Source organism: Ostrinia nubilalis, chromosome 11 (assembly GCF_963855985.1).
Source record: "Ostrinia nubilalis chromosome 11, ilOstNubi1.1, whole genome shotgun sequence".
NCBI lineage: Eukaryota > Metazoa > Arthropoda > Insecta > Lepidoptera > Crambidae > Ostrinia > Ostrinia nubilalis.
The window spans coordinates 16,311,963-16,448,461 of record NC_087098.1 but is presented as its reverse complement, the minus strand read 5'-3'; the positions used below and the strand labels follow the sequence as shown (position 1 = coordinate 16,448,461).

General features: G+C 39.0%; 6 protein-coding genes and 2 long non-coding RNA genes across 8 annotated transcripts; 2 read left to right on the top strand and 6 right to left on the bottom strand.

Moving 5' to 3' along the window:
* The first annotated feature begins 3,122 nt into the window (after positions 1-3,122).
* Positions 3,123-4,910, top strand: LOC135075927 (uncharacterized). The gene is made up of 3 exons (XR_010258160.1): positions 3,123-3,367; positions 3,450-3,629; positions 3,713-4,910. It is a non-coding gene; the product is annotated as an uncharacterized LOC135075927 (long non-coding RNA).
* Positions 4,911-20,215: 15,305 nt separating this feature from the next.
* Positions 20,216-25,394, bottom strand: LOC135076384 (organic cation transporter protein-like). Its single transcript, XM_063970877.1, has 7 exons — positions 25,111-25,394; positions 24,644-24,860; positions 24,274-24,529; positions 23,860-24,191; positions 23,466-23,757; positions 22,411-22,592; positions 20,216-21,140 (listed from the first exon to the last, which is right to left on the bottom strand). The coding sequence occupies exons 1-7, from the start codon at positions 25,332-25,334 to the stop codon at positions 20,979-20,981; spliced, it is 1,665 nt and encodes a 554-aa protein (XP_063826947.1). The 5' UTR covers positions 25,335-25,394; the 3' UTR covers positions 20,216-20,978.
* Positions 25,395-28,116: 2,722 nt separating this feature from the next.
* LOC135076377 (organic cation transporter protein-like) lies at positions 28,117-32,544 on the bottom strand. Its single transcript, XM_063970868.1, has 7 exons — positions 32,259-32,544; positions 31,792-32,008; positions 31,422-31,677; positions 31,009-31,340; positions 30,615-30,906; positions 29,646-29,827; positions 28,117-28,872 (listed from the first exon to the last, which is right to left on the bottom strand). Exons 1-7 carry the CDS (start codon positions 32,480-32,482, stop codon positions 28,711-28,713), a joined length of 1,665 nt encoding a protein of 554 aa, XP_063826938.1. The 5' UTR covers positions 32,483-32,544; the 3' UTR covers positions 28,117-28,710.
* A 1,998-nt stretch (positions 32,545-34,542) lies between these two features.
* LOC135076375 (organic cation transporter protein-like) lies at positions 34,543-47,947 on the bottom strand. Its single transcript, XM_063970867.1, has 7 exons — positions 47,624-47,947; positions 47,104-47,320; positions 46,734-46,989; positions 46,324-46,655; positions 45,883-46,174; positions 35,612-35,793; positions 34,543-35,318 (listed from the first exon to the last, which is right to left on the bottom strand). Exons 1-7 carry the CDS (start codon positions 47,845-47,847, stop codon positions 35,157-35,159), a joined length of 1,665 nt encoding a protein of 554 aa, XP_063826937.1. The 5' UTR covers positions 47,848-47,947; the 3' UTR covers positions 34,543-35,156.
* On the top strand, positions 36,170-37,464 carry LOC135076376 (uncharacterized). Its single transcript, XR_010258252.1, has 2 exons — positions 36,170-36,783; positions 37,302-37,464. It is a non-coding gene; the product is annotated as an uncharacterized LOC135076376 (long non-coding RNA).
* A 6,117-nt stretch (positions 47,948-54,064) lies between the features above and the next one.
* LOC135076374 (organic cation transporter protein-like) lies at positions 54,065-72,898 on the bottom strand. The gene is made up of 7 exons (XM_063970866.1): positions 72,679-72,898; positions 64,962-65,163; positions 60,534-60,634; positions 59,955-60,109; positions 59,181-59,834; positions 58,672-58,853; positions 54,065-56,675 (listed from the first exon to the last, which is right to left on the bottom strand). Exons 1-7 carry the CDS (start codon positions 72,840-72,842, stop codon positions 56,496-56,498), a joined length of 1,638 nt encoding a protein of 545 aa, XP_063826936.1. The 5' UTR covers positions 72,843-72,898; the 3' UTR covers positions 54,065-56,495.
* Positions 72,899-87,085: 14,187 nt separating this feature from the next.
* On the bottom strand, positions 87,086-116,681 carry LOC135076005 (tetratricopeptide repeat protein 7B-like; the record flags this gene model as incomplete). Its single annotated transcript, XM_063970451.1, has 10 exons — positions 87,086-87,300; positions 88,773-88,878; positions 89,987-90,068; positions 104,043-104,181; positions 105,110-105,257; positions 109,081-109,284; positions 109,951-110,100; positions 111,176-111,292; positions 114,208-114,329; positions 116,612-116,681. Coding segments are annotated over 10 exons (1,353 nt in total), but the record flags the coding sequence as incomplete, so codon positions are not given.
* Positions 116,682-120,309: 3,628 nt separating this feature from the next.
* On the bottom strand, positions 120,310-134,838 carry LOC135076004 (tetratricopeptide repeat protein 7B-like). Its single transcript, XM_063970450.1, has 9 exons — positions 134,546-134,838; positions 131,774-132,053; positions 129,734-129,848; positions 129,058-129,212; positions 128,304-128,387; positions 125,441-125,546; positions 124,083-124,202; positions 120,359-121,103; positions 120,310-120,317 (listed from the first exon to the last, which is right to left on the bottom strand). The coding sequence occupies exons 1-9, from the start codon at positions 134,670-134,672 to the stop codon at positions 120,310-120,312; spliced, it is 1,740 nt and encodes a 579-aa protein (XP_063826520.1). The 5' UTR covers positions 134,673-134,838.
* Positions 134,839-136,499: the final 1,661 nt, after the last annotated feature.

The following is a 136,499-nucleotide window of genomic DNA, read 5'->3' as shown; positions in this document are numbered from 1 at the left end:
TGCAGAAACCAACGTTTGGTTGATGGAATCACGACCCTGTCCGTAGCAGCTGTTGCTTCTGGAACCTCAGACGACATCGCTTCTGTCAAAGCCGTCACTGGTGAGACCGAGTTTCACGCACTTCTGCGCGAGTTTCCAGAAATTACCAGACCAGCAGGCGTTCGTTCTCCACCCAAGCACAGCACACTGCACCACATTAGAGTCAGCCCTGGTCCGCCGGTATCTTGCAAGCCTCGACGTCTTGATCCAGTTCGCTTCCAAGCAGCGAAGAAGGAGTTTGAGGACATGCTTGCTTGTGGTACGGCTCGACGTTCAGAGAGTCCATGGTCTTCTGCTCTACACATGGTGAGGAAGAAGGACGATGGATGGAGACCATGCGGCGACTACCGTGCGCTTAATGCCAGGACTATCCCAGATCGGTATCCCATCCGTCACATACATGACTTCTCCTACCAGCTCTCAGGATGTACCATCTTCTCCACAATCGACCTGGTGAAGGCATACAACCAGATTCCGGTAAATCCAGCTGATATCCCCAAGACTGCCATCACCACGCCGTTTGGTCTGTATGAATTCCCATACATGACGTTTGGGTTAAGGAACGCTGCGCAGACCTTTCAGCGGTTCGTCGATGAAGTTCTTCTGGGCCTTGACTTCTGTTTCGGGTATCTCGATGATATCCTGGTGTTTTCCAGCAGCCCAAAAGTCCACCTGGATCACCTGCGTCAGCTGTTTGAACGTCTGAAAGAGTACGGGTTACTAGTTAACACTTCGAAGTGCAATCTTGGCCAGTCGGAGATTACGTTCCTCGGCTATCAAGTCTCTGCAGTTGGAACTAAGCCTCTGGGGACTAAAGTAGAAGCCATACAGAACTTTACGCCGCCGAAGACCGTCAAGGAGCTTCAGCGTTTCCTCGGTATGCTCAACTTCTACCGACGCTTCATACCGAATGCCGCTAAGATCCAAGCACCGCTCACCAGTATTCTTGCTGGCCCTCGGATCAAAGGTTCGCAGCCTATTACCTTGACGCCGGAAATGCTGAAGTCGTTTGAAGACTGCAAGACTTCTCTATCGCAAGCCACTCAACTCATTCATCCAGACCCTTCTGCTGAACGTGCCATAGTCACGGACGCTTCTGATGTAGCTATAGGAGCCGTGCTACAGCAACTCAAAGATCAAGTCTGGCAAACCTTGGCTTTCTTCTCTCACAAACTGAGCGCCTCTCAGAAGAAGTACAGCCCGTACGATCGAGAGTTACTCGCAATATACGAAGCCATCAAGTACTTCAGACATATGGTTGAAGCCAGAACCTTCACTGTGTTTACGGATCACAAGCCACTCACATTCGCATTCTCGCTTAACAGAGACAAGTGTTCGCCTAGACAATTCAGATACCTTGACTTCATCTCACAGTTTACCACCGACATAAGGTTCATTCCTGGGCGCGACAACGTCGTCGCCGACGCCTTATCACGGATCGAAGAAGTAGCTTGCGCCGTGGACTACGAGTCTCTTGCACGTTCTCAGGAGAGTGATCCGGAGCTGCAAGAGCTTCTCAAGCATGGAACAGCCTTGAGACTGCAAAGAGTTGCCACTGAGGCGAGCAACACGCCTATTTACTGCGACACGTCTCTGCCATCTCTTCGTCCGTACATTACGCCCGAGTTCCGCAAGCAAGTCTTTGATGTGTTACACGACTTACACCACCCAGGAAGATCAGCTACTGTGCGACTGGTGACACAAAGATTTGTTTGGCCAGGGATTCGCAGGGACTGTAGAGAGTGGTCTAGGCAATGCCTAAAATGCCAGAAAAGCAAAGTTTCCCGACACACTAACTCTCCTCTATCCTCTTTTCTTCCACCTTCCTCGAGGTTCTCTCATATACACCTCGACATCGTAGGGCCATTACCTTTGTCATGTGATTACAGGTACCTCCTCACTGTTATAGACAGGTTTACTCGGTGGCCTGAAGCGTATCCGCTGAAGGACATCACCGCGGAGACCTGTGCTGCTGCCCTCGTGTCTGGCTGGATTGCCAGATTCGGTTGTCCTGAGCGGGTAACCACAGACCGTGGTCGCCAGTTTGAGAGCCACCTGTTCCAGGCCCTCACTTCTTTGGTTGGTGCGCGCCATCTCCGCACCACAGCCTACCACCCAGCGGCCAACGGTATCGTTGAGCGACTCCACCGCCAGCTCAAGGCAGCGATCATGTGCCACGCTCCAGCTTCACAGTGGACTGAAGCACTGCCACTAGTTCTTCTAGGCATGCGTAGTGCCTGGAAAGAAGACCTCCAGTCTTCCCCTGCCGAACTGGTGTACGGCGAAGCACTTAGAATAAGAATAAGAATAAGAATAAGAAAAACTTTATTTGACACAAAAAAGGAAAAAAAATAAAAACAGAACAAAGGGACTTAAAACTATACACGCATATTTTTGTGCCAAAAAGGCGCCCGCTCAGCATTAATCGAGCCACGCGTGCATGCACGCGTGCCCCGACGCTGGTTTTCAGCGGGAGCCTCTCCAACCAACATTATAAATAAAAGTAAAAAAATAACATTAAACAAAACAAAACAAAAACAGAACATTGACAAAGACAAAACATTGACAAAGAGGGCGCCACTAGTACTATTTAGCACAATGGAATGACGATCATTACTTTGATAAAAGCACAATAAATATATTATTTGCAAATCAATAAGAAAAACAATAATACAGAATGACGTTTACCGCTACAAAATTATATCGATCCACATTCCGACTGGCTATAAATTTATCAAAATATCAGTTTTATCGGAATTAATTAATTATCGAATCGAGTCACACGACATCTCTCGATTACTTTGCGATTGCAGTACGATGATACGATTATTTTTACGTTGCGGCAATCACTAAAATTCGCTAAAATGACACTAATGACGTTTAAAAGTGGCACGCTCGTCTTCATACAAATCACATGCTGCATCTATCAATATCTGTGACAATAAGCTATTCTTAAAAGTAAAACAAAAAAATAAAATAAAAAAAGAACAAAAGGAAAATGGTTGATGATTGACATCACAATTGACATTGAATGAAGGAATGAGGTTTCCGACTAATTAATATAGTTATCTGTGGATGACGACCACATGCATTGAAGACCGCGTGCTGCCACGCAATAAAAACGTGATTTCATCTTTGGAGTTGGATTTCACCATTTTGATTCCTGATTTTGATTGAAGAAAGTGATTTATAGCCACACACCACAAAGGTCAAGCCAGAGAACAATAAAGTAAAGTAAAGCAGGCCCAAGACGACGCTAAACGGAGTGCTTGGCGTTTTGATTCCCATCCATTGCCTTGGTTTTTCGGCATGAAGTGCAAGTAACTTGGTGAGAAAGTTATCCATTTACTGTTTAGTTCGATACATTATTCAGTTTAATAAAGATAAATACTACTTTACTTTCCCTATAGGATGCACTCATGCGCAGGGAGGGCCCCGAGAATGAAAATGGGGAATTGGAATGGGAATGGTGGCAACTTTGTATGAACCCAGCGCTTCATGATCATGGCCTCCGTCCATCATTTCACTGCGGCATACCGGTGCCAGGACGCCCCGATAGGTCTCCTACGCTTGCCGCGCATGACCCGCTGGTAAGTAACCCATCATTGTCAGTCTTTTGCAATTCTATTAAATATTTTCTTAGGTGATGTTTAAAAGTAAATTTTGTTTTCAGGGCGCGCAGAGGAGGAGGCAGGTCGTTCCAGCACCGGGACGCCGCAAATCTGAATGACCCGCGAAAAGCTGCTGTGCGATGTTTGGGTGTGGCAAATATGTGAGTGCATAGCCTCTTTGGATATCTACTCTGAGCTTGGGCCCATTCCAGTTTGCTGAACAGATACTTAGGCCTCGCACTATCCAGTATGCCAAACAACATGGTGGCCAGGTGCAATCTTCGCCGAGCAGCCATCTTTAACATGTTTGATGAGTTCAGGAATGGCGTGATGTGTGATCTCGGAGGCACAGTGAAACAAAAACGGGCGCATGCGTTTTGTACCCTTTGAATGAGACGTGACGATTTACCCAGCAAGCACGGGCCATACACTGTATCACAGTAGTTAAGTTTGCTTAATACAAGTGATTCACATAAAGATATTCTAAGGCTTTCGCTTAAATAGGGCCTCAAGTTGTATAGAATCTTTAAGCGGTAAAAGCAGTTCTTAGTGCACTCGAGTATATGGCTTTCGAACTTGAGGTTTCCATCAATGACCATTCCCAGGTTTCTCGCCTCAGCCACTCTTTCTAAAGGTTCTCCATTTATTTCAACGTTGAGTTGTATGCTTTTAAGAGTTTCCAAGCCTTTACGTGTTCCAGTTAGCATGAACTTTGATTTTCTTGGGTTGAGAACAAGGCAATTGGCAGTACACCAGTCAAAAATTCTGCCTAGTTGGTTGTTGATCTTCATTATTGCATTTTCATGATCAGATGGAGGGAATGATGTATATAATTGTAGATCATCGGCATATAGGTGGTATTGACAGTCCTTGATACAGTTGATTATGTCAGCACTGTACAAAATGTACAGTATTGGACCCAATATGGATCCCTGAGGAACTCCGCGAGTTACTGGTTTTTGTTCTGACAATAATGCCGACCCATCCACCCCTTTCAGCTCCACGTACTGCTGTCTCAGAGAGAGATAGCTATGAAACCATCGTATGGAGGAATCATCAAGACCATAATAACGCAACTTGGAGAGAAGCAGAGGAATATTAATGGAGTCGAAGGCGCGCGAGAAGTCCAGCAGCACCAGCGTCGAAACCAACCCCCCATCCTGAGCAGCCAGAAGGTCATCAATCACATCCGAAAGAGCAGTAGCCGTCCCAAAACCCTTGCGGAATCCCGATTGACGGCGCGGGAGCAGCTCCTGCTCCTCAAGGTATTTAGTTAATTGATCACAAACTATACGCTCGAGGATTTTGGACAAACATGGTAGGATGCTGATAGGCCTCAAGTCCTGAACTGAAGCAGGATGACCAATTTTTGGTAGTGGCCTTACGACTGCCACCTTCCAACAGTCTGGAAAGATCCCTTGCAGTATAGAACCGTTCACTATGTCGGTGAGTGCTTTGAGTGAGTAAGGCAATGTGAGCATCAGCATATCCAGTGTGATGCCGTCACTTCCCTGAGCATTCGATTTGAGCGCTGTGATGGTTCTTAAGACAACGTCTGAGCTAACAGTATGGAGTGAGAATGATATAAGGTTCCTATGTCTGTGATATTCGTAATAGGTTAATTGAGAGATCGTCACATTGTTTCCCCCAGGCACGTTGAGAAAATGATGAATAATTGAATTAGGGTTGTTAAACATTGGAGGAAGCTCACAAGCGCCTTTCTTCGCCTACCCGGTCAGTTCCTGTGCCCCAAGGACGACTACCTCACAGCTGACGTCACTCAGTACGCGACTCGTCTTCGCGCGTGCATGGCGAAGCTTGCTCCTCGTCCTACCACCTGGCACTCCACTTCGGCCTTCTACGTTCCACGCGATCTCCACACCTCTTCCCACGTCTTCGTTCGCCAAGATCGCGTGAGAGGCGCCCTGGAGCCGCCATACGCTGGACCCTACAAGGTTGTCAGCCGACAACCTAAGTACTTCACCTTGGACGTCAACGCCAAGAATGTCAATGTCTCCATTGACCGGCTCAAGGCAGCGTATGAGTCCAAAGTAGTTCAGAGGACGGCTCAACCAGCCGAAGAAGACGTCATGCGGACTTCCAGTGGTCGAAGAGTCCGGCTGCCCGATTTTTATCGACCGTAGTCACGGTCTGCGGAGGGGAGTACTGTGGCGGCCATCCGCCACATTCCTAACTTGGACCACCGCCTTAGATTTCGGAGCGATCCGCTTCCGCCTATGAGATTGGGCCAACCCCGACTTGACGGAACGTGAACGAATCGTTGGCGCATGCGTGCTGCGGCCGTCACAATACACCTGCGTCACTCGCACACCCGTGAAGACGTATGCTGCCGTCTCGCTTCAACGCCGGTCACCGTTCTCCGATCACTCATCGCCTTTGAAGAGATTTGAAATATGTCGTCGTGACACTTCTTCCGCGATCGCTTTGCTCTCAACGTTTAAATAATTTTATTGCTATTGTATCCTAATCAATCCTTTGCTTTTCCTGTTGTTAAATATAATTTCCAATCGGCTAATAATATTCTTCCTTCTACCGTGTTCTTCCTACCTTTATTTCCTGACTCGAACTGCCTAACAATAATCTTAACGATGTCTTAACGATTAAGAATCGGAATAGGATTCCGAGTAAAATATATGGTGGGTTGTTGGCAAATAGCCCCCATAGCTTCATTAGTATGGCTCCAAAAATTTACAATAACACACAGACACTAAAAGACACAAATATTCAAGTATTTCACAAGCAGATGCTATCCTTATTAATAAGCAAAGCCTATTCTAACTGACAAATTGTAAGATTCTTCACTTTTTTATGTTTATGTAATATGAAGTGGTTACTGATTGGACATTACTAACTTACTTTTTATTTTATTCAGTTTCTACTAACCTAATACGACTCAATGATGTTATGTTGTGCCGACCTTGGGCCAGACATAGTGATACCGACTACTTAATATTTAACACCTGTAATATGTCATTTACATAGGTTCCAAGAATAAACGAATTTTGATTTTGTTTTTTTTTTTATTTTGGTAAAAATACTTCAGTAGAATGTTGAATTGATTAATTGGATAATAGGCTTGTTTATAATTGCATTAACGTGTGATAATATTATAAGTACACAAAGATACTATCTAAAATCTTAAACCACCTGTTGGGAAAACCCGAAGTTTTATAAAATAACCGCTACCACAACCGCTACGGTGCTTGAGAATGAACAGAGAAACTTCATCTTGAAAGTGCCTCACAAAACAAAGGGCGTGCCTTTGTTTTGTTCGCGATGTATAAAATAATAAAATTTAGCCTAAATTATCTCTATTATTAAACTTTCCGATATAGTTTAACCTAATACGTTATACCTACTTTAGTTCTCGGCTTGCCAGTTATTGTTTTCGGTTAAAATATGGTGATGCAACTCAGCCTTAGTGTCAATTTTAGCAAAATGTAAAACATCTGCCATGATATTAAAACGTACGCCAACCTACGAGTAAGTATGTACGAAATACAAAGCATTGATACAATACTATTATATTACATTACTAGCTTTCTGCCAGCGGCTTCGCCCGCGTGGAATTTTGTCTGTCACAGAAAAACTTTATCGCGGCGTCCCTATTTCAAAAACCGGGATTAAAACTATCCTATGTCCTTTCCCGGGACTCAAACTACATATATCTATGCTAAATTTCATCAAAATCGGTTCAGTGGTTTAGGCGCGGTGAAAGCGAGACAGACAGATAGACAGACAGAGTTACTTTTGCATTTATAATATTAGTATAGATAGTATAGGTTTTCCTCTACTCCAATGTCGGTCTTGAAAAAACTTGGGCACGGTAAAAGATCCATTTGCTTATCTGATCTAAATAATAGAAGTTTCAGTTTTTCAGCAACAAAAGAAGTTACTTCAAATTAGGTCTTTCCAATAGCAAATCTTTTCAAAATAATGCTACTAAACATAATAAGCCTTCAAGTTTTGAGGTTTCAAGAAGTAGGTGGCGCTGCCATCACGTAAAGACCGGCTCGCGTATAAAAATGGTTTAAAAATACTAAAAGTTAGTTTAACTGACAACTTAAGTTGAAATTACGTAAAGTATACTACAAACAACGTGTGGAAGTGTTATCTCCATAAATTATACGATGTGTGTGAAACAATTAACAAACTAACAGTGTGAATGCAGGGCTATTGAAAACTAACTCAAAGCTATCTAAAACTTAGTGGAACTTTTATAAAACAACAAAAACTAATTGTGCCCAATGTAAAACAAGTGAAACAAACTATTCAAAGTGCCTATTGTTATGAAAATAGTAATTAGTGAAGAAGACGGTTTATTTTATTTAAATGTGTTCAGTGTTTACAGCATTACCATACTTATTACGTGCTGTTATAGACTATTGTCCGATACACCAAAAATAACGCCATCTATCGTATTTTTTCAAACTTACGTACTACTTGAAACGTCCATCCAAGCACCCTTGCCGCAACTAAACACAGGACTCTGCCAGTTCAAATTTTAAAATAAAGAGGGCGCTACGGGTCTTATAAATACAATGGAGTCAAAAACATACGGCACTTGTGCTGCTTGCCTGCAGAATATCGAATCACGCCGATTCCTAGCATGCTGCTTATGCTCCAAAAAATACCACATTATATGCATAAATGTAAGTGAGAAGTTATTCTACAACGTCATGACCGCAGAGCGCAAAAATAATTGGGACTGTCAAGAATGCAAGAATAAAATACCAAAAACAAATAATTCAAATACACCAGTTAGACCACATTCGTCCTGCTACAAAAACGACGAATGCGAACTAAACATTACACACAGACGCAAACCTGAGCAAAAAAATGTTTCACTAGAACAAAGTTACATAGAACAGGATATAGATGATATAACAGGGAATACTCAAACCAACAACACCTTGAATGAGAATATAAGTATTTCACACGAGAGTCATTCTGAAAATGTGATAACATTTGACAAATTCAGCCAACTTTTAGATGAAAAATTAGAAAAAATAAAAAAGTCTATCTTAGAGGAAGTTAAAGAAACTATACAAACAGAAATTAACTCTGCCATACTGAAAATCCAGAACGAATCTAAAGAAACCACACAAAAATTGACCAAAGACCAAAAACTCATGAAAGAACAAGTAAAAACAATCGACAAGAAAATCGAAAATATAGAAAGCCAACTTAAAAACCTAGACGTCTCAAAGAAAAAGATAGTACTATATGGATTGACTGAACCAACAAATGAGAACAATTACAATCTATATGACCGAGTGAACAAAGTATTTGCAGACATTCTAGATATAAATACGAATCCCTATATAGAGAAGATAAAGCGGCTAGGAAGACAAGGAAACCGCAGACCAATTGAAATTGAATTTTTAAGCAAAAGATTTACACAATACATACTAGAAAACTCCAACTCCTTTAAGAACACTGGATTGGCAGTCACTACATTCATGGATAAGGAAAAATTACAAGGAAGGAATATGCTTCGCCAAAAATTGCAAGAAGCCCGACAGAAAGGACAGCATGCAATAATAAAACATAATAAACTGATTATAAACGGAAAACCTTACGAAGATCTCCCAGTAGAAAAGGAAAACTGCAACAAAGCTGGCCACAACAACACTAAGGACATTCAGCAACAAACACCTGTGGAAGAAGACAAAACAACAACGTCTACCAACTGTACATTTCGCAAATAACTGTACAATCGCATTCCAGAATATTCAAAGCATAGGGAATAAGTTACCTCTAATTGAACAGCTATTGGTAGACTCAAATCTAGATGTAATATCATTGTCAGAAGTAGGTAAAAACAGAGATTTTTGTGAAACAATAAAAATACCCGGATACAAAATAGCCTCACTGTTTTGTAGGAAAAAACATAGATTAGGTGGAGTCTGTATAGCAATTAAGGATACATTAGAAAATGTGATTAGAGAGGATATTGTTAAGTTTTCTAAAGAATTTATTATAGAATTTAGCGCAATAGAATTTCCACAAATTAATACTATCATTGTAGGTGTATATAGGCCGGATCGCAATATAAATATATTCTATGAGCAAATGACAAAATTACTCAATAAACTAAACCACCAAGATAGGAACAAACATATAATAATTGGCGGTGATTTTAATATTGACGTATTATGCACCAAAAACAAAAGAAAACAAGAATTTCTCGATTTCATGCTATCATACAATCTGAAACAACTTATTAAAGAACCCACTCGTGTAACTGAAAAAACGCAAACCTCTATTGATTTAATATTTACCAACTATAAACCATTTGTAAACAAAACATATGTGAAAGACTATGGTCTGTCTGACCATAAATCAGTTATAATAGAATTACGCCTAGAAAATTTGCTCCATAACAACAGTAAACCCTGGCTAGTAAAAAAGCGAGTATTTACAAAGCAAAAAATATTAAATTTTAAAAATGCATTACAGGAAATTGATTGGAGTAATATCACAAATAATGGTAAAGACATTCAAGCAAACTATACAACCTTCCATTTAATGATACAAAACCTTTTAAATAAATATATACCTTTAGAGTCCATTAAAATAAAAAACAACCAAAATAAAAGCTGGCTTACGAAATGTCTAAAAAAATCTTGTAAACACAAAAGACTCCTAAGAACACTAGTTAATGAATCAAATTCTACAGTTATAAGAAAATATTATAATCAATATAGTAAAATATTAAAAAGATGTATTAAAATGTCTAAAAAACTTGAATACTCTAAACAGATAAAACAATCTGACAATAAATACAAAACAATGTGGAAAATTATAAATACAAAAACAGGAAAAGCTAATTTCAAAATTTATAAAAATATTAAATTAAGATTTGAAGATAAACTTACCGATTGTCCAAAAACTGTGTGTGAAATATTTAATAAAACTTTCTCTGAAATAAGTAAAAAAAATACAAAATTAAAATCCAATGTCTGCCAAGTCATAAACTCACCAGCATGTTCCATGTATCTGCAACCCGTAGATCAAAAAGAAATTAAAAAAATCATAGCGTCTCTAAAAAATAAACAAAGTAGTGGTATAGATGAGGTCCCACCAACATTAATAAAACAATGTAGCGAGGAGCTGTCTGAGCCTTTAACACACCTCATAAATCAAAGTTTCCAAGAAGGCATCTTCCCAGATTTATTAAAGATTTCATTAATTAAACCGATACATAAAAAAGACGATACTACCATAGCCAACAACTATAGACCTATAGCTCTCCTACCAAGTTTTTCCAAAATATTCGAAAAAGCTATGTGTAACCGATTGTATACGTTTTTAGAAAAAATGAATATATTAGACGAAAACCAAAACGGATTCAGAAAAACCAAATCGACAACATTAGCTGTATATAAATATATCCAAACAGCCCTCGAACATATAAACGATAAACAATACGGACTAGGACTATTACTGGACATGACAAAAGCATACGAAACTGTCGATTATAATATATTGTTAGAAAAACTCTATGGATCTGGAGTACGGGGACCAAGTCATCAATGGTTTAAATCTTACCTTCAAAACAGACAACAAATAGTACAAATAGATAGTTATGACAATAAACAACATAAAATAATAACCACTAAGTCCAGTAAAAAACATATGACCTGTTCCATACCCCAAGGCAGTGTCCTAGGATGTGTACTTTTCCTAGTTTACATCAACGACCTTCCGAAAATTATAAAAAACGACGTTATCTTACCGGTCCTTTTCGCTGACGACATATCAATTTTAATAAAGTGTAATAACATCGAAACTGCAAATACTTTACTGAAAGAAAGCTTACAAAAAATAACAAACTGGCTCCAAGACCATAATCTCCAAATAAACTTCCCAAAAACGAAAATCATACAGTTTAGATCATATAAAAAAAATCCATTAACTATCAATAATACCTTCATAAACAATGAAATAGAATTAGTAGATACATTCAAACTTCTTGGCATTGTAATAGACACACACCTTAGCTGGAAAAAACACATAGAACATATTAAATCAAAACTATCCAAATTTACTTACGCTCTTTATTATGAAATAACTCACAGTACACACACAGAAGCAGCATTAGCAGCCTACTACGCCTACGCCTATTCTCAATTAAAGTATGGAATTATACTCTGGGGAAACAGTACAGATTTCATTGACCTCTTTATCATGCAAAAAAAATGCATCAGAATAATAGCTCAAATAGACAATACGCAATCATGTAAACCCTACTTCATTAAATACAACCTACTTACCTTACCATCGATATATATTTATGATACATGTATATTTACTTATAAGAATATTAATAATTTTACAAAAATCAAGGACACGCATAATAGAAATACCAGACATAAGGATAAACTTTACTTACCTCAATCAAGAATAAAAATGTTAAATACCAGCCCCTACTACATGTCAGTGAAACTATACAACAAACTTCCTGAACACATAAAAACCGAACCTAACATTAAACGCTTCTCTAAAGCTCTGAGACAATATTTAATACCTAAATGTTTCTACTCAATTAACGAATATCTAACAACTGACCACCGAAAATGTCTCTAGATACTTTAATTTGTAATCTGCTTTATTTGTTATTTTTTAGCATCGAAGTATGCAATTATGTTACTTCTCATATTATGTATAATGAATGTATATAGCCACCTACTCTGTTGCAATACCTCCTAGGTCACTAAGTCTTAAGCCCATGTGTATGTAATTTCCACCATTACAAAAATTGTCACTTAGTACGCAATAAAGATTTGAATTTGAATTTGAATTTGACTGTTAACGCCATCTATTGACAGCGGCATGTTATTTGAAAATATACTATAGCTCATTATATTATTATATTATACTGTGACTATGGTCTATGATGGATGCAGGTAGACAGTTAAATGATATTTCATGGCCCATTGGGGTTGTAGATATTAAATGCAACGATGTCAAATGCCGTCTTTTATAGTGAGTGGTGCAACTTTTATTTTTTGTGTTTAATTAAGCTTTCATAAGTAGGTGAATAATAAACAGTCAGTCTTGCTACGAAACTTTGTGGGCAGCGCAGGTATAGCCTTAAAGTTATATATTATAACCTATTATTTATTTTTACATGTAAATGATTTTTTTTTATATTCCCTCTTAAGTAGCAGATAAGGCCAGGAATAAGTAGGCTTTACACAACGGATTACTTTAATCTCAAATATCTAATCGAAAATGAAAACCTTCGTAAACAGATTAAGTTGTTGCCAAGTTAGATCCATAAGTTACACATTTAGTACAGGTTTTTTGCTTGTTATGTTGTTTTCAGCATTAAAAATAGATGTTACATCCCATTGTGGAAAAACTGATAAACCTCATCATAGTTATGAAACTTAGGTTCAACATTGCTATGAAATCTACGATGGCGTTAAATATATTATTTACGATACGACACAGGTACGATAAATGTTATTTTTTTTATTTCAAAGTTAGGTAAATAATTGTACCTACCATGCCGGGCCGGGCGGCTCGGCCGGCGACCAACCCGGCGGCCAGGACGGCACACTGGCAAGGCATTTTGAAAGCCGATGATTGTGTGGACACACGCCACTAAAGATACAATTAATGGTCATTATTTCACAGAACATAGCATGTGAACAGGTCTGTACTAGGTAGCTACAATAAAACCGTGGACTGTATGTACTATATCATTCTATTTCGCTTTCAAACTAGTTCTACTACATTGTTCTACTTTGATAGACCTAGACAGACACATAATTTTGGGCTCCTCTTGACCCAAGGAAATGGAAAAAATCAAATTGAACCGCGTGTTAATCTACCCTCAGTGCCATCTAGTATCACTTTGTAACAACTAAAACCCAACATAAACAACAGTACTATCTTTTGATACTAGATGTCACTTTATACACATATGTGACTTCAACATGCCGCCCACCAAGGACAGAATGTCCTTAACTATGACCCATACATGTCTAGTATAAAACCTCTCGTATAAAAACCCTCACCTCGCGTATAAAAACCCATGTTTAAGAACCCCTCGTATAATAAACCCTTTACATATTAAAACCACTCGTTTAACTAAACCTTAAAACTAGTAAATCAAATAATATAACATTCCTTAACAGTTAATTACTTATTAACCAGTGAAAACCAATTTTAAAACTACACATTTACATTTACAAAATACAAGTCATCCCATCAGTTCAGGGATTGTCCTAGAAAATCTTGCCAAACAACCACGTACTTGGAGACAAGTTATCATCCTACAACAAAATTGTATCCCCGACTGCTGACTCAGAACTTTTATGAGCCTGTTAATAAACCTTGTATGAAAATTGTAAAATGTCTATAAAATATCAATTGAACTTATTACCTACCTAAAAATCACGAACTGAACTAGAGAGTGAAGAACTGTTTTCTCACATAGATTTGTCTACCGTACCTGTATGAACGTAAAACCCTTTTTCTTTTCGTGTTTAGTGTATGATAGTTTGCTCTCTTAAAAACCCTTGAAAAACTTTCATACACACTACTAACAACTTAGTCATCCAAACAGCTCCACAAACTTAAACTGCGATATACCTACTCATTTGTCACGGAAGTAACGGAGTTTTGACACTAGCAAACTAGCCCAACGGGAATTTCCTTGATGCAGTGATTACGCGTAAAAAAACCCTAGCAGCGTAAGCAACGTTGAAGGCATCTGAGAATCCCTGCAGCTCTGCAAGCATCGTCTGATCAAGTGCATACCACCGTGGATACTTTAGCTAAGTGGTAACTCGTTGAAAGGTAAGTATTCCAATCTTCTATTATATCCCTAGTAAGTTCTTCCTCTCACCCTATTCCAGCTATCCACACTGCTTGATAACTTCTTCGCTTATGCAGTTGCTATTCATACTAATAGATTGAATAAACGCGATACAACCGATATAATTTTTCTTTTTCTTACAGGTGCAGACAGCGGCGGCAATTCACCGAGTACTGATATTCATCATTGTTCCAGTTTCAGGTAAGTTTCTTCCCCCTTTTTGTTCTTTTTGTTCTAATAACCTTAGTAACACTTCTGTTACATAACCATTTGTCCTATAAATCTCTAAACTGTACTATACTCCCAAACTTGTACTATAAATCCAAATCTTGTACTATAAATCCCTAATTTGTTGCATAAATCCCTTTTTGTACTTTAAATCCCTAATTTGTTCTATAATTCCTAATTTGTTCTAAAATCCTAATTTGCTCTATTCTTTCTTTCCCAGTTGGACTCCATTTGCGGATGCTCCAAACACCACTTTCGCAGTTGATCTATCTCCCTTAATAACAGCATGTGGTAAGTATACTGCTTGTTCTTCATTGTACTTAGTTTTCTGTGTTAACTTCATGTGTTCCAGTTGTGAATTATCCTCTGTATATCTTGTGTTCTTTAGCTTGTTGTATCCGTAATAAATCTTTGTTCTAAATGTTTTGAATGTTCTGACTGATGTTTCTTCTTGGTTACAGGAAGGCACTTCTTCTCGGAACGGTAACTTCACTCCACATCTTCCATCTGCACACTGACGAGTGGTCGCAGTAAAGATTTCTTCGCATCGCTGTTCTTTTGATGTTAACTTTTTTGAAGTAAATAAAGTTCTCGATTCCAAATCCCTATAGCGTTTTGAACTAAATCCCTTTACACGCGCATGCAACACTGTAACACGATTTTCATCAGCAGCCGTATTTATCGGTCCAGATATTATCCACCCAAGCGTGGTGCACTGTGCCACAGGTGAACCTATAGGTCCCCGTAACAAACCATCCCTTAATATCTGACTACATAAGTCTGCTCCCAGAAGAATATCAATTTTGTTCGGTACGTTAAATTGCGGATCAGCTAAATAAACATGTGATAATTCAACCCAATTGTCTAATGAAACTCTCTGTCCTGGTAAATAAGAAGTAATGTCGCTAAGAACATACGCCTCCACCTCGATCTCAAAACTCGGATCTAGTTTAGATTTGAGTGTAAGTGAAACCATGGACCTGGATAACACCGAAGGTTTTTCATCACCGAAACCTGATATGACATTAGTCACATTCACTTTCTTTAGTCCTAAACCTTGGACCGTAGCTTCTGTCACAAACGAAGCTTGAGAGCCTTGATCAACTAAAGCCCTACACACATGATATTGGCCTGTCCTAGACTTAACGTCAACCAATGCTGTCGCCAATAACACCTGGCTGCTCTTACTCTTCGCGCAACATGCCATGTGATTTGCAGTCTTGATTGGCTGTGTATCTTGTTCTAATCCATTTAGGTTGTTGTCCTTCCCCGCGCCTTCTTCTACTGCTTGACCTAAAAACCCTGAACCAGCAGTCGAAGTGGGGGCTTGCCCTGAATGAAGCAAAGAATGATGTCGTTTTTTACAAACTCTACAATTGGTGGGTGATCGGCAAAACTTTACACCATGGTTGCTTCCTAGACAGTTATAACACATTTTGTTTTTGATAACAAAGTCACGTTTGTTCTCATATCCTAAGCTTGAAAACCCTTTACAAAAACATAACTTGTGTTCCTCACCACAAAACTCGCAAGATAATTTTTGAACATTAGTCGCATGTAAAACCCTAGTATGACTAACATTCTGCCCGGTATGCACATTGGAGGCTGACTGTTTACTGAAATATTTAGGTTCGATACATTCCAAAGCCCGAAACCTATCATACAGGAAATCCCTCATTTGATCGTAGGTTGGTAAACAATCAGACGCTACAGTTTTCGCAATGTGCAGTTCCCATTCCTTGCGTGTCTCGGGATCTAGTTTTGAACTCAACAAATGTATGATCATTATGTCCCACGTAGAGACATCTATCCCTAAATTAATCAAAGCGTTTAAACAATCCGATGTTGTGTCAATAAAACCCTTTAAAATACCTGCAGATACAGTACTAGCATTACGTTGACTTAAAAACCGATTCAAAATATTGTGTGCTAAATACTTTTTATTACTGTATCTTTGCTCTAGAAGTATCCAACATTGATCGTAATTAACCTCAGATACAGGTATGTACCGAATAAGTTGTTCGGCCTCTCCCGTCAAATACCCCTTTAGATACTGTAGACGTTGAACGTTGTCGAGAGATTGGTTCTTGTGTATCATTGAAACAAATAAATCCCTAAAAGTTATCCATTCTGAGTAGTTACCTCCAAACTTTGGAATATGAATCTCAGGTAACTTTACTCGAGATTGGGATGGATAGTTTGGCTTACTATTGTCTACTGACTCTGCGGGTGTTGACATAGCAGATAGACATTGTTTCAATGCACCCTTGTAATTCAAAACCACTTGTTCTGTTTGATCGTAAACATCATTAACCATGTAATCTGTCTTTTTTAACAATTTTGGATCTGAAGTCTGTAATAACCCCTTATGCCCTTGTCTAAATTCAGCCCACATCTCTATCAATGCCTGCAATCTGTTGTCTATGTAATCTCTAGTCAAGCGTTCCTTGGGTGACTTTTTATAATTAACTTCAGCTTTGAAAATCCTGGATGATAAATCATCCTGATAGTTAATTAGAGATTCCATAGTAGCCATTGTTAAATAAATGATTACAAAGCAAAAATAAAGTAAAAAATTAAAACCGAAAAAAAATAACTTGGAAGTTTTTTTTAAGTTCACTTCATGAAAATTTTACAAGTGTTTGAACTTTGAACAATCCTATGGAAAATCGGGCATAGAGTCCCCGTACCTTCGTTTTTTCCACTTAAATTCTAAGTCCTAACTACTTCTAAAATTATTCTAAGTTCTAAAAATCATATGAAAATAAACTAAAGTTCCAAACAATTTTAAAGTTATAAACTTCCTTGAAATAAGGTTGAAATTTTCCTGCTTAGTAAACGTCAAAGTACTCACGGTTCGCACTTCACTCACACATACACTCGCGAGCAAAAGTATGGAATCACTTACATGAAGTTGTTTCCACGCGATCTTGTGCACTAACGAATTTGTTAGTAACAAAAAAAGTAGCACCATTTTAAAGATTAAACTTTTAACTTTAAATTGATACCAAATTCATTTAAATCACACCAGTATTTAAAAAGATATCCCGGCTGATGTGAAGAAGTAAGAAAAAATACATGTACCAACACTACCAACTGTTTGATACGTCGCGAGTTGCGGCCTATTTACCCCCTATAAAAGCACGTGTTTTCGGATTTTTGCGTTCACACGTTGATCCATACACATCTCAGCTTCTTTTGACACTTTACCTAGGATTCTACACCTACAGAAGCAGCACAAATCGTTGCACTGTTGCAAGAAGGGCTCAGCCAGCGGGCTGTCGCACGTCAGCTCCACATAAGCCAGTCCTGGGTTTCGAAAGTTTTAAGACGCTTTTGGGAGACTGGTGGCTTTATCCCGAGACCAAGTTCTGAACAGCGCCGGTGCACATCGCAGAGGGATGACCGTTTTTTCATGTCAACCTCTCTATGAAATCGTCATTTGACTGGCATCGACGTCCAGCAAGAGCTCAGAAATGTTCGTAGGATAGCTGTTAGCGAGTGGACAGTTCGTCTAAGATATGAGCAATAAAATTTGACTCCAAAAAGGCCTGCCACATGCTGGAAACTGACGGCAGGTCACCGACAAGCACGTTTTCAATTAGGTCGCACCCGGAAGGCGAGTAATGGAGGCGAGTTTTGTTATCCGATGAATGCAGACTGTTTTTGCAGTGCAGTAGTCGAAGAGGTCGGGTCTATAGACGGCCTGGGGAGCGATTTGTGCAGTGCTGGTTCACTAAAACATTGGCTTATGGGGGTGGCTTGATCGACTTCCCATCGAGATGTGTACGAGCAAATTGAAAGCGTGCTTATCGGTGACCTGCCGTCAGTTTCAAGCCTGTGGCAGGCCTTTTTGGAGTCAAATTCTATTGTTTATATCTTAGACGAACTGTCCACTTGCTAACAGCTATCCTACGAACATTTCTGAGCTCTTGCTGGACGTCGATACCAGTCAAATGACGATTTCGTAAAGAAGTTGACATGAAAAAACGGTTTTCCCTCTGCGATGTGCACCGGCAATGTTCAGAACTTGGTCTCGGGATAAAGCCACCAGTCTCCCGAAAGCGTCTTGAAACTTTCGAAACCCAGGACTGGCTTATGTGGAGCTGACGTGCGACAGCCCGCTGGCTGAGCCCTTCTTGCAATAGTGCAGCGATTTGTGCTGCTTCTGAAGGTGTAGAATCCCAGGTAAAGTGTCAAAAGAAGCGGAGATGTGTATGGATCAACGTGTGAAAGCAAAAATCCGAAAACACTTGCTTTTATGGGGGGTAAATAGGCCGCAACTCGCGACGTATCAAGCAGTTGATACATGTCTTTTTCCTTACTTCTCCACATCAGCCGGGATATCTTTTTAAATACTGGTGTGATTTAAATGAATTTGGTATCAATTTAAAGTTAAAAGTTTAATCTTTAAAATGGTGCTACTTTTTTGTTACTAACAAATTGGTTAGTACACAAGATCGCGTGGAAACAACTTCATGTAAGTGATTCCATACTTTTGCTCGCAAGTGTAGATTGCACTAAAAAAACCTTCTTTGTCGATGTGTAGTGAAGTCCGTAGATCCCGTTGTCCTCAGTCGCTGATCCAGCTGAGCCTGCAGCCTGAGGCCACAACCAGGAACTCCTTGCTTGCCTTAGCTCGATTCAGCTCCTCCAACCAGCTCTTCATCTAAGAGCTGTTCTGCACTCCATGAACCAGCTCGTAATCCAAGAACTGTTCTGCTCTCCAAGAACCAGCTCATCATCCAAGAGCTGTTCTGTACTCCAAGAACCAGCTCATCATCCAGGAGCTGTTCTGTACTCCTCCTACCTACCACGTACTCGGTTTGTTGCAGCGATCCACTGCGAGTACGGGTTACAGCGGTTTTCACCACTGTGCACTCAAAAATAGCCTTTATATTCCGGCTCGTCAAGGACCATGAACAGGTCTGTACTAGGTAGCTACAATAAAACCGTGGACTGTATGTACTATATCATTCTATTTCGCTTTCAAACTAGTTCTATCTCTGTTCTACTACATTGTCCTACCGTTTGACAGACCTAGAAAGACACATAATTTTGGGCTCCTCTTGACCCAAGGAAATGGAAAAAATCAAATTGAACCGCGTGTTAATCTACCCTCAGTGCCATCTAGTATCACTTTGTAACAACTAAAACCCAACATAAACAACAGTACTATCTTTTGATACTAGATGTCACTTTATACACATATGTGACTTCAACAGCATGTGTAAAAAAGAAACATTTTTTGTACAAAAAATATAATTTATTTTACTTCTCGTTTCAGCCAAATGACGTCCACTGCTGGACAAAGGCCTCCCCCAAGGTTTTCCACAATGAACGGTCCTGCGCTGCCCGCATCCAGGCTCTTCCCGCGACCTTTACCAGATCGTCGGTCCACCTATTATTTTACTTACAAATATATTATTGTAAAAAGTTTATTCGTAGAGATATGAGTAAATACAATGAAAACGAAGTAGTATACATGAAAAAGATAAATAATTTATAATTTGTACACTGTGACATACAAAAGTATAAACTGTACATACAGTTAATATCATAATAACATCAGTTTTAGGCTGCAAAAGCTACTGTCTCTCATAGAATGCTGCAGTTCCAAAGTAATGCCTTAATTAATAGGTCCTTGCTATGAAATTAGCGTTTTGTATGGAGAATTTCACGAATTCAATGAAATCAGAACAGCTCTAATCTCGTCCCTAAACAAAACGTTTCTTCTCAGCACTTGCCATATTATGTTTGTCTCGAAGCGCTGGTAGGGCCCAAAAGATAAGGAGACATGTAAAGTGCCCCATAAGGGCTACCTTTTCTTTTTTTATTATTTTCTATTGACGTTCATAAGTGCCACTTGTGGTCTAAACTGAATAAATATTTTTGATTTGATTTGATTTGATTTGATTTGAAAAACAAACACTTTACGATTATCTAAGTACACCCCATTATTGTTAAAGGTGACCGAGTTTCTCCCGCCACTTCTGTCAGCACCAGCCGATATGTTGTCCTGAAGTGGTGGCGATATGTTGTCCCTTAGTAAGGGCCTCATCATCATCATCATCATCATTTCAGCCATAGGACGTCCACTGCAGAACATAGGCCTCCCCCAATTCCTTCCATGCTGCCCGGTTGGTAGCGGCCTGCGTCCAGCACCTTCCTGCTACCTTTATGATGTCTGAGACAGAATGAGAAGGACCTATATGCTAGTAAATTAATAATGAATTTGTCTCAGATCAGTTGGGCCCGGCGCGCGGGCGCCTGCCCAGCGCCTCGGCCTCGGCGAGCGTGTCGGGCATCTTGGTGCCGAGCGTCTCGGGCTGCGTCAGCACCAGCACGCCCGACAGCAGCCCCATGGAGCCGAACAGGATCGACGGCAACCCTTGCCAGTACTCCGTCTGCGAACAGGGAGAATGAAGGTGTTATTAAACACTTCGTTCGTTCAGTGTTTACGAGTAAAATCTTGACTTGACGTGGTCTCTCCTATCACGTTCATTTTAATATAATTCTAATCAACATCATGATTTTAACTAATTAAATTCCAACTTTCTTCCTTTATAATAGTGTTATTATTTAACCAACTAATTTGATCGGCCACCAACTTAATTTGTTTGTAAAATCAGTTATGTATCAGTCATACTTCTTTCTTATAATACTCACAGCGACATCTAGTAATCTATATATATAAAAGAAAGTCGTGTTAGTTACTCCACTTATAACTCAAGAACGGCTGAACCGATTTAGCTGAAAATTGTCAGGGAGGTAGTTTAGAGCCAGGAGAAGGACATAGGATACTTTTTATCCCGTTCGAAATAAAAAAAAAGTCTGCTTATTTATTGCCATTAAGGCGGAACAAAGTTCGCCGGGTCAGCTAGTATACTATGAAACTAAGTCATGAAAATTATTTATTAAATAATAATTATCACAATATCTAAATACATAATACTCGTACGAGTAGGTAGATGGCGCTTTTCAGTTTTAATCACTTTACGGTTGAGATAGTCAATAATCTTTTTTTTCGGTCATCTTTTGAATGTTTTTGCAAAAATTCTGGTATAGGATAGGTCCACAAAAATACAAAATGTTTTCAGTGTTTAGCTTGATGTGCTGTCTTTTGTAGGTCCTGGTTACCTTATTCTGAATTCTCTAAAGTCAAAAGTCAAAGTCAAAGTTTCTTTATTTGTATAGACTAATAAAATATAGTTCTTACAAATCGTCAAATATTTTGCTATTAAGGAGCCTTTAAATGTCTCATAATCTTTTTACCCTACCAGGGCTTCGAGACCAACATTTGGCAAGTGCTGAGAAGAAGCGCCGCAACAAACAAACTCAGTCACCACTGTCTGCCGGTTAATATAAATAAACTCTAACTACTTTAGTGAAGCAACTCTTAAAACTTAACATGAATGTTAAGGTCTCTCACTAAGCCGTTTACAAAAACACAAACTAGTGCTGCGCACAAAAGCCTGTTGGTCAAAGGCTCAAGGATTTTCATAGCGACTATCCTTACGCTGCTCGCATCTAGGTAATTCCCGCGACTTTCACCAGACCGTTCCACCTAATGTTGGGTCCATCAAGGAGTAGTAGTATAGAATATCAAACAAAATACTGGAATATGCTACGTTTACTTAAGTGCATCGTCATACTCCATGCAAGTCTGATACTCACCAGCACGGGAGTGAGAGGGGCGGTGATGGAGCCGATCCTGCCGATCATGGAGGAGAAGGCGAGCAGGCTGTGGCGGTACTGCGTGGGGTACAGCTCCGACGTAAACAGGTACAGAGACGTGAACACCACCGAGATACCGAACTTGCCCAGCAAGAATATAATCAGCCGAAGCACGGTCAGGTCTGGAATCCAAAACAAATACATGTAATGTACATGGTAAAAATTTCAGAGAATGCCCGTTAACGGCATTAAAGCTTAATTAAATTAAAATTTTTACTGAAAGCTTAATTTTGATGGTTGACTAGTCAATTTAAACTGGGCTATTAGGACCAAAATTACTTGTTGTACGCGTGAAAAATGATGATTAAGAGACCACACAGTGAACCATATTCTAATGTTTAATCTGAGCTAAGATAATTTATGCTTGCTTATTAAAAACAAATTCAAAACAATACTTCGTCAATCGAGCATATCGAAGGCTCGATTAACATCTAATCTGGTGAATAGTTACTCATAATCTAATCGTATGGTTATTAGTATGAATAGATAATACTTTTATTATTCTATTGTGCTTTAAGGTTTTGTATAGTCGAATTGCTGTGAGAACTTTATGGGCCTCTAGATAGTATCCGTCGATATAACTTTTTTGTTGCAAAATTGCCTCTAATCTACCTATTCATAATCTTTTAGTATTAGTAGATAACACTTTTATTATTTATCTGCTATTGCGAATTACTGTGCGGTCTTAATGAAACATGAAGAACCTAATTTACATCGCTTTTGTCGATAGCAATTTTTTGTTGCAAAAAGCACCGAAGTGTGACCACTGCTATGATGCCAGCCAGAGTGATGCTTTTGTTGGTGTTACTCTTAATATGGAATTGTGCATTGTGGAAAACCTTGGAGGAGGCCTTTGTCCAGCAGTGGACGTCATTTGGCTGAAACGAACGAACGAACGAACTCTTAATATCCTTTCACTTTCATCAACCTTTTATGATATATCTAAAAATATAGAGATACGGACAGAGCAGAGCCACAAAAATGATATAGCTTACCAGAGGGAATAAATGCGAAAGCTAAGTTGCAAGCTGCGCTCAAGAGATATCCCCCAGAGAGAGTAGTCTTCCTTCCAATCCAGTTCAAGAGGAAAACAGCAAGAAAGTACCCAGGGATCTCAATGGCACAAGTGAGGATGTAGTTCAGGTACATGGTGTCAGACAGGCTGGTGGAGTTGATGGACAGGCCGTAGTAGACGAAGGTGGTGGTGATCCACCAAATGGGAGTCGTGAGCACTCGTCGCAAAAGAACTGGAGATTTGACAATTGTAGCGATCATGCTTGGCTCATCCTTTAAAGGCAAAAAAATACTTAAGAATCATCTATTTTAGGTTGTATTGAATACGAGTATATTAATTTGTTGTTTATTAGTGCCAATGAATTAACAACATACCTTTTTCTCAACAACGACTGGAGGTTGCGGAGGGTTTAACAGCGCGTGCAATGATTTTTCACTAATTTGAGTCCCATTGACTCGAGCCACCTTTTCCAAAACAACTTTAGCTTCATTAAACTTCTGTTTAGACAACAGCCACCTTACGCTCTCAGATAGTATCCAGTAGTAGGAAACGATCAGGAAGCAAGGGATGTGGAGTGCCATGATCATGTATCTCCAGGGCTGGATCACCCAAGCCACACTCCCAAGGATCATTTGGCCCACGGCGAACATAGAAGAGCAAGAGGCACTCGTGACGACACGGAACTTAGGACCAACAAACTCCGTAGCTAAAATTAAAAAAAATATTGTAAATGATTAGATATCTGTAACAATTAATTCTTATAACAGCTTTATGTTGGGCATCCTTACCAAAGATATACGCAGAACTGAAGGTGCCAGCTCCAAGAGTGGTTTGGAGGATTTGCAAGGCCAGGTACATGGGGTAGTTGACGGAGAAGGCGCGGATGAGGCCGATGAGCCCGAGGTTGAAGACGCTGATGACGAGCGCCACGCGGCGGCCGAAGCGGTCGGACACGTAGCCCGTGATGGGCAGCACCAGCAGCGTTCCCACGCTGTTCAGCGTGCCTGCTAGCGCGCGCATCCACTCCTGGCACCCGAGGTCGAACTGGAAAAACATCCACCTAGTATTCACAATGTTCTTTGATGGAGATGACATTTTCACATCTAAATATTTTCATCAAATTCCTATTATGATTTTCGCAACGGTATTAGAACTCACATCGTAGACGACGGAATTGTCCCTCCCGTAGACGAAGCCGTCGCACGGGATCTGCTGGTCCTGGTAGAAGAGCGCGGCGGGGCAGGAGGCCAGCGAGCCGTTGGGGCCGCGCGGGGCGAAGCGCTCGCAGCTGGAGCCCGCCGGGATGGCCTCGCCCGTCCACGCGGGGTTGAAGTAGTGGTCTTTATGAGACTCCCCACATTCTGGGATCTGACACCTGGAATAATTTATGTAACTCACTTTCTTAAGGTGGCTATCAGAACAATAAATAAAGAACTGTTGTTTATATTAATTTAATTATAGTATATATTATAAAATAAAAATTGGTCAACAAAAATGGTTCATTTATAGTAAATCTAGAATTTAGGATAATGTGTTACGTAATTACCTATTATAATTTCACATAAGTTCACAGAAGCATCAATGTAGCTAGTGTTGTCTTTAAAAATTGCAATATTTGAAATTACCTGTGTGGAATAGCTGCAGCCGAGAAAATATATTCACTCATGAACGCAGACATAATCATGGGGATGGACACGAGCAGGAGGTTGAACAGCTGGAACTTCCCGAACTGGCCCAGCTCGTTCACGAGCACGTCGTCCAGCTCGATCGCCTTCTCCTGCAGCCCACTGTTGGGCGCCTTGCTGGGCCTCTGGGGCCCAGCCACACTCCCTTTGCGACTATCCGACATCTTCAGATCACTTCAAATGTTTACCTCTTCAAAATTTCGGAAACACGCAGCCGTAAGCGTGAGTCCGTATTGAGTACATTGATTTGATTTTTCACTATAAATCCTAACGATCCATTATCTACAGACATTGATAAAGATAACAAAATGCATAATGATAAGTTATAATTTAATTTTATCTAGGTACATACTATTTTTTTTTTATAAAAAAAGGCATTTGTATTATAGACTAAGAGCTAGTGAACGCCAGACCTACGTCTTTTTATAGAAGCTGAAAGTTTGTCAGCGTGGCTTTTTCAGCTGCCTTAATTATAAATACGAGTATGCCTGTCTGGCAATGAGTTGGAACTGTCAAAACTGTCTGACTAATGAGGAAACTTCTTCTGATGATTGCTCAAATATTATGTATAAAAATCAGCTTTTATAGTATAACGTAAGTCTAACTTTTCTGTATAGACTGTAATCCTACTCACGTCCATGTATAATATTTGGGCAATGATTAGAAGTTGTTTCCACATCAGCCAGATAGTTTTGACAGTTCCATCTCCTTGCCAGACAATTTTTTTAGGGTAGCCAAAGCCACGATGACCCAAATTTCATGATTCACCAACATTCTAACCTAGTTATCTTGGGAGCACGCTGACAAACTTTCAGCTTTTATAAATAACGTAGGTTTGGCGTTCACTAGCTCTTAGTCTATTAATGTTTGTGTCTTGCGTTGATTGTGGCTTTTTATTGTCTCTTGTGACAATTACAATTTTATTATTATTTTCCAATCTTATTGATTGTTGACGTTCAATATGGTTCTAATTAATTTTTAAACTTTAGATTTGCTAACTGATTAATTTTAACAGGTTTTAGGCGGTTAGGTTTAGGTATTAATGAATTATTACCTGTTAAAATTCATCACAATAATTATGGTTCTGTCGCAACCATCTGGGTTAATGAGCCAACTAATGAAGATATAATTAATAACGGTGCCGCGGTGGCATCCAATTGAGTGCCTACGAACTTTGGTCGAATGTTAATTGAACTAGATAATTTAAAGTTTATTAACTTGGCGTATTGAAGGTCAGCGCTTTGAAGTTGACTGACTAAGACTCAGCCAAGTGATTGAAATTTAGTTGCCATTTAGATTATGGAACAATGAACATAGGACGGTAAGCGCTGTACAACATGTAAAGTACCAACGCACGTAAAAATAAAAATGATTTGATTTGATTAAAGTACTAGATGGCCACTTACAGTGAACACTCCTATTAGACTTCAGGTGGAGGGGAACTGTGGGTATAATTGAACTTACAACAATCAGCGTTTACAAGGTAAGTATTGTTGTTGTGTGCCATTCTCCCCAATCTAGTACATAAATCAATTCTTTCATCGAATATCACTGCTAAACCAATTCTATCAATTGTTTTTTTTAAGTTATAACAATTAATAAATTAACAAATTGAGTTATTGTAGGTTTTCAAATAATACTTAGATCGTATCTTACTCCAATCACCCACATTGGAATAAGTAACTCGTTGATAATGAAATTGATTAATTGTACCGAAAAACTAATATCTTGGTATTTAACCTACCTACCAATGATGGAGTTAAGTGATACCATTTTATCTACTAACATACAAGTAGTGGCATATTATGATGTTAAGATTAATCATATTTTCATTAGCAGAAAAAAAATGATAGATAATTTAAACGACCAATTCTTCTACTACAACTAGGTAGGTACTTCAATTTTGCTTAGAGACGTTTGGCTGGAGCCAGAAAAATAATAGGTACCTACTCAAATGGTACCTACCGATTAAAAATTTCTAGGGACTATTCGACTTAATATGTTTTTATTATCTTTAAAAATATATTTTATGTAATAAATGTGGTAACACGTGAAATTTGATTAGATATCGCGTTGGTCTTTATTATCAAAAATAATTGCGTTGTAAGAATTTCCCAATGATAAGATGTTGCTCAAAGTGCCGACCTTGATATGTATTCTGGTCACTTTCAGGATGTCAGATCGCGAGCAATTTAGGTTAATTCTAAAGGTAGTAATGGATGGTAGTAGTAAATAGATGGTACTTTCCCTTCAGGTGGCAATACAAAATTCCACCCTATTATTTTCTAGTTCGATGTCGTCGGTCCACCTTGTAGGTGGACGTCCCACGCTGCGTTTTCCGGTACGCGGCCTCCATTCCAGAACCTTTCTGCCCCATCGGCCGTCAGTTCTGCGTACTATGTGCCCTGCCCATTGCCACTTCAGCTTGCTAATACGTCGGGCTAGGTAGCAGGGAAGCGCTGGACGCAGGCCGCTACCAATCGATCAACATGGAAAGCATTGGGGGAGGCCTATGTTCAGCAGTGGACGTCCTGTGGCTGAAATGATGATGATGATGATGATTTTCTAGTTCTCCCATAATTTTGAGTTTATGTCATGGACAAATTCATATTCATTTATTCAATTTTACAGGAGTTCCAACAATAAAGTGTAGTAGGTACAAGATGTTCAAGTCTTTGTCTTCGTCTTTGTATTTACCACACAATAAAATAATGTTTTAAACTTTCACATTAGTTGTCAATACATATTAGTAGGATAAGATGTACCTACCTTACTTTCCCTTTTACCTAACCTTACTTTTTACCCTTCTACTCCCACTCCCTCTAATATATTAGTATAATTTTGATGTTTGCTCCCCATATTTGGAGGAGGCCTATGTACACATAAACTGTTAGGAAAATAGGTAGGTATAAAAAAACTTTGTTTTGTACAAAAAATATAATTTATTAAATCTAGTTACATTTTACTATGCTTACAAATAGTATAATATGTAAACACTTTATTATAAAAGAGAGCGATGCGTAAATACAATGAAAAATGATGTGTAGGTTGGAGTCACATTTACATGAAAAGCATAAATATTCTATCATTTGGAACGCAGGTGGCACCTATTTGATAAAAACGTTTTTATTTACCTGCTTTGGTAGCCTGCTGCTGTAGCTTAAATTTACTTACATACAGTCAATTAATAATATCTGATCAGGTTGCAAAATCTATCATAAAACTAGCTTTTGTTGTCCGCGTAGCGGGTGGCCAAAGCTCTCATAAAATTAGTGTCAGTGCTGCAGTAAGTAAGGCCTTCAATTTATTTCGTGAAATGATCTGAAATCAGAACAGCTCTAATCTCAGCCCTAAACAAACTAAAACTGTAGGATCGTCTACACTCGCTTATTGTTAAAGGTGACCGAGTTTCTCCCGCCACTTCACTCGACACCAGCCGATATGTTGTCCCGAAGTAGTGGCAGGGCAAGCTACGAGTATATTGGGACGCGTATGCCCTGAGAAGGGACTATATGCTAATGAATAATGAATGTTCTCAGATCAGTTGGGCCCGTCGCGCGGGCGCCTGCCCAGCGCCTCGGCCTCGGCGAGCGTGTCGGGCATCTTGGTGCCGAGCGTCTCGGGCTGCGTCAGCACCAGCACGCCCGACAGCAGCCCCATGGAGCCGAACAGGATCGACGGCAGCCCTTGCCAGTACTCCGTCTGCAAACAGGGAGAATGAAGGTATTAATAAACACTTCGTTCGTTCAGTGTTTACGAGTAAAATCTTGACTTGACTTGGTCTCTCCCATTACAGTAGTACCTACATTTTGATTGACATCATCATTTTAGCAAATTATATTTCAACTTTACCTTTTAAATAGTATTATTAATTAACCAACTAATTTGATCGGCCACCAACTTGTTTGTAAAATCAGTCAGACTTCTTTCTTATAATACTCAGAGCGACATCTAGTAATATACTATGAAACTAAATCATGCTAATTATTTATTAAATCTATAATAATTATCACAATATATAAATACGAGTAGGTAGATGGCGCTTTTCAGTTTTAATTATTTTAATGGTGATTATAGATAATTTTATTATTAATTTTACGGTTAAGTCAATAATCTTTGTTTTTTCGGGCATTTTTTGTATGTTTTTGCAAAATTGCTGGTATAGCTCAACAAAGAATAACATGTTTTCAGTGTTTAGCTTAATATACCGTCGTTTGTAGGTCCTGGTTGCCTTATTCTGAATTTTCTAGTGCTGCGCACAAAAGCCTGTTGAACAAAGGCTCAAGGATTTTCATAACGACCATCCTTACGCTGCTCGCATCTTGGTAATTCCCGCGACTTTCACCAGACCGTTAGTCCAACTAATGTGGGGTCCACCAAGGAGTAGTAGTGTAGAACATCAAACAAAATATGTGCTGGAATATGCTACGTTTACTTAAAAGCATCGTCATACTCCATGCAAGTCTGATACTCACCAGCACGGGAGTGAGAGGGGCGGTGATGGAGCCGACCCTCCCGATCATGGAGGAGAAGGCGAGCAGGCTGTGGCGGTACTGCGTGGGGTACAGCTCCGACGTGAACAGGTACAGAGACGTGAACACCACCGAGATTCCGAACTTGCCCAGCAAGAATATAATCAGCCGAAGCACGGTCAGGTCTGGAAGCCAAAACAAATACATGTACATGGTAAAAAATTCAGAGAATGCCCGTTAACGGCATTAAAGCTTAATTAAATAAAATTTACTGAAAGCATAAATTTTGATGGTTGACTAGGTAGTCGATTCAAACTGGGCTATTTAGGGCCAAAATTACTTATTGTACGGGTGAAAATGATGATTAAGAGACCACACAGTGAACCATATTCTAATTTTTAATCTGAGCTAAGATAATGATTGTATGCTTGCTTATTAAAAACAAATTCAAAACAATACTTCGTCAATCGAGCATATCGAAGGCTCGATTAACATCTAATCTGGTGAGTAGATACTCATAATCTAATCGTATGGTTATTAGTATGAATAGATAATACTTTTATTATTCTATTGTGCTTTAAGGTTTTGTATAGTCGAATTGCTGTGAGAACTGCTGTCTTTATGGGCCTCTAGATAGTATCCGTCGATATCACTTTTTTGTTGCAAAATTGCCTCTAATCTACCTATTCATAATCTTTTAGTATTAGTAGATAACACTTTTATTATTTATCTGCTATTGCGAATTACTGTGCGGTCTAAATAAAACATGAAGAACCTAATTTACATCGCATTTGTCGATAGCAAATTTTTGTTGCAAAAAGCACCGAAGTGTGACCACTGCTATGATGCCAGCCAGAGTGATGCTTTTGTTGGTGTTACTCTTAATATCCTTTCACTTTCATCAACCTTTTATAATATATCTAAAAATATGACAGAGATACGGACAGAGCCACAAAAAATGATATAGCTTACCAGAGGGAATAAATGCGAAAGCTAAGTTGCAAGCTGCGCTCAAGAGATATCCCCCAGAGAGAGTAGTCTTCCTTCCAATCCAGTTCAAGAGGAAAACAGCAAGAAAGTACCCAGGGATCTCAATGGCACAAGTGAGGATATAGTTCAGGTACATGGTGTCAGACAGGCTGGTGGAGTTGATGGACAGGCCGTAGTAGACGAAGGTGGTGGTGATCCACCAAATGGGAGTCGTGAGCACTCGTCGCAAAAGAACTGGAGATTTGACAATTGTAGCGATCATGCTTGGCTCATCCTTTAAAGGCAAAAAAATACTTAAGAATCATCTATTTTAGGTTGTATTGAATACGAGTATATTAATTTGTTGTTTATTAGTGCCAATGAATTAACAACATACCTTTTTCTCAACAACGACTGGAGGTTGCGGAGGGTTTAACAGCGCGTGCAATGATTTTTCACTAATTTGAGTCCCATTGACTCGAGCCACCTTTTCCAAAACAACTTTAGCTTCATTAAACTTCTGTTTAGACAACAGCCACCTTACGCTCTCAGATAGTATCCAGTAGTAGGAAACGATCAGGAAACAAGGGATGTGGAGTGCCATGATCATGTATCTCCAGGGCTGGATCACCCAAGCCACACTCCCAAGGATCATTTGGCCCACGGCGAACATAGAAGAGCAAGAGGCACTCGTGACGACACGGAACTTAGGACCAACAAACTCCGTAGCTAAAATTAAAAAAATATTGTAAATGATTAGATATCTGTAACAGTTAATTCTTATAACAGCTTTATGTTGAGCATCCTTACCAAAGATATACGCAGAACTGAAGGTGCCAGCTCCAAGAGTGGTTTGGAGGATTTGCAAGGCCAGGTACATGGGGTAGTTGACGGAGAAGGCGCGGATGAGGCCGATGAGCCCGAGGTTGAAGACGCTGATGACGAGCGCCACGCGGCGGCCGAAGCGGTCGGACACGTAGCCCGTGATGGGCAGCACCAGCAGCGTTCCCACGCTGTTCAGCGTGCCTGCTAGCGCGCGCATCCACTCCTGGCACCCGAGGTCGAACTGGAAAAACATCCACCTAGTATTCACAATGTTCTTTGATGGAGATCACATTTTCACATCTAAATATTTTCATCAAAGTCCTATTATGATTTTCGCAACGGTATTAGAACTCACATCGTAGACGACGGAATTGTCCCTCCCGTAGACGAAGCCGTCGCACGGGATCTGCTGGTCCTGGTAGAAGAGCGCGGCGGGGCAGGAGGCCAGCGAGCCGTTGGGGCCGCGCGGGGCGAAGCGCTCGCAGCTGGAGCCCGCCGGGATGGCCTCGCCCGTCCACGCGGGGTTGAAGTAGTGGTCTTTATGAGACTCCCCACATTCTGGGATCTGACACCTGGAATTTAAATTATATGTAACTTTCTTAAGGTGGCTATCAGAACAATAAATAAAGAACTGTTGTTTAAATTAATTAAATTATAGTTTATATTATAAAATAAAAATTGGTCAACAAAAATGGTTCATTTATAGTAAATCTAGAATTCAGGATAATGTGTTACGTAATTACCTATTATAATTTCACATAAGTTCACAGAAGCATCAATGTAGCTAGTGTTGTCTTTAAAAATTGCAATATTTGAAATTACCTGTGTGGAATAGCTGCAGCCGAGAAAATATATTCACTCATGAACGCAGACATAATCATGGGGATGGACACGAGCAGGAGGTTGAACAGCTGGAACTTCCCGAACTGGCCCAGCTCGTTCACGAGCACGTCGTCCAGCTCGATCGCCTTCTCCTGCAGCCCACTGTTGGGCGCCTTGCTGGGCCTCTCGGGCCCAGCCACACTCCCTTTGCGACTATCCGACATCTTCAGATCACTTTAAATGTTTACCTCTTCAAAATTTTGGAAACACGCAGCCGTAAGCGTGAGTCCGTATTGAGTACATTGATTTGATTTTTCACTATAAATCCTAACGATCCATTATCTACAGACATTGATAAAGATAACAAAATGCATAATGATAAGTTATAATTTAATTTTATCTAGGTACATACTATTTTTTTTATAAAAAAAGGCATTTGTATTATTGACTAAGAGCTAGTGAACGCCAACCCTACGTCTTTTTATAAAAGCTGAAAGTTTGTCAGCGTGACTTTTTCAGCTGCCTTAATTATAAATACGAGTATGCCTGTCTGGAAATGAGTTGGAACTGTCAAAACTGTCTGACTAATGAGGAAACTACTTCTGATGATTGCTCAAATATTATGTATAAAAATCAGCTTTTATAGTATAACGTAAGTCTAACTTTTCTGTATAGACTGTAATTCTACTCACGTCTATGTATTATATTTGGGCAATGATTAGATTAGAGAGAGATTAGAAGTTGTTTCCACATCAGCCAGATAGTTTTGACAGTTCCATCTCCTTGCCAGACAATTTTTTTAGGGTAGCCAAAGCCACGATGACCCAAATTTCATGATTAAAAATCCAGTCCTGTTGTCTTCCCTACCCAGGGGGGACAACAGGACTGCACCCGAATTACACAAAATAACGCATATTAATAAAAACACCACTAAATAAAACTTTTAAGTTAAGAAAAATAAACAACATTCTTGTTCAAATATGGCCTAAGAGTTTTATTTAAAATTAATTAAACTATGTTGCACCTTAGCTAGATAGACAGAACTTTGGGATTACGTAGGTTGAAAGTTGGCACTCATTTGAAAAAAAAAAACTGTGATTGTACTACCAAAGGAAATCATTATACAGGATGTTACATTATATAGTTGCCATTTAGATTAAAGAACAATGAACATAGGACGCTAAGAGCTGAACAACATGTAAAGTACCAACGCACGTAAAAATAAAAATGATTTGATTAAAGTACTTAGATGTCCACTTACAGTGAACACTCCCAATCTAGTACATAAATAGTTATTACATCGAATATCACTGCTAAACCAATTCTATCAATTGTTTTTTAAAGTTATAACAATTAATAAATTAAAAAATTGAGTTATTGTAGGTTTTCAAATAATACTTAGATCGTATCTTACTCCAATCACCCACATTGGAATAAGTAACTCGTTGATAATGAAATTGATTAATTTGTACCGAAAAACTAATATCTTGGTATTTAACCTACCTACTACTGATAAAGTTAAGTAATACCATTTTATCTACTAACATACAAGTAGTGGCATATTATGATGTTTAGATTAATCATTTCATTAGCAGAAAAAAATTGATAGATAATTTAAACGACCAATTCTTCTACTACAACTAGGTACTTCGATTTTGCTTGGAGACGTTTGGCTGGAGCCAGATAAACAATAGGTACTCAAATGATAATGGATTAAAGATTTCTAGGTACTATTCGACATTATAATGTTTTTATTATCTTTAAAATTATATTTTATGTAATAAATGTGGTAACACGTGAAATTTGATTAGATATCGCGTTGATCTTTATTATCAAAAATAATTGCGTTGTAAGAATTTCCCAATGATAAGATGTTGCTCAAAGTGCCGACCTTGATATGTATTGGTCACTTTCAGTTCAGCAATTTGTTCCTAAAGGTAGTAACAGATGGAATTAGTAAATAGATAGTACTTTCCTTTCAGGTGGCATTACAAAATTCCACCATAAATACTTAGTTCCCCCATAATTTTGAGTTTATGTCATGGACGAATTCTTCGTGTTTACCACACGATCACATTTGTTACTAATACAATATTAGTAGGATAGGATGTGCCTACTTTACCTCACCCTTCAACTCCCACTCCCTATTATATGTTTTAATATAATTTTGATGTTTTCTTAAGAAAATAAGATTGTTTCCCCCTGTTTGGAGGAGGCCTATGTCACGCCTATGTACACATAAACTGTTAGGAAAATAGGTAGGTATAAAAAAACTTTGTTTTGTACAAAAAATATAATTTATTAAATCTAGTTACATTTTACTATGCTTACAAATAGTATAATATGTAAAAACTTTATTATAAAAGAGAGCGATGCGTAAATACAATGAAAAATGATGTGTAGGTTGGAGTCACATTTACATGAAAAGCATAAATATTCTATCATTTGGAACGCAGGTGGCACCTATTTGATAAAAACGTTTTTTATTATTTGCTTTGGTAGCCTGCTGCTGTAGCTTAAGTGTTACTTACATACAGTCAATATCTTAATATCTGTTTAGGTTGCAAAATGTCTCATAAAACTAGCTTTTGTAGCCCGCGTAGCGGGCGACCAAAGCTCTCATAAAATTAGTGTCAGTGCTGTAGTAAGTAAGGCCTTCAATTTATTTCGTGAAATGATCTGAAATCAGAACAGCTCTAATCTCAGCCCTAAACAAACTAAAACTGTAGGATCGTCTACACTCGCTTATTGTTAAAGGTGACCGAGTTTCTCCCGCCACTTCTCTCGACACCAGCCGATATGTTGTCCCGAAGTAGTGGCAGGGCAAGCTACGAGTATATTGGGACGCGTATGCCCTGAGAAGGGCCTATATGCTAATGAATAATGAATGTTCTCAGATCAGTTGGGCCCGTCGCGCGGGCGCCTGCCCAGCGCCTCGGCCTCGGCGAGCGTGTCGGGCATCTTGGTGCCGAGCGTCTCGGGCTGCGTCAGCACCAGCACGCCCGACAGCAGCCCCATGGAGCCGAACAGGATCGACGGCAGCCCTTGCCAGTACTCCGTCTGCAAACAGGGAGATTATACGTGATAATCACTTCCAGACTTAGAGGTCTTCTTCTGAATGAAACCTCAAAATGTGAATTAGTCCATTACAGTAGGGCATTTTTGTCTAGAGCATTTTAAGTTAAATTACTTGAATTAAACTACAGAAGATACATAACAAGGTCAGAAGAACAGCAAGTACTCTTTCGATTCGAGAAGAGAATTCGTTGGTTAGTAGAATAGATCCAAAGAGAATTACTGGAAGATGCTAAGAATATGGTTACTTCTGGAATTTTAAAAAGTATGACACTCACAAGCACGGGAGTGAGCGGGGCGGTGATGGAGCCGATCCTCCCGATCATGGAGGAGAAGGCGAGCAGGCTGTGGCGGTACTGCGTGGGGTACAGCTCCGACGTGAACAGGTAAAGAGACGTGAACACCAGCGAGATGCCGAACTTGCCCAGCAGGAAGACAATCAGCCGAAGTACGGTCAGATCTGGAATTCAAAACAAATGTTCTGGACTCTGGGAACATCTCTGAATCAGAACTTTTCTCCAGACCAACAACATGTAATCTGGCCCTTTAAATATTATATTATACATTGAATTATCACGCACATTTCCCGATATATCCACCTAGAAATTAGGTACCTTTGAAGAAGCAATGTCAATTTTACTCTTCATTTCAGAAATATGGTGTTTGTGTTTGGTTGTTGTTATCTCCAGATACAGTATCAATAAAGTACCTACTCAAAGATACAATTATCTTCTAAGCAATGACCCATTAATTTGTTATTAATCCATGTTTGATATCGTTTAGTTTAGATGATATCGTTTGACCCATTAATTTGTTATTAATCCATGTTTGAGGAAAATAATTTAAGATATAAATTGAATTTGACATTGAATACACTGACATATAATCAATGCAAATTCCATGTAATTGACATTAACAATTATTTAAAAAATAACTGTTTATTGACAATAGATAAATATAATTATCTAAATAAATATTGTAAAAGACGAATAGCGAATTCGCTATCATATTTTATTAAATATTTAGCCATTAATTTGGCTAGCCAAACTGCTTTTATTGAGCAGAACATGGATGTTCGACCCTTGGAATCTGTTCCAAATCATAATTTAAATTACATCGTAAGACAATAGAGGATAACTCTGGCATACAAAATTCGGGTACAAAGAAATTTAACGGTTTTAATTTAGTGCATCAAAATGTACAAGGCTTCTCCGGCCTCAGAATACGGAACAAACCAGAAACCGTCAACGGGCGTAAATGTGTATTCATATAAAGTACTCCAAATCGCACTACTTTGACTTTAAAGCAATCAGTCAATGGCCGGCGCGCGCATTGTTTACATATCCGTCAGATTGACACTTTATAATTAAATTATGCCGTCTTGTGCCGTTCCAACATGTAAGAATGCTACTGGAATTACGAAGAAAGTGCATGGGATCATGTTTTATCCGTAAGTAGCACATTTCCAATTCATTTTAATTAAATAATAATTTTCAAAAAAAATCACGGTTGTATTTTGTAAGTGTTGCCACAGGTCAACGGAATATTTTACCCTACTTTTTTATATTGAATTACATTTGTCTACTTATAAAAAATTCACGCGTTAATTTTGTTAGCGTTACCACAGAATAATGGAATATTTTCCCCATCCTTTTTGTTTTAATTAGTTTTTAGTGTAATTTCATCCATGACATGACAACCTGATTAATTAAATTATAAGTGCCACTTGTGGTCTAAACTGAATAAATATTTTTGATTTTGATTTGATTTCAATATATTGAATTAATTTATAATATTACTCCCTAATAATGAGGAGATAATAAATTACTATCGTGAATTTCATACTTTCCCATTTATTCAAAAGTAAGGCATTGGTATCAACAGATCAGCAGCAGCAATATTTGTATATTTAATAATAATTTTAAGTAATTAATTATTGCTTACATACTTACTCTGATTTTTTTTCAGGATACACAGCCAGAGTTGCCTCGCAATCAAATTTAAGTATTGGTGATGTTTTTGATTTGGATTCTGTTTTTCACTCCAAGAAAAGTTAAACTAAAAGCACTACTGCGCCGTAAACAAATGTTTTGTTGTCGATATGTTTACATAATAAAGAACCTTAAGTTTCTTTTTTGTTTTACTTGGCATTCTAAAATTTATATTCGACTTTTGTAATTGACTTTTAAATAACATATTATACCTACATAAAATATAGTACATATATTACACTATTTAATAGAAATAAATAATCATCTTACACTTAGTTACTTCGGAGTAAAAATTAAATTCATAGGTAGGTAGGTACTATCTATGCCTATGGCCAGTCATGTCGTCTCGTTCTATCGCAAAGAATCACCATTTGATAAGAGCGAGAGCAAAAACGGAAATGGATAGTTAACACTGGCCGTGTGTACTTATTTCACTTACTTATTTTTTACTTGTTTAACATCTCTTTAAAAAATTACATAATTTTACCCCAAAAATGGGGGTGTCACACGGCGCTAGTAACACTAAAGGGGGTAGAGGGGCGCGGGAGGGGAAGTATTTTGGACACAAGTTGCCGCGTAGAAATGTTAGCGAACACTCCTTCTGGTTTGTTCTGTATTCTGAGTCTCCGGCAAAGACTTGGAAATTGAGTTATTTATCCAAGAATTGAATATTCATGTCTTATGTTTAACGGAACATTGGCTCAGGCAATATGAACTAATGCTGAGCATTAATAATTATAAGCTTATTAGTTCATTCACTAGAGAGTTAGCTATTCGTGGAGGGTCACTAATATTAATCAATGATAAATTAAAATGTAAAGAGCGTAAAGATATTGTATCAGATTCTCTCTCTGTCGAGCGAACTATTGAGCTGTCATGTGCAGAACTGGACGACTATGTTATTGTATGTGTATATAGACCCCCATCTAGAGAAATCAATAATAAATTTTGTTAATTCTGATCATTGCGGTCAAATAGTGTCATTTCAACACCATTTTGTGCCATCGAGCAAGGAAATAGAATATAGACCAGTCACTGCATCCCAGAAAGACAAATTTAAATCTCAAATATCTAATAAGGTCCCACTTTTGCATTATTTTAACTGTAGTATAAATATTTTATATGAGCAATTATTTGAATTAATTAAAAATGAGTTCAATAAAACTTTTCCTAAGAAAACAATTATTATTAAAAACAATAAAACTAAATTCAGTGACTGGGCTACAGTAGGTATTTATATTAGTAGGAAAAAAATGTTTGAATTATATGGTAGAAAAGCCTATAGTAGCGACCCGGACTTTATAGAATATGTAAAAAAATACTCAAAAGTTTTTAAACAAGTTTGTACCATGGCAAAATCTATTTACATACGTGACAAAATTAAAAACTCTGGCAACAAAATTAAAGCTACTTGGAATTGTATTAATAAAGAAACTAGTAGAATTATATCTCGGGATGACACATTCGCATTAAAAATTGATAATAAGTATATTAAATGCAATGATAAGGTAGCAAACGCATTCGAAGGTTACTTCTCAAATGTACCAATCATAACAACAAGCAATCTTAATTCATGTTCATATCAGGCAATGTCTCTTCTCGAGGGTTGTGTTGATGTTTGCAATAGCCCATTAAAATTTAGACAAATAGACCCCATAGTTATTATAAAAACTTTCAAAGAACTAAATATAAAAAAGACAGAGGATATATGGGGCATATCAACAGACATAATAAAACCCATCATTCCTCTTATAGCTCCCCATTTAGCTCATATCTTTAATGAATGTATTAACAAAGGTCAGTTCCCTACCCTGATGAAACATAGTAAAATCATACCATTATTTAAAACAGGAGACAAAAGTGACCCATCCAACTTTAGACCTATATCGATACTACCTGCGCTCAGTAAAATATTTGAAAAAAATATTTTCAATCAACTACTGTCTCATTTTAACTTAAATAAACTGTTTCATGAAAAACAATATGGGTTCACAAAAGGGAAAAGTACGACCGATGCAGGGGTTGCTCTTATCAAACACATTTTCGATGCTTGGCAGGAGAAAAAGGATGCTATTGGTGTATTTTGTGACTTATCGAAGGCGTTTGACTGTGTTGATCATCAAACTCTGTTATTTAAGCTAGAACATTATGGCGTATCAGGCAAGGCCTTAAGCCTATTACACTCTTACCTCTCAGACAGATTACAAAAAGTAAATATTCACGGAACTAACTCTTCGGGCGCCCCCCTAAAAATGGGAGTGCCCCAAGGCTCAATACTGGGACCATTGCTCTTTCTGATTTATATAAATGATCTACCTTTTTATTCAAAGGACCTTTGTGAGATAGTATTATTTGCTGATGACACTTCTTTAATTTTTAAAACTGACAGGCGTCAGGAAATATTTGACGACGTGAATAATGCTCTTTCCAAAGTATTAGACTGGTTTACAACTAATAATTTGCTATTAAACGCAAAAAAAACTAAATGTTTAAAATTCACTATGGGGCCGTCCATATATTACGTCATTCAAAATTAGGGGGGGGGGGGTTGGTCTGTGGATGACGGTAAATGACAGATAGGGGGGGGGGGGGGTGTTTCGAAATTGACGTCATTCTTATTTATGTATAATATGTATGTATTTAAAAACAAAAGTATATAAGTAGTATATCCGTTAAGCTAGCACCCATAACTTGTTCTACGACAAATATTGACGAAGTTATGGCCAAATTACTAAAAAAGTTCACTGACCGCCCGGCGCGGGGACGATGACGTCACTATATCCGATCCGAACGCTGCCGGCGTACTGCGTGGATAGAAAATATTTTTTTCTAGCCAAACTATCATTTTTAGGAAAAACTTGTAATGACATTTATTCGTCAGAATAAAGTAAGCTATCGATAGGTAATTTTTAAAAATAGAAATTGTGAAAAATAACGGAAAAAATCCATACGCTCATACTATTAAATGGAACGCAGAGACGCGATTGGGGTCTCCGCGGTGGTATATTTGGCGATTTATTCAAATAAAGTGTTCATAAGTGTTGTTAGAGTCATATCATCTTCCAAGTAAAATAAAAAAATGTATAAGTATTAATTTATTTACTTCTAACAATAAGGTATAGCTAAGGCAGATACACTCTGCCTAGGCTACAAGACATTGCTATGAAGATAATTTCGATGTACACGCAATACCTACCTGTTATTTAGTTTTTCTGAGTTAAACCTACGTACCTACCTATCTATTCGCCGTTCCCATGGGCGGGCCAGCTGCTGCAGGAAAGAACAGCTGCTCCCTCTTGGAAATCTATTTAATCTTGGCCTAGAAGCTGGGTATGACTCCCCCGCCCCCATCCTCTCTCCAGGTCATAAGCTGGGCATGACTTCCCCCTCGGCCAGAAGTTGGGTATGATTTACCCCCCCCCCCCCCCCAGGCCCGAAACTGGGTATGACTTGCCCCTCCCCCTCCCCCAAGGCCAGAAGCTGGGTAAGGCTTGCCCCTCCCCCAGGCCATAAGCATAAGCTGGATATAACTCCCCTTCTCCAGAAGCTGGATATGACACCCCCCCCATGCGAGAAATGCCAGAAACTGGGTATGACTTGACCCACCTCCCCTCCCCCCCCCCCCAGGCCAGAAGCTGGGTAAGGCTAGCCCCTCCCCCCAGCCCATAGAAACTAGTTATGACTTGACCCCCCCCCCCCTCCCCCAGGCCAGAAGCTGGGTAAGGCTAGCCCCTTCCCCCAGTCCATAAGCATAAGCTGGGTATGACTTATGACTTATGACTATGACCTATATTTTCCATCCCAATAGTACGCCGGCTGCGCTCGATTCGGATATAGTGACGTCACGCGGCCCTGCGTACGTTGACTTTTAGCGGCAAAAACGGCCTATGTTTATTACTTAATTTTATCTTCGTAAGTAATGGTCCGATTTGGATAATTCAAAAAGATATAGCTTTCTTATGTCTTAAAGATTAACGTAGTTTTATTGAATTTTCTACAACAGTACTGATCCTCATTGTCCAAAGATTTATTTTTATATTTTTTTTATTATTTATTTATAGTTTATTGTTCACGTACAAAAAGATTTTTTTTAAATTTATTTCTAAAAAGAAATTTCTTCCAGCACACCTAGTAAGTGAGACTCCAAATGTGAGAGGCGGCTAAGGCGCGTATAATACTAAAATAACTCATAATAAACATACAAAAAAAATAATAAAAAGTGATTCTATAACCAAGTGTTTTAATCATATTTTATAATACCCTATTTTTCTCAAATCTGCAATGTTTTAATTTTGTCAAACTGGTAATGACGTCAATTTTGGGAGAGGGGGGGGGGGGTCATCAAGAAATGACGATAGGATGATTGTAGGGGGGGGGGGGTCTAAAATCTAAAAAAATCGATGACGTAATTTATGGACGGCCCCTATGCCTAATGTCAAACAAGTTAATACTAATATTACAGTAAATAATGAACGCATTGAACTGATAAACTCTACTGTCTTTCTAGGTATTACCCTAGACTGTAAATTACAATGGGGCCCCCATATTGCTGCCTTGGCGGGAAGACTTAGTTCAGCTGCCTTTGCGGTGAGAAAGATCAGAAACTTGACTGATGTTGAAACAGCAAGGCTTGTATATTTTAGTTATTTTCATAGTATTATGTCTTATGGTCTTTTACTGTGGGGCTCAGCAGCAGACATAGAATCAATTTTCATTTTACAGAAAAGAGCTGTTCGGGCAATATACGGTCTTAAACCACGTGACTCGCTTAGAGAAGTTTTTAAAGAAATCAATATATTGACTGTGGCTTCGCAATACATATTTGATAACATTATGTCCGTACCGCGCGGGAATAACTTGACATGTCATTTTTGCGTACTTTTCAGGGGAGCGATTTTAAAGTTTAGAGTTCTCTGGTAAATCGGAATTAATGATAATTGATATTTTTATGATTGAAATAAGCTAATTTGATGCGTATCTTTCGATTGGCGTAAGAATTTGATTAAATTATCTTCATAATCTATTAAAAAAAAGACTTGTCAAGTTGTGTACCGACGACTTGTCAAGTTATTCACCAAAGAAAAACAAACATTTAAGGTGTAAAAATTGGATTTAAGTTAATTATTTTGAATGAAGTTTAAGTAAAAAAACAAAACATAAAAATAGAACATATTTTTATCACTTTTGCAATGAAATAGTAACAAATTTATTAGAAAAATCAAATATAATCGCAGATTATGATTGCTTTTGATCAGATAATTGTACGTTTACTTAAAATTAAAAAAAAAGACAAATAAAAGAACAAAAGCCATGCTTCATAACAAGCACAATTAATTTTAATTATTTTAGGCTTACCATTAGGCTTAAAATAATTAAAATTAACTGGATATATTTTTGCGTAAGGTCGACACGCCCTTTCGCGTCCACCGTCCAATTCACGTCCAAATAATGGATCACTCTAGAACGTAAGCTATTGCTATGATTCCCTGAATGTATGACAGGTAAACCCACATTAAAAAATCTTATAGCATGCTACCGTTTTTTGCCAAAAATAAATCCCACGTGAGCAGGTGCGCGTTTCAAGGTAAGTTTTTAATATATTTAGGTCTAGTTTGGGATTTACCGCAGTCTCTAAGCCTTAACCATGAACCATACAATACGGATAATGATATCGGTGATTGTACTTTATTAAATGACACTTAAAATAAGGTGGATGCGAATTTACTACAATGAAATTTCCACTTTGCGTCAGAAGTGATCGCGGTCTGGTCTAACTGGGTCTAAGATATTAAAATATACAAAACAATGCATGTTGTATATTATTTAAAACGTTATTTACATGACTTATCGAACACAAAGATTTTTTTCAGTACTTAGGCCTTTTCCTGGACGCTAATACACACTCCAAATGTAGCTTACCCTTTGTGATAGCCAATTTGCGTCCACATTATCACGACATTTTTTGAAATACAGACGTTGTAAATAATATTAAAAAGCAAACTGTGCCTAGAGAGGAGACCATAATTATTGCAAATTGAGCCATACTATTGAAATTTAAAAAAATGAAATAAACTAAAATATAAATGTATGTTTATAATTATTAAGTGTGATACCTAAATATTTTGAATACCAATTAGTAAGATTTTATCTATATATTTTTATTTCCATGCTGTTATTAATTATTAGTGATTTTGAATGCATTTTTTCTATATTATATTAATATTACAAAGATATTAAAACTTCTAATGGTTTAGAGCAAGTTTAATACTATACTTATAAAGACTAAAGGGAGCATAATGATAACAATTTTTCGTTCAAAATGATTACGAAAAATTGTATAATATTATTTTTATTCCTCAAATCTACCAACTCACTAAATGGACGAGATCTGGCATATCGACCCTACTTACCTCATCATTATTCCTAATTAATGTCATTGATGTCAATAGACTATAAAAAATATCCGGAACTTAAAGTTGACCTAAAAGTTTATTATTAGATTTTTTACTTATATTCGGTTGTCAAACGAAATCTTAGTCTGTTATGAAAAAAACATTAGTAGATAGTACCTACCTATTGACTAAACTTATCCTTCTACTTTCAACTTGCTATTTAAAGGTTAATTTAGTTTTAAACTATTGAAAATAGTAATAAAAGTAATAATTAACGCTTAAATATATTAAAAATATATTTTCAGGGGTTGCTAAGTAAAAAATATTTAAAGACACTCGAAATCCTGACAATGTTATATTTTAAAAACTGCTAATGACACATATAAAAATATGATTATACGAATGTAATAGCTGGATAACTCCAAATATCCAAACTCTTGACAGTGTGCATAACTAGACAACTCCACATATCATGGATATGTTTAGTACTCAGAGGGGATCATAACTTGATAACTGTTTTTGTCAAATTAAAAACGAAAATCCATAAATGTATAAGTCGAGATATTAACAAATACATGTTCTGACATACATTGATAAATCGAAATATAAATGTTTGTACGAATAATATTAATTGGATATATCGTTATGTCAAATATTTATTGCCTAAATTAGAGATATTTACTTATGAACAAGAGCTGTATTTCAAGTATTTTTGGGTATTTCGAGTTGAGTTTTTTATACCAGAAGGGTATAAGGTAGAGGAAACGTTTAAGCTAATAAAAAAAAAAAAGTGCAGGTCGAGATGTCAAGTTATTCCCGCGCGGTACGGATGTATGTCCGTAAACATATACATTTATTTACTAAGAAAAGTGACGTCCACTCATTTAACACGAGACATAAGAATAAACTTGCTGTTCCATCATTTAGGTTGCATAAGATAGGTAATTCATTCTTGGGGAAATGTATTACCATATTTAACAAAATACCACACAACCTTGTCGAATTGCCAATAAACAAATTTAAGATACATATAAAAAATACCCTTATGTCCAAAGGGTACTACAAGGTTCGAGACTATATTGATGACAAGGATGCGTGGTCAGTTCAGTCTGCACATATTTGATGTACTTAAATTTGACTATTCTTACCGTTAGATAATTCCTGGCAATAAGTGGTGACTGAGTTTGTTCCGGCGTTTCTTCTCAGCACTTGCCATATGTTTGTCTCGAAGCGCTGGTAGGGCCCAAAAGATAAGGAGACATGTAAAGTGCCCCATAAGGGCTACCTTTTCTTTTTTTTATTATTTTCTATTGACGTTCATAAGTGCCACTTGTGGTCTAAACTGAATAAATATTTTTTTGATTTTTGATTTTGATTTTTTGATTTTTAGAGATTTCACATGCATTGTTGTGTCGTAATTTTTTTTTTAATAAAAACTTCGTCAGGTTAGCCCATTATTAGTTATTTCATGCTGTGTTTTTATTTAAAGTAGAAGGCATAGGTACTAAACTTTTTAAAATAAATTTCCCGCTTTATCATTAATACAATTCCTAATCAGAATTATTAAGATTCCTATCAAAAACTAATTCAAGACAATACTTTAACCGATAGGCTCGATTGACGTATAATCTAGAAGGTAGGTACTGTTAATCTAATCATCTAGTTATTAGTGCCATAAAGGTAAGTCAATGTTTTTTATTAGTAGAATTGTTAGCCACTGTCGATAGTATTTTCTGTCGTGAAATTGTATCTATGTAGATTGTAGGTACTATGTATTATATCCTTTTATAACCAGAGCGATGCTTTTGATTTGCTTTTTTAAGCATATTTTTATGTTATTTATTTATGTTCAAATTTTATTATCCTAATCACTTCTAGCTTTCACTTTTATCATCACCTGAAGCAGTAGTAGGGTTAATACTGGATCGTGTAAAAGTGCTTTTTAAAAGCCTACTTGCATAAATAAATGAGTTTTATGAGTTTTTAGTTTTCATCCTTTTATATCTTGTTGCTACAATAAACACAAACCAATCATTAATTTTATCAAGCTAGGGGTGATATTTTTTATAAATAGCTTTTAATATTTTGAAATGCTATTTAATATTATACTTGTGTTAAAAACCAACAATTAATATGGCAGATCCACAAGAAAATGGAAAAACTTACCAGTGGGAATGAACGCGAAAGCGATGTTGCAAGCAGCACTCAGGAGATATCCCCCGGACAGAGTGGTCTTCCTTCCAATCCAGTTCAAGAGGAGAACAGCAGAGAAGAAGCCAGGGATCTCGATGGCGCAAGTGAGAATGTAGTTCAGGTACATGGTATCGGACAAGCTGGTGGAGTTGATGGACAGGCCGTAGTAGACGAAGGTGGTGGTGATCCACCAAATAGGAGTCGTGAGCACTCGTCGCAAAAGAACTGGAGATTTGACGATTGTAGCGATCATGCCCGGCTCATCCTGTAAAACCAAGAAAATACGAATAGAAATGTCTATTATCCAATAAAATTCTGATGCAAATCAATCTGACATTCATGAAAAAAATGCTTGCAATCGTCATTAAATTTCTTAAGTCATCGCTATTTTATATTTATATTAATATTGATTACCTTATTCTCAACAACGACTGGAGGTGGCGGAGGGTTCATTAGCGCATGCAAGGACTTCTCGCTGATATGAGTCCCGTTGACTCGAGCCACCTTCTCCAGGACATTCTTAGCTTCGTTATATTTCTCTTTTGACAACAGCCACCTCACGCTCTCAGATAGTATCCAGTAGTAAGAAATGATCAGGAAGCAAGGGATGTGGAGTGCCATGATCATGTATCTCCAGGGCTGGATCACCCAAGCAACACTCCCAAGGATCACTTGACCCACGGCAAACATAGATGAACAAGTCGCACTGGTGACGACACGGAATTTAGGACCAACTAACTCCGTAGCTGAAATTAAAAAAATATTGAAAATAACATATCTGTAACCGTTAATTAATATAACAGCTTTATGTTGGGCATCCTTACCAAAGATATACGCAGAACTGAAGGTGCCAGCTCCAAGAGTGGTTTGGAGGATTTGCAAGGCCAAGTACATGGGGTAGTTGACGGAGAAGGCGCGGATGAGGCCGATGAGCCCGAGGTTGAAGACGCTGATGACGAGCGCCACGCGGCGGCCGAAGCGGTCGGACACGTAGCCCGTGATGGGCAGCACCAGCAGCGTTCCCACGCTGTTCAGCGTGCCTGCTAGCGCGCGCATCCACTCCTGGCACCCGAGGTCGAACTGGAAAAACATCCACCTAGTATTCACAATGTTCTTTGATGGAGATCACATTTTCACATCTAAATATTTTCATCAAATGCCTATTATGATTTTTGCAACGGTATTAGAACTCACATCGTAGACGACGGAATTGTCCCTCCCGTAGACGAAGCCGTCGCACGGGATCTGCTGGTCCTGGTAGAAGAGCGCGGCGGGGCAGGAGGCCAGCGAGCCGTTGGGGCCGCGCGGGGCGAAGCGCTCGCAGCTGGAGCCCGCCGGGATGGCCTCGCCCGTCCACGCGGGGTTGAAGTAGTGGTCTTTATGAGACTCCCCACATTCTGGGATCTGACACCTAAAAATAATAATTATACTGACACTTCCCTAGATGTTTCAGAGTAGGTAATTATAAATAGTAGCTTTTTGCTGCGGCTTCGCTCGCGTTAATTTCTGTCTGTCACAGAATGTTTTTATCTATCCATATTCTATAGCCTATATTCAGAGATATTGTTGAATAGTAAAGATGAAAGAATTTTTCAAATCGGTTTAGTAGTTGCAGAATCTATTCAATACAACAAACTAATCTTTTCTATAGGAAAGTTGTTTGAACTGGGTGATTAATTCGTAGGTTGAAAGAACTTAGAACATTTGAAATTACCTGTGTGGAACGGCTGCAGCCGAGAAAATATATTCGCTCATGAACGCAGACATTATGATGGGGATGGACACGAGCAGGATGTTGAACAGCTGGAACTTGCCGAACTGGCCCAGCTCATTCACGAGCACGTCGTCCAGCTCGATCGCCTTCTCCTGCAGCCCACTGTTGGGCGCCTTGCTGGGCCTCTGGGACCCAGCCACACTCCCTTTACGACTATCCGACATCTTCAGATCACTTCAAATGTTTACCTCTCCAGAATTTTGGAAACACGCAGCTGTAAGCGTGAGTCCGTATTGAGTGCCATTATTTTGAGATTCAGTATAAATCCTTTACGATCCCTTATCTGCAGATAGGATCAAACATTGATAAAGTTAACAATGTGGATTATGATAGTTATAATTTAATTTATAATAAATACTGAGAAGATTATTTGTAAGTATTTTGATTTATAAAAAAGCGTTTGTGATTATGTTTGTTCCTTGCATTAATGGTGGTCGATAATATCTTTTAATAATGGAAAGCAGTAAAATTATTTGAATTTACATGTTAACGCTTTGTTACTCACAAAGCAATTCCTAAGTAAAAAACTAAAAATAAAAACATTAATGAACTGCAATCACAAAAAAATGCAATAATGACAAATTAATTTGGCAATCATTCATGACCAATCAACAGTCCCGAGAACCTTCTATTCCACGCCAATCCAATTAATTGAGTGCATAATTCGAATCTTAATTTTACCAACGTTTAATGAAAGGAGCTGGCCAATTAACCAAACAGACAGCTACACTTTTAAAAGTCAGGCGCACAAACAGTAAACGATCCGCAATACTCGTAGGTAGCAGAATAATAAACAATGGACATAGTCAGGCCGCTAAGCTCTGTGCTTCTATTCTTACAACTCGCAGCACGTGCGGGGCTAATAATAAATACTTCACGTCACAGAAGTAGGAGCGGTAGTGCAATAAATGTCGCAAATTTATTTTATTACATACTCGTACCTAATTAGGTTAGCAGAACGTCTTCAAGCTGTTGAAGTCTGCATTTTAACTACAATAATTTCACCAGTTACGGATATTTATATTGTTAATTGTAATTGATTAGGTACTGAGATCTCTATTAAGGATATTGTTAATAATTTATTTATTAACCTACGGGGAAAAATATATAAAGCAAACCAACAAAAAGTATTGACTGTCAGATTTTCAATAATTCTATTCTAATTCACTAGTCTAGTGTTAAAAATCGACAAATGGCGATAACTACGCAAATAATACTCTCCAAAGAAAAGCAGAAAAAAAAATTCATAAAATAAACCGACAGCAGCCACTTACTTTGCCATGTAGATATATAAATAACAAAACTTTGTTACAAATTTAAAACATCTCACAATTACTAAGTTCAACACTGTTGCACATGACTACCTAAGTACGAGTACAATTATTTAAATGTTAACCTACAAAACCCTACTTCTTTAAACTCAATGCAAGACCAGTAGACGCGTCAGTCAAGTGCCGTAATAATAGTTTTGAGTTAATACTCGTAGATAAGAAAAAAATCTTAGGATTTACTTTAGAACGTAGACAAACATTGCAATCAGAAGGTACATATTGAAAATACCTACCTACCGTGTACCGGAATAAAATAAATTCGTTTACCCACTAAAATGGTTAATTAAGTAAGTACCTATGTATGAAGATTCAATCGAAGCATTGAAATTAGTATGTATAATAATGAACTTGGACGAATTAACCCAAGATAATGAAGTATTAAAGCTTGTATCACTTGTATCGTAAACGATACGAGCTCGATAGATCGAGCATATTTTTTAAATCTTGTAAATTTTTATTTAAAAAAAAAAACAAACAAAACTCTGTAATAAGAAATTAAGGTCGCTGAAATACTTGGCTCTGGAAATTCATTTAGGTTAAGATAACATAAGTTAATTTTCTTCCATTTATTATCCTAAATATTTGTCTGCGACAAAAGGATTAAGTATTCGTACTTTTATGAATACATTATTATAAAAACAATAAGTTTGTGTAAAAAATATTTATGCGTTTAATCTATAGCAATAAATAATGAATTGAGCCGGTAAATCCTTGTGATAAGAACCGATACCATATCACCTAAGCGGTATAATGAGCAAAATAAAAAAAAAATGTTTAAGGTCGTCTGTAAGACTCCCATATTAGTTAGGGAGGCGAATAGGGGAATTTTCGGCAATACTCGAGCGTGGCAGTTTAAGATATGAGAGATACCTTAGACCTAATAGAACAACTTTGTAAAGTATTTAGCTCTATAGGTATCTAGTGACGAGCGCCTAGGATAGACGATCAGATTAGTAAAAAAAATGGATAGTCTGAAATACTCGAGCGCGTCAGATTAAGATATTGGGGGTTGATTTTAGTGTTTAAAGACTAAATTTAACTAATCTGACGATAAGTCCTTGACGCCGCCGAGTTATAGGGTCGCGAACTTGTAAAAAAAAACGTTAAACCGGCATTCTCGAGCGCGATTTTTTATTTTTTATTTTGAAGAAGAATACTTACTAAAAATACAAAATCTGCCGGTTTTCGCATGACCGGAAGTGTGAAGAAGCCATTTCGTCTTCCTAAGAACGCGTTACGGCATATAAGTCGCGAACGATACATTTTACAAAAAAAAAGTTTAAATCTACATTTACGTTGGTTGTATCTATCGCTTTATTGACATTCTTAAATTCCCCATTTTATCAAGGAGAAAGAAAGGAAAAAAAAGAAACCAAAAAACCTTTTTCGGTCAGATTAAGAGAACCCACTAACATTTTTGTCAGATTAAAAAATATGCTTTCAGGATACCGAGATAAACCTCCCCTTTGAAAATCTGACGCGCTCGAGTATTTCAAAAAAACTTTTTTTTTGCATTTTCAAAAATTCATCGTAACTTATCGTCACGCCGAAATCGTCAGTTTTTTTAAAGGGAGCTTCCTTGGGGCCTACTTAACACCCCTTCCGAAAATCTGACGCGCTCGAGTAATTTTTTTTTTTTCATTTTTGACTTTTTTATATGCCTCCACCACTCATACCGGCAGATTAGTATACCGTTGTTATCAGAGGCACTCGGCGCATACGTAGTATGAATATCTGACGCGCTCGAGAATGCCCAAGTAACTGTTTTTTGTAACATTTTTGAAAAACCGTACACGCCAAACCCACCGCTAAAATGGTTTTTGCCATACGAGCTTTTCTTTTCCAAATTATTTTATCTTTCGATTTTGATAGGTCTCGACGGCGCCGTTGAATTACGCCATTTAGCTACCTCGCCTCTATGAGGTCTTTTCGTATTGGCACCAAAGTAATAGAAACCAACTGATTAACCAGGGGCTCGGAAGTCCCGCAAGCCCCTTGCTTAATACCCATTAAATACATTGAAGGGGTTCACCTTGTGACCGTGTCTACTACGAGTTGACGCTGCAGATTACAAATAACTAGTACAGTACCACGGTAATACTATCTATACAGTATTCCAACTCGACCATATTTTTGAAATAAATGTCAACAGCCGCGCGGTACGTCGCAGTATGACAACATGCGATAGGGCTGCCCACCTGCAGACCCTTTTTCATTACATCAGCCTACTTAGAATTTCTTTTAAGTTTTTTTGTTTGTTAGTTTTGTGAATGTAGGTATTTTGTGATTGTATTTTTTTTTATTTTGACAAACAAAATACTTCTTGAATGAAATAGGATAAAAATGCATGCTGTTTTTTGTGATTAGTAGATTTAATTAAAAAAATATATTTTTGTTAAGATTTAGTAGGTAACAAATCTTATCTTCTATACTTATAATAAATTTGTAGAGACGTCAATACTGTACATGAAATATATTTTCAAAATAACTATCAGGGGGTGATTAGTGATCGATACTGATGCCAAAAATGCAATCAGTATAATTTTTGTCTGTCTGTCTGTATGTTCTTTATAGACACAAAAACTACTCGACGGATTTTAACGAAACTTGGTACAATTATTCTTCATACTCCTGGGCAGGTTATAGTATACTTAGAAATTCCCACGGGAACAGGAATTAGCGGGAAAATCCTTTTGTATGAAAAATCTAAACCGCTTAAGTAAAACGCTTGAAATTTAGCATGTAGGTACCTTAGTAAAATTAAAGCTTATTTACAACAAGGAATTCCCGAAATTCTTACGGGAACGGGAATTAGCGGGATAATCCTTTTGTATGAAAAATCTAAATCGCTTAAGTTAGACGCTTGATATTTGGCATGCAGATACCTTAGTAAACTTAAAGCTTAGTTACAACACGATATTGCAAAATTCCCACGGGAACGGGAGTTAGCGGGAAAAAACATTTGTATGAAAAAATCTAAACCGCGCCGCGTAAGATAGATGAAGGGTAAAACGGGATCCACGCGTACGAAGTCGCGGGCGGCCGCTAGTCTAATCTTAAATTTGCGACCGTAAAATGTATGCGCCTCGATTGAGGCGTACAAAATGCTTGTTTATTATACAGGGTGTTAGGTAAATCGGTTTTTTTTATAAGCCGACACTAGCCCATGTTAACATGTGCATATAAATGGTATGGTGAAGTCAGAACAGAAAATTGATAATTATCATCATTTTAATAATTTTAATATAAACGACTTATAAACCCATTTACCTAACACTCTGTATAAACATGTACTTGTAATTATTTTTATAAAAAAAAGAGCGCTTACTGTTTAAAAAACAACACGTTCGTTCGTTCGTTCGTTCGTTTCAGCCGAAAGACGTCCACTGCTGGACAAAGGCCTCCCCCAAGGATTTCCACAAAGACCGGTCCTGCGCCGCTTGCATCCAGGTACTTCCCGCGTAAAAAACAACACATCGTCCGTTTATTACTGTGGCACATTCGCGACACCCCCGACTTTTGCATGTCGAGCGCATACCGAGATTTAATTTCGAAGGAAAGCTTGCGTTTCGTCCGTTTATATGAAGATACAATACTGTATGATAGTATTACCGTGACAGTACCGTAAAGATGACCCACGCTGAACTGTCCCTCCAAACTCAATGACAGGGGGGCGCTACCATCGTTCAACTTTATGGTTTCCAACATGGCAAAAACAGAACCAGCGATCCGGTGTTGACGGTGGCGCCCCGCTGTCAATGTCATGGATTGGACAGTTCAGTATTTTGGAAGTATAGTACACACGACCACACTGTTAAATATCCATTTCCGATTTTGCTCTCGCTCTCATCAAATGGTGATTCTTTGCGATAGAACGAGACGACATGACTGGCAATGGATAGTTAACACTGTTGCCGATGGTACATTATTATTATTCTGTGATAGTACACTGCCCTTTAGATAATGGTACTCTTACATAGCAAACACTGCCATTAGACTTATGAAGGTAAACATCGAAGACGTCTTTGAGTGGACAACCTATAGCGCAAGTGTAGTGCAAACCCTGATTGTTGTATGGGCCATGTTTGCCATATTAGACCGTGTTCGGAAATGGAAGAAAAACAATAATTCTATTATCTACGAGTACTATCCTACCTCAAAATCTTGGAATATGATGCTATTGTCCAGTTATTGACATAGTTTGAGTTCTTAAATTTTCAAATACACTCCAATTAACTAATACCTAAGATCATAATTATTATTATCTTGCCTACTCCAATCACAATTGATTAATTATACCGAAAAACTAATATCTATTTAATAAGTAGCTATCTATGATTTAAGTATTAGATACTGGTTTATCTAATAAAATTTTACGCAAGTAAACTTAAAGTGGCATAATAATGATGTTTAGATTAATAAATCAACACAAAAAATATTACTACGACAAGTACGTTTTCGCTCGAGAAACCGGCCAGAAGAAAAAGACAATAATTTCTCAAATGGTAAAAATTCGACGGAAAATGGAGGTACCTATTTTAAATACTTAAAGGTTTCTAGGGATGGTTCGACGTTCTGATGGTAGTAAAATTTGATAAAACTTGAAATCTAATTTTGATAAGATATCCCACGCGTTGATGTCTTTATTATCAAAAATAATTAATAATAATAAATAATAAATATTCTTGGACATTTTTTTTTACACTGCGCTTCTAGTCCCAAACTAAGCAAAGCTTGTACTATGGGTACTAGACAACGGATATAAACATACTTAAATACTTTTCTTTTTTTTTTGTAAATACATACATAAAAAACACCCAGTCAAATACAAACAAATATGTTCATGCACACAAATATTTGTACTGTGCGGGAATCGAACCCGCTACCTCCGGAATAGTAGTCCGTTTCGAACCACTACACCAAACGTGATAAGAATTCCTAATGTTTTGTTATTTTATTCAAACTACGTACCTACCTAGGTACCTGTTGGTTGATTGCAGTTGATTAGTACAAAGTAGGTATGTTGAAAAATAAAATAAAACACTGAGAATAAAGAAATAAGATTCTTATATTTTGCATTATTATAAAATTATTACATTATAAATATCTAACATTTTAATTATTATAAACTCATTCTGCGTTCAGTCTTTGGCATACGTATCCGTATCATGCATATTTTTCCGTTCACTCATAAATAAAAAGGATTTTCAAACTTCCTAGAGATAATTAAAATATGGAAATAGTATTTTAAGCAAAAAAATGGAGCTGTCTAATTAGGTTCAGATAGTCATCTGACATCGCTTATAGCGTATTTTGAAGCACTTGACCTCAATTATATAGGTATGATATGTACGATTTTATAGCGCAATTGGAAATTATGTGCCTCAAATTACGGCTAAATACACAAGTAATACATTCTTAGTATCAGTAACACAAAATGTGTGTTATGTTTTAATTTAAAACCCTATTATTTCAATTGTACTGATCCATTCAAGCTATTTTGTTAAGAAACGAAATCAATATAGTTACAAGATGTGGTAAAAATATAAAAATACATAGATGATTGCCGTGTGGTGACGGCAGAGTAGAATACATTTGTCACCAACCCATACTCTTCCCGCGGGTGTCGTAAGAGGCGACTTAGGGACTACACATCAAACAGAGAACGGGCAGCAGCGCTCTCTGAAAAACATCAATCTTTTAAACTGCGATCTCCAACCCGCCTGCCAAGCGTGGAGGTTATGGCAAATCCCTCCACTTTAGTGGAGGAGGCTCATAGTCCAGCAGTGGACTGTAAAGCGGGCTGTTGATGATGATGATGATGACATAGATGATATTTATAAACTAATTATATCACATAAATTATATCTTAAATACCTTTGGTTAAAAATTATTAATATAATAAAAGAAAAGTCTAAGATAACTCGGTTTAAATATTTCTTAAAAGGACATCACAATGCACATTGCACATACCTAATTATAATTATTTGTAACATACATTAAATTATGTAATCCTTTGAAGTGTCGATCAATAATAATAAGATGTACTTAAAATTCCACAGAAATAATTAAACAGCAGGTACCGGGCATCAAAAAATTCATGAGTGAATAAAAATCATGGGACTATAATTTTATCAAGAGAGTACATAACTACTCATAACCCTGTATACTTAAATTATTTTATTTTTACATAGTTGCATTATTTACTCAGTACACAATTCGCATATTATTATCTATAACAATGATTATAAATAATCCATACGCTATTAAAATAATGGTACATAAATTCACTAACTCTACTGCAAAGCTAAGTTAACTTTTATTGTTTCTATAAGTAAAAGTAATACTCGGTTACGTATGTGTTTAAATACTAGACAAATTTTCCAGCAGCATTCGTACGTAGGTCATTAAAAAGCTCATTATAATTTACAAAGCCTATACCTATAATAAATTAAAAGTTATAGTTATTTTTATTTATAATCAAAAATAAACTTTGTTGCTTACTCTATCCTCTATAAAGAGTATGTTTCCATTAACGCGAACTTATTTGAATTATGTAGAACATTCATTTCATAATGAAACGACACTAAAAATTAAATTTATAACCAGGGTAGAATATAGGAAATGTTAATTATTCCATCATTGATTCAGGAGTGTAAATGATCGAGATTATAATAGATCTCTCAATCAATCTTGAATCTAATCTTAAGTGTCGTTTCATAATACAGAACTCCAGCATTGACAGCTGAACTTCAATGTAAAAATGCAATTCACTGGGTTTTTTAGACACGAAACGCATGAAACTGGAATTCATTGGCAATGGACAGGGATCATTAACATAGTTTGATACTGAGTGGAATGGATGTAGAAAGCAGCTCAGTCAACCATGACACTGTTTAGTTCTGAAACTGGCAGACATGAACACTTGGATATCTCAGTCGACTGCAGCACTGTTTAGGTCTGAAACCGGCAGACATGGACACTTGGTCTGGTATATCTCAGTCGACTGCTGCACTGTTTAGTTCTGAGCCCGGCAAACAAGGACTGGTATAGCTCAGTTCTGAGACCGGCAGACATAGGCAGGTATAGCTCAGTCTACCGCGACACTGTTTAGTTCTGAGACTAGCAGACGTGGACAGGTATAACTCAGTCGACCGCGACACTGTTTAGTTCTGAGCTCGGCAAACAAGGACAGGTATAACTCAGTCGACCGCGACACTGTTTAGTTCTGAGACTAGCAGACGTGGACAGGTATAGCTCAGTCCACCGCGACACTGTTTAGTTCTAAGCCCTGCAAACATGGACAGGTATAGCTCAGTCGACCGCGACACTATTTTGTTCTGAGACCACTGACGTGGACAGGTATAACTCAGTCAACCGCGACACTGTTTAGTTCTGAGCCCGGCAGTCATTAACAGGTATAGCTCAGTTGACCGCGATACTGTTTAGTTCTGAGCCCGGCAGACATGGGGCGGTGTAGCTCAGTCTACGATGACGTCAGTCGGGCGCTTGGTGCGCGGCGCGGCGGCGATGTCCTCGGCCTGGCGCACGGTGTCGGGCAGGCGCATGCGCAGCGTCTCCGGCGTGAACAGCATCAGCACGCCCGACGTGCCCGCCATGATGCCGAAGATCAGGTACGGCAGGGATTCCATGTAGGTCATCTGGAAGAAATAAAAGGTTTTAAGCACCTGGTTACATGAAGAGATGACTTTATGAACCGCCATGAAATGGCGTAAATGGAACAAGTTGTCAAAAAAATTATTTTTAAATCAAATTGTTTGCTGGTAATCGTTTAGGAGAACTACGACCGTTTCGTGATACATTTGTGAAATATAAAATAAATAAAGAGATTTTATTTTTATAATAAGTACTTAACTACTTACCCGCAAAACTACCTTTAGACTAGAAAACTACATCATTGTTTTCAAACTAAAATAACAAAAATAAAAGAAACCATAATAACAATTACCATTCGTTGACGTCTGCATAAGAAGCACGCAAAACTAAAACATTATTATCTAGCAAGAACAGCGTAGGAGGGTACTCCTACGCCATTGGTGGTAACCAATACCATCACAGTTTCTGCCGACTCTAAAGACCAATTTCTACTCTACAAGAGCACTATTCTGGCTACACGAACTAACCGACCAACCAACATGGGCGTAAGCGGCGCCAGCGCGTTGCCGATGCGGCCGAACATCGAGCACAGCCCCATGAGCGAGTGGCGGCCGCGCGTGGGCACCAGCTCGATGGTGTAGATGTACACCGAGCAGAACACCATGCTGATCGTGGCCTTGCCCAGCAGCGGCAGCGCCAGCGTGAACCAGCCTGCAACGATGAGGCTGTAAGCCTTTCAATACTGAGTTTCTTCTTCTCAACACCAGCCGACATGTGTGACATGGTTCAGAAGCGGTGATAGGGATATAATGGGACGTGTATAAGTGTCCTGAAAAGAGCGTATGCCCGTTATCATGTGGATCGAAATAATTTTGTAGCGGTAAACGTCATTCTATATTATTGATTTTCTTATTAATTTGCAAATAATATTTGTATTGTGCTTTTATCAAAGTAATGATCGTCATTCCATTGTGCTAAATAGTACTAGTGGCGCCCTCTTTGTCAATGTTTTGTCTTTGTCAATGTTCTGTTTTTGTTTTGTTTTGTTTAATGTTATTTTTTTATTTTTATTTATAATGTTGGTTGGAGAGGCTTCCGCTGAAAACCAGCGTCGGGGCACGCGTGCATGCACGCGTGGCTCGATTAATGCTGAGCGGGCGCCTTTTTGGCACAAAAATATGCGTGTATAGTTTTAAGTCCCTTTGTTCTGTTTTTTCCTTTTTTGTGTCAAATAAAGTTTTTCTTATTCTTATTCTTATCACCATCAATCCCTAATTTTTATGTGATCCATAACAGGAATTTTGTTTTTCATATTAGAGATTGATGGTGACAACGGGCATTAACTATTGATTTTTTAGTATATAATTTGAATTTGAATACTACGCGACTCCTGGTAATACATTTTTTTAGAAAGGTCGTCAACATGAATGTTTAAAATTTTCTAGAATGATTATGTTCTATCTTCACGCAAGTCTTCTCCTATTTATAATCGACTTTCAATATTTTAGATGTCTGTCAGCAGAACATCGCTTAGAAATTGGATGGACTTTAGAATCTACCCTCAATTGTAGACAGTTACTTACCTATCTATATGTATTACGTTACCATCTAGTAAGGCAACAGTTGAGACTTACGAATCCAATTTTTTTCCAAACCTGTTCCTCTTGTCGCTTCTGCAGCACCTAAGAGCTTTCGTAAAAGGAGGTCCAATGAATATACTGGGTGAGTTTTCCAAATATTGTACTGACCAGCAGTGGCGTTTGCGGCGCAACGATCGAGCCCACCCTGCCGATTCCAAACCTGTTCTTTTTTCAGCTTCTGCAGCACCTAAGAGCCTTTGTAAAAGGAGGTCCAATGACGGTATATTGCGTGAGTTTTCCAAATATTGTACTGACCAGCAGTGGCGTTTGCGGCGCAACGATCGAGCCCACCCTGCCGATTCCAAACCTGTTCTTTTTTCAGCTTCTGCAGTACCTAAGCGCTTTTGTAAAAGGAGGTCCAATGAATACATTGGGTGAGTTTTCCAAATATTGTACTGACCAGCAGTGGCGTTTGCGGCGCAACGATCGAGCCCACCCTGCCGACCATGGAGCACAGCCCCAGCAGGCGGTGGCGCGCGGCCGTGGGGAACAGCTCCGACGTGTAGATGTAGATGCTGCTGAAGGCCATGCTGATGCACAGCTTGCCCAGCATGTTCAGCGACGTCAGCAGCCAGGCTAGACCTGGAATGCAACGCTACGTCTACATGGAGCTAAGGCTAGTGATTTTTTTTATCAGACAACTACTTATGAACTTTGATATGTGCTACATATTTTCTACAGGTATACATGTAATTTCTTTTTATCCACTACGAGGAAGCTCTTGGCCCGTATCTCACCTGATGGTAAGTGACAATCAGGCCGAAGGTGGAAGCGAGCTTCACCCGAAATCCTCAACCACGGAGGAATTGGCTATCTTACTTTACTTGTGTGTTAACTTTAGTGTGTCTACTAATGGTAATTATGTAATAAAGGCAAAATCTAAATACAAAGTAATAACTATACGCTTACCGGCTGGCACAAACGGCAGTGAGACGAGTGAAATCCCGCAAATGAAGAACGCTGTCATGATGGAGCCCTTCCGACCGAAGCGGTCCAGCGTGATGACGCTGATGCAGTAGCCCGGGATCTCCACCAGGCACGTGAGGATGTAGTTCACGTACATGTTGCCGGCCAGCGACACCGAGTTGATGGACAGCCCGTAGTAGATGAACGTCACGGTGATCCACCAGAACGAGCAAATGAATATCCGAGACAACATGATTCTAGATCTCAACACTTGCATCGTTAGAGACCTTTCTTTCTTCTCGGGTGCGATTGGGTGTATTTCTGTGTGAGTCGGCTTAGAATCCTCCTGCTGAGGCTCTTCCGTTAACTGTTTTATAGATTCAGGTGATAACTTTTTATTATTAATTTTGGCTGCTTTGAAAATTATTCGGGCAGCTTCTTTCTTATTACCTTTGCTGAGTAGCCATCTTACACTCTCCTCGATGACGAAGAAGTAGAATATAAAGAGTAGAGAAGGTGCATAAAGAACCCTTGTGAGGGTCCGCCAGTAGGGGATGCCCCAAGCGACCAGCGCTAGGGATACTTGACCGAGAGCGAAGGAACATGAGATGATGTTTCCTCCGAGAACTCGCCTGTTGAGACCAACCATTTCAAGAGCTAGAAATAAAAAGAGAAAAATTTATGATTTCTCTAAATAAAAAATATAATCAATATGTAGTGACAGACAATGAAAATACAGACAAAGCTAAGGACTTCGTGGACAGCTTGTGAACATACCAAGAATAAAGCCACTGCTGTAGACCCCAGACCCCAGCATAGGGTCGAGGAACTCGAAGACCAGGTACGTGATGTAGTTGGTCGAGAACGAACGGATCAGCCCCATCACGCCCGCCGACACTGCGGTGAGCACGAACGCTGTGCGACGACCCCAGCTGAAAATTTCATTATGATTTTATGAAAATTACCAAGAGAGCCACTTGTTACAATAACATTAGGCGATTATCACACTGCACCGCGCTCCGCCGCGGTACGCGGGACGACAGATTTGATCAGTGTATGCAAGTACCTCAGTATGTATAGAAAACACGCGCGGCACAACACAGTGACAATGCTTTTGCGAGCGGGATTCGTTATACATATGTCGCCACGCGGACCGCGGCGGAGCGCGGTGCAGTGTGATAATCGCCTTACTGTTGAGGCTCACTGCTAGGCGCCACCCCTAATTATAAAAACACATCAAATTCCTATCAAGATTCTATGTCTGCTTGTTCTAGCTTGCATATGAATTATATCCAAATAGTCAATGAATCGGGTCGTCATATGATGTGAATCATACTTTAATATGAATCAACTTACGTGTCAGAAACGTAGGCTGTGAGGGGCAGAGCGGCGAAGAGGCCTACGCTGTGGATCGTGCCTACCAAGGTCCGCCGCCATTCTTGGCACGCCATATCAAACTGAAACATATCACCAGTAAAAACTGATTAAAAATGTTTTTTTTTTTCTGGAATCGTACTAAGGGATCCCTAAGATTTCTGACTCTTGCGCTGTTTGTAAATAATGTGAGAGGACTTTTGCTCGAATAAAATTGGTGAGCCATCGCTGCATCGGCGGATTTCTGAAGGTGACTCCCTAAGCTGGTGGGTTACCTGCATAGTTTTTGTTAAACATACATAACAAGTTCTAGCAAAGCTCTATAAAATAAAATCTACTTGAGATTACATATAATCATCCCAAGACTATCCAGTAGAATTTAATATACTATTATACATATATTATAACAACGCCTAATCCCTGACTCTTTTATTAATCATTCTGTCATCAAAGCATCATTATTTTGTTCTATCGGTTTAGGGCTTTATACGAAGTGCCTTCATTAACCCTTATCTTCGTATATTTGGTAGTGCTGCTAATCCCTCTTCGATGAGTTATTGCAACGTATATTATAGTGCAGTCGGTTTAATAAAATCACTAAAAACATACTCTTATTGTTTTATTATCTATGAAAAATCAAGCAATACTCGAAGACGATGAAGAATAATTACTTTCATGTGCGGCGCACTGCGCAGCTAAATAGCAGAATTCCGAGCAAGCGTCTATTTTCATAGAGGCTCATGGGCTTCAACTAACGAGTAAATTATGAGTTTAGGCATCTTTTGAAAGGCCTGTTTAGAGCTCTTACAAATTCACACAGGAAAAAGCATACCTACTGATAAGGCAGGCAATAATATTTATGGTTTTACTCGTAAATATCATTTAAGCAAGTTGGTATAAGTATTTTAAAAACTGAAAGGTGATCAATCAGTTAAAACTTGAAAATATAATCTCTGTCTATAATCTACCTTTCTTCGATAAAACTAATCTTGAAACACAGAGAATATAATTTATCAAAATTACTCATGTGGTGGTTGTAATCAATAATCCAATTGAAACGCAATATACAACAGCTTAGTTAACAGTAAGTGGTACTTTAAGGCCGGGTAGCAGAGAAAATGGCGAAAATGAGGTTTTCATTTTTCATTTTTGAGGCACTAAACAGTAAAATTAAAGGCTAAGATTTTTATTGGGCATAGTTGAGGATATTTTCTAGGGCTATTAACGGATGGAAACACGATTTGATGAAGTTGACTCGATAGAATATATTCCCAAAGTTACCTCTATTCGTTTTCTATTTATGGTTTTATTTTTAAAATAAGCGATTTGAGATTCTAAATCTTTTACTAAACTAAAGTTCAGAAATAACTTGAGGGCTTTTAACGGATGAAATTTTTATATTGCGTCTTATTTAGTTACTATGTTAAAAAATGTGGAAAAAATCGTCCATGACGGCTTGGACAATCTCAATCAGTCGCGCGGTGGCGCTTACGGAGGACGGACGCGTGTCAGTTTTATGGCCGTGACAGTTCGCGATTTGTCAATATTTTTGACAATGATGACTTTGATGAGTCACAGTATAATAATATCAGTGTTACTGGAGAAAGCTTAAATTTTTGATAATTAAGAATTATAAATTTTGTCTACCTATTGAAATTTAAATCGTTCGCATCCTTTTAAACGAAGACTCTACTCATGATACATAGTACATTCCTCAAATATGAGACAAAACCAATGAGTTAAAATTACATTTTAATAGTACCTACATACAATCGTCTTACACCCTTTAGAAGAGCACACTGACACAAATAAATAATAAAAAATGCTGTCTAAGGTCTGTAGCTAAAGGTCTAAGCTGTAAGATAGAAGAATCTTCTAGCCAAAAAGATGGCAGATGCAGCAGATGTTAACGGATTTAAAACTGGAGTTCATATGACTCCTTGTAGACTTGAGTGTCTAGAGCGTCCCTTCCTCCTCCATGCGTAAGAATTTTCAAAAAAATACTGTCTAAGGTCTGTAGCTAAAGGTCTACGCTGCAAGATGGAAGAATCTTCTACCCAAAAAGATGGCAGATGCAGCAGATGTCAACGGATTTAAAACTGGAGTTGATGTGACTCCTTGTAGACTTGAGTGTCTACAGCGTCCCTTCCTCCACCATGAGTAAGAATTTTCACAAAAATACTGTCTAAGGTCTGTAGCTAAAGGTCTACGCTGCAAGATGGAAGAATCTTCTACCCAAAAAGATGGCAGATGCAGCAGATGTCAACGGATTTAAAACTGGAGTTGATGTGACTCCTTGTAGACTTGAGTGTCTAGAGCGTCCCTTCCTCCACCATGCGTAAGAATTTTCAAAAAAATACAGTCTAAGGTCTGTAGCTAAAGGTCTACGCTGCAAGATGGAAGAATCTTCTATCCAAAAAGATGGCAGATGCAGCAGATGTCAACGGATTTAAAACTGGAGTTGATGTGACTCCTTGTAGACTTGAGTGTCTAGAGCGTCCCTTCCTCCACCATGCGTAAGAATTTTCACAAGTACAAGTACAGTCTAAGGTCTGTAGCTAAAGGTCTACGCTGCAAGATGGAAGAATCTTCTATCCAAAAAGATGGCAGATGCAGCAGATGTCAACGGATTTAAAACTGGAGTTGATGTGACTCCTTGTAGACTTGAGTGTCTAGAGCGTCCCTTCCTCCACCATGCGTAAGAATTTTCACAAAAATACTGTCTAAGGTCTGTAGCTAAAGGTCTAAGCCGTAAGATAGAAGAATCTTATAGCCAAAAACATGGCAGATGCAGCAGATATCAACGGATTTAAAACTGGAGTTCATGTGTATCCTTGTAGTTTTGAGTCTCTAGAGCAGTGGTTCTTAACCTTTAAGTCATGAGGGACCATTTTACCAAATTTCTGTCTTGTCAGGGACCACCTCATAATCGGTCAAAACCAGTTTGACTGCAAAATTCAGTTAAAAGTGGTTTTGACCAAGGTGTGCAAGTGCACATCGTGGACCACTTGGAATGCCTCCAGGAACCACCAGTGGTCCGCGGACCACCGGTTAAGAACCACTGCTCTAGAGCGTCCCTTCCTCCACCATGCGTAAGAATGTTTCAAAAATACTGTCTAACGTCTGTAGCTAAAGGTCTAAGCTGCAAGATAAAAAAATCTTCTAGCCAATAACTTTAAAACTATAATTTGAACGAATTTTGCTATTAGTGGACAAATTTCTGCTCACGATGGACTAATTATCTGCTATACTCTCGACTCTCTAAAGCACAACATTATAAACATTATAAAAATTTTGCTGCGGTAATGCACTCCAGGTAACAGTGTGTGATGTTCATTGCTCATAGTGATTTTCGATACAGAGCCCCGTACATACGTTATACATAAATTATGGAAAGAAAACACCCAGACCAATACAAACAAATATGACTGTATGCAATTTTAGTATGATATTTTTATTTATTAATAAACAAAAAGACTGAACAAAATTGATGCGTGTACTGATTAATGTAATTAACCACATGCAAAGCTTTGTGAATTGCAACAACTATAATTTATTATCCAAGCTCTAAATAATCGCTACTACGAGTAACTGATCATAAAATGTTTTTCCAATCGCTCAAGCTCCCGAGGATCTCCCGATAGGTCGGGTGACGTAATCTTGAAATTCTTTTAGCCGGCGCGGAACTTCCGGAAGGTCGGGTGACGCCACGCCTCTTTGAACCGTGTTTACTTTGGCAGTTATATTCTATATTTATTCGATTCTAAAATATATTCCCAAAACTTTTGAAAGTTGTTTTAATTTGTATCACTTGGATATGATTTGTATTAGAAAGTGCTGTGAGTGTGACGCTTGAACGGAAGGAAGTCAACCTAACCTAACCAACTGCGTATTTCTATACTGTGTAGCCGCGAGAGCTCTTTGGCGCGCTGTCTTCGGCGAAGTATTGCGCGCGCAGATTTTGACAGCGCGAAATACCTACTTTAGCAGAAATACCAAGCCTTAAAGTAATTAAATATGCAATTACTAAACGCTATGTGTTCTTTCAAGGACTCGACCTGCGATCACATTCGATGAAAGTAGTAATTAAAGAGAAAGAACTCTCTTTTATTTCTTGCACATTGCACATTATGACACATTTGATTCTATCAATACTTAAATCGAGACGAGATAAGTATTTGAAGATAGACGGATACAAATCGGGAGCATTCACGTAATGGTGCGTCCAGACTGGGCGAACGGGCTCGAGCGGCAAACTCCACATTCTGCTCACTCAAGAGCAGGGTGAGCAGGATGACCAGCGTGCCGCGCGAGCCCGTTCGCCCAATGTGGACGCACCATAAGACGTAAGGCTCAAGCAACCCATAATGTGTATGAATGTTCTTCACCTCTTCATGTTTCTACACTCACCTCGCCAACGATGGTATTCGTGCTCTCGTACACCCAGGCGTTGCAGGCGACGGTCTGGTTGACGTGGAAGGAGTCGGGGCTGCAGGATTCCCCGAGGGGCTTGAGTCGCTCGCAGCGGCCGCCGCCCTCGGGCAGCGCCCACACGCCCCAGCCGTTGGTAGACAGCTGGGGCGGGAACGCCTCGCACTCGGGCACCTTACATCTGGAAACATGTGCACCAGTTTTACTGTAGCTACTTCATTTTGCGTACCTGAACTCTCAAATTAATATGTAGGTAATTCTGATTATGTGCGGTACATTGTGTACTGTTGTTATTTTATTTGTGGGTAAAGGGTGTGATTAACAACACATAATATGTATTAGTCTGATGTAGTACATACTATTATTTTTGCGTATCCAATTTGGCAGTTAGTTAATTGATTTATTTATAGTTGGTTAATAATAAATAAACAAAGTAAGTAATACCTCTAGTTTTACAAGTAGTCTAATAGGGGAAAGTAGTACGAGTTGATCCCCTGGGGTAAGATGATCCTTTGCGATTGTGCTGAAACCACTAACGTCATTTAGTTTCTTTCACTGGTAAAACATAGCTCTGGACACCTCCCCGCCTCAGTCAAATCGTAATGGTAGCGTGAGCGATACATCGAATTTGACGACAAAAAAGAAAAATTGTGTACCTCTGATCTAAAATAGGCATGACTTTGAGCTTATGTTACTTTTCAACCGACTTCAAAAAAAAGGAGGAGGTTCTCAATTCGACCCGTATGTTTTTTTTTTTTTTTTTTTTATTCAAACAATGTTAAATGTAATTACTGTTGTCGTTAGGCTTTCTATTATGTTTAATTTTAATATTTTGGCCATAAAAACGTAGCCGCGTACTTGTAGATTATTTTAGCAAATATTTAACAAAAAGTGGGACTTGGGTCAAGATGATCCCTTCCTATATGTACGAGATGATCCCTGGGAATTAAAACAAAAAAGTCAATAGAATAGGTAAAGGGAAGTGAAATAAAAGTAAAAGAACTTCATATAACTCACCTGAGTCTGAAGAAGATGATACTGAGTGGCTGTACTGAACAGAAAAGTTTTCAAGCGATACCAAGGCAAGGGTGAAGGATGGATAAAATGTTATGCATGTGGAAAATGGGGCCATAAAGCATGTGCTGGGGTAGAGGGTGATGAAGCAGGTGAATTTATTTGTGATATATTAAACACAGCTCTAGCCAAAAAGCGTTTAAATTATTTAAACGCTTTTTAGCAGGTACTAAGAAAGAATAAGTTATTTTCGTTATTTAATTCGTAAATGTTTTTCTTTTCTAACTTTTTAACGATTTGTTCGCATAATTAGGGACTCCAAAAGGAATACAACCAGAAAAGAAAAGATCATAGAATAGAATCATAGGGATCATCTTACCCCTACCTGGGGGATCATCTTACCCACAGGGGTGTACAAGATGATCACTTTGTAAGGTTTTGCAAAAAATGAAATATTTTAATGAAACCACAATTAATTTCTGGTTCTGAGTATAAGGAAAGTTGGCTAGATAAATATACTAGTAGTAATCGTCTTTATTTTTGGTTTACCTTGAAAAATATGTATTTTACAGCGATTCCCGCTTAAGGGGATCATCTCGTACTACTTTCCCCTAACTTTGTCAAGACAGGTAAATAACAATTTAAACTAGTGTTTTTTTGCAACAATTTAAGACTGAGCAAGATTTTAATATTCAAAACATAACAAAATGTTGTTTTTATCATGGCACCATTGCCATTTTTATGGTAACGAGTCACCTTCTTAGAGAGGAAAATTACTTTAAAAATTCAACGCAAGTAGTCTTTTAAAAACACTGTAATTTAAATTAAACCTTCTGTTTAAATAACAATTCTGAAAACATTTCAAAAGAAAGCACCACAGCAAGAACAACATTTATTACGTTCTATGTATAAATTACATTTTATTTTATTATTTACGATCTACGAGTATATTCATAGTTTACGCAAAATTCGTTAATAAAAAATACTTCGTTTGATAGGCTTGCCAAATTATTTAAGTGGTTAAATCCATAAACTATTGTGGTGAGTCCACTTTAAGTTACAACTTTGAAGTGCTAACAGGGGTACCTATGTATAAAATAGTAGGTAATGAACCTACTTATTTACAACGTAAGGCCCCAAAAGAGCGACATAGGCACTCGTATATTCCAGACCGTCTCGCAATCAGGGACAACAACAGGAACCGCTGGTTTCGTAATTCCTTGGTTTGCCACATTAGAGCAGGATGCGGGTCGTTAGTGACAGCAATCTTGGAACTGATGCCGTGCGACTTGCCGACATTAAAATCGCGGATATTCAATTGGTAAACTGTGTAATAAAACTTGCAATTACAACAAGTAACTAATTGAAGTATAAGATTGAATTGCTAGGTCCAAGCATGCGGGCTATTGGAACCACGTTGCTAGGACCTGAACGAGATTGTTAAATGTAAGAATTAGGTACAGGAGGTAAAAATAATTTACAATGCTGCCTATGTAAAAAATATTTTAAAAAACATATTGTATTCCAATCTGATATTGAGCTGTGTACTATACCTAAATAAAATAAAATAAATCAGCTCTGATAGATAAGTACTAACTAGATTTTGCTAAACAAAAAAAACTTGGCACTGGCACGGGGCGTGCGATACACATAATCAGGCAGAGCTTATTTTTATATACGGAATATTTTACATGAAAATCTTGACTGAAAAAAGCAAACTGTTCCATTCATTTGCACTGAGCATGACCCGCCGACGCAATGGCCCCACTGCATCGATGCCAACGAGATCTTAGTCTAGTTTTAACACTAATAAGGCGGCAAGGTCAGCGCCAACCGTCGACGAACCTCGCGAGGAAGGAAGCGGCTGCGGTGCGTCTGCCGCAACTTTAATGAAACAGGAAAAAACTAGACAAGAAGAACCTTTTAACTATCACCCGTAGTTTTCCTAGACGTTTCGTGTTAAATTTTTCCTCCATTACCCATAAAAAATCATATTCAAAATCTACCAAGTAAGTAGGTGTCTACCTAGTTTATGTAATTATTATTTTAAAATGTGTCAAGGTAGGTAATTTTATTTACTTAGGTATATTATACTTATCGTTGAAATAAAATTACACAGCAATAAGAATAATAACGATTATTGCAAACAAAAAACCATTACTTACTTGCCAAGTAGAATAAAAATAAAATTGTAACAGATTATCTAAGGTAATTGCTCCTGAAGTAGCCACGCGTAACGAGCCGATAAAAAGTTTCAAGTTTTTCAATTAATCGTTTTAACACTTAAAAAAGTATAGGTAATTTTAACAAAGCACTTCTTTCGAGTCATCATTCAGGAGGCTTTCAATTCAGCAGAGTCAACATTTTTTATGGCTCAAAAATGTTAATTAAATCGAATTGAGCTAATACATAAGGCAAGCAGCGGAAAATTTTTAAGCAAAACCATGAGTTCTTAGGATGGATACCGAAGTAGGTTGTTCATTAACTAAAGCCTGTGTTTGATCTGAGGATCTAGGCATTTTATTTAGAGCTCTACATAGCATCAGTCCTGTCTGCTGAAACCTGTAGCGCGACATTTTCAGCTACCCCACTAATATTTATCGTTTGAGAATCTAACTGAAAGATGCTGCTGAACTCATTCCCATCCAAGGCCTCTGTCACTCTTAGGATCTTAATAATAAAGGTAGCCGTTGAAAAACAATTTGAATGTAAACGTCATTGATAAAATTAACTCTAACAAGACCAATGAACGGATCTCATAATCCTATTTTAATCGATATGGATTGACCTTATCAGCTCGTTGATTAAGTTAATCGGATAGTCTTGTGTGTAATCGTGAATTTGCACGAAAACTTCATTGAAGAATTGATAACATTATTGACCGAGGATGGAAGATACTAGTTTGTCCATGCTGTTACAAAAGTAAGAGTAGGCGCACACCGTTGATTTTTCGTCGGCCGATAGTTTAGTCGGGCAGTTGATCAGTATGGGCATGTATGGAAGTGCGCACACTACGCCGAGTCGATTTGGCCGATTCTTCATACAATTTAAAATCGGGCACAAGTGCACAACTATCGACCAACTAAAAATCAACGGTGTGCGCCTACTCTAAAGGTATATTCAGATGACGGTAGGTACATTTTATGACCAACCTTGATACTGGCATGCTATTTTACTTGGAACATCTATTTTTTCATGGCCTGGAGACTGTAACTACAATGACTTTGCCGTGCGAAAAAGTTTGTAACATGAATTTTCCACATTATATTCTACCCTACTAAAATGTAATTTATTTTTTAATACAACATAAATTATCCTGGAAAATTACATACAGACATACAGAGTATAACGTCAATGAGGTTGTTTTAAGCAATTTATGGTTTTATTTGATTAAATATTGTTATAAAATATGAGAAACTATGATTTACAAGTAAACAATAGAGTAAATCAGTAAAGTAACAATGTAGGGGAGATGGGCCCAAAGCGGGTAACTTAAGGTTTGTGTCAATAAAAAAGACGTTACTGCAGTTGCAAAGTTATATATTTTTAATAATTCGTACAAGTATGTATTAAACTTTGTAATGCAAACTAAAAATAACTTCTCTTGTAACAAATCACTTCAAAAATTTAAGAACTAATCAGTCGGTCATTTTACCCGGTTTGCCCGAAGGGGGTGCCCAAAGCGGGTATGGCCTCTGGGGCAAAACGGGTCGACTGGGCAAGGCGAGTTACTGACGTTGGCTTTGGCTTTCTTAATGTTAGTTGGGGATATCTCTTTTCAAAGGCTTTACACCAATCTTCTCCAGCAGTTTGATTTTTGAAAGGGTGCGGAATTCTATTGCTCTCTGCATATTGATATACGTGAGATAAAAATCGGATTTTGTCAGACCAAAAAAAAGATTATCCATGTGAAACAAGACTTCTATCAATTCAGATTCTTGTTCAGCCAAAACAACAAAAATTACCTATGAAACTAACATTTTTGTATCCATATATAATTAGAATAAGAATAAGAAGCGGTTACCCGTTTTACCCATACCCGCTTTGCCCAAAAGATACTTTTTCACGTTTTGTAAAATAATCTCAAAATCTTTACCAGAAATGTTGCTCAAACAATAAGAATTCTACGCTGATTTAATGCAAAATAATACACAAGTAACAGATTCAACACAACTTTAAACAGAATGAAGTAATTCATATTCACATATCTTGATATTTTTTTGTGAAACAGGCAAATAAAAACATTCGCGTCTCGGAGCTCCGCCACGCGTCGCCGATGTTTCGGCCAAACTGATTCGTGTCGAAACGAGTTCGGGCATTGCCACGAAACGCACACATGTGCACAATCGGCTTGTATACGTGAATAACGAAGGCTACCCGCTTTGGGCGGTATACCCGCTTTGGGCTCACCTCCCCTACAAATTCATAATAATTTTCCATTAAAGCCAATTAAAGTTCAGTCGGGAAATGAGAAAACGTGTTTAATTAATTGCTTTATCAATGTCAATAAATCAGCGATGATAATAATAATACCTTTTGCGACAGGCAGTTTCCTAACATAGTGCCTAAGCACAGTGTTTTATTTTGGCTTAGAAGCGGACATCCCTGTTTTATTAATTAAATCGTTAGATATTACTATTATGTATACAATTGATGAAGGAACTAGTAGTTGTATTTGTTTAGTTTCAAAGAAATATTCGATTTTGTGATTTTATAAAAAAAACAGTTTTAGAAGCATATTTTCTAAAAAAATTACATTAAGTCAGAATTTTGTAAATAAATTTACCTATCACTATAACGTCTACCTTTATGCAAAAATAAATGGTTATTGCTGCAGTAATTTACGAATTATTTAATAATTTATGATTTTCAGAAAACATTTTTTTCTCCGTTGTCCTAGAAAATTGGCAGCTATATTTACTTTATATTGATGCATGATATAATTATCTATAATACCTGAAAATATTACTTGCCTATCCCGTGGAAGTTCGAAGATATTTTAATTTCTATGAGTTTAGAAGATTTATATGTAAATAGGGTTGTCATCTAAATATTTTTTAGTTTTTTAAATGCCGTCCGTAACAATACGGTTTTAATGCCTTTGTTAGATAACTATTGAAATTCATTGCTTTTACCATTATTAATTTGTCTGGTCGAGTTTGATAATTATAGAGTTGGACCTGTGGCGGCTTATTGGAAATCCTATCGTTTTCGAAACATCGATATATATGTTGCAGTCAAAACTCATAATCGATCAAAACCACTTTTGACTGCAAATTTCAGTTAATACATAGTACTTAAGTACATAATAGTTATTTATTATAGGTGCGAATTCGTTATTTACATGTTACCCGTGGTTATACCCCGTGTCTCCTTCGGGAATTGAAATATGAATAAATATTCGTAACTTTACAAATTATTGTATCACATTTCCTACATTATTATCCCAGTCATCGTAATTCTTTGCAAGAAAAATAATGAGTAAGTAAGGCCCAGAACAGACGGTGAAACGCAACTGCAACGAAACTGCAACTGCTAGTTACTTTTGAGTTGCATCTAAGTTTCTGCCATAGCGTCCGTTGAGAGACCATGACACATGACGCAACCAGTTTGAAACTTTCAGTTTCAGTTTCATTCATCAGAATCATCACAAAGTTGCAGTTTCGTTGCAGTTGCGTTTACCGTCTGTTCTGGGCCTAAGTTAGTAGGTAATTAGATACCCATCAGATTCACCTCATAATAATTTGTATTGGTAGTCAAACAACAAACCTTGCTATGGAATACCATACAGTAACAGTACTGTCTCCTTTTAGTGAGCCTCATTGATGTGGATTGTCGCGCTCGTGACCAGATAGTCAATACTTCTAGGAATGTTCAGCCACAAACATAGTAGGTACGAATGCAGAGAAACGAACAATATTGCCCGCGCGAGTCTAGCCAAGAAGTTGATAATCTTGTAAAGAAGGCTGACAAAACTAAAAATTACACCTAAGTACCTATATGGGTTTATCGGCTTTCTGAACGGAAATCAGGAGTAGGTATTGAAACGGTTTAGTCCCTCCGTGATAGTTTATAATACCTTTTTTAGTACATTTACTTGATTTAAATTTGTCTATCAGTTCAAACTATACCTACCTCTTTACAACACTAGTATATTTTTAGAAGTAGATAGACAACTTACTTCTCACAATATTCGTTCTTAGTTCCGGGATTTGGATGATCGATGACATAAATATTAATGTACCTATTGAGTGTTGTCAGCAATAATTAAGTCCGCCACTTTCAGATTACGAAAGCTATCTCGGTTATCACCAGTTGCACTAATCGTACTGAATACATTATTCAATACTAATCCTTACAAGAATTTAGACGATTTTATCAATCAATAAGTAATAATATATTAATTCAATTTAGTTTTTTACTTTAATTACCACAACATACCCAGTCGAATCGTGTTTTAAATAAGTATGTATCTAAGAAATATGTTATTGTACCAACAGATTTCATGTTTTGGAATAGATTAATGTACCTAAGTTACGTAAAAAGGTTCATGCAATTGTTAGGTATTTATTTCTGTTTCTAACGAACATCTGTGGCTTTAATTTGCATCCCTAAACGCCTGAATAGCTCATCTAATCCGAGTCAAAAAACACTTTCGAACCAAAACAATCAAAAACGGTACCTGTAATCCATGTTGGCGGCCGCAAAGATGTACTGTCCATTGTACACAGCACTGAACATGATCGGAAGCAGGATGAAGCAGTAGTTCTGGATCTGGTAGCGTCCGAACTGGCCCAGCTCGGCCAGGATGGAGTCCAGGTCCACGGAGTCCTTAGTTTTGGTCATGGCGACTGCGCGGCGGCGCGGTGTCAGCGGTAGTGGCTGCTCCGACGGCCAGTATCAGCCGTTTGCCTCCAAGATTACGATTTCAATATCAGCTTTATTCGCGAGTACCGTCCGCAGCGTTGACATTTTCACAGAAAATAAATCGCGCTCCGACTTTTTCTTTTTGCTATCAGTCTTTGAAGGTTGATTTGAAAAAGTTCGTTCGGTTGTGAGAGCTACCCGTAAAATTAAATTAGCACAGTCATAATTAATGATTTTTTATATTAATTTACCTATTATAAGCATTTTTAAACAAACCAATACGTATATTAAAGTTTTTCTAGGCTTTTACGGAAAATCGAAAAAATAAAATGTTTTATTGTAAAATAACATGAAACAGTTATTGTGACTACAGGAATCGAAGCCAGGACCTCTGATAAGAGATGTCCTCTGCCATACCTCAGACAGTTAAAGGGCATCTTAACCTAATAACGCAATGAGCAGTGTGCCAATATTTCAAGTGGCAATGGCCTTTTAGATAGCTACGTCTGGCTTACACCTCAAGTGGATCACTCAACGATCAAGATACGCACTTCACGCATTGCGCTACTACAGCACAATCATTGAAAAGGTTAGAAGAAAATTGTAAAGGGCTACGAAATTTGTTGCATTAAGTAAGAAGTTATAGATTAATTTGTGTAAAAATAACCAAGTCAGTACTACCCGTTCGCGCTAAGTTTGCCGGACTGTGGAATACGCGTCCCCTCCCCCAACCGAGATTAAATTAGTGATTAAACGCCATTAAGTGTCTTATTTTACGCAAATACAAAATTGTTATCAATATTAATAAATAAAAAATATTTTTAAAACAGTTTGCTATAGTTATAGACGCTTTCCTTCGAGTGACGTCATATCGCCAGCGGCAAACTTATCGCGAACGGATAGTAATCATAATTATTCAATTAACCTTTCAAAATAGCGTAGAATTCATGTTAAATATACCTAATATTCATTTTGTCACAGAGCTTGAAGGGCCTAAAGTTATCAAGTCATCTTAAGAGAAGACTGCTATAGGTAGGTATCATCATCATCATCATCATTTCAGCCATAGGACGTCCACTGCTGAACATAGGCCTCCCCCAATGACTTCCACGTCGCACGGTTGGTAGCGGCCTGCATCCAGCGCCTTCCTGCTACCTCTATCAGGTCGTCGGTCCACCTTGGTATGCACCTTGGTATAGGTAGGTATGCAGTGTAATAGGTAAATATAAGTCTGCAAAAATTTGTCGTACAGGAGGCACACAAGCAGTTATCCTAGCCTGCCATATTTAAATGCCACTAAATTAGCACTTACGATCCTTAAAGATGATTGCCTTCGTGCGAGAAACGGATTCTTGTTCGTCTTGAACTAAAGCGGGAAGCAGGAAATAGCAGTTAGTAATATGTAATGTATTCAATTCAATATTTAGTATTCATCATCATCATCATCATTTCAGCCATAGGACGTCCACTGCTGAACATAGGCCTCCCCTAATGCTTTCCACGTTGATCGATTGGTAGCAGCCTGCATCCAGCGCTTCCCTGCTACCTTTAAGATGTCGTCAGTCCACCTTGTAGGTGGACGTCCCACGCTGCGTTTTCCGGGACGCGGCCTCCATTCCAGAACCTTGCTGCCCCATCGGCCGTCAGTTCTGCGTACTATATGCCCTGCCCATATTTAGTATTGAGACTGCAAAACTGATAGCTCGATAGGTAATCATACTTTACTTGTTTAGAATGGCTACGTATCTTACTTTCTAACGTTAGGTGCTCAGATCATAGAAGGGAAGTTATGTGGTACACGATGATGCGTGAGATTATTTTAAAATGCAAATTCTTAAACTAGTATCCAAAGTATGTAGGTACCTACATTATTTCTAAAAACTTTATCCTTGAAACATCTTTGATTAGTATTAGCCCATCAATAAGGTACCCCAAAAATACGATGGATTAACCATCTAATATTGCAATATACTGGTAATTCTGAAATAGAACATTTGTTTATAGGTACAGTAAAATAAATGTATTTCTTTCAATGGACACTCGATTTCAGATGATAACGACACTGACACCATTAGGCGATTGTAGACATCGATAAATATATACTTGAGTGCTGTCAAGGACTGGCAGTAACTTAGTAGCTAGAGTACTTAGTAATTTGACGATTGGGATTATCTATTAAACAAACAATGTAAACGCCTGGTCGTTTGAACTAGACGTCTTAGGATTATATTCCTGGAGGAGAATAGTCCCGTATTCCTAGATCAGGACATTTTTTTATGCATAACAAGGCAGGTATTTACATAAATCCTACAAGGCAATGGACCTTATTGTTGAACCGCTGATTGACCAGGATAAAACTCTACAATCTTATGAAAATAAGCACAAAGAATATTTACATTTTTTTGTTTAATTACATTTTTAACTGTCACTTACTTTCTATGAAATGTTTATTAGTCAAAAATAGCTTAACACCTTTCCTCTTTGCCCTACTCTCCCCAAGCATTCTATTAGGTGACAGATATGGGATAACATCACAGATATCGACTAAAGTCCTTTAATCGATATCTTCCAATAAACATAAAGGCAGACTTTATCTGCGTTTATGTTTATTGCCAAATAGTATATCATGGCTTAGTGCATAATACGCATTAAAATGTTCTGTTGTATACAGCCGATATAGGTTCAATGTTCAAAAAGCTATGCTAAAAAATAAAATACGTCAAGTATGTAACATAATAATTTATTTTATATACTTTTTATATCCTTAAACGTTTTATGTACATCAACATCAAATGCCAAGAACAACATCTACTCGTATTAAAGATACACAAGAGCACAACAGTTCAGTAACGGATTTATACATATAATATACTTTATAAGGTGATACACAGTACATAGTAATATCTTTGCAAGTCTACGCCTGCGCGCAGGCTGAACCAACGAACGATTACATAGAAAATTCGATATAATTTATAATATTTATGAAGTACATATTGACCGTCGATAAAATTACATTGGTCATGATTTAGTGAGTTTACGTTACAGTTACAGTTATTAGGAATATTAACAATTGAATGCGTGGGCGAAGTTTAATGGAGTAGACAATGATACATTTTAGATAATTAAGCTTTTGCTTTCATTTATTTATATATTTATATTATTTTCCCTATAGAAACTGAAAATAACATTTCGATACCTCTGGGCTCAAAGGTCGTAAAGGACAAAGTATGACTTTTCAGGAGAAGCAAAAAACGATTTTTTATTTTTTTATTCGACAGTAACTTTTTTGTTTTTCGAGCTATTAAAATATGACCTAAGAGTAAAGTGCTTAGAATTCACAGCATTTTCCGAAGAGGTATTGAAAAATTGGACTAGAGCTTTATTTACTGAGATAGATTTCCTTTACGCCCTCAAAATTACATTAAAAAGACCTTTACGCCCCTCAAATATTAGTCCTAGGCAAGTTGCTCAGGACGTAAGTCTATTTTTATTTTACAAAACTACAAAACCAAGGTAATAAATGACAATTTACATAGTTTTATAGGTTTTCATAGGTCGTAAACGGAACATCCAGGTAAGGTATTATGCAAGGAAAAATTTATAATTTAGCTTAAATATTTAATGTTTTATGGTATTTGATATGTAATATACCATTTCTTCACATATTTAAATGAATTATGTTTGTTTTTAATGAAATAAAATGATTTTTCGTAGCTTCATAATTTAATGCACACAATTTTAGAAACTATTTGAGCAGAAGTTTTGATATCTTCGAACTAGAAGATACCATTTCCGATATAAGAGCGAATTTAGAAAATAAATATTATGACGCTTTTAAATAAAACTTCTTAAATGTCTACTTTTTACGAAAAGCCGAAACCAATTTGATTTTATTTATTTATTTCATCATTATTAATTTTTCGAAAAACTACAAATGGCGGACTTAATTCCATAGGGCAGTCTATCAACCAGTTGACCTTATGATAATGCAGATAAGATAGAATTATTAAGGACAAAGGAAAACCAAACTAGTTATTCTAAATTCTAAATAGATTAAACATTATTATTCATAGTAGCTAGAAATTATGTTATTGTACTTGGTACAAAAGTAGAAAGGTTAGGTAAGTAATATTACAAGTAGGAAGTTTTTCATTCCAGTAAAGTACATCCACTTACTTTACTCCTACATATCTAATACCGTTTTTAAAAGCCAATTATTTTGTAGTATAAAAATATAACTTCGAAAAAAGTGCATTCACGCTTTTTAGTAGATTGAAGTCTCAACTGACACTATATTATCCCATGTTGTGTAAATATTTTTCCTGCTAGTTATATTTTATTAGCTGATCCAAATAACTTTAGAAACTATACCTACTTATTTATTATAATTATTACAGTCAAAACTCAAAAGTGGTTTTGACCGAGGGCGTTAGTCAAAATTACTAGGAAATCATTAAAAACAATTGTAAAATGTAGCATGTTTGTGATTTGTGCATACAAAATAATGACACCTTACGGCCGGTTCACACATGTCTCCGTTTTACTGTTCCGTTTTATGTTATTGTACTTGACGAAAAAAAAACGTACACGATAAAACGAAACAGTAAAACGGAGACATGCGTGAACCGGCCGTTGAGGTACTACAGTAAGGTGACTTTTTTTTCATAATATTCTTAACAAATGTAACTTTTTCATTTTTTCAATTTTTATGATGACTATCCTACCTTAATTAGGTAATACGTTATTTTATAGCATGTTTTCATTTTCTTAAATCATCTTTTAAAATTATCTTTTTCCCTGACAAATACCTAGTCTCTAGTAATATGAGAAATAATAAAAAGTAACATTACTTTACCCGATGTGGGTAGATTTCATCATTTTATATGTACAAATCACATAAATGTTACACTCTAAAATAGTTTTATTACATATTTTTTATGATTTTTTATTTCTTTCGTTTGTTCCAAACGCACATACTTAAATACAATAAGAAACATCTAATAAATTTACCTTTTCAGTTATTTTAATATCCTCTCTTTGTAGATTTTTAAAATATTTGTTTAGATTATCTAAGGGCGTAAAGGACAAATTATTTAGACTTTGGTATGAAAATGTTAGGTTATACGCCCAAAAATGTGTGTTTACTTGTTCTTTACTACCATAGTAACTGTACTAAAAAATCAAATGTTATTTACATCCCAATTTTCACGATGAATTCTGTTTAGCTTATCAAAAATGATGGGTCGTAAAGGCACTTTTTTTGGGATTTTCGACAAACTAAATATACAGATCGATAGAGAATGAAATTCTGAGTAAAACTGTATAAATAACTCATTTTCGGTATTTTGTCCTTTACGACCTTTGAGCCCAGAGGTATCGATTTGGTCTACCATTATATTCGCCGCAAGTAATATTAATTTAGTGTAAGGTTTTATAGAAAATCTCTGCAAGCAGACTATTAGCCATATCAATGTTATAGGCTAAATAGTCTCAAGATAGTCGTAGTGCAAAAAAAGTTTTGGGAATATTATGCTTTATCACGTCTAAGGAATTAATTAACTGCCTTACAGTAATCCACTTCTTATTACTTTAATAGCGCGATAATATTTATGTTTCGTAATATTTCATCACCTATTTACCTCACCTTACGTTTTAGGGAAAGTCGTGTCGGTATTTTTTGTTAAAAAGGGCTTAATGTGGCCGCAATATTAGACAGGACAATTTGGCTCAGTATTATCTGGTAATGAGAACTGGCGAGCGCGGCCGAGTCCGATGGACATCGCGCACGTGAACACCTGCCTTTTATCACGCATGTCACATCTGACGCTCAAGGGCGAGTACTCACAATCGGAAAAACGACAATAAAGCGGTCCTTATCATTGGACGTTTTGTCTCATAGGTGCACGGCATACTTTTATTTTTAAGGACAGCAAATTAAGGTATATCTTTTTGTTGATAAATTTTAAAAGCGAATTGATATAGGTATGTGGTTTTAAATATTAACTGATTTCCGTAGTTTCGCTCGCTCGCTCGTTTCAGCCGAAAGACGTCCACTGCTGGACAAAGGCCTCCCCCAAGGATTTCCACAAAGTCCGGTCCTGCGCCGCTCGCATCCAGGCACCTCCCGCGACCTTCACCAGATCGTCGGTCCACCTAGTGGGAGGCCTGCCCACGCTACGTCTTCCGGCTCGTGGTCGCCACTCAAGAACTTTTCTGCCCCAGCGGCCATCAGGCCGTAGTTTAGTTATGGAAATTTAAAACTACTTCAATATCTTCATTGTCACGTAAATAAAGACAAAGAAGACAACAGAAAATTAATTATCTTAGCAAAATCGTTAAAATTATTTATGATATTAATAAATTGTGAAACTAATTACACTACCTACTTAGCATTTATTGCTGGAACTGTCACGAACAGATAACACAGAATTTTATATCTTCAGATCGATATCGATACCTCGATACGATCGATAAAACAAAGTGACTCGCGTGTTTTAAAAAGCAATTTTCATTCAAAATGTCACTTTGAACAAGAGTTTAAAATAAAAATAAAAGTGATAAAAACATAATATTATCGTCTGTTGTTACTAAGAATATTACTCAAAACAACTTCGCCCAGCACAGAAGGACCACTACCCATCTCTTTCACAACTACAAATTAGTGAACACTAGAAAGGGACACGAGACCACACTATACAATAGAATAATACATATAGAACATTTTTAAGAGAATTTGAAGTGTTTTCTCGATGTTCTTTCGATTTGAAGGCTTTTTGTACCTTTTAAATGCCAATCTATATTATTGATACTGAAATCTCGACGCATATAGCAGTTAACTAGTTTGTTAGGTAGAATTCTTAATTAGTATTGCCATCTTTATTATGATACACAAGTGTAAAGGAGCAAGCAACATAATTGTTATTCCGAAATAGTGACTGAGAAATACATAGTTACTGTTTGCAGACACATATCGATAATATAGATCGCAATAAAATCGTTTAGTGACAACTTTCACAATGATATCTCCACATCCTCATTACGACTTATAGGTACATGAGTTTAAGACCCGATAATAATAAATTATTGCCAAGATTCAAATCACATTTACATAAAATGATATCGTTCTCAGTACGTCTGCTTCAAAGACAAAGCATTTGGATTACATATTCACAATACAAAACAATCGCACAACTAATATATTACGCCGCCGAACTAAATCTAAAAACCGTATCACCAAGAGGCGGGGAACTAACATAGTGTTGCTAGGTACTATCGGGGACTCTTCCGCCTGACCACTTTGTAGAAATTTTAGCGTAAGCGCATCGCTCCGGTCACGTGCTCACCCCGTCTCTAATTGGTTACGCATTTTACTATATTTTTACTACGACCAATAAGAGACAATCAGGGCTTAGGTTGCAATACGAAATACCATTGTGCACTTTATTGTCATACGGTTAAGGTTTAAAACGAAATGTTTCTTTTTCTTCAATCTTTCTTAGTTTTAGGCTGAGTTGCACCACCTAACTTTGACCGTAGCTATAACGGTAACCGGAGCTTTTTGTATGGAGTTTAACAGATTTTTGACGTTTGTCAAAGTTAAAGTAAGATGGTGCAACTCAGCTTTGGAATTTTAATAATAGAATTTGGTTACAAACAAATAGATAATATGTATTTTTTTTATATTGTATTTTTATACGAGGTCTGTCTGCTTTTTGCTTTGGCGAACTGTCGACATATTCTCTCCTTTGTTTTTTGTGAAGTTTTGTGATCCCTAACCGATTGATTTTGTTTTGTGTTGACCCGTGCTAGTAATTGGACTGTTTGATTGCCTTTTTATTGACCTCCGCGCGATTACTGAATCATGGCCTCTCAAAATAATTCTTAATTCTTATATTTAATTACAAACTTATCTATCTATACATTGTTAACTGTTTAAGTATTATTTAGTTTGAAGTTTAATTTTTATTGATTTAAAACCTTGTGTAAAGACACTTAATGTGCAATAAAAAAATTAATTTGAAATAAAACTAACTTAATATTATAATATTTATAATAACCAATTACCTGGATCATTGCTACCTAGTTACAATATTTGTATTAAATTGTAATAACGTAGATAAGTGTTTCTTTTAAACGGAAAACAAAAGTTGCTAATGTATTAAAAATAAATAGAAACCTATTATAGGTTTTTATTTACATTCAAGGATTTAAGAAAGTTATTATGTAGCCAATAATTGTTTTTAAGCCACAAATATTCCTTAACTATTTCCTAATTAATTCAATAACATATAGTTTATAAATTATAAGTTCCGAATAAATTAAATACCTATTAAACAAGTAAAATTCGAAAGTGACTGTATGATTTTGCATTTCTCGCCTTAACTAGCTAAACTAATATCATGAGATTTACAATCTTAATATCAACAATAATTATAGAAAGGGCTACTTTTTTCTCAGGAAATTGCACAGTTACCTCGGAATGTGCGATAGCAATTTTGTGACCCGAGCGGGCAATCGCTAGTAATTTTTACACGAAGCCCCATATAATATTTTGTAGCGATTCTTTATTGGGTTTCAAATTTACTAAAATGCGATGTTGCCAAACGAGCGCTACGGATGCGGGTAAGCTAAGCAATACTCAATCCTAAACGCTTTACATAGAGCTTGGTTTGCTAGGGCAAACATCTACAGTGGTGCGCCGACGCTGCTTAGACCCGAAACATGAATGAATGGGGGCGTAGCTTAATCGAGCGTGTGTGTGCAAACAATTTAGGCCCTTAAGGTGTCAAGGCGTCCGAGTCCCCGATAGTACCTATTTATTTTCGACGATAATAGTTGAAATAAAAATATATTTTCTACTAAATATTTCACTTCCTATTCGGAATAAAACTTTTATTTGCACAATGGCCTACTGTGTGCCTGTTACTTAATCGTAATAATTAAAGACTTAGTTTTCTGTCATGACTATTGGCATGGCATTGAGAACAGTTGAAATGATACTGCTTGAACAGTGGAAATATTATAGATGTATCATCGATGTTTTAGATATCTCCTTATCGCGGGATACTTAGCAACACTACTTCAGACGCCATAGAACTTTCACCGACAACCACCGAAAAACGATAATTTAAAGCAGCCACCGGTTATTCGTACAATACTTAGAAATAGCTTAACCTATATTAAAATTCTCAAGTCTAATATGCACACAATATTTTACTATTTTTAGGTAATGTTAGGCGCTGTGGGACTCATCTGAAAAATGTGTATGAAATATACGAGGACCAATAAGACTTGAGAATGCTAAAATTGTATACCAAGAATCTATATTCGAGTGTAACTCGGCCTTATTACACAAGAAATAATTATTAATAACATATTAATGACGTTATAAAAATATAATTATATGGAAAAATATTCATTACACTGCACAAAACATAATAAGAATAGTCAACAATCCATAATGATGAATTCGATAGTTACCTATTTAGGTAGCTATCAAATACATTTTACAGGTTAATTTATTGCCATTTCTAATGAAATAAATACAGAAAGCATAGTTATTCTTAGTCGGTAACTTTTTTATAGCTACGTGGCTAAATTATATTTATTCGGTGACCACAGTGTGTGACAAAGACTAGCTATGTTACTAGACTAAGGTCTGGCGTTTGCCAATCAATTCATCACCGGATCGGCATCGCATCGCATCGCCTGGCATAGTTACAGATAGAACATATTTCAATCAGTACAAGCAATTACTTGCTGTATGATATGTGTAAATCTTTGGTAGAAATGTATTTTTTTAAGTTAAGGTGACTGCTACTGCGGCATGTGATATTCATTTTAAACTCGGGCCGATATGTTCCCGGATTGAGGTCCTGTGACATTTTTGAATGAGTATGAGATCACGGCTCTATACGTTTCATCATGTATGTTTATCGTATGTGTTCACGTTGCTCACAAGGCGATACGATGCGGTTTCGATTCCAGGGTTGCTGTGTGTATCAATCATAATACATCACGTACGGCAAGTCAGATATGAAATTGCCAAAAATAATAAAATAATAATAAGTTACCCTATACCTAAGCCTGAAACAAACTGGGGACCGTCGCACCGTATGAAAACCTCAAACAGCGCGCTAATAAAACGACAGCTCCTAGCACTTACTAAATAACATGCACGCACGAGCATTACAAAGCACTAATAAAACAGACGCAAAATATTTTACACCTTTAAATCCATATAATAAGGTTCATTTTTACAAAGCCAATAAATTTTAATGACAAAAGTATAGCTTATATGAGGAAGTTGGTAAGGGACACTTAAATTAATGTGAGATATGACAAGTCATTATGAAATTATACATAATTGTACAATCGAAACAAGGTACAATTTATACAATTCTACAATCAGTTTCAATTTGCTATACGTTATGTTTTTGTAAATAAATATTTTAGAACTCTTTGAATATTTAGGAATAATTTTCTGATATTTAATTTCTATAAGTAATAAATATTTATTTTCATAAATAATTAGTTTCAAAGCGTTTTATTTCATAATATGGCGTAGCATTTCAACTATAATAATTACCTTATATTCTCGTAAGCCGCAGCTTCTTTATTATGCCTATTACGTCTTTTATACTCCATTCCAATTACAGCTACATTGATTATACTTGGATTTTAATCGTCAATTGGGAGATTTTGTCTTAAGGTTTTTTCTTATGAGCATAGAATTATAGTGTGTAATAAGTTTTTGAAATTACTTGTATTGAATACGTTACATGTCTCATATCAGCAATCATCAATATTGATGCGATAATGTATGGAAATAGCACTGCACGTATCAGCTTGAATCTATTCTTTGATGGCGTAACCTCATATTATGCAACACCCTTGCAACTAAATCTATTAATCGTCTACATAAATATTAAACCACTGGACGGGAATCAAGAAACATAAAATATCGATACTATCCAATTTAAAAATATGCTTTAATCCTAACCAACTTACTGAGCAAGTAACCGGCCAAATATAAAGGGATCTGATGCGATCGTCGCGCGTAAAATATCATATCAGCTATGTGATTGACGACAGGTAGTTTGAAATTAGTGGTTTAGTGGTGGTAGCTTAATATCAATAAAAAAACAAAGTAGGCATAAAAAGAAAATCAATTTCATAAAGCACCAATTTTACTGAAACGCTATTTTGCTTTTATTTATCTCAGCAAAATCTAAATTCGACAATAAGAGTATTAGCCATTAAAAAGGGTTTTTAGGTGTCATTAATTAGTTTGTTTTTAAACAAAGATTTTTAGTTACATAATACATAACAGTAGTAAGGATACTGACTCGAGTATATTTTGACTAAGCTAGCGAGAACCTATTACATTTTTCTTATACGGAATATGCCACTAAAATGATTAACATTTATTTTTACAAATCATACAGGTGACTTTTATTACATTTTCACGTTTACCATAGTTTTATAACTTTCACGAACACTCACATAACGTACATTAGGTAACCAGTTACCACGTGAACTAAAATATGCTACGACCAATAACATCTATCTTTAGCCTCTAATTTTATTGCAGACATTTATATGTTTCTCACTCAATACACATTTAGATATCCAAGTATTAAATTATAACTATTGTCTTGTGTAGATTAAAATACTTTAATTATATTAACAGGTGTTTCTACTTGTGTGTCTAAATAACAGTGTGATGTGGCAGCAATGAGGACTACCGCGTTTGTGATCACCAGTTGGCGCTACTATAGCGTGACAGAATTTTATTCGCTAGTGGCGCCAGCTGGTGAGCAAAAATGCGATGGACCTAATGAGGGTTTTCGCGAATGAAAAATCCGCCAGATGGCAATACGTAGACGCGAGGTCCAAATGCTGCATGATTGGTTATTTTTGACATGACATTGACAGATATGTCAAAATCCACCACCAAACCCCACATCTACGTCCCGCCATCTAGCGGATCTTTCATTCGCGAAAACCCTCATTGAACTAAACCGCATTATACTAACAAATGACGATCGCTCGCACACAACTAATATCAAAGGGAAGGTGAATTGAGGAATTTTCTACTACGATGTTATTTGATAACATACCCTGATTTTTACGTGCGAATTATCAACTTGAATTGACAGTGTTGTATAAAAAAATTAGAATCAAAGTCGTTGGTCAGATGAATCTTGTCAATTTCTAGATAGTATTGTAATCGTAAGTATATTTCATCTACTTTGTGGTTTAGGCACAGTGCTATTAATAATTTAACGCTACGTTTTTCTGTAATATTTACCACGCGATATTCATACAGGTTCATTCATTAAATCGATAAATAACAAACAAATACGGCTACATCAATTCCAAGGCGAGAATCTAGAATAGTATTCAGTCGGCGGCCGATCTACATTAAAAATAATCTTAGTGTATCTAAGTCGACGACAGTATGATGATTGAATGATCGTGACAGTACGCTCAATCCTCAATGGATTTTGAATCTTAACACTGCGACATAAATTCCATCGGAGTTATTCGTAGGGTTAAGCTTTGAAATTTTACAGACGACGGCAAATCAAACTAAACACTGTGATATCATCATCATCATCATTAGCCATAGGACGTCCACTGTCCACAATGGCCGGTTGGTGGCGGCCTGCATCCGGCGCCTTCCTGCTACCTTTATGAGGTCGTCAGTCCACCTTGTGGTTGCTGTGATATTTTATGCAGTTGTAATAGGTGCTATTGCAAAAAATGTTTAGTCTGATGTGCTTGACGACTGGTATGTCTTTTCTAAAACACTTTTTGAAAAGCCTTCACCGAGATTTTGAGGCCAATAATAAATCTGGAGTTTCCAAAAAAACACTGACCTCAATATATCGCTCAGCATTGCGCACTACTTTCACTTATTAGAACATTATTTTTTATTACGTAGATAAGGTTACGTTGACAACCATGTTTATCAGTTACAATTATTATTTAAATTAAATGTAATGCAAATAAATGATTTGATTTGAAATAATAATGTTTCAATGTCCTCCCAATGAGAACTATAACATCAGATACATATTTTGAAAAGGTGCTAAATTATGGTACTGTATTTTTTATTCGGTATTTTTGTCATTTCGTTTGGTGATAATTGTTTTTAAGTGCATATTCTTTTAGGATATTTATTTTTACTAAAAGTAACGTATTGTACCTACAATTTGTAACTCAGGCACAACCTCGACAGTATATTTTTATGGAAATTAGATTGACGTGGATTTTTTTTATTACTGCAATTTTGAAGTGTTGGCGCGTAACGTAAACTTCAACAAATAGTTTTGAGAATTATTTTTTTACACTTTTCTTGCATTTTTTGAGAAATGATATTTTTATGTTTTCAAGAAAAGATTTTTTAACAAATTGTTTCAAGTACTTGATAAGTCATCTAAACGTTTCGTATACATAAACCTCGGAGGGTTTTATCAAGACATTAGATAATTTAAAATTTTTGTGACGTTAAAAATTAAATAAGTATTTAATTTTATCAGAATTACGAATGGAAATTTACAGCAAAAATTGAGGGTTATTATTATTCGATATTATAAAAGTTTTATTTACATAGATATTAATCGTTAATAACGTTTGAGATAACATTCAGTTTTGTGAGATTTGGCAGTGTTACATTAAATATATTTAGAAATAAAATAACAATATTTATTTATAAACTTTGTATAGACGAAACTTGATTATTGACGATCGTTTTGAAAGAAGTGATTTAAGACGGAGGCGCCGCTTTTATTTTTTTTTTATAAATTTTGAGATGACTAGTATTTTTCATGGTATACAACGCCAGTTAGCATATTGTGATTATTTTACGGATGGCAAGAACATATTTTTGTTTTTGATAAAATTATTTACGGGTTTCACACTATCAATATGAGGTTCACATCACGATTGTCTATATTCTATATCAATACGGCCGGGTCCACACGTCGTCGGCGGTGTCGTCTCCTACGATCCGGCATCGGCGATCTCCACCGGTCGACGCGTCACGATCGCATCGGACGGCCGGAGAATACGGCGGCGTCACAAAACAAAACACGGCGACATACAAACGTTTACACGTACCGGCACACACTGCACCAGGAGCACGAGCAGCCGGCGCGGGCGCGTCACGAGCCGCGCGAGCGTTGGCCGAGCGCGTTAAAGATATTCAGCTCGCATCACAGGGGCAGGTGCGTGTGTGGCACGGCGGGCGCGTGTGGATGCAGCTGGAGCGCGGCGGCGGCGGCGTCGGCGGCCGCGCCCGCCTCGCCCAGCGCCGCCAGCACCAGCGCCAGCCGCCTCCATGTGTCGGCACGTCCGGGCTCTAGTGCCGCCGCTTCGCGTAACGATTTCTCTGCTAGTCGCAGCCAGCCCAGGTTGTAGTATGCCGCACCTGACGACGTATATTAAAGCATATGTATGAGCATATTTTATTCCCGTCACGACTTCTGTGTGACGAGGAATGACGGCTCGACGACAACAAAATCAGTAAAGATAAAAAGTCCAATGACCGTCCGCAAAGAAATTAATCAGAAGAAAAATAGGAAGAGTTCGAACTTAAGGCTGGTTTTAGAGTCACGCTGACGCACGCTGACCGTCAGCGCTGACAGCCGAAATGTTCTGTCAGCGCCGACGATCAGCGAGCGGTCAGTGCGATTCTAAAACCCGCCTAAGAATCGACTCGCTTTCTGTACCGAATGGATGACACAGAGCAGATAACATACTACAATAGGTTTTGGGAAAAGATATTCACTGCGGACAGTAACCTTTTACAATGAAAACTGAATCAATTAATACAGGCCGTATTAGGAAAAAAAAATTGGCACTACAAAATACACATGTTGACTTCTTGGCGGGAATCTGCATACTACAATAGGTTTTGGGAAAAGATATTCACTGCGGACAGTAACCTTTTACAATGAAAACTGAATCAATTAATACAGGCCGTATTAGGAAAAAAAAATTGGCACTACAAAATACACATGTTGACTTCTTGGCGGGAATCTGAAGCGTCATGTTAGCGGTTTTGTTTTATTTCCTCAAATTCGTGTTTGGGCGACTATTAATGTGTAATAATGGTGGATTATTAACCATTAAGTGTTCGTGAACGTGCATGAGTGTGGGCAAGTGAAGCAGGACAGTGCATCGTGATTCTTCTGGTTCTCTCAAGTTGTCCATAGGAGGTCTCAGTAAAGCACCACAACTTTACTGAGACTCAAAGGGTGGGAAGGGGTTTCATCTATCATCCTTCATTATATCATTACTTGATCTCATTTTGTAACTCGTATCACCAGGCCTGTTCATCTCCGCGAGTTTACATCGAAAACAAAACACGCACGATGGCCCACCTACAGGATACTATTCGACAAGGCCTCACATACGAGCGAACATTGACTTACGCACGCGTATTCTTGTGTATAGTGGAAGAAAATGGTGTACTAAATACTGTGCAGTATTTAACTGCTTAAAAAATTATAAAAACACAGAATGTACTTTTTTAAGTTGCCTCAAGACACTGAGAGGTAAATAAGTAGTTAATATTATACGCAGTTTGGCACCTCACGTCACATCATTTTACCGAAGTCAGCCCTATAGCTTCGGCGCAGTGCCGATCACTGACGTTTGTCAACAAATTGGTGCTTGACTCTTGAGACAAGCTAAATTACACCATATTGTTAATGACATTGAGCATACATTTTTTTAAATACCTTCGCGAAGTAAAACTTCTGTACGTAGTACTTATTATTATTCTGTGGTATCACCTATAAATTTGAAAATTGCACAAACCAAGTCGACTTCGACGTGTATTGCCATCATCAAAAAAGAAGAAGAATACACATGTCATGTCAGAGTGGGGTGACTGACCTAGCTCGACGATGCTGTCGAGGTGCGTGGGGTGTATGGCGAGCGCGTTCTGGAAGCACTGCCGCGCCTCCTGCCACTCGCCGCTCGCCGCGTGCACTCGCCCGCGCTGCACGTAAAACATAGTAGAATAATAATATAATATGGAACTTACAAAAAGCCTACATTGTACCCCTGGTTCTCTCTAGTACGGGTGTTATACCCAAACACTTACACCATAGCCTCAAATATATTGATCTTCCGGAAAATAGTTTTGTCACAATGCAAAAAGCAGCTATACTAAACACCTGCAGAATAGTACGGCGTTTTCTTCAAGATGAGCCTGCTGCCTCAGTGGGCCCATCGTAATACAAATATTTTAAAATCATCTAGGGATTAGTTACTTGGCCATGCCCGTAGCTGATCTTATATTACCAGCCCTTAAAGCTGAGATAAAAAAACACAAACATATAAATAATAATAATAATAAATGATTCTTTATTCAAGTTACTAGGACTCAGTTTATTAATAACAATTGCACTTAAAAACTATGTTAGTTGAGTTGAAACAGATGTAAAATTGAATTCAGATTAAGATTTAGAATTGAAATAAGTATTATAATAAATTATACTCATTTCAATTCCAAACCCACAAGTGTGAGGTTATGCATTACATGAGTCATCCCCGCTTCACTCCATAGGCTGTGTCACAGCAATGCCTCACGTACACACAATCCAACCTGCTCGCAATCATGGTCAGGATGCTGTCATAATCATAAAGGTGAATGCGAAAGAGATATAAAATCTATACTTAAAATAAATCTGTAGAGAGGTCAATTCTGTACATGAAATATATTTTCAAAATAACTATCAGGGGGTGATTAGTGATCGATACTGATGCCAAAATGCAATCAGTAAAATTTTTGTCTGTCTGTGTCCGTCTGTATGTTCCTTATAGAAACAAAAACTACTTGACGGATTTTAACGAAACTTGGTACAATTATTCTTCATACTCCTGGGCAGGTTATTTATTTATTTATTTATTTATTCATTTGCAATAACTACTATATAGTTATAGTATACTTAGGAATTCCCACGGGAACAGGAATTAGCGGGAAAATCCTTTTGTATGAAAAATCTAAACCGCTCAAGACAGATAAAGGGGGTATAACGGGATCCACGCGTACGAAGTCGCGGGCGGCCGCTAGTACAGAATAAAACATAAGTAAGGGTACTCACGGTGTATAAAACTAAATGACTAAAGGGTGTGAGCGCCGCCGCTTCGCTGACGCAGCCCGCCGCCGCGCTCACTCGACCTAACCTGAAATGTAATAATAATGTTTACTTTTTTCAATGACCCGTAGCGTAGCACGTATTTTAAAGGTTCAACGTCAGACAAAGAGCTTGTGGCGTGCTATGCTCAGAGTTTCCCTATATGATCGAATCAGAAATGAGGAGATTGATAGGAAACCCAAAGTAACCGATATTTCCCACAGAATTGGCAAACTTAAGTGGCAGGGGCGGGGCACATAGCTCGTAGAGTCGGCCACTGAGGCCGAAAAGTTTTCGAGTGGCGACCACGGGCTGAAGACGTAGTGTAAGGATGGGAGCTCGGGAGAATCATAAAAAAGAAAAAAAGAAAATAAAGAATAAAGAAAAAAAATCTTAAAGGGCGAAGGGACGGGAGGCGACAGGATCGCCTTAAGTTTTGCGCCAAAATCTCGTTACGGATCCAGCCGTGGTGGCACCTCTTGTATATCAAGTACAGTCCAAATAGTGCAGCAATCGCCAGCATGGTGCATATCAGCGTCAGCACGATACTGTAATGTGGGGACCGGGAGTTGACAATGAAAGAGTCTATACTGTGCGATGCTAGTATATTTGAGTGGGGCAGTTTACGCAGCAACGTCAAATATACAGGGTGTCCCAAAAACAATGGATAACCCTGTAACCATCGATAGGCCTCGCCATGATCTCCCTAACGTCCATTTTTGACCCCAGTAAAAATATCACCGTTTTCAAGATTTTTAAGTTTATGTGCATTTTTAGAAAATTGCCACCTGCGATTACTTTTTTTCATGCCATTTCTACAAATGAGGATACTTTTCAATCTAGTTTTTTTCCTTATCACAAGGGATAGTTGGGCTATCAAAAGAAAAGATCAAAGTTCAACAAACTAGTTTGAAAATATGAAAATTTTAAGAAATTGCAGAAGAGAAGGAAAAATTAATTCATTGTCTTGCACTTTTGATCAGCCATCGTGTAAAAAAAATGTAGGAAGACCATCGTGCCCATTACCTTAAAAACTTCCTTAGTTAATTGAGATTCTAAAAAGGTATCACAAGCCTATGTATCCTGTATTATTTTTATCTTATGGCTACTTGAATAGCAACTAGTATGAAAACTGCAAAAATGAGTTTTTCTCGTAATAGTTAAACTAGGACTGCATAGTGGCATTAAATACAAATGGATAATTTTTAGCGTAGGAATTTAAATAAAGCAACATTTTATCATCATCATCATCATCATTTTAGCCGTAGGACGTCCACTGCTGAACATAGGCCTGTACCCTAATGATTTTCATAATGACCGCTTGGTAGCGGCCTGCATACAGCACCTTCCTGCTTATCTCTATGAGGTCGTCGGTCCACTTTGTAGGTGGACGTCCTACGATGCGCTCTCCGGTACGTAGCCTCCACTTGAACCCTGCTGCCTCAGTTCTGCGAACTACTGTGCCTTGCCCTTTGCCACTTCAGCTTGCTGATCCGTCGGGCTATGTCAGCGACTTTAGTTCGTTTACAGGTCTCCTAATTTCTGATACGGTTTCGTAAAGAAACCCGAGCATAGCCCCTTCCATAGCACGCTGTGCAAAAAAAAAATCCACGTTTCCGAGCCGTGTATCATCACGCCCAAGTAACATTTTACTCCATTTAAGAGTTCACATTTAGTTCCAATGTGTACTTAAAGCATTAGTACAGTTCACTCGTGATGTATAAGCTGTATTATTGCAATTAATTACACCTATACCTGTCTAAGGGACTTATAGGAGTGTAGACTAGTGTAGAGTTATACTTTTATACGATTGTTGGTGTTATAATACTCTAACAACTATCCTTTAGTCAGCCGTCTGACTAAGAGCATTATAGGAGGGTAAAGATACGGCAACCGCTGTTTAACGGCCTACTTGTACGATGTTATAGAGCTAGCATTTTAAGAGAACACACGTGGTCATTTATAAAGCCAAAGGCTGTTATGTTTACTTGTTTTAGACTGTTATACAGCTAGTAGCTGTAGTAGGACTTGTTTGTGTTAATAAAATAACCTTTTTTTACTATCTGTACAAAAGTGTTTCAATGGTTTGCATGTGCACTGTAGGCTGTTAAAAGGACTATATGTGTTGTCCATTAACATCAATAGCAGTTTATTTGTCCACAAGTACTACTCTTATTTGCTTTAAGCTGAAAATGAATGTGAATGTGATATTCTATTACACTTTTCCCCAAGCCTGTTTTTAGTTGTATTTATGGTGGTTCTGTACATGATGCAGAGGAAAATATTATGCCTGAACCTGAAAGTTCCCTTCAAAATATACAGATATCAGAGTGTGATGATTGCAGTTCTAGTGATAGTGAATACAATTTTGATTTAGACAATTATTTAACCTTTAGCAAAAAAATAAGAACATGGGCTATTGAAAATCGTATTCCTCATTCCGCTTTGAATAAATTGTCAGGCATAATAAACGAATTTAAACCGGGAACACTACCGTCTGATACTTTAGGTATTCATACTTGACTATTAGTACCTGGGCTAGGCGATTTAACGGACATTAATAATTTTTATTGCGGATCTCTAAAATTTCAGTATTTGAAAGAATTAAAGATACACAATTGACCTGAACTAGGTACATCTTAAAGCTGTACATAAGTTCACATTAGAATAAATTTATAGACATTAGCGCTGTAGTGGTACAAATGTGGAACTTAATATAGATAACAGCATTCTAACAGAACACATGTGAACCTAATAACGCTCACCGCATTAAATTGGAGTTATAACAGTTCACATAGCCGTATTTCATTTCCACCATTTTGTTCTACATAACCTAAAATATTTACCAAATAAATCTCCAAAATTAATGCAGATTTATCACAAAATTCGCAGATAGAGCGATTGAGTTTTGGTTTCATGTTATAATTAATTACCGTAGTATAATTATAATGCCAATACAATATCAAAAACTGAAAATTGTAGATTTCCTCTCAGCCAGTTTTAAATATTTTAAAATGAATATCGCGTTTTTACAGAGGCGCGTAAATATTTTAGCTGTAAATATGTATACATTTCACGATAAAGTTGCATTCCCAATGGCATTAACATTATTCAGTATCTAAAACCCGTGTTATTATTTGCATAAATGATTATATTATCCGCCCGAGTTGTTTCCTCTTGGCACTCACGTACAAATACCAAACTAATATTAAAATGTGGAAATAATTTAGGACACACGTGAACTTTATGTAGCATTGGAGTACTTTTGTCGGACTTTATAACTTTGAAAGCTGTGCATTTAGCCACTTGTTACTCTTTATTGTCCTCACGTACGTTGTATGGTTCACACTGCGTCCCATATAGTGCCGTAAGTCAGCCTTAAGTACGATGTTACTACTTAAACTGCTATTATAATGCTATTATACTGCTAATGTACAGCCATAGTGAACTTAAAGCTGTCTAATTTGTGCCCAAACTGGTTCTATAAAAGCATTATAGCAAGCTATACAGCTCGTATACAGCTGACATACACAGCTTGTGGAGTACATGTGAACGACTATTGAACTCTTAAATGGAGTAAAATGTTACTTGGGCGGGCATCTGTCTATAGGCACATTTATAAGGTGTAAAACAAAAATTAAGTAATCACAAAAACGCAGAACGGACGGCCAATGGGGCAACAGGGTTCAAGTGGAGGCTACGTACCGGAAAGCGCATCGTAGGACGTCCACCTACAAAGTGAACCGACGACCTCATAATGGTAAGCAGGAAGGTGCTGGATGCAGGCCGCTACCAAGCGGTCATTATGAAAATCATTGGGGTACAGGCCTATGTTCAGCAGTGGACGTCCTATGACTGAAATGATGATGATGATGATGATAAAATGTTGCTTTATTAAAATTCCTACGCTAAAAGTTATCCATTTGTATTTAATGCCACTATGCAGTCTTAGTTTAACTATTACGAGAAAAACTCATTTTTGCAGTTTTCATACTAGTTGCTATTCAAGTAGCCATAAGATAAAAATGATACAGAATACATAAGCTTGTGATACCTTTTCAGAATCTCAATTAACCAATGAAGTTTTTAAGGTAATGGGCACGATGGTCTTCCTACATTTTTTTTACACGATGGCTGATCAAAAGTGCAAGACAATGAATTAATTTTTCCTTCTTCTCTGCAATTTCTTAAAATTTTCGTACTTTTAAACTAGTTTGTTGAATTTTAATCTTTTATTTTGATAGCCCAACTATCCCTTGTGATAAGGAAAAAAACTAGATTGAAAAGTATCCTCATTTGTAGAAATGGCATGAGAAAAAGTAATCGCAGGTGGCAATTTTCTAAAAATGCACAAAAACTTAAAAATCTTGAAAACGGTGATATTTTTACTGGGGTCAAAATTGGACGTTAGGGAGACCATGGCGAGGCCTATCGATGGTTACAGGGTTATCCATTGTTTTTGGGACACCCTGTATAGGTTTGGCGCGTACACATACTACACCTCCCCCCTTTTTAAAAGAAAAAAAATTGGTTTACAATATTTTTTCAAATATTAAATTTAGTTACAACAGTTCAAAACAAAACATCAAAATACATTAAAATCCGAGAAAAACTCTATTTCAAATGATCATAATTTTCATTACAAATCATAATTGTAAAAAGTAATTGAACATAAAAAAAACCAAAAGTTTACAGACCACAAAATATTTTTTATTTTTTTTTATTTTTAACATTCATATTTTTAGAGAAAAGGAAATACATTAATGAGTTAACTAATTATAGCCTGACCAGGAACATAAAAACCCTGGCATAGAGGCGCATCAATTGCATTTGATAGTGCAACACTGAGTACAGTCGTACCTGTGTTAAATTAATAGGCTAACTTTATGTATCAGGATTCAGGATTACGGGCTAATTTAATATTTTCATAAATTAACGAAAACATATTATTATAGGTAATCTGGTTTAAATAAATTAAATGAAGCCATCAATCGAGATAGTAGGATTTATTTTATTATTCATCAATAATCAAATTCAGAACTTGAATATTCAACTGCAATGTCTGCTCATGAAGGCTTCAAACTCGGTACTTCTTTCCCAATTCCATAAAATTCAACACTTAGAAAGTGACAAAAAACTTTAAAATAGGTAGTTGAAACAAACCACAGCTAATTTTCATAGTGGACTGTACTATACGATAAACATGTCAGTCAATTTGACAACCTTTGTTGGAAACATTATTCAATGAAAATATTGTCCGAACCCTTGGTATTTCTCTTCGACAAATACTTTTACACATTGTGAACCACTTTTCTTTCACGACTATAAAAAGATTTTAGCAATTTCATTCACAAAATCAATTGCGCACATTTAAAATAAAGTTTGTTTACACTTTGACAGCAATAGACTGACATGCAAGGTGACATGTCAATGAAGTTTTTAGTTATTGTTGCCATTAAAAGAAATTAGTACCATTAGATTTCCGCAACATGGCGAGGGTTTTTATGTTCCTGGTCAGGCTATAAGAAAATTCCACATAAACTGATATTTGAATAGGATGATTTTTAGACTATCAAACATAAACAGAAAAACAGATTTTGAATGATGTTACAGTATTAATTAAATATTTAGATGTTGTAAAAGATTTCATTACTTCCAAATTAACAAAACACTCAATATTTAAATTTAAAGTAAATGTTAGAAATACACAAAGTATTTGAAAATAATTTACATCACTTTTTAAATTCTCATTCAAATTTTACTTTACATAGTTTTACAGTTTACAGTTTTCTACAAAATTTTCTTTAAAAATAATTGTTTCAAAGGTTCAAATATCAACACAAAAATTACACATCGCAAAGTTTTCTTACTTACGATCTACAGAATATAAAATATTATTACTGAAAGTATTACATATTATAGTAGTTGGGTCAAATTAATTATAATGTTAATAATTGATACTAAAATTATTTACTGTTTAATTTATAAAACACACATACTACAAAATATGTCATTTCAGTTTTGTAAAATTTTCAATAACCTTGTTTATCATGATAAAATGATGATAGATTCTACAGATTAGACACAATTTGATGCATTTCATATTTAATTTCTGACACATTTACCATTTTATTTATTTTAACTATCGTAAACATGATATCAAGTATTTGTAATGTTCATAGTATTATTTTAAACAAATAAAATTGTGTAGTGGGATCCTAATATTGGTAACTTAATATAACATTACTCTTAAACTATCCCAAAATATTATTCTCAAATTATCAATTCTACAAATGTTAAAATTATTATTACATCAGTTCTATGACTTCAAAATTGTATCGAAACAATTAAAACTGAAATATTCATAACTTTGCCATTTACTTTCCATATTTAACAATGATAAATACAGGGTGTCCCAAAAACAATGGATAACCCTGTAACCATCGATAGGCCTCGCCATGATCTCCCTAACGTCCATTTTTGACCCCAGTAAAAATATCACCGTTTTCAAGATTTTTAAGTTTTTGTGCATTTTTAGAAAATTGCCACCTGCGATTACTTTTTCTCATGCCATTTCTACAAATGAGGATACTTTTCAATCTAGTTTTTTTTCTTATCACAAGGGATAGTTGGGCTATCAAAAGAAAAGATTAAAGTTCAACAGACTAGTTTGAAAGTATGAAAATTTTAGGAAATTGCAGAAGAGAAGGAAAAATTAATTCATTGTCTTGCACTTTTGATCAGCCATCGTGTAAAAAAAATGTAGGGAGACCATCGTGCCCATTATCTTAAAAACTTCCTTGGTTAATTGAGATTCTAAAAAGGTATCACAGGCCTATGTATTCTGTATTATTTTTATCTTATGGCTACTTGAATAGCAACTAGTATGAAAACTGCAAAAATGAGTTTTTCTCGTAATAGTTAAACTAGGACTGCATAGTGGCATTAAATACAAATGGATAATTTTTAGCGTAGGAATTTAAATAAAGAAACATTTTACCGTCATCATCATCATCATTTCAGCCATAGGACGTCCACTGCTGAACATAGGCCTGTACCCTAATGATTTTCATAATGACCGCTTGGTAGCGGCCTGCATACAGCACCTTCCTGCTTATCTTTATGAGGTCGTCGGTCCACTTTGTAGGTGGACGTCCTACGATGCGCTCTCCGGTACGTAGCCTCCACTTGAACGCTGCCTCAGTTCTGCGAACTACTGTGCCTTGCCCTTTGCCACTTCAGCTTGCTGATCCGTCGGGCTATGTCAGCGACTTTAGTTCGTTTACAGGTCTCCTAATTTCTGATACGGTTTCGTAAAGAAACCCGAGCATAGCCCCTTCCATAGCACGCTGTGCAAAAAATCCACGTTTCCGAGCCGTGTGCCATCACGGGTATCTGTCTATAGGGACATTTATAAGGTGTAAAACAAAAATTAAGTAATCACAAAAACGCAGAACGGACGGCCAATGGGGCAACAGGGTTCAAGTGGAGGCTACGTACCGGAAAGCGCATCGTAGGACGTCCACCTACAAAGTGGACCGACGACCTCATAAAGGTAAGCAGGAAGGTGCTGGATGCAGGCCGCTACCAAGCGGTCATTATGAAAATCATTGGGATACAGGCCTATGTTCAGCAGTGGACGTCCTATGGCTGAAATGATGATGATGATGACGATAAAATGTTGCTTTATTTAAATTCCTACGCTAAAAATTATCCATTTGTATTTAATGCCACTATGCAGTCCTAGTTTAACTATTACGAGAAAAACTCATTTTTGCAGTTTTCATACTAGTTGCTATTCAAGTAGCCATAAGATAAAAATAATACAGAATACATAGGCTTGTGATACCTTTTTAGAATCTCAATTAACCAAGGAAGTTTTTAAGATAATGGGCACGATGGTCTCCCTACATTTTTTTTACACGATGGCTGATCAAAAGTGCTAGACAATGAATTAATTTTTCCTTCTTCTCTGCAATTTGTTAAAATTTTCATACTTTTAAACTAGTTTGTTGAACTTTAATCTTTTTTTTTGATAGCCCAACTATCCCTTGTGATAAGGAAAAAAACTAGATTGAAAAGTATCCTCATTTGTAGAAATGGCATGAGAAAAAGTAATCGCAGGTGGCAATTTTCTAAAAATGCACAAAAACTTAAAAATCTTGAAAACGGTGATATTTTTACTGGGGTCAAAATTGGACGTTAGGGAGACCATGGAGAGGCCTATCGATGGTTACAGGGTTATCCATTGTTTTTGGGACACCCTGTATTTCTCAATCATATAACATTGCCTGTAAGGTTTTGCACACACAAAACACAATCTTAACTTTTTTTTTTTTTCTAAACACATCTCAATAAACATAATCTTTCTTACATTCTCCTATATTTATTACCTCTTGGGCATAATCATATCTCTCTTACTTGGCATATTCACTTATTTAGGTAGGTACTACTTTTATTTATTTATTAATATACCTCTTATTGGGTATATGGGCACACATTATTTTATTAAGGCCGGCCGGCTCTATTTTTTTTTCATAACACTTTTTTATTTATTTTATTTTAGGTACAGTCTGTTTATTTTATAGTCGACTTTTTATAAGACATTTTAGTCTTTGTTGCTATGCATAGACTTATTAAGGGTCATGTTTTAAGATCACTCGATCTCCAACTATTTTCACAGAGAGAAACTCGTCTACACCATGATCAAATGAAGGATCTGATACCCTTGACTGTACCTTGTGCCCTTATTTTTTATAAACGAGTCCTCTTTTAAGGTATTTTTGACCTCCAACAGCTTACACAGAGAAATCTCGTTTGCACCATGATCAAACTGAAGGATTCGACGTCGTTTTGTACCTCCTTTTTTTGCCATAATTACCTTTACAACATATTTAATTCTCTTTCATAAACATTCAATTCCAAACAATAAAATCAAACATTTGAATTATTTAGCATAAATGATTTTGTTTACTTGTGGTTGTACGGTCCACTGGTGTTACAAAATATCTCTACTAAAGTATTCCCTATTTCTAAAATAATACTTTCCATTCTACAATCAAAACAATCTATCAATCACATACTTAACATAATCCTTAACATCCATTTATTTCACATTCCTTTTCCACATCGTTCATTCGAATGTAACTAATGCACTCTATTGTTACAAAAGCTTTTTAATACATTCGTACTTTCAATCTACCAAAACTATTCAAAATCTGATTTCTAATTTCTCTCTCGTAATACAAAAATAAATCCATCTATCTCATCAAAAGTTTTCAAAATGTAAATCTTTCTGTAGTATTAGGAACCCACTATAAAACAAAACTTGATAACTATCAAACAAAATCATTCTACATTATTTAACTTGTTCCAAATATGTTAACGTTTAAGATTTCATTAAACAACTAATTCTAAAGAACTGATAAAATGATGTCAGGCAAACAAGTTATTATGTTACAATATCTGTTGTTCATTGCTTTCCCACTAAGGTATAGCTTCATATTACTTTCTGATGAACGTCGCTAACCAAAAATGCTGATGCGGTTACACGTGCAGTCTTGTAAGTAGGTAATGCAATTATTGCGCAATACGACTATCTAAAGTTGTGAACTATGTGAATAGACAAATAATTACAAAAATCGAAAATCCTCTAAAACATACATTGCAATTTACTAGGTACTTAAAATGCGTTGCAAGATAAGTCTCAAAAAATATTTTATGCGAAATATTAATACTGTCAATCAATTTAATAAGAAAGTTACTATTAAAGTTTCTGAATATAAGTCAAAATAAGTATTCAAGTTATGGAATACTTTTTATTATTATAAATAAGTTTTCTTTAATAAAAGTTTAGGTTTTATTCGAAATATACTGTTGTTTTTTTTTAATACTTTAACAATAATACAGGCTCGTAATCATAAATGATGTTAATAATTTAAATGTCGTATTATGTATTTAAAAGAAAGTGATACAGTAAATGAAAACTATGTAATATACTGTAGCTACTACTACTACTATCTAATCCTGATGATAATTATGTATGAAACAAAATCAAATAATATGTGCTAGGTATCTCGAAAAATTTGAAATTAACAAATAAAAATATAAAGTGTTAAAGAATTTACAGGCATTGGTCTAGCTTTAATTGATTGATCATGATTTAAGTAGGTACTCTTTATTTATCAGTAAAACAAAATACTGTCAAATAATAGCTAAAGCGAAAAAAAAAATCGGATTGAGTTTAAATGTTGAACAATGATAATCATAATAATTATTTACATTGATTTTTAGATAAATCATGATAAACTGAACAAAGTTAATAAACGCTGTATTTAGAGTAACTTACATTATTTTTTTTTTTTTTAAATAGTCATTAGTTAAAATGTCAAGTAGTTTAGCTATATCAAATCGATACAATTTATTAAATTAAAAAAATAGGATAAAAATGTAAATTTCATTCAAATAGAATATTTAAAGTTGTGAAATGAAAAGTTGACTGGTAGAAATTGCTCAATATAGTGCAGTGAGCTTAAAAAGATTCTTGTAAATTACAACTAAATCTCTGCTATCGTAAATAAGTCATAGAGTTATTTGAATTAACTAAAAAAAAAGTACGTTTTTGCACATTTATTACAAAGATAAGAAATAAAATTGAAGAATTAAAACTGTTTGAAATTTCAATTGAAAATATGATGTTTAACTTGAAATTTATCGTCTTGAAAAATATAAATAATGCTATGCACATAATAATATTTTTATCAGTTATTTGGCACAGAAATAATGAAATTTAAAACCAACTAACGAAACAGTACAATGACTACGAAGGAATTCGCTGACGAATGTGAACCGCAAATAGCTCGACACTTACTTAGGTACTTTGATAAAATTAATTTCCAATAGTTGAAATTACGATTTGAAAAATGCTTAACCTTGATTAATGTATAAAATTATTTGCCATTAATAAATCAAAACAGAGAATTATGTAATAAAACATTCACAAGACAGCACATTTTAAAATTTAAAACTTAATTGATTCTACATAAATATTTATTGTTACCACTGAAAATTCTAATGACAACCAATATTTTAAAAAAAATATGTGAAATGAACAATTTCAAATACCAATTCTAGTGATATTAAATCTGCAATTAAAACTCTTTTAATTAAGCAAACAAAATTAATTACAATGAACAATTTATAGATAAAGTCTTTAACCAATTTCTTCTAAAAGTATTGAAATTTATAATGAAGTAAACTGCAAATTAATATAAAATATTTAAAAATGTGTTAATAATGTTATAATTTAGGACATTATTCAGACTTCAAAATTACTTAATTTGACCCTTCTACGTTCAATTCTTATTTTCTAAAAAAATACACAAATTACACAGTGGCCACATGTGAATTACAAAATTAGTTATTTAAGTATTTAAAATGTAAATATTTTTTTTTTCATATTCAAAAATAATGTAAAAGTTTAAGAAATACGTAATTTAGTAGGTACTTGCTAATTCTTTAATCTCCTTAACGCGAGCTTCATCATCCGACGGCATCCGGAACCTTGACACGAACTCTCCCAGCAGCCAGCAATTAACCAACATCTGACTCGAACTCTCCCAGCAGCCCAGCACATCACCAAACCTCCATCTGGCACCATCTACGCCCGGCAGCCAGCATTTCCATTTTTCTTAGTTTTAAATCTTCTTAAAATTCTCCGACATTCCATTTATTTCACTTGTTCTTCCAATTCACTGATTTTAATTGATTTCATTTTTCCATTTTAGTCCATTTATTTATACACCAATTTATTTTATTATGTTATTGCACAGCACTGCCCTAAGGCAGCACTGGCAGGGTCGCCATGTAATGTGGGGACCGGGAGTTGACAATGAAAGAGTCTATACTGTGCGATGCTAGTATATTTGAGTGGGGCAGTTTACGCAGCAACGTCAAATATATAGGTTTGGCGCGTACACATACTACAATACTTATATTGGAAATGTGATATTCTGTAGCATTTGACCCTGAGGAATTTTGGGTCAAAAACACCTCGTCTTTTTCTATATTAGACCGGTACATTTTCACTGAATTTACTTGATTTACTTCACTTTTTACTAATAATAATCGTTCTTTATGTTTCGCCCGACCGAACTCCGGCAGACCTCCAAAAATGGCCGGGTCGCCATGTAAGGATGGGAGCTCGGGAGCATAAAGTAAACAATTTCTTCTTAGCTATCTCAGTTTATTAATGAATGATTAAATAGGGATAATCGATATTTATACATACTAATACTGTTACATACTACACACACACTACAGTAGGGTGGCAAGCCCCCCACTAGGCGGATCGACGAAAGGTGGTCTGGTGAAGGTCACGAAAAGTACCTGGATATAGTACAGTATCGGTCGTCGTGGATTTTTTTTTGGATGGCTTTCGTCCAGCAGTGGACGTCATTTGACTGAAACGAACAATTAATGTTGGCTCTACACTCTCGTCAGTCTCGTCCGAGAGCTTTCGCCTAGTCTCGCCCGAATGTCTTGTGAGACAGCCCCATGTGGTGACACAGGAGTGAAAGCAAGCGAGCGACAGCAAGATACCCCAAGAGCGAGAGTTCCCCAGCACTGTATTTCGGCCTGGCCTCTCGACGAGTATGCCGTATACTTAGTCATGGTCATAGTGCGTCGGGTGTGACCTGAGGCAGAGGTCGGCGAGCAGCAGCCAGGCGGCACACTCGCTGTACCTGAGGCAGAGGTCGGCGAGCAGCAGCCAGGCGGCACACTCGCTGTACCTGAGGCAGAGGTCGGCGAGCAGCAGCCAGGCGGCACACTCGCTGTACCTGAGGCAGAGGTCGGCGAGCAGCAGCCAGGCGGCACACTCGCTGTACCTGAGGCAGAGGTCGGCGAGCAGCAGCCAGGCGGCACACTCGCTGTACCTGAGGCAGAGGTCGGCGAGCAGCAGCCAGGCGGCACACTCGCTGTACCTGAGGCAGAGGTCGGCGAGCAGCAGCCAGGCGGCACACTCGCTGTACCTGAGGCAGAGGTCGGCGAGCAGCAGCCAGGCGGCACACTCGCTGTACCTGAGGCAGAGGTCGGCGAGCAGCAGCCAGGCGGCACACTCGCTGTACCTGAGGCAGAGGTCGGCGAGCAGCAGCCACACTCGCTGTACCTGAGGCAGAGGTCGGCGAGCAGCAGCCACACTCGCTGTACCTGAGGCAGAGGTCGGCGAGCAGCAGCCAGGCGGCACACTCGCGGTACCTGAGGCAGAGGTCGGCGAGCAGCAGCCAGGCGGCACACTCGCTGTACCTGAGGCAGAGGTCGGCGAGCAGCAGCCAGGCGGCACACTCGCTGTACCTGAGGCAGAGGTCGGCGAGCAGCAGCCAGGCGGCACACTCGCTGTACCTGAGGCAGAGGTCGGCGAGCAGCAGCCAGGCGGCACACTCGCTGTACCTGAGGCAGAGGTCGGCGAGCAGCAGCCAGGCGGCACACTCGCTGTACCTGAGGCAGAGGTCGGCGAGCAGCAGCCAGGCGGCACACTCGCTGTACCTGAGGCAGAGGTCGGCGAGCAGCAGCCAGGCGGCACACTCGCTGTACCTGAGGCAGAGGTTTTCACCGTGGGAGAGCCACGCTTCGGCATGAATGGGCCGGCTCGACCGGAGTGATACCACGGCCTCACAAAAAACCGGCGTGAAGCAGCGCTTGCGCTGTGTTTCGCCGAGTGAGTGAGGATACCGGAGGCCCAATTGGGGGGGAATGGGATTTAAAAGGTTGGCAGCGCACTTGTGACTTCACTGATGTTGCGGGTGTACATGGGCGACGGCAATTGCTTACCATCAGGTGATCCGTCTGCTCGTTTGCCTCCTATCACATAAAAAAAAAAGCAGCCAGGCGGCACACTCGCGGTACCAGACAGCGGTAAAAGATTATGAGACATGTAGAGGCTCCTTAAGAGCATATGACGATTTGTAAGAACTATTTATTAGTCTAAACAAATAAAGAAATTTTGACTTTGACTTTGACTTACCTGAGGCAGAGGTCGGCGAGCAGCAGCCAGGCCCGGGCGCGCGGCGCGTGGTGCGCACGAGGCCGCTGCGCCGACGACGCCGCGTCCGACAGCGCGCGCTCCACGCGGTACACGCCCGCGCTCTCCGCGCGAATGCTCGCTGCGAACAAAACACGATCTAATAAGGTACTTGACACCATTAAGCCTGATGACACAGTGAAATCGAAAGTTGTTGGGCAACTCTCGCATATTTGGATCAAACCTTAACGGCACGGTTACCATCTGAATACCTTGCTATGAGAACCACCCACAAACTGCGCGGTTATCGCGTGTCTAAACTAGGCCTTAGTGCTTGTTCACGTAGGTACGCGCGGGCGCGGGGGCGGGTGCGGGCGCGGGAAACGTTGCGAGCTCGTGTTCACAACAACCACCAGGCGTTCGCGCGAGTGTGACGTACTATCGTTTCTAGCGACAAGTTCAAACTGGTTGAACTTACCTCACGTCGCGAGTGAAACGCGCGCGCCGCCGCTAGTTTGACATGAACACACACAAACATCTTCACGCGTTGAAATTACCGCGAGCGCTCCGCGCGCGCCAGTCGCTAGCTTGCCCGCTAGTTAGACCGCACGTGCGTTTCGTACGTGAACACTTGGAATCACTACATATTATGTTTGATATTTCGTCACCGCGCCCGCGAGTCAACGTGAACAAGCACTTAAAGTGTGTATCGACGTTGCGCGGTTGCTTCGCGATGCGAGTTTACTCGTTTGAGTGGTAATTCGGCGGCAAGGTAAACGCGTATACACACCGCGAAACCTCGCAATGTCGACAACGCCTTTAAGAAATAATTTCAAGGCACAACTTTTTTTAAAAATACTTCAAATCTAAATCTAAAATAAAATTTAAATCTTCAAATCTACTCATTTATGTTAGCAAAAATGCAACGCCATTATTTCCGCGAATTATTTGCAAATATGTAGTAAAAATTTTCAAATAAAACTTTTGCAAACAAGTGTACACATATTGACACACATCTATGACCGGTCATTGACCTCTCTCGAGTCTCTGAAATGACGTCAATTATTCACCTGCGTCCCTATTGCTATGTGTATCCGCGTGTTGCGAATCCGACAGTGCATCCAGTTCCGTGTAGCCGTTGTGGTCGGCGTCGAGCTCGGCCTCGGCCTCGGCGCTGTTCAGCAGCGACAGAAGCTCCTTTCCCGTTGCCAGCGCCGCCTGCCGACACGGCGGAAAGATTAACTAACGAGAACCTAAGTCGGTGTATGGTCTATTGCTAGCTATACACCTTTCTTGATTATGTTGATTATGAAGAGAATGATTCAAACTCTTTGTTGAATGTAGATATTTATTACTTGATTACGTATAAAGGTACAATAATTGATTAACGAGAGTCGCGGCCACTTGTTAGGCTGCTAAATCGAACACTAAACTTAAAATAATGTAAAACATAAAATATACAGTCGTGGTCAACTAATTAGGGACGTTATTTGACTTAAACACAAGACCGTCTCTCCAGTCCGAAAAAAAAATCTTCACGAGGCTTTGTAGCTTGTGCCTATTAATAACAAGTAATTTGGCTAGTATTCTAAATATTTAAAGGCCAGAAAAGAAACTAGCTAGTTGCGATCAATATTTTTAAAATAAATAAATCATTGCCACCTACACATTTATTGACCTAGGGATGGACAACTAATTAGGGACACGTAACACTTTCACTATAAATGTAAATAAATTGGAAATTATTAAAGTGTTTATTAAATTAGGGACACGTAACACTTTCACTATAAATGTAAATAAAATTAGGGACACGTAACACTTTCACTATAAATGTAAATAAATTGGAAATTATTAAAGTGTTTATTACATAAAAAGTTTTCATTAATAAATATAGAATACAAAACAAAATCATCAAACGTATTTTTATAACCAATATGGTTGGTTTTGTTGGTTATAACCATTTGACATCGGCGCGGCATGGATGCAATCAAATCATTACAGGTTTCTAAAGAAATATTATTCCAAACACCATTAAATGCCACGAAAAGCTGATTTTTAGTGCCAGTACGTTGAGCTGCAACTTTTTCCTTCGTTTCATACCATAAGCTCTATAGGGCTTAAGTCTGAGTTGTTTTCGGGCCAAATGCCAATCTAGTACCGTCACTGACTGTTGCGCTAGGAACGATAAAACAGAGTACGCGGTATGTTTTGGGTCGTTATCGTGTTGAAATGTTCATGAGACTGGTAAGACTTCTTCAGCATACGATAGCATCGTTTTCTCCAATATTTATTTGTAGTGGAATTGCTCAAGTTTAACTTCAGTTCTTTTTATACGTTACACTCTATGTCCAGAAAAACAGCCCCAGATTTTTATATTGCCGCCTGTATGTTTCACCTGCTTCTTTGTTTACTTTGGTATCATTTCGGACTTTACAGGTCGTCGCACGTATTGTCTGTCATCGGATGAAATAAGATTTATCTTGATCTCATCAGAAAACAGCACATTTATCCATTGAGCAAAAGCCTAATGTCCATACTTTCTTGCAAACGCCAATCTTGCTTCTTTGTGTTCCATCTTCAGTAGTGGAACTTTTCGAGGAACTCTTCCTACAAGCTTTGCCTCCACCAGTCGCCTTCTGACGGTCCACGCAGATACTCCAGCAGTCGGTTCTGGTCCAAAAATCTCGCTCTTGATCAGAACGAAACCCTTAAAGGGGTCTCTCTTTGCGAGAGTGACCATTCTGCGATCATCTTGTGGGGTTGTTTTTATTGGCCTCTTCCTTCTAGGCATACTTTCTGTGGTTTCATGATTTTGAAATAAGCCACTGCATCGTAGATTCAAGTTTTTGGAACATTTCAGATGATCTGCAATTTACCGGTATGGCCAACCACACTGAAAAAGATTTATTATAACTTAGCGCATTGTTGCTTTTCTTTCAGCCCATTACCTTTAATAATTTGATGAGTTTTTAACTCGCAAGATAAGAATATCGCTTTTCAAATTGACGCCGAAATTACAAATGAACAGAATAAAAGTTATTACTTTTTATTTTTTTTAATTTAGAAGGAAAAACGTAAGCGTCCCTAATTAGGTGGCCAGACCGTCCGTACCATAATTACCGATTCATGTGATTTGATTAAGATTTTTTATTAAGTTAGTAAGTTTTTTTGTTGTTATTGTATTCTGTTAAATAGAGTACTTGATAGTCAATATGTTTACAAAGTAACAGCCAGTAATATTGAATGAAGCTCACAATAATAGGATATGAACACTTAGTATTGCTTAGTATTCTATCTGTCCCTAATTAGTTGACCACGACTGTATATAAAATTGGGTCAGCCGCGCATAGCAATATATTGCTGATGTTTGCAATTGTACGGTGACGCACCGTACAGTCGGTGAAGTCGACAAACTTAAGGCGATTATCACACTGCACCGCGCTCCGCGGTACGCGGGACGACAGATTTAATCATTTTATGCAAGTACATCAGTTTGTACAGAAAACACGCGCGGCACAACACACTGATAACGCGTCTGCACGCGGGATTCGTTATATGTCGCCACGCGGACCGCAGCGGAGCGCGGTGCAGTGTGATAATGTTGTATTTGTTATGTTGTGTATGTTGTGTCAGCCTATAATTGTTGTTGCATTGTAACTTTGTTCATAATTGTTATTTTTAAGTGTACATGTTGTTATGTAACAATGTTGGTAGACCTAATAAATAAATAATCGCCTAAGTGACAGTGGGTGGGGCTAACTCATAGAACTAATGGCTATTGGGGTAGTATGAGTAAAGTTCTCGAGTGACGCCGCAACGACCGACGAAACGTAGTGTTGTTTAGCCGAGTAGACCGACGATCTGTTGAAGGTCGAAAGCACCTGGGTGCGTGCAGCGCAAGACCGGCCGTTGTGGAAAGCCTTTGCTTAGCAGAAGACATTTTAAGTTGAAATGAAAGATTTGACGCAGGCAAACAACCACAGGAACACTCGTGACGTCACTCGCGGGTAGTGGCGGGTCGCGCGGGTCCCTCGTGACGTCACACTCACCTCGCCACTCTCCCACGTGAGCTGCAGCGCCGCCAGCGCCCACAGCGGCCAGTCGGCGGCGGGGTAGTGGTGGCGCGCGAGGCGGGCGGCGGGTCGCGCGGGACCCTCGTGACGTCACACTCACCTCGCCACTCTCCCACGTGAGCTGCAGCGCCGCCAGCGCCCACAGCGGCCAGTCGGCGGCGGGGTAGTGGTGGCGCGCGAGGCGGGCGGCGGGTCGCGCGGGACCCTCGTGACGTCACACTCACCTCGCCACTCTCCCACGTGAGCTGCAGCGCCGCCAGCGCCCACAGCGGCCAGTCGGCGGCGGGGTAGTGGTGGCGCGCGAGGCGGGCGGCGGCGAGCGCGGGACCCTCGTGACGTCACACTCACCTCGCCACTCTCCCACGTGAGCTGCAGCGCCGCCAGCGCCCACAGCGGCCAGTCGGCGGCGGGGTAGTGGTGGCGCGCGAGGCGGGCGGCGGGTCGCGCGGGACCCTCGTGACGTCACACTCACCTCGCCACTCTCCCACGTGAGCTGCAGCGCCGCCAGCGCCCACAGCGGCCAGTCGGCGGCGGGGTAGTGGTGGCGCGCGAGGCGGGCGGCGGGTCGCGCGGGACCCTCGTGACGTCACACTCACCTCGCCACTCTCCCACGTGAGCTGCAGCGCCGCCAGCGCCCACAGCGGCCAGTCGGCGGCGGGGTAGTGGTGGCGCGCGAGGCGGGCGGCGGGTCGCGCGGGACCCTCGTGACGTCACACTCACCTCGCCACTCTCCCACGTGAGCTGCAGCGCCGCCAGCGCCCACAGCGGCCAGTCGGCGGCGGGGTAGTGGTGGCGCGCGAGGCGGGCGGCGGCGAGCGCGGGACCCTCGTGACGTCACACTCACCTCGCCACTCTCCCACGTGAGCTGCAGCGCCGCCAGCGCCCACAGCGGCCAGTCGGCGGCGGGGTAGTGGTGGCGCGCGAGGCGGGCGGCGGGTCGCGCGGGACCCTCGTGACGTCACACTCACCTCGCCACTCTCCCACGTGAGCTGCAGCGCCGCCAGCGCCCACAGCGGCCAGTCGGCGGCGGGGTAGTGGTGGCGCGCGAGGCGGGCGGCGGCGAGCGCGCGGGGGGCGCGGGGACCGGCGCAGGCGCACGACCACAGCGCTGTGGCGAGGCGCAGGCCGCCACCGCACTCGGCTCGCGCCGCTAGACACGAACGCGTCGCGTCCTGCCACAATCAAAAAAATTTTGGTCCTTCGAGCCGGATACGAATAAAGGAACTTTTTTTTTATACACAACGAGAAAGCTCTTGGCCTATATCTCACCTGATGGTAAATGATGATGCAGGCTGAAGGTGGAAGCGAGCTTCACTCGGAATCCTCAACCACGGAGGAACTGGCTATCTTACCTCTAACTGCCGGATCACAACAATGCTATTAACATTGTTAGCGTTTTGTGACAGACTTAGGTAAGATGGTGGTAGCTAGCCAGGCGGACTTAGAAAAAGCCCTATTACCAACAAAACCGAACAGGAAAATCTGCCCCCACTGGGAATCGAACCCAGGACCTCTGCGTCTGAAGCAGCTGGGCTTACCACTGAGGCGGTAACTTCTTCACATTATCACTGTGCAGGCTCATATTCGGTCGTGAACTCTAACCAGCTATAGTCTGGTCTGTGAGCACGTAGAATTTTGTCCAATGACCCCTAGCTACCCATCCTTATCGCTCGTGCGTAATTATATTGCTATCGCGCTCGCACACTCACTGCGGGCGCGCGTCGCACAGTCGCGACAGCAATATAATTACGCACGAGCGATAAGGATGGGTATCTAGGGGTCATTGGACAAAATTGTACGTGCTCACAGACCGGGCTTTAAAACAACGCTTGTCTCACCATGGCCTCGTTAAGCAGGCCGAGGTACATGTACTGCAGCGCGAGGTAGTAGAAGGCGAGGTGGTCGTTGTCGTCCAGCGACACTGAACGCAGCAGCAGCCGCAGGCTCGTCTCGTTGGCCGACTCCTTGTCGATACGAGAATTTGTCTTCTGCAAAGATATTCATATGTTAGTAGGTGGTCGCCAAGGTGGACCGACGACCTGATAAGGGTAGCAGGAAGGCGCTGGATGCAGGCCGCTACCAACCGTGCGATGTGGAAGTCATTGGGGGAGGCCGATGTTCAGCAGTGGACGTCCTGTGGCTGAAATGATGATGATGATAATGAGGTGGTCGCCCCTGCTACACTCCCTGGTGCAAAATCCCACGCAGTGTAAATACCGAGGCAGAAAGGGAGGAGCTTAAATTAATCTGTAGGCCTAGGATGCACGCCGCGATAAAAATTTATCGCACCAAAGTCAAAATTTCTTTATTTGTTTAGACTAATAAATAGTTCTTACAAATCGTCATTTTGCTCTTAAGGAGCCTCTACATGTCTCATAATCTTTTTACCCTACCAGCGCTTCGAGACCAACATTTGGCAAGTGCTGAGAAGAAGCGCCGCAACAAACTCAGTCACCACTGTCTGCCGGTTAATATAAAAAACCATTTCATAGATTTTAATATTTCATCACGGCGCGCATCGTAGCCCAGTTGGTGTTTGAATAAGTGTCAAAAGGCAAACACCAGTAGGCCTAGAATGCGTAAAAGCGATAAAGCACCGGTGGAGGCCGCGTACCGGAAAACGCAGCGTGGGACGTCCACCCGCAAGGTGGACCGACGACATCATAAACGTAGCAGGAAGGCGCTGGACGCAGGCCGCTACCAACCGGGTAACATGGAAAGCATTGGAGGAGGTCTATGTTCAGCAGTGGATGTCCTATGGCTGAGATGATATAGAACCACCATGAAATGTGATGATATATCCCTATTGAATTTCCAGTGTAACATTTTTTATTGATTGCATCTATTGTCACTGTGTGCACGTTTTTATTATAACTTACTTGCTAAAATAAAACTATTTTTTATTCAATCCAACGATTTATTTCATCCTATTCTAAAGCCAGGTCTGTGAGCACGTAGAATTTTGTCTACGCGCTGTTTTACGCGCGAGCGATAAGGATGGGTAGCTTGGGGTCATTGGACAAAATTCTAGGTGCTCGCAGACCAGACTATAGCGGCACCCACCTGTGCCCTCATTTGATGCCCGATGCCGGCGTAGAGGCAGCAACGCGGCAGCATGGGCCCGTCCTCGCGCTCCTCTATCGCCAGCGCCTCTTCCGCTAGTTCGATGCCTTCTTCTATCTGCGGGCAACGGGGCACTTAGCGATCGTGGAAAAAGTATTTTGAACCTTCTACACTCGACAGCAAATAAATCGCACCACCCGCGACAAGCACTTTCAAACGTATGCATCCCCACTTCACACCAATATTGGTACCATTCAAAAGCCTAGTTCTAAACTTCATTTTATTATAGGAAAGGTTTTTACCCCAAAAATGTTTCTTTAGAAGGATCCAGAGTCACTTCTTCAAAAAATAGATAGTTACGCTTGAGCCAACTTTTATGGCTATAAAACTGTTAAGTTGGGATTAATCGCTATCCATCTGTTAAAGAGGACACGTGTAATTATTATTTGGTTTTATAACCATAAAATTTGGTCTAATTGATCCCAGAGGTGAGCCCTGGTGAGCCGTGAGCGATGCCTTCTTCTATCTGCGGGCAACGGGGCACTTAGCGATCGTGCTCAAACCATTTTGAACCTTCTGTGCAGGACTTAAGGTTGAATTTACATTGAATGCAATCGATATTTAGTAATACAGGGTGTGGTTTTGTAAAACAACGCCCATCTCAGGGGTGGTAGTACACATGAAAGTTATTACAAGAAAAATAACCACACACCCTGTCGTCGTCGTTTCAGCCGAAAGACGTCCACTGCTGGACAAAGGCCTCCCCCAAGGATTTCCACAAAGACCGGTCCTGCGCCGCTTGCATCCAGGTACTTCCCGCGACCTTCACCAGATCGTCGGTCCACCTAGTGGGAGGCCTGCCCACGCTACGTCTTCCAGCTCGTGGTCGCCACTCAAGAACTTTTCTGCCCCAGCGGCCATCAGCTCTTCGAGCTATGTGCCCCGCCCACTGCCACTTGATTTTAGCGATTCTGCGGGCTATGTCAGTCACTCTGGTTCTCCTACGGATCTCCTCATTTCTGATTCGATCACGCAGGGAAACTCCGAGCATAGCACGCTCCATCGCTCTTTGGGTGACCTTGAGCCTTCTTATGAGGCCCATAGTAAGCGACCACGTCTCAGAGCCATACACCATCACTGGTAACACACACTGGTCAAATACTTTTGACTTGAGACACTGTAGTATTTCGGACGTGAGAATTTCGCGAAGCTTCCCGAACGCTGCCCAGCCGAGTTGGATTCGACGATTAACCTCTTTCTCGAAGTTGGACCTACCTAACTGGACTGTTTGTCCCAGGTATACATAATTGTCAACAACTTCGAGTGTAGTGTCTCCAACCTTCAGAGGAGTGGGTACAACACGGGCATTTGACATAATTTTTGTCTTGTCCATGTTCATTTTAAGACCCACTTGTTGAGAGGCTCTACTGAGGCCATCGAGCATTGTGTTTAGGTCCTCCACGGTCTCAGCCATGACTACGATATCGTCCGCGAAACGAAGGTGGGTGATATACTCGCCGTTGATATTTATGCCGAATCCACTCCAGTCCAGAAGCTTGAAAACATCTTCCAGGGCGGTGGTGAACAGTTTCGGAGATATGACATCTCCCTGTCTCACCCCTCGCTGCAACTGAATAAGTTTCGAGTTCTGATCCTGGAGGCGGACCGACATTGTGGCGTTTTCGTACAAGCCCTTCAGCGCTTCGATGTATCTATAGTCAATTTGGCACCGTTGGAGAGACTGTAGCACTGCCCAGGTCTCGATCGAGTCGAAGGCTTTTTCATAGTCCACAAACGCCAGACAAAGTGGCTGATTATACTCCTCGGTCTTCTGTATAATCTGCCGTAGCGTATGTATGTGGTCTATTGTACTAAAGCCTTTTCGGAAACCGGCTTGTTCGGGAGGCTGGAAGTCGTCGAGCCTGCGAGCGAGACGATTCGTAATGACTCTCGAAAACAGCTTGTAGACATGGCTCAGAAGTGAGATGGGTCTATAATTTTTCAACAAGGTTTTATCGCCTTTTTTGAAAAAAAGTATCACCACACTTCTGTGCCATGCCGTAGGCGTTTTTCCCTCAAGTATGACGGAATCGAACAGCCTCTGAAGAGCCTTTAGTACCGGCGTTCCGCCTGCTTTCAGAAGCTCAGCCGTGATTCCATCATCACCCGGTGCCTTGTTGTTTTTCAGCTGTTTGAGAGCCATTCTAATCTCGTACAGGCTGACGTCCGGGATATCTTCGGTGTAGTGTCGGGTCAGTCTAGCTCTTGGGTCTTCGGCTAGATTTGTGACAGGTGTACGTACACTCGTGTATAATTGTCCGTAGAACTTCTCAACCTCTTCCAATAACTCAGGCCCCGACGAGATGTCTCTGCCATCCTCGGTCTTCAGCTTGGTCAGTTGACTTTGGCCAACAGACAGATCCCTAGCGAACACTTTAGAGCCTTTGTTACGCTCAATCGCCTCTTTAATACGATCTGTATTAAATTGGCGTAGATCGCGAGTCAAAGACTTGGAGATCTGTCTGTTAAGATGCAGTCGCTAAAGACACGAGAGCCGCTGACGTGACGTGATTATGTTTGAACTGCGAGTGACTGTGAAAAACTGAAGATTGTAACTCTTGTAGCAATTCCTTTATTGGAATCACCAAAAATACTATTGCGGTGGAACAGATAACACAATACATAAAATTAACACAAAAGAGTACACTAAGGCTGCGTTTCCACCAGAGATGTGCGAGGATGCGTAGCGAGGGATGTGTTTGTAAAGAAGCTTTGGTGGAAACGGCTTAGCGGAGCTAGATTTTTGCGCATACGAGTACAAAACAAGCGAGGGATGTGTGCGAGGAATGTGTTGCGAGATTTGCGCATACTGTATCAGCAAGTCCATAGACGGAGTTTGGAAGTAGCAGGCAACGCATCCTCGCACCACACATTTTCCTCGCACAGCTTTGGTGGAAACCCCCACACATTTTCACAGCACATCTAGACATCCTCGCACATCTCTGGTGGAAACGCAGCCTAAAAGAACTTACCCAGCCCATATTATAACAGGTGTTGGCGGCGACTAATCGCAGCGGAGCGTCATCGGGCGAGAGCGGCGCAGCACATTTCATCACCGTATGCGCTCGGATGCCCGCGCCCCACGCACTGCTGCCTGGGAATAAATTCGGCTGTCATAGAGAAACCAGCAGACAATGTCTGATGGAACTGACGGTCGGCTTCGGCCAAAACACTGTTGAAGATTGGACCCGATTCCATAGATTGCCGAAATAGGCTAGTTGCCTAAAAAAATTTTTTTAGTCCGTAATGTTTAATATCAAAAAATATTGGACACATATATTTTTATTTGTCAATCTAACAAATAATTACATAGTTATGGTGCGTTGAAGTTGCGCACGACGTCACAACGTGCGGCATTTTTAAGCAAGCGTTGACGTCACGGGCCTCTTCTTATGAACTTTGGGGCGCTTTATCTCTTTAAATTTTCATTAGTTTGAAAAAGTGAAAAATACGTGTAGAGTATTTTTTGATAAGTTAACTGACGGACTAATTAAAACTCTTGCTTTTTGACCCAGGCAACATCCCCATTGACGTTAAAATTACGAGACTACTTATTCCTTTCTACAGTTTAAAATCCCGTGTAATCAGGGTTTACAGTTTGACAGCCAATAAATTCCCAATCAGTGAAGGTCAAGTTGGTCCTAGGTCCCCCGCTAAAGTTAAACTGTCATTGAACCCGCAACGAAATTAATCAGAAGAACAAAGGATTTCGAATTAAAGGTCTGAAATTAGAATAAGGCTGTTGCACCACCTTACTTTAACCTTAACTTTCAGCTTGACAGACTTTTGACGTTTGTTAAAGTTAGAATAAGGCTGTTGCACCACCTTATTTAACCTTAACTTTCAGCTTGACAGACTTTTGACGTTTGTTAAAGTTAGAATAAGGCTGTTGCACCACCTTACTTTAACCTTAACTTTCAGCTTGACAGACTTTTGACGTTTGTTAAAGTTAAAGTAAGGTGGTGCAATTCAGCCTTAGGTCCGCACTACGGCTAAACCGCCGCGGTTTTTAACCTCGTGATTTTACAACCAAGTAAAACTAAGCAAGCCTCCGCCGCACTGCGGTGTTTTCCCACGTATACGTTTCGTGTAGTCTCGCGGTTTGGCGGTTTACGTGTGGACTTAGCCTTAGGGAATAATTGTAAGTGTGTGGTGTTGATTCGATCTCGTAAAGAAACACCGAGCATAGCCCTCTCCATAGCACGCTGTGCAACTTTGAGCTTCTGTATAAGGTCCATAGGTTCTGGAGTACCGGAAAACGCAGCTCCGGACGTCCACCCACAAGGTGGACCGACGACATCATAAAGGCAGCAGGAAGGCGCTAGACGCAGGCCGCTACCAACCAGGCAGCATGGAAAGCATTGGGGGAGGCCTATGTTCAGCAGTGGACGTCCTATGGCTGAGATGATGAGGGTGATGACACAAAATATAACAGAAGGTATACTCATGTATGTACCTCGCTTTGCATACCTGCGCTCGGCCGTCGCGCTAGGGTTGTCTTGTCATGTGTTGCATTTATTTCGTTATGATAGAAAAATGTAACTCTTAATACACTATGGAAGAAAGATAATAACAGATATCCACGTATAATTATGTAGGTAGTTATGTTTAGTACGTTATAATAGTAATAGTTTGCAAACTACTTGGGTGGTTGACACTATTATCCAATAATTCCTAAAACCTCTTTAAAACACTTCGATATTCCTAATAAGTGAGTTGGCCTTCAATTTGTCAACGTTAAACGAACTATTGAAATACAAATAAATACCTTACTTACCTCCCGGAATCAACTGGTAGTTTAAAAAACGAAAATTTCGTTCTTAATGTTGAGTGTAAGCAACCATCTAGTTACTTAACAAATGTTATAACACCTACCCCTTTTTTGTTGTTCACTCATTTTCGCACAAACAAAATAATTTCACAAACGCGTGTGCAGCGTCACTCAAGCGAACGCAGTCGCGCCTCGCATTCGTCCAAGACAGTCTTGATAACGCGTACGTGAGCGGTGTCTATGTGTGCGTGGCTCGAGCGCGCTTAGTATGGAGTTTACCTTCTGTTATATTTTGTGGTGATGATGTGTGGAAGAGTAGGGGTTGGTGACAAAAGTATTCTACTCTGCCGTCACCACACGGCTACGCACCACGCGGGTGTCGTAAGAGGCGACTTAGGGACTACACATCAAACAGAGAATGGGCAGCAGCGCTCTCTGAAAAACATCAATCTTTTAAACTGCGATCTCCAACCCGCCTGCCAAGCGTGGAGATTATGGCAAAACCCTCCACTATAGTGGAGGAGGCTCATAGTCCAGCAGTGGACTGTAAAGGGCTGTTGATGAATGAATGAATGATGTGTGGTGTCGTGTACTTATGGTCGTACCTGGCACGAGGTCCTGCTGGGCGCGGGCGGGCGCGGGCGCGGGCGCGGCGGCGGCGGTGGCGAGCGCGCGCTGCCGCCACACGTGCGCGCACCCGAACGAGAACTTCATCGCGCGCTCCAGCGACTGAAGCAAGCGAGGGCGTTAAACCACACATACATAGGGTCGTTACATTCCCTCTAATATGGTCGAGTGAAGCGATGGCTGGTTCACTCGTCATGTCTGTGAACAGGCGCTGCTTTCGGGGACTGGTCAATCCAAGTTATTCCAATTTATGTAGTTGCAAGTCATTTCTACTAGTATTTGAGTATGTAATCTGTAAGTCTAGATATTAGCACGTCACTACCTTGTTTAATATACCACGCAATTTTGTATACCCCAGTGTTGGCACTAATCAATTAATTTTTTAATCAATTAATTAATTTGATTAATTTTAATCATGATTAAATTAATCCTGATTAAAATAATCATGATTAAAAAAGTAATCATAATCATGATTAATTTGTTAATCATTAATCAATAATCATTAATTTGATTAACTTGATTAACTTCTTAAATGTTCTATCGAAAACAATGTTAAAACATTGAATTCTAATATTAGATGTTTGGTTTTTAGGCTACAATTCTATGACAGGTCATACCTAGATAAATATAAGGTAACCTAGACTGCCCCCCGCCCCCTTCCCTCGCTGAAACTTTCGGTGCAGTCTTCCGACCTCCCGTAGGAGGATATCAGTCCACTTCCCCTACCGTTCCAGAACTTACTTGCAACCCCACACTCCCACCACCTGCCCCCCACCCCTAGCCTCCCCTGAAACTTCTGGTACGAAGTCTCCTGCACCTCCCCAACACGCAAAACCTCCTAGCTTAACAACCCCACCCTTCTATTGAATTGCCCACGCGTGGGCCTCCCCCCGAAACTTCTGGTACGAACTCTCCTGCACCTCCACAACACGCAAAACCTCCTAGTTTAGCAACCCCACCCTTCTATTGAATTGCCCACGCGTGGCCCTCCCCCCGAAACTTCTGGTACGATCTCTCCTGCACCTCCCCAACACGCAAAACCTCCTAGCTTAGCAACCCCACCCTTCTATTGAATTGCCCACGCGTGGGCCTCCCCCCGAAACTTCTGTTACGAACTCTCCTGCACCTCCCCAACACGCAAAACCTCCTAGTTTAGCAACCCCACCCTTCTATTTAATTGCCCACGCGTGGGCTTCTCCCCGAAACTTCTGGTACGAAGTCTCCTGCACCTCCCCGACACGCAAAACTTCCTAGCTTAGCAACCCCACCCTTCTATTGAATTGCCCACGCGTGGCCCTCCCCCCGAAACTTCTGGTACGAACTCTCCTGCACCTCCCCAACACGCAAAACCTCCTAGTTTAGCAACCCCACCCTTCTATTTAATTGCCCACGCGTGGGCTTCTCCCCGAAACTTCTGGTACGAAGTCTCCTGCACCTCCCCGACACGCAAAACTTCCTAGCTTAGCAACCCCACCCTTCTATTGAATTGCCCACGCGTGGCCCTCCCCCCGAAACTTCTGGTACGAAGTCTCCTGCACCTCTCCAACACGCAAAACCTCCTAGCTTAGCAACCCCACCCTTCTATTGAATTGCCCACGCGTGGGCCTCCCCCCGAAACTTCTGTTACGAACTCTCCTGCACCTCCCCAACACACAAAACGTCCTAGTTTAGCAACCCCACCTTTCCGTTGAATTGCCCACGCTTGCGCCTACCTTGGGAGGGGGGGACTTCTCCCCTATCGTCAGCCAGCCCGCTTAACTTCGATCCTGACCCAATTTTGCTGGAGGATACCGGAAGAATAGAAGGAATTGTGAGAAACAAAACTAGTGCGATAAGTGTTTTGAGTAGTGAAAATTGACGCAGTTTTTTGGGAAAACGACAGTACAACTCCAGATCCCCCCTTTGCTAGATATTTTATAAGTCGCGGGTACCTTTTCATACACTCCCAACCCCTTTCTTATGAAAATAGTAGATAGTTAATCAAATAATCAAATTAACGATTAATGATTATGATTAATTAATCTTAATCAAAATTTTTGATTAACGATTAACTAATCATAATCAAAAAAATTTGATTATGATTTTAATCATTAATTTTTAATCATTAATCAGATTAACTTTTTGCCAACACTGGTATACCCATTATAAGATACACTATACAAGAATGCATGGTAAATTCAGTGAACTGCTCCTGAATTGAATGTACCTACTACTGCTATTTCTATTTATTTATATTAACCGGCAGACAGTGGTGACTGAGTTTGTTGCGGCGCTTCTTCTCAGCACTTGCCAAATGTTGGTCTCGAAGCGCTGGTAGGGTAAAAAGATTATGAGACGTGTAGAGGCTCCTTAAGAGCAAAATGACGATTTGTAAGAACTATTTATTAGTCTAAACAAATAAAGAAATTTTGACTTTGACATAAATGTAAAAGAAACCTTAGTTCGCTAGCAACTACTGTTACCGCGATGGAACTTAGCTGCCTGATACGTGAAGTTTCTATTACTTATTTTATTTTATTTTGAAAACCAACAGAAATACAAATAATGAAACCTAAACTTATGTTCTGCTTAGCCATTTATAGGAAATCGCAAGCTACACACGCAAGACCTGTGTTTAGCTGCACGCTTTCCCCGCGAAGATTTCAATGTTCTCTCACGCCTTGGTGTTACTGCTTTATCAGAATATGGGAATTGCGTCAAAAAGAATGCCAGCGGCGCTCGTCACCAGTTACTCTCGCCAGTCAATGAGTCTTGTCATTCGTCGCCAGAGCCTATGACGTAACGGTCAACCGGTCAACAGAAACACAGAATAAGTAATAGTACAGGTACAGAAGGATTACTCCGCAAGACGATTTAAATAAATGCGAGTCTTGCTACGACGCGATACAGTGGAATTCAGCTCGCACAGCACTAAGTACCTACAATTTTATTCACCTACAAGTTTTGTCTCTTTCTATCGCGTGCCTCTGAACTCTTCTTACGCTGTTAGGGTTGCTGTCTAGTAGTGTCTAGAAAAATAATAATTAATCTACTTATTTGTAATGAGGTACCTATGTAGGTAAGTACGCATTGATTATGGAAAACCTTGGGAGAGGAATTTGTCCAGCAGTGGACGTCATTTTTGGCTGAAACGAACGAACTCATTCTGAGCAGTAGTCATGGTAGGTTAGGTTCCTATACTATCCTAAGAATTATTGATTACCTACATGGCCAACATACCTTTCAGCATCTTTGGGAAGCGAAAAAAAAGATAAATCCGGTAGATTTCTTTTCGAATTTACACACCCAAACGCCGCACAATAATATTTCTTTCTCTTTATGTCCATTTTTAAATAATACTTCGATCATAGAATTAGGTACTACAACGCACGCCAGCGTCCTGACGGGCGCGCGCGTGACACTCGACTGATATAATACCCGCCGGCGGGGCGCTTCGCTGTAGGTAATTATCGGATATACCGCGCGGAGTGAGCCAGGCCTGACAGAAAGGAGCTCAGTCTTGTGGCAACGCTCGAACAGTCAACACGCGTCGAGAAACTTCTGGAACAGTACCTCGAGCACGAGGCACAGCTGCCCCCAGCGCGCGGCGGCGAGCGCGAGCAGGTCGGCGACGGCGACGGCGTTGGCGAGCGAGTGCCGGCGCGCCGCCTCGAACTCGGCGCGCTGCGACACGCGCCTACACTTCTGGAACAGTACCTCGAGCACGAGGCACAGCTGCCCCCAGCGCGCGGCGGCGAGCGCGAGCAGGTCGGCGACGGCGACGGCGTTGGCGAGCGAGTGCCGGCGCGCCGCCTCGAACTCGGCGCGCTGCGACACGCGCCTACACTTCTGGAACAGTACCTCGAGCACGAGGCACAGCTGCCCCCAGCGCGCGGCGGCGAGCGCGAGCAGGTCGGCGACGGCGACGGCGTTGGCGAGCGAGTGCCGGCGCGCCGCCTCGAACTCGGCGCGCTGCGACACGCGCCTACACTTCTGGAACAGTACCTCGAGCACGAGGCACAGCTGCCCCCAGCGCGCGGCGGCGAGCGCGAGCAGGTCGGCGACGGCGACGGCGTTGGCGAGCGAGTGCCGGCGCGCCGCCTCGAACTCGGCGCGCTGCGACACGCGCCTACACTTCTGGAACAGTACCTCGAGCACGAGGCACAGCTGCCCCCAGCGCGCGGCGGCGAGCGCGAGCAGGTCGGCGACGGCGACGGCGTTGGCGAGCGAGTGCCGGCGCGCCGCCTCGAACTCGGCGCGCTGCGACACGCGCCTACACTTCTGGAACAGTACCTCGAGCACGAGGCACAGCTGCCCCCAGCGCGCGGCGGCGAGCGCGAGCAGGTCGGCGACGGCGACGGCGTTGGCGAGCGAGTGCCGGCGCGCCGCCTCGAACTCGGCGCTCTGCGACAGCACGGCGTCGCGCACCGCCATCGCCTCGCCCACCAGCAGCAGCAGCACCACCTCCTCGTACTCGTTGCGGGGTACGAACTGGAAGGGAGACAGTTTTTTTTCTTCTCTTTTTTTAGAAATAACGTTGAGGTAGGTTAAAGCCCGGTCCGTGAGCACGTAGAATTTTGTCTAATGACCCCTAGCTGCCCATCCTTATCGCTCGTGCGTAATTATATTGCTGTCGCGACTGTGCGACTGGCACCCGCAGTGAGTGTGCGAGCGCGATAGCAACATAATTACGCGCGAGCGATAAGGATAGGTAGCTAGGGGTCATTGGACAAAATTCTACGTGCTCACGGACCAGACTATAGAAGGTTAAGGGCACAAGAGTACGCAGCAGGTCGCCCATGCCAGAGTACATACAAATGAGTAGGTCATCTTCATACAAACGCCCGAGCGCGGTTTGTATGTGAGCGCGCCAATACGTATGCGGCGCGCACGCACACACTGACAAAATTTAGCGTGGATTAGCGGTAAGGGGGCGTCCATAAATTACGTGAGACTTTTAGGGGGGGGAGGGGGTCAACGAAAACCTCACTAAATCTCACCTGGGGGAGAGGGGGGGTCTCGGAAAATATCACGTAATTTTTCCCGCAAGAAATAGAGTAAAATTGCCAAAAAACTGGGTTATTGAAGTAAAAAAATAATGATTTTTTTATGATGATAATGACAATTTATTCCAAACCGTCTAAATCAAATTAAACTAAAAATGCCTCCATCTGCATTTATTGTGAACACTAAAGATGCAGAATAAATGTCGAAAATAAGAAAATTCGAAATTAAAAAAAAAACGTCATCGGCATCGCTATTGCGTAAAAAATTGGCCAAGTGCGTGTCGTGCCACGCGCAGTGTAGGGTTCCGTAGTTGTCTGTCGTTACCACAATATATTTCAGAAGCAAGCAATTACTTCATCTAAAGTCACTTTTCATATTTTCTTCTAATAGGCCAGTAGAATTAGATTTTAAATCGGAAATAATTCCTACAAAAGATTTTATTGCTTTAATGGCTTCATTGGTTGCCCATTAAGACTCTCCTAGGTTTTCGACTTCGACGGAGCTGTGCTTAAGTGGTGGGGGCCCCCGAAAGGGGCGCTTTTTCGGTTTTCCGGTTATACCGCGTAAAGGACTTACCTTCACAAAATTACAGCTCCCCAGTGCTAATAGTTTCCAAGCGAAACCTCGGACAGACAGACAGACATATCGAAACTATAAGGGTTCCTTGTCAGGACTACGGAACCCTAAAAATGACATTACATACGTATGAAAATATGTATTATGTATTCGTAGTTAAACCACAGAATAATAATAAGTACTACGTACAGAAGTTTTACTTCGCGAAGGTATTTAAAAAAATGTATGCTCAATGTCATTAACAATATGGTGTAATTTAGCCTGTCTCAAGAGTCAAGCACCATTTTGTTGACGTCAGTGATCGGCACTGCGCCGAAGCTATAGGGCTGACTTCGGTAAAATGATGTGACGTGAGGTGCCAAACTGCGGAAAATGGCGGAGGAAATACATGATTTAGCATGAATTATCATGAATAATATTAACTACTTATTTACCTCTGTGTCTTGAGGCAACTTAAAAAAGTACATTCTGTGTTTTTATTATTATTTAGGCAGTTAAATACTGCACAGTATTTAGTACACCATTTTCTTTATTTTTTCCATCATACACAAGAATACGCGTGCGTGAGTCAATGTTCGCTCGTATGTGAGGCCTTGTCGAATAGTATCCTGTAGGTGGGCCATCGTGCGTGTTTTGTTTTCGATGTAAACTCGCGGAGATGAACAGGCCTGGTTAAACCAATAGTCAAATTTGACAGATGTCAAATGACAAGTGGTTAAATAACAGAAAAAAATGTTTTTATAACAATGTTTAACTTGACTTTTAGTACATTTTTTAACTATTAGTTTACATTTTATTAATATTTAACCATTAGTAGCAAAATTTAACAATTAGTTATTTTAACTATGAATCAAAAATCTAGTCCTAGGTTGAAGCAATTGCTTGTCTTACTAAACGACGGGAAGCTACGGAACCCTGCACTGCGCGTGGCAAGACACTGGGTTACTGATTTTTTCATATAAATCTAATAGACTCGAAGCATAGACATTGCAAAATAGGTATTTTATTAAATATCACGTGAGATTAGGGGGGTGGGGGAGGGGGTCAGGCAAAATCTCACCAAATCTCACCAAGGGGGGCGGGGGGGTTGAAAAATGGCCAAAATTGTCTCACGTAATTTATGGACGCCCCCTAAGGTGCGCTGAATTTTGTCAGTGTGTGCGTGCGCGCCGCATACGTATTGGCGCGCGGTCACATAAAAACCGCGCTCGGTGCGTTTCTATGAAGATGACCTACTCATTTGTATTTACTCTGCCCATGCGCTGGACTGACCAGGTCAAAAGAGCACTCGTGGAGTGGACCATTCCACTCCACGAGTACACAAGAAAGGCTGCAGTACGGGAGGAATGGCGACGGAATGTGAGGCTTGCCACCGGACCGGGTGTGACGGCCACGACTACGGCAAGAGTGTAGCGACGAAGAAGAAGTTAAAAGGGCCGATGGCTAAAACTTGCGCGGATGCACACAGCAGGTGCCCGCTTCGGTCGTCCGAGTTTATAGTTTAATGTCATGTACTGTTTTTTTTTTCTATGCTGAATAAAGTGTTCTTATTCTTAAAAGCGAATTCATGCATGCCGCATGCCGCGTGTATAGAAACCCATCTCACGCTTCCGCGACACACTGCGCTGCTCATAAAATTTTTCGACACAGACAAGGGTGCGTGCGCCGGCGCAAGTTTTAGCGTAGACCCTAATACCCCTAGCTAAGCTAATGCAAGTCCAGTGGACGACTGGATTTGCAGCGTTTGAACCGGCGTTCCTCAGATTTCGAGTCGGTCAGTTTGACAGCTACACCGTTGGGCTATTGTCCCCCATTGTACAATAAATTTTTCAAGAGAATACTATTTGTAGATATTTTAGAAAATTTTAATAGGCTCGTAGTTATTACCTGGTTGATCCCAGCATACTTCTTTGGTTTCCAAGGTCCTTCCGAGACGTGGTCTTCCCGCCGCCTCGTCAGCGTTCCTTGCTGTGGCATCACTGTTAGCTTCTCTGGCGCTTTGTATACCTGACGAATAAATTATAGTTATTATTTATTTATTTATTAGGTCTACCAACATTGTTACATTACAACATGTACACTTAAAAATAACAATTATGAACAAAGTTACAATGCAACAACAATTATAGGCTGACACAACATGCAATATAGATTCAATGCAGTTTGTTCCGAACCGTTCCATGCACACAAAAAAACATAATTATAAATCAAACGAATGACAATGCATCATTTTAGAATCATTTTTTGGCTGAAAATGTATAAAAAGAAACGGCTAAAAACCAGTCGTGTCCCACTCGCTTTCAGTGGCGAACGACGCAAGTTCAACAGTCGTTCGGATGCATATCCCTAAGCTACGGTTGCGCCAGAAGAACAGGGCTACTCCGCAATGCAGTTTACGTGGTTTCGGGTCTATCTGTCACTGTCGCTTATATTGGCATCTCACTTTGCGTGAGAGGGATGAAAACAATCGAAACTTTGGATATTATTTTATGGGGGTTTGACACAGAATGTGCACTTCGTAAAATGCGCACTTTTCTATACAAATGTAAGGTCAGAAGTTTCGTACGTTCGTTCGTTTCAGCCAAATGACGTCCACTCGGCGCATCTCACCGCTAATCCACGCTAAATTTTGTCAGTGTGTGCGTGCGCGCCGCATACGTATTGGCGCGCTCACATACAAACCGCGTTCGGTGCGTTTCTATGAAGGTGACCTACTCATTTGTATTTACTCTAACAAAGGCCCCCCAAGGTTTTCCACAATGAACGGTCCTGCCGAAGGCCGAAGTTTATTTGTACAGTATTAGTATGAAAAACTGCGCATTGAGCGAAGTGCACTTTCTGCGTCAGACCCGTTTTTAGGCGTAGCCCCCCTGCCTTTGTCGCTCGCCGTCGCCTTAAATTCTGTATCTTTCAATTATTGTATGCCCATGCGGCGGAACACAGCTGATCTATTACAAAATTGTATGTCCTGACTTATGTATTAACCTGTGATTTCACAATAAAACAATTTGAATGAGGGCTATCGTTTTAGCGCTCACCAGTCAGCGCCACTGTAGAGTAAGGTCCTGTCACTTGCTAGTAGCGAAGACAGTGGCACCAACTGGTGAGCGCTAAAGTGGTAGGAGGACTATCGCATTTGCACTCATCAAGATGGCGCCACTGTAGAGTAAGGTCCTGTCAATCGCCAGGGGTGCCAACTGTTAAGTATAAAAACGATAGCCCTCATTGAAGGCGTGACGTCATACCTGCCCGGTGACGCCGCGCATGAGCACCTCGGCCAGCTGGCGCGTGAGCGTGAGGCGCAGCGCCTGCGTCGACGTCGACTCCACCGCCGTCAGCATCGAGCGGTACCTGCGGAAACAACGACGCGATTTCTTGGAACGGTCAAATTGGATAGCGAAACAACATTGACATTGAAAAGCACATCGCTAAAACATTTTTGTCGGCCGTTTGGTGTAGTGGTTCAGAACGGACTACTATGCCGAGAGGTCCCGGGTTCGATTCCCGGCCGGGCAGAAATTGAAATGATGAATTTTAATTTCTGTGACGGGTCTGGGTGTGACTATGTATAATATTTATGTATTTAAAAAAAAAAAAAAAAAAAAAAAAAAAAAAAAAAAAAAAGTATATAAGTAGTGTATATCCGTTAAGCTAGCACCCATAACACAAGCATTAAGTTGCTTACTTTGGGGCTAGCTGGCGCTGTGTGAAATTGTCCAAAGATTTATTATTATTATTATTTTATTTTTTGCATTGAAAACATAAATCATTCGTTCGTTCGTTCGTATCAGCCGAAAGACGTCCACTGCTGGACAAAGGCCTCCCCCAAGGATTTCCACAAAGACCGGTCCTGCGCCGCTCGCTTCCAGGCACCTCCCGCGACCTTCACCAGATCGACGGTCCACCTAGTGGGAGGCCTGCCCACGCTCCGTCTTCCGGCTCGTGGTCGCCACTCAAGAACTTTCCTGCCCCAGCGGCCATCAGCGTAGGAGAACCAGAGTGACTGACATAGCCCGCAGAATCGCTAAAATCAAGTGTCAGTGGGCAGGGCACATAGCTCGGAGAGCTGATGGCCGCTGGGGCAGGAAATCATTATTTTAGTTAAAATATTCTGATAGATGTTAAATTACATTTTGTAATCTAAAATAACAGCTTTTAAAATAGTAACAGTAGTAAGACGTCGTTAGTAAATAGGACGTAGTAGGAAGACGCAGCGTGGGCAGGCCACTAGGTGGACCGACGATCTGGTGAGGGTCGCGGGAGGTGCCTGGATGCGAGCGGCGCAGGATCGGTCTTTGTGGAAATCATTGGGGGACGCCCTTGTCCAGCAGTGGACGTCTTTCGGCGACGAACGAAAATAGTATCTCAATTGATAAGTCAATTCAATTATTATAATACTCATTTCCGCAATATATTTCGTACAAGAATATCTTGACTCTTTGACGTTAGTTATTTTAAAACATTAAATGGTGGCGTTGTTGTATGTTTTTTTATCATTCCACTGATTTTGTCACAGCATGTTCAGTTTATGAAAGTTATCGTTTTTTGGAACAACATAAAAAAATCTGCTTAATCAAATATGACAGTGAAAATGCTAAATATGCCTTAATATAGTGTTTATGTAAACAACGCCGAGGATGGTGCAACGACGGCATAATTACAGTGGCGGGCGCAGCAAGGCGCGTCCGAGCGATCGGTTTTTGTCTCTTGCGCAGCCGCCGACACTCGCCATTGCACTAAGCCGGGGCGATTACACCATTTATGGCCGATAAAAAACTGAACGATGATAAGAAACAGTCTTCACAATTTTTGTAACTTACATTTAGACTGAAAATAATAAGATTTTCAAAACACATTCCACCACTTAGCATAATAAGTGTCTTATTAAGTTAAGTGGTGGTAATAATCAGTCGCGGGCGGGCGCTAGTTTATATTATATTAGCTGTGCCCACGACTTCGTAGTACGCGTAAAAATAGTTTGAATAATATTTTACGTTTTTTCAACATTTTTCTTTACTACTCCGCCCCTATTGGCTGTAGGGTGATGTCATAAAGCCTTCCTCGATTTATTGAGGGAGAGGGAGATTACCCATTTATGGGCTTATCCAACACAATTTTTTTTTACAATTAGAATCGTACTCGAAGTACAGGGATTCCGACATTAAAAATGGGTCAAAATCTGCGCACAGCATGGTGTTTCATTTCACGTTAAGCTTAGTGTTTGGCTTGTCGCCTCGACGTGAGTAATACACTTGTTAAGCCTTGTAGGGCATCGGTAGAGTAGAAGCCACTCAACTTTGAAACATAGTCACTTCGTTTTAACGTCGAAAATCCAATGCCCTTGCAAATACAATCTTCTGGGAAGGTGTGATAATATCTACACCCCTTACTTAGGCGTGATTTTAATTAAGAGAAAGCCCATATAATGAAACTAATACCATTAACGTACAGTAGTAGTGTTTTAGGCATTTTGCAGTCTGCCGAGTCATCTATACTATACTAATATTATAAATGCGAAAGTAACTCTGTCTGTCTCTCTTTCACGCCTAAACCACTGAACCGATTTTGATGAAATTTGGCCTGGAGGTAGTTTGAGTCCCGGGAAAGGACATAGGATAGTTTTTATCCCGGTTTTTGAAACAGGAACACGCGTGATAAAGTTTTTTTGTGACAGGCAAAATTTCACGCGGGCGAAGCCGCGGGCGGAAAGCAAGTACATAATATCTGCAACTATTACGGACAAGACAATACATAGTATAGAATTAAAAACTTATTTTTGGCACGAATGTGTCGAGTTTAATTTGTAGCTTGTAGACGCCCTAGATACGTATAGCGACAGTCCCTGTGTACTGCCGAGATACGCCAATGCCAGTGCAGAATGGGCACTCGCTGCTGTCTCGCGTGTGGGCCCGGCGCGCGCTGATTCTTGTGCTAATGATGATAAGGATTGTAGTTTACCTATCAATAGCGATTCGTAACCGGCCTGCACATACCAGTGCAGAATAATTCGGTGTAAAGCGGTTTCGAGCGTAAGCCCGGCGCGCGTGTTGATTGATGTGCGGCGGCGCTAACATTATCACTGTCAAGTCACCTTTCATTACGACTTACCTGTCAATAGCGTTCTGTAACCGGCCAGCCCGTATGTGCAATATAGGCACTCGTTGGAGCGCCGTCTCGAGCGTGGGCCCGGCGCTAACGTTGATTGATATACAGCGGCGCTAACATGTCTACACTGTCAAGTCATCTTTCATTACGACTTACCTGTCAATAGCGTTCTGTAACCGGCCAGCCCGTATGTGTAGTATAGGAACTCGTTGGAGCGCCGTCTCGAGCGTGGGCCCGCGCGCGTTGATTGATGTGCGGCGACACTAACATTATCACTGTCAAGTCATCTTTCATTACGACTTACCTGTCAATAGCGTTCTGTAACCGGCCAGCCCGTATGTGCAATATAGGAACTCGTTGGAGCGCCGTCTCGAGTGTAGGTCCGGCGCTAACGTTGATTGATGTGCGGCGACACTAAAATTATCACTGTCAAGTCATCTTTCATTACGACTTACCTGTCAATAGCGTTCTGTAACCGGCCAGCCCGTATGTGCAATATAGGCACTCGTTGGAGCGCTGTCTCGAGCGTGGGTCCGGCGCTAACGTTGATTGATATACAGCGGCGCTAACATTATCACTGTCAAGTCATCTTTCATTACGACTTACCTGTCAATAGCGTTCTGTAACCGGCCAGCCCGTATGTGTAGTATAGGCACTCGTTGGAGCGCGGTTACAAGCGTGGGCCTGGGGCACGTGTTGATTCATGTGCGGCGGTGCTAACATTATCACTGTCAAGTCACCTTTCATTACGACTTACCTGTCAATAGCGTTCTGTAACCGGCCAGCCCGTATGTGTAGTATAGGCACTCGTTGGAGCGCCGTCTCGAGCGTAGGCCCGGCGCGCGCGCCCGCCGCCTGTGCGCGCTGAAGATATAGCAGCGTCAGGTCTGACGCCAACTCGAAGCTGCGGATCTGTAGGGACAGATGCCTTTTATGTTTTTAAAACTCATAAAACTCATTTATTTTTGCAAATAGGCTTTTAAAAAGTACTTTTACACGTCCCACGGTATTAACCCTATCACTGCTTCGGGACAATAAATGGGCCAGTTCTGTGTTGTCAAACGTCAGCGAGACTTCAAATGTGCTTCAGGGTGTTAGTGTGAGTTTAAATCAAACCTCGTCGCTATCAACCACGTCAATAAAATCTATAAAGATTTTAGTTCTTGAAAGTATCCTAGGGAGGCTGTACAATCTGTCACACATTCAGTGAGACATGAAAAAAAAAATAAGACTGCTGTCAGAGGTGGAATTGTGTAAAGCAATCGTTATCATTTGACAGTTCATAACGTACGATTATTCTGTCAAACGCTTTGTTTAACTGACTTTATCGTACGTTATGAACTGTCAAATGATTACGATTGCTTTACACAATTCCACCTCTGAACTAAATAGTAATGTTTAAATTAAAGACATAAACAAAGTGTTATCCTTACCATTTCAGACTCCTTCTCCGCCTGCTTGTAGCGGCTGGTGGAGCCGGGCAGGGCGTTTTGCTCGAGGCACAGCCCTTTGATCGCGTACGACTCGGCCACGATGCGCACGCTCCGGCTGTTTGAAAGAAAACACGACTAGGTTATTTATTTGTAATAGGTATACAAACAGTTAACAGTCTAGGCTTCCTCGTAAAGAAAAATTGTTAATAAATTACGACTAACGACCTGATTTTAGGGGCTGCGAAAATGTGGACACTTTGTTATCGACATGGTACATCAGAGGAAAATGAGTCGTTGTATGGTGTTAAGTGGAAGCAACTGGACTACAAAAAGCGTTTACGTCTGCGCAGGGAGTGCCTGATTTTATGTTGATTTTATAAAAATAAAAGTAAGGCACTAAAGTTTCTAGTTACGGTTCAGCAGCTTTTAAAAGTAATATGTAATAATTGAGGTGTCATGACGAGCGTGCGATGCGATTTCGACGCGCAATGACTTGCGAGCTTCAACTTAGGACGATGCCTTAAAAACTCGTATCATCCTTACGTTATAACATCGTCTATACCTACACTCAAACTGTGAGGTAAGAGTAGGTATATAATCCAGTGTATATTATTTAACTATCAAATAATATTTCCAGAAATAAATGTATAACCAGAAAAATACCTTCGTACCTATATATTTCAGCGATAAACAATCTAATTATATTTCAACATTGACCGTCGTCATGCTGATTATTAACGTAATTCTGATATCATTATTTTAAATGACATCAAGCATTTCCTATGACACAAATGGTAGTAATGGATAATGTTTTCACTAACTATTGGTATCAAACTTCGTTTAATTTCATGCTAGTTGAATACCGTTCTCAACGTATTGGTTAAGAGAGAATGTAGTCCATCGAATGATGTATGAACTTATCCAGTATGTAGATAGAACGAACTTTAACCCTCATAATACAAAACAGTGCCGTAATATCGTGTCAAAAGGCGCGCGCGCACGGGCGACTTTTGTCACCATGACGCGACGTAGGTATGTCTCTCCATAGATAAGATTTAAAATGTTACTTTGTTTATACTCTAGCTGAAGATGCGCGTAATGCGTTTCGTCTCGCGTTGCAGGTCACATCCGACTGTTAAATGAAAGGTCGTGTGTTCAAGTCCCATACTCCCACCTGAGGCCTAAAATATCGTGTACAAACTAAAATGTACTTCTTACGAAACATACAATGTAAATTCAATAACATTAGTCACAGCATGTTTCCATGCCCACTGATAGCGAGTCTATCATTGGCTCTCGACAGGAAAGAAGCGAATGGTGACTGTTGATCAAACATTCCGTCATCGCATTGACGGCTGTTTAGATAGCGATGAATCAGCAAGGCTACAAAACAACGTCTTGTGTTCGGTCCATTATCATTCAACTAAGCTAATTACATATCAGCACAGCAGACATTGTTTTGAAGCAAGTGTGTGAACACAGTTGGATTGTTTGTTATTCTTAAAAGTAGTTCAATTACTTTCATTACTTTCCTCGACCAATATTTAGATGATATTATGCAATGTAGATTATTTTCTTCTTAATAATATGCATGCATAGTTAGTTATTTTAACAACTGCCGGCAGTTGAAGCCTATAATTTTACAACTTTACCTGAACTATGCATTATGAAAGTTATAGCTTCAATGTATTTATAAGCATACCGGCGGATATTGACGTTAAAATATATTACGTATTATCAGTACAAATAGGGATTGACTACAATATTATCAAATTATCAAACACAACATATTTTATAATACCTTATATACTTAAGTTTATCAAAAGGTATAACACCGCTACCTATTGTCACTGATAACAATTAAGATGTATTGAGTTGAAATCATGACACTTACTTAAAAGTAACATAGAAATGATTAGCCCTATACCTTGATTGGAGTAAACAATATTAAGAAACCTTATAGGAAGCTTGATTGAAACTTAAATTTTATTTCAGTCAAATATTTGGCAGCAAAGTTTAAATAAAAGGTAACAAACTTACACTGGTAATTCTTTTTCAGTCAAGGTATTCAGTTCGGCCAACTGGTAGTGTTTTAATGCAACATCGTACGCTCCACAGGCATAGTTCAACTTGCCCAAGAGCAAGTGAGCGTCCAGCGCTACTCCTGCCCGCTTCCCAGCGTCATCTGTGGCCAGGGTGAGGTACCCACGCGCTTCGGACAGCTCCCGCTGGGCCCTCTCGATGTTCTCCTTCGTCGGTGGCCATTCGTCAAGAAACGCTTCCAGCTTTCCTTCACCGATGAGGAAGTGAGCGAGGCTTTCTGGAATAACATTAAACATATTAGTTGAATTCCTTAAAGTTGTCGTGAATAACATTTGGTTTATTATTTATTTATTTATTTTGGCTTTTCAACAATAAGTACACTATTAAAATTTAAAATACATAACCAAAATTACATGTATAAGTGCCCCATCACTTAAAGAAAAGCACTGCATCCGCTAAATAATGTGTAACTACGCAAAAAATAAAAAATGCAAATGCTACCTACACTACAGTGCAATTTTATATTGCTACAGTATACAATAATACAGATGCATCGAACATATTCGCAAATGTTTGTTACAATAGAGATAACCAATACAGTATTTAAATAAATTCAGTTAATTTTAAATGCATGATTATTCCAAAGCAAGTATGGCCTTCTTTATACCAGGTATTGAGGTAAAGTTCAAATCTATGTCGGTTTCATGGTCCATATACAATGTATACATCCTGGACAGCGAACTGTGTTTTCTCAAATTGGTGCGGCCTTGCGGCAAGCTGAATAGTTTTTTATTTAATTGTCTGGGGAGAACACGTGGCACATGGTAATAAACTTTGCTAAGTAAATCGGGACAATTAAATATACCAGCTGTGTTTTTTTAGAAAAACTAAATCCAACATTTCTCTGCGCCTCTCCAGCGATGCCATTCTGAAATATTTTAGGCGATCCTTATATGATTTGAGCTTTTTCCCCAATTTGCAATTGTATGTCAGATGCCATAAAAACCTCTTCTGCAGCCGTTCAATTCGTGCAACATGCACACCATATCCAGGAGACCAGACAACACTACAGTATTCCAAGTGGCTCCTAACTAACGAGTTATACATTACTTTTTTTGTACTAGGCTTTTTGAAATCTTTACACTGTTAATATAAGTATAAGTTCGTACTTGAACGGGTATGAAATATTAATGTATTAATAGTATTATTCTTCTTCAATCATACAAATGATCTCATAAAACTGTTTATTTACACAAACAATGAGCATTATTCTTAAACAGCCACAAACTCATTAACATACAATAGCTAATTTTGAATTGTAGGTACAGTTATTTTATCACCATAGCATACTTTATGGCCGATATGGAGTAGCACTGTACAGTGTTGCAGAATCACTAGTATTACCTATTGACTAAAAAAGTACCAGATTAGAGATAATGAATGATTTGATTTATCTGATAAGCAATGCATAAACATGGAGATACAAAGAGCTACCAAATAGCATTTATTGATTGTTGGGATACCAAGCTTAACATGCAGTTATCATTATGTTGACTTCTATGTTTTTTATATTTGTTGAAATTAGCTTGGTTATAATACAATGACAAAAAAAAGGAATTTATAAATATTAAAGCCCATATTATGTATAACGATAAATATATTATAGGAAGCAAGTGCCGGAATAGGCTTACACTCTCCACACTGGCCAAACCGGTTGGGGAGGCCTAACATAGCGCCTTGTTATGTCCAACACACTCTGTATTATCCTTTAGCCCACACATATACAGGAGAAAGAAACCTACCGATATTATGTTTCAGCATGATTTGATTTTTCTAATAAACGAAAAACATAAATTACACAAACACTAACACATATTATTATAATTAAAGGAAAAGAGCAATTCCACACAGTTTTATATTTACTGTAAACTAAGCACTTTTACCTTCTGATGAGAAATGATATTATAATTATCTAAATATATAAGTAAATAGACCTTGTCTTATTTAACAAAGGCTAATTATTAAGATAAACATTAATTTTCAGTGTCATTATTCAGTGATACATCAGTCATTGTTTTTGCATTTTAACTGCTGATTTTAATTCAGTAAGTAAACTTACAAAAATAGAAGACATTAATACAAAATAAAGGCTACATTAACCTCTTACCTACGGGAGGCACCTATAGTTGCCAAGTCAAAAGTCACTTCTCAATACGGGTGGCATCTATTTTTATTTTGGCAAAGCCAATACTAAATCACGGTTTACGACAAAAGAACAATAAAATTTCAAATTAGGTGTAAAATGCACTTGTAATTATGAAACTACATTAGTTGCAGAATATAATATTCCAAATTTCAATACCGTAAGACTCATACTTTTTAAAATATCTTGATGTAAAGTGAAGCAAACAATTTTATAGGTTAAAATACCCCATATTGAGAGGTGACTTTGGTTTCCAAGGGCCCGTAGGTAAAGGGTTAATAATGAGTGAACTTGAAAACCAAGTATTATATAATTTTAATTAACTAAGTTAAACTATTATACATTTGTTACTTGACTATTTAAATAATCTAATTAGAAATGGCTTTATGACATTACATGGTGTGATCATTGTGTGTCCACAATACCTAATAATTAGGGACTAATTATTTAATTAAAGAAAACAAATTATTATGGGTGGTCAATGAGGTTTTACATGTTCATGCTGTGTTTACTGAATTAAGTCAAGGCTGGAAATAGGAATTAGTAAAGAGTATCTTTGGACATACCATGCTGTGGTGACCTGGCCTTCAGCTGTTGAGCCAGGTCCACTACCTTCTTCCAATTCGCCTCCTCTCTGCTCTTGTCAATTTCTGTTTCGTAAATTCGCACCGCATTTTTGCTCCTCGATGTCATTTTAACACATGAACGCAAGCACCTTTATGTCACACCATCGATCTTGGTTAGAACTTCATTTGAACATTGCAAAATTCTATACAAATTGCAATAGGATTCCCAGCGCATTGAAGGCCAAATTTGACAGATGACAACATCCCTTGCACGGCCCTATTCCGGTGACGGAACTCCTGCTGATTATTCTCGCGCAAATCTGTCAAACAATCATTGTTTTGAAAAAAATATGTGTATTAAGACATCTGTTTAAATAATATTAAAATAAAAATGTAACAATTTAATATTTACAATTAATTAAAACAGTATTTCAATTTTATTTAATAAAATGTATGAGTTTACATTTACGAGGCTAGTTACGATTAAACCTCAAACATAACTGCATTTTATTCTCAAATATTTCAGGTTTATCCAGATCCTTTTTATGATTATTTTGGTTACTTTATAAAAATGTTAATAAATAATAAGTGCAAAAATACTGATCGTTTCGGAAATGGTTTGGTAATGTCAAAGCTGTAACTATTTGTTGTATAAAAAACTCAAGAGATGGCGTTAGTAGTCTATAAACTAGCGCGATGTAAAAAAAAAATTGTTTTAGTTTATTTAGGTATTTAAAAAAACTTAACTAAATAATAAAATTATTATTTAATTAAGTACACATAGGTACTACCCACACTTATTGATTTCTGCAATACCTAATGTAATAGTACCTACAGCAGGTAGGTAAGTAAGGTTCAACAACGTGGGAGAGAAGACTTTACTTATTTATTTAAAAAATAAATTAAGGCCACGTAAAACTCCATTTCGTATGTTATCATTGATATGTATCAAACAGATTTATTGTTGTCAATTTTATTCATACTGCTTTGGTAAGATTTGGCAAGAAAAAATGTGTTCTTGCCGTTTCCACCATCACGAACAATGAGCACAGGGCGAGATCGTTGACCTACATTTAGGGCGACCTTTTGGTCATGCGCAGTTTTTGTCTTGTCTCATTGCCATTAAGTACAATAAGAAAAAAAGAAAAACATTACACATTATCTCTTTTTTCTAGAGCCGCTCTCTAATATTTCTCTGACATCGAGATAATGAACAACCGCACGACATACAGGAAAATCTATTCTGGTCCTAAATAAAGTAGTTTAATACTTTATTAATCTGAAGAAAGGATATTGAAAATATTAGAACAGGCAAGTGTTTATACTTTCTTAGATATTTATTCAGATAAATAAAGATAACATAAAGATTTAAGTAATTTGCCACATAATGTACCTACTACCTACCTACTTATTTATGTCACTAGGTAGGGGAGAGGGGGGCAGCTTTGAACAATTTTCATAGTTTATTAAATATCTTCTAAATTTGACTGATATCATTAATTTTTTCTTCCTAGATAGAGGTCATGGTTATCACACAACAAAATAATGATGTTCTTCTTAATTATTAATGAACGCTTTTTAAGATATTTAGATTTTTGCACAGACCTGTAAATGTTCAAAACTGCCCCGTAGTCGGGGCAGCCTTGAACACGCCTGGGGCAGTTTTGAATTAGTATTTTTTTCAACGAAATAAAACTGAATATTTATGAATGTGTATTTTTTAAATGATTAATAAACAAAATTCTAAATGATAAGTGTCATTTGGGATCAATTTAACATGTTTATTTTATTTTAAATCACTCTGCACAAAGTAACACAAAACTTAGGGATATTATTTAAAAAAAGTAAATATAAGATATATCAATTAACTAAATACTAATAAACTTTCTGTTTAATGACACATCAAAGACAAAACTGCATAATTTTAAAAATATCAATCAACTACTAAAACTAG

What these genes read in the sequence shown, in the direction of transcription:
- LOC135076384 (XM_063970877.1), bottom strand. Translation starts at nt 25,334, where the DNA reads ATGTCGGATAGTCGCAAAGGGAGTGTGGCTGGGCCCCAGAGGCCCAGC. An exon ending in CAGTCGTTGTTGAGAAAAAG is followed by an intron (nt 23,758 to 23,859) that starts GTATGTTGTTAA and finishes TTGCCTTTAAAG; the next exon opens with GATGAGCCAAGCATGATCGC. An exon ending in CCCCTCTCACTCCCGTGCTG is followed by an intron (nt 21,141 to 22,410) that starts GTGAGTATCAGA and finishes CCCTGTTCGCAG; the next exon opens with ACGGAGTACTGGCAAGGGTT.
- LOC135076377 (XM_063970868.1), bottom strand. Translation starts at nt 32,482, where the DNA reads ATGTCGGATAGTCGCAAAGGGAGTGTGGCTGGGCCCGAGAGGCCCAGC. An exon ending in CAGTTCTGCGTATATCTTTG is followed by an intron (nt 31,341 to 31,421) that starts GTAAGGATGCTC and finishes TTTTAATTTTAG; the next exon opens with CTACGGAGTTTGTTGGTCCT. An exon ending in CCCCTCTCACTCCCGTGCTG is followed by an intron (nt 28,873 to 29,645) that starts GTGAGTATCAGA and finishes CCCTGTTTGCAG; the next exon opens with ACGGAGTACTGGCAAGGGCT.
- LOC135076375 (XM_063970867.1), bottom strand. Translation starts at nt 47,847, where the DNA reads ATGTCGGATAGTCGTAAAGGGAGTGTGGCTGGGTCCCAGAGGCCCAGC. An exon ending in GCTGCAGCCGTTCCACACAG is followed by an intron (nt 47,321 to 47,623) that starts GTAATTTCAAAT and finishes TATTATTTTTAG; the next exon opens with GTGTCAGATCCCAGAATGTG. An exon ending in ACAATTCCGTCGTCTACGAT is followed by an intron (nt 46,990 to 47,103) that starts GTGAGTTCTAAT and finishes ATGTTTTTCCAG; the next exon opens with TTCGACCTCGGGTGCCAGGA.
- LOC135076374 (XM_063970866.1), bottom strand. Translation starts at nt 72,842, where the DNA reads ATGACCAAAACTAAGGACTCCGTGGACCTGGACTCCATCCTGGCCGAG. An exon ending in GCCGCCAACATGGATTACAG is followed by an intron (nt 65,164 to 72,678) that starts GTACCGTTTTTG and finishes ACATGTTTCCAG; the next exon opens with ATGTAAGGTGCCCGAGTGCG. An exon ending in CGCCGCAAACGCCACTGCTG is followed by an intron (nt 56,676 to 58,671) that starts GTCAGTACAATA and finishes TATTTCTTCCAG; the next exon opens with ATGACCTACATGGAATCCCT.
- LOC135076004 (XM_063970450.1), bottom strand. Translation starts at nt 134,672, where the DNA reads ATGACATCGAGGAGCAAAAATGCGGTGCGAATTTACGAAACAGAAATT. An exon ending in GGCCAGGTCACCACAGCATG is followed by an intron (nt 132,054 to 134,545) that starts GTATGTCCAAAG and finishes ATGTTATTCCAG; the next exon opens with AAAGCCTCGCTCACTTCCTC. An exon ending in AGTATGCTGGGATCAACCAG is followed by an intron (nt 121,104 to 124,082) that starts GTAATAACTACG and finishes TCTCCCTTCCAG; the next exon opens with TTCGTACCCCGCAACGAGTA.